We start from the raw sequence: 140,858 nt of genomic DNA on the forward strand, positions 1-140,858 counted from the left end.
ACCTCCACTTACAAAGTCAATACCGTCTTCAGTTGCTCAAATCTGTGTTTTAAGTATGTGGGTATTTGCTAGTAACTTGAACCCTTCTTAAGCTGTTTAAATGTGTGTTTATATCGTCGACATTTTTTGACACTGTACCATACTGGCTCTATTCACTCAATGAGTGAATATATTTACTGTATGTATGATTGAGGGTTTGCAGAATACTATGACGTATTTATCATATCTGTAAATATCTTGCTTAATATTTGTTTTGCACTGGTGCTCTTTCAATGAAAGACAAATACACATTTTAAATAACTTTGTTTATTAACGTTTTATACATGCACAAAATAAAAAAACAATTGTTGACACATTTCTTATTATTCATTCTATCTTATATCCCTACATTATTCTTTAAGTAATTGTTTTTTTTATGCTATACATTCTGCTTCCATTGTGTTCAATCCAACAGGAGCAACGACGTATCTCCGTTCTCTGTCTGTAAACCAGGCTCTACAGTTTCAATATTTATGGGATTATAGTAGCAGCCCTTGGTGCTGCAACCATACATATGTTTACATATTGTTCTAAATCATCTTGTATGCAACATTCACTTACATAACATACAACATCGTTTAGTAACGCTTTCACATGTACTTGCTACCGTATTTGTCTGTTCCAATCCGTAGTGCACTGCATAACCAATACAACTTCACGACACTTTTATACAGGTCGATGATGGTTGCCTTATTGCTACAGATGTTCATGTGAAGAGGAAGTTGAAAAGGATCGTTGTCTGTTGTCATCAACTTCTCAGTGTGCTTCATCGGCTAACAATGCTCGCTCTAACTCGTATCTGTAAATTGTGTTTTACATGACGACGGACATCCTCAGTTTCTACTATAACTTCACACTCACGATCTCATGGTAATCCTACATTTACATGTTTTGAATCATAAGCTAACATGTATGTACTGGTAAATAGTAGCATTCTGAAATGAACTGATAATATCATAGAGCTGTATGGTTTATATACCTCTCTGCAGTATAGATGACCTCGAAATCCCAAGACTTAATGCAATAACATGCAAAAATTATATAGCACGACAACAGGTCAGTTAACACACTTTTTAAGCAGTGAAGACATAGTGAAAATGACACTGTGCCGCGACTCTCGTCGGTAAGTACTATTTCAGCATCCACAGTCCAGTTCAGGATACAGAGACCAAGACTATGGGAGAAGCATAACTGATAAATCATATGTAACTATTTGATGAAATTATGACATACACCTCAGGATCCAGAAGACAGCCCCTGGGTAATTACATATCCTGATGATTAAGCATGCACATAATAGAATCCGCATGTGTGAGGATAAAGAGATCTCTGGAATTAGCATTAGATTTGATCATCATGTGATGTCACAGCAGCGGGCAGGACATGCAGCTGCCTCAAGCGTGTTGCAACATGTGACCCTGTTTCTGTTATAATAATACTGAGGCCATTGAAACTGGAATATTTAGAAAGTGACATTGAATTGTCTGTAAATAGAACACTCACCCCATGCTTGAGATAAGCACATCAGCCTTCTCCACTGCTAATCCATTTCAAGATCCTCTACTGATGTCTGGGGAGATCGAATCCTGTCTGCATGAATGGGTCCTTGCCTAGATGCTTGTTGACTATTGATGATGGATTCCACTGAATTTTCCGTAAATGGTTGACAATCAAGGAGAACACAACGAGGTTTTCTGCTGTGCTTGATGAGGGTGTCCTTGATTTCAAGTGTTGATGTTCTGCCTGTGGAGCATCTCGATGACTGGCGAGCTGAGGATTCTTCAGAATGTTCTTCCAGACCTTTAGGAGAGCTGGTCTCTTAGAGCTGGGGGTGGGATGATGCTGAGAGCAGGAAGTCTTAGAGCGATTATACTCTGAATACATCCCATAATACCTGATTCAGTTGGACATCTATCTTCTTAGTACGAGCACTATTGATCCTGGTCGAACAGTAATCTTCAGCAACAGAGCACCTATGATAGGGTTAGAGCTATGGATCTCAAAACACGAGCATTAGCTCCCCATAAGACACCACCAAATTTTTGAAGACTGTTGTTTCTCGTTTTGACTTTAGGTGCTACTTGTAAGTCAAGAGTTCTATCTAGCGCTGTTCCTGTGTATTACGCTGTAATGCAGTACAACGAGACTTGGTCTCTGAATCTGTCTTCTGGTGTGCACTCTGACTGTCTTCTGCATAGATGTAAGTACAACGAGACTTGGTCTCTGAATCTGTCTTCTGGTGTGCACTCTGACTGTCTTCTGCATAGATGTAATGTAGATACAATTATTTTCTGTGGATTTAGGTGGAGCCACTATTTCTTGATGTATACATCTAAGACTTCCATATCAGTGGATAAAGAGGTTTCAGCATGAGAAAGGTTGAGGCTCTGAGCCACCAAGCAAATGCCATCAGCATAAATCAATTTTTTTGAAGACTTGGTAAGCTGTGCATGTACAGACCAAAGTGGTAGTGGACTCAGAACAGACATTTGAAGTAAACTATCATTTGGTTTACGTACCCTGCATCTGTCATTGTGAGAATGGATATGAAATGCTCTATTGCTGAGAATGTTGTTAAGTAAGTCCTTAAATTTACGACACAATCGTGAATTTCTAAAGAAGTGCTTCTCACCAAGCAGTGTCGAGAACAGCTGATAGGGCCAAAAAGGCAGCTACACTTACTAATTTCTGCTCATGCTCATTTTCGATATAAGTAACTAGAGAAAGTGTCTCTTCCTTAAATTACTTTCGCTTCTTAAGCTGGGCTAGCGCCTTTATTCTTAACGAAAGAGTGTGTTTCGATTGTTACTATATGTTGAGAGTTGCACTCTGTAACTTTGTTGGTGTAACCAATAGTCTATGGAAAATGTGGTTCATTAGTCAGCATGGTACGTTTTCATTATTTCTATTTGCTTATTTCTTTAATATCTGAAAACAGTTTACTATTCACATTCACCCGATAGGTACTTTCCAATTACTTACACAGTTCCAAGATATGCTATTAGATGGTGGCGTTGAAGCCTACAGAATTCATAGCCACATTGTATTTACCATGATTGGCGTATCATCACGCAATACTACGTAACTTTGTTAAATTTGGTTAAATCTAAGGCAATTCCCTCTTTATTGTTTCTTTTACAAGCTAACAATGGTTGATTGGCAACCAAAGCGTGTAATGAATGGTAAAGCGATGTGTTTTTGCGATCAAGAAAATTAAAAGGTTTCGTAATTAAGTTTTAATGTTTTAGAAATACATAAGATCACTTATCTGCAGCACCTGATAAGTCAGGTCTTAATAACATGTGATTAATTTCATGATCATTCGTCGACTACTTCAGATTGACTTTGTTAAAGAATGTATGTTTCTGAGTTGCTGATCCCAATTACAGTCACTGTTGACAGGGGAGAGGTGAAAATAAAAATATTTAAGTTTAGTACAAGCAACAATGTGCCTTACCAAAGGTGTTACTCTTTGAACGGAAATGCGCTTAATGATGTAGTGACGCTGTTCATCTTAAATGTGAGGCTCTTATTTGGTTTGGACACAGCGTGTAATCCTGGCGGATTGGAGGACGATGTTATTCTTACAGCTGAGTCCTGGCATTCGCCTTATGAGTGGGTTAAATCCCTCCTTTAAAAAAGCATCACCTGCGATTGTTTGTCGATCGTTATGGCATTTTGTGTCCTGTTACATTGTACTAGTAGTCTTTAAGACTAATGCTTAGGAACTAATCTCTAGTATGATACGAAGGGATTTGTAACATAACCGTGTAAGTCAGAGATAAGTGCCGTGTTATATAGAAGAAACTGGAGTCCTTCTGAATGGTGTAGTGGTCTATGTCTCTGTATAGTCAATAGCATAGCTACATCATATTTAGAATTTCTGCTGTCATGACATCAGATAGGTTTGTTTTTTGCTAATGTAGTTATGTCAGATATATATCATACTGAAGGTAATATTACAGATAGGGAAGTGGTCATGGATGTAAATGAGGTGGGAGATGTAACTGTGCGAGATCAAATTTGACTGTGTTCTGAAATATCTAAGTCGAAACGAGGGCCAGGGAGTAAACAGTCTTCTGCCAGGATTACAGGCAGCCTCGGGAGACCCGGCCACGGCGGAGCTCTCCCACCTGTTGTGCCCGGCGTATGAGACAGGCGAAGTACCCACAGACCTTAAGAAGAATGTAACGTTATCAGTTCCAAAGAAAGCAGTTGCTGGTAGGTATGAGGATTACTAAACTATCGGTTTAATAACTCATCGTTCTAAAATACTAACACAAATTCTTTACGGAAGAATAAAAAACTGGTAGACGCTGACCTCAGGGAAGATAAGTTTGGATTACCGAGAAACGTGGGAACATGCGAGGCGCAACCTGACCAAATGGAGGGTCGGTTGGTAGGACACGTTCCGAGACGTCGACAGGTAACCAATTTAGTTTTGAAGTGAAGTGTGGGTGAAAATCGTAGAGGAAGACCAGGTGGTGAATACAGTAAGGAGGTTGGGATGGATGTGGGCTGCAGTATGTACTTGGAGATGAAGAGGCCTGCAAGTTATACAGTAGAATGGAGAGCTATTTTTAAAACCAGTCTTCACACTGAGGGGCGCAACAACATCTCTCTGTGTTATAACATCTTATTTTCCAGTTGGCGAATTTCTTCATTGTTTATAACTGACTGTCAGAGTACCTCTGAAGATGACGTGAGGAATGCATATTTATTTAAAGTGGGGGTAGTTGAAGATGACAGGTTGGTGCTGAAGAATAGATTTCGTGGATCCACTGTATTTTAATCTACTCGCTTAGCGATGATTCCTGCTTGTTTGTGAAGGGGCTGACCTGCTCGTTAATTCTGCCGCATGTCAGGCCCTGACAACAGTACGCAGTGTCGTCTGTGTACAGGGCTCTTCTTTCGTTCCTAGACCTTTAGCGATGTCAGCCGTGTTGTTGGTGTGTAGCAGTGGAGACGTGACTGTCCCACGTGGCGTCTCTGCTTCTGGCTTAATAGTTGTCGAATGGTGATCACCAAGCAGCGCTTGTACTTACCTGTTTCCAGCAACATTTTTAGTAAGCTGCACACTTTGGCGTGGAAAGTTCAAAAGTAACGTTTCAAAGAGCAGCCCAGCATGCCACAACCAATGGAAGGCGCGTTCACCATCCACGAGAAAGCGTGCCGGCGTTGCGCCTGCCGTGTTGCGTTCAGCCTGCGTCGCTCTGGTGCTCAGTCCTGGGACCGGGTCTCCTGTGCTGTGGTTGCCGCTGAACCCGGCTTGTTCTTGTGCCATTATGTTGCTCTATTCCTTGAATATTTTTAGTCTGTCTCGAAAGCTTTCCCTGTCACTGAGAGCACGCTAACCTATGATTCGGTGTTGTTTTTTGGTCTTTCGGGTTGGGAAATCATCTTGATTTTTTCTTGCTTCTATTTTAGAGAGACTAATTTCAGTTTCATGGCCGCGATGAAGAAACGTCTGATGTGTTTGAGGCAGGTGTCTTGTGAAGGGAGTGATTTATTTTGTTATCTTCCAGTGCCTCCAGTCTCTGAGCTGCTTTCTTTCCATTTCATATTCGTCAATCTTATAAAGTAGTGGATGTTAAGCGGTTGCATTCGGATTTTCGAGTATTATTTCTTCGTCGGTTTCATCGAATTTTGGATACCGTGGATGACCGTGAATGTTTTTCTAGCACTTTGAGGAACTTTTTTGAGGTCGTCAGTAATGAATGACATTCTCATCTGCTATTAAGGATGGCTGTTCGCAAATAGTGTGCTATGACCTGTTGGAAATTTTTTCCAAAAACTACTGCTATTGTGGGACCTAAGTCTTGTGATTACCTCGCGCATCATTTGGTGGGTTTCTCTTCTTATTAGGTCATTGAAAACGTTCAAGCCAATCGTAGCATATCCATTTGGTTAGTGCCGTATGGTCTATAGAATTTCCCTACTGTTTAATTTTGTTTCTTATGTGCGTCAGGAGTCTTTCTCTTTGTTATGTTATTTTCTTCTTAGGGTAGTTTTAGGTATAGCAGGATGTATTGCTTCCACTTGTATTTGGTGATTACAATATGTTATAAGGAGTGGTTTGAATAGTTGATTCATTAGTTTTTGTGTTAAAACTTATCAATCTGAATTTTTCGACTATCCGATTTCGTGAGTTTATGATCGTTTTAAGTTTTTTCCTAGTTTTTGTGGTTCACAGCATAATGAATGTGAGGTATTCGTTAGCTATGCAGTCGCCAAATTCAGTATAGCTTCAGAATCTAGGTAGCTATGTTGTACGTGGTATATGTTCTAAGATGGAAGTGCCATAGTGATTGATAAAAGGCGGCGAGTCATTTCTGAGTCTTCCGTGATTCAAAATGGCTACAACAAGTTTAATATATTTCTTGTTCAATTTTTCAGCAAATATCGCAGATCTAGTACTGAGTCTCCTGTTCCTTTAGCTGGGCAAAATGAGAGTATATAATTAACGAGATCAGTTGGCAGTACCGCGGCAGGATACATCGTGGTTGTGTTTTATATAAAAGACTCTGAAGCATCTATCTCAGCTTCTACTACGGTCTGGTTTGCGTGACAGATACAGTTATCTACATTGATTTCTCTACCTGCTCATGAGGTATGTGCTGCGACTATAATACCAACTTCTTTTTCTCTTACTATGCCTTTAGGGAGTTTGTTTTTAGAGCAGAAACCCAGTGTTGACAATGCAGATAGTGGTAATATCTTTCTTAGGCTTGAATGTGAAGGTTAATTCTTGCTTCCTGATGTCTCAGGCTAGGTTGGGCATAGGCCTCCTTGTCTATCAATATGGCGATATAGACGTGGATCCGTGTTCGCCAAAGGACGTAGTAGGAGCTTTTTAGAAGCTGCTGTTATTATTTCCCTTCTTTCAAATATCATGTTGGGAAGGGCTGTAGTGAAAGAGTATGTTTTCCGTTTGATTGTTTTCGTGTCATTCTTGGACGAAGACCGCGATAGTTTGATCAATGCGCTTAATGTTTTCAGTTTTGTTTGCTGAGACAGGCTGTTTTGGTCTTTCTTTGCAACTCTCATCACTATTAACGTTATCAGTGTTGCAGCTGCTGCGTTTTGGTGCTTCTTGTTTCGGGTCTATTTTGCAATTAAAAATTCGATGTGCTCGACTCCGTTCTTCACATTTCAATTTATATCGCAGCTTTTCGTGACTTATTGGAAAGTGTTGCAATATGGACGTTGCTGTTATTGAGGAGGTAGTGTTTAAACAGTCCAACCTTGTGAGGTACACAGTGCATTCTGAAATGGTGGACAAGTAGCTTGTTAGTTGGTTCTTTGTAACTATAGGTGACTGGAAGGAATAGCGGGGAATTTTGATTTAGTTTCTCGGTACCTTTACGTCCCCTTCAGTTTTTTCGTTTGTTGTATCACGGTCAAAATTGGTTATCAGAAAGGCGAGCGTGAGTCTGCGTGGTTTCTCTTTTGCTTAGTGTTTGGCGTGCGGTGTGATTTCTGTTACTGTTGCTTCAGATCGGTAAGTAACCCAAACTGTTCTCTCGGGTTTCGATATCTGATGGGTGTGTTGTGATGTTGGCAAATTTTTTCGGATTTTTTTGTGAACGACTTGGTGGCCCAGGCAACTGTTTTAGTGCAGGTTACAACGATTTGGCGGTTTCTTTGCCACCTTCTTAGTTTATAGTTTATTGTAGGGTTTGCTAAAGTGCCATAAGTTGTGTTAGATGTGCTTTAATTCCAACTGCATCCAACCAGTTGTAAACCTTGTTCTTCGTGAGATGTATTTGGATGAGTGTAAACTTTTTGTAATTGGAGTACCGTGTTTGTAGCGGCTTTGCCTGTTTACTTCGGGTTTCTTGTCCGGGTTTTCGGCTAGTTCGCGTAGCGTTGCGTTTCTGGAGATCTGGTGGAGACAGAGTTCTCTACTTCAGTCTGGTGCCCTGAAAACTGTTGTTACATATCGGAAACAGGACGATCCATAGTCCCCACGCCCTGCTTGAGAACGCTCGCAGTCAGCGTTGAGTTCTGTGCCTTTAGCCTCGGCAGATGCGGGTTGGTCGTCCCTGTCTCAAAGTGTGGCGGTTGTGCAGACTGCCGATCCCAAGTCTGAGTCGCTCTGACAATGCTGCATTTGGCGACAGTGGCGCGAGTTACACATGATGCACTTTGCAGGGGACATCGTCTGAGTAACACGTGTGCTGTCGAACAACTACGTACATGTAAGAACAGTTCGAGCAGTTTCGGCTGCGAGAATGCTTGTCCCCAGATATATCAGAGGAAAGCCCTTAATAGGTATATCGGTTGCAGAAGTTAATGCTTGATACCCCGCGAGTGAAAGGGTTGTAACAGGTGATTGCCTGACCACCCATATCTGCTCGCTGGTTCGCCTTTTTGAAGACCAGAACGTGACAGCAGCGGCTGTAAGCAGCAGCAGGGAGTGGCCAGTGGTGGGGCTTGCAGTCCTCTGCTGCTCCTGATTGGCTGAAAGGCCCACGTGTAGAAGGATTTCGTGGAGAGGCTCGGAGCTCGGGGAATCGAAAGCTGGCCGTTGGCGCCCGTGTGGCCGACGTGGCGGGTCGCGGGCGCTCTGCAGCGGAGTTCTGTGTCGCGGCGCACAGTGTTCTCGAGTTTCCAAACGCGTTCTCGTTTGCGCGCATCCATTACCGCCTAAGAACTTTCCTGTCGTTATCTGCGAATGTTGCATAGTAACTAGTGTGGGCGTTTACGGCGTGCAGCCAGTCGAAAGTAATTTCCTGGACTTGGCTGTGAATGTTCCCAGTACTGCGGTCGGAAATCGGGATTTTGCCTGGGGGTAAGTAGGTAGCACGAGGGCCGTTAACTACTGGCTTTCGAGCGGTGAGGTTCGATACTTTCCAGCGGGTCGAGGGTCGGCTGGCGACCACTGTGTCGGACCGACTTTACGCGTGTCCCGGTGGTGCAGGACGCTTGTCTGGGTGGGCCGCTAAGCGCCCACAGTGCGCCCCGTGTCGGTTCTGGCCACCACCACCTAAAGAGAAGACCGCGGCGCGCTCTTGTGGCGTCACGCAGAGCGGGCCAGGGTTGGCTCGGCGCTGCGCTGACAGAATCGAGGCGCACGGCCTGCAAATCTTCGTCAAACGGTTTTACAGAATGTGTTGAGCTGCCGGCGCCCCCCTGCGGCCAGGCGGGCTGCACCCGGCACCTGCCTCCCTCGTGGCGCTGCGGCCTCTGGTTCCACTGCGTCCAGTACGGAAATCGCGGTTGACACTGCGGACACCTGCTAAGTGCGCGATGACGCCTGTAGTTTCACAATTCACGAAAATCACTCCACGTAGTACTATTTATCACAGGATTTTCAGTTGGGCTGGATACTAAATTCAAACACACACTCCTTTACTTTGCTCACTCAGGTTTTATTTGAACAAATGGGAGATCGTCTATTGATTACGAATCACAACAATTTCGGCGCACTGTGTGCTTCTAGTGAAGCTACTATGGCACACGTTTACCAGGACTCACAGTACTGGCACAAGTTTATCCTTCCACAGTACTGTTTCTGTAAATACGCCTTTAAGTAATGTTCTTCCTTGCTCAAGAGTGGCACATGGAACATTAACTTTTAACATCTGCCATAGTACCCTTACAAACCTCTAGCTTAACAAATCACCATCTTGTCTCACAAACACAATAATGCTAATCTCATATAACTCTGCCATTCGACACTTTGCGTTCACTACAAGCCACATTTCACACAACAAGTCATCTGTTACTTTATCACCATACCTGTTTGAGCCACTCTATGTAATCGAACCACTAATAAGCTCAACAAACCCATTTACACTTTCATGCACACACCACTTCAGTCATTGGCCCCTCTCTTTTGATTTTATAAGTATCTGAATGTCTCTTGTCATGGTACTTGAATTACAAATCAAGTAAAAGTACATCTTTCACACACATATGGAAAATTTCCTTCTTTCAGACATAATATGATGTATACTAATATCATACATTATACATTAATAAAACCGACAAACTGCAAAGACAGATCCTCGAAGGAAAACGGAGAAAAAACGTCCTACGAACATGTGTCCAGAAATGCACCATCGCCACAGTAGATGACACTGACGAACGGGAATCCCTCCGACAACGTGCTGCGTTTTCCTTGTATATAACAGGCCGTGTGATTGACGCAGCCTATTGTATACACAAAGCATTTCCCAACAGTTTTAGTAAGTAGTCTCAGTGCATTAGAATTGGTAGACAGAGCTACCACTCACAAATAAGCACACAGTTATAAATGAAGGAGACGTTAGGAAAGAGAAGTACTGGCTGTACGATATGAGATTTAATGACATTTAATACTGTCATACCAGGTAGAATCCATTTTTATTGCTGGGCTTAATGCAGTGTAGTGTGGAGACAGTTATTTGCGAAAAATACTGAAGGAGGCTACAGCGAGGATTCTGAAAAGGGAGACTGTTCATTGTTTCTCCTGGCCAGATTCCTCTCGGCTGCGGAACACAGCTCTAGACCTGCAGGGATGTTGGTTGGGTCCCACCAAAGAAGTATCCTGTTCTTCAGTAGGGGGAGCGTCGTTCCATTGCAAACGAAAAAGACGAAGAGCACTGGTCCTTGCACCATCGTAACTAGATGCATATAGTACACTAACTGCGCTATTCCCTGAGCCTGGTGGAACCCAATTCTAATAATAATTCCTGTTCCACTTAATATAATGGCCTTAACTGACATAAAAAGACATTCCTTCTTTGAGGCAAATTTCTTGTCATCAACAATTTCGAGTTGCCGCATGGAGCACCGAGTACGTAGGTACATGTATCCAAGCAGTCCGAGACAAACCAAGTTGAATGCCACAGACACTGAAATCGCTGCAAGGACTACTATGCGACTGTGGATCAGGTGATATTTACTCGTCTTTTCCAAAGCAACAGCTGCCACACATACTAAACTCCACGGTATAAACACACACAGCACCTCACGACGGAATAACTGGCTTACTTCAGCAGGTAGTAGCTGGTTAGGAAGCCTGAGATGGCGAACACAAGCATACATGTGGTAGCAGAATGAGTTCAGCCAGATACAGCTGAGAAGTGTGAGGGCGCTGTCTATCAGCACTGCTGTAGGTAAGTCAGGGACGCCTGCCATACGATACACGACCTCAGAACACAGGATCTGGACTATGCACGTGATCTGAAAGGACAAGAATATCTTTCCAGGCAAGTTGCGTAACTGGGGAAGGTACATGTATACTCCGGCAGTCGAAAAACGGAAAATGATATTTATCAGTATAAATGAGATTTCTAAAGGCTTCAAGCTGTCTATTTTGAAATCCTTGTATTTCAAGGTGGCGTTGTTTAAACTGTTTTTGTAGTTCATTGTTTCTTCTGTTAGCTTTTGATACAGTATACTGCTAGTACTATAGTACGCTCCAAATGAGAAATTAATGAATGTACAATTATGGGAAGTCTTAATGGAGGAAAAGTCGCGACACTTTAGCAACAGAATAGCTCTGGAAACAGAGCAGATGGCGTCTGTAGCGTTCGACTGCAGACATGATTGATCGTCAGGACTATCGAAATAGCAGCGAGCATCGTGCAGGGACTGTATCATACTAAACGGGACGTCCTGACAAATGCCGTATGAGTTGACCGCCATCCAGGCCAGCAGGCAGAGGTTGACGTTTATCCTCTGCGTGTAGGCCAGGTAGCTGGTGACGGGTACGTGGGGCGACCTCTGCACCACGTCGTCCCACAGCTGCTCGCGGCACTGCTCGCGCTGCTTCACGGCTTCCAGTGGCAGGTCTTCCAGCGGACACGTGGGGTGGTCCAGGGCGTTCACCAACAGCTGCACGCAGTCAGTGTCCACGGAGAGCGTATCGTGGCTTCTGTCCTCCAGCTGCCACTCCTCGTCTGCAAGAAAACGACAGCAAGTAGGTGGTGGCCGTACACTGCAGGCAGCTGAATCCAAAGTCTTCTCTGGATGACGAGCCTGGGCGTTGTGTACCCACATTACCCAGGTTCAGTTACCCAGACCTATGTAAGGCGGCATGTCAACACAAAGTAAGAGTATTAACAAAGACAGGTATCATTGTTACTATGCACGTCTATTTCATCTACAGGGTGCCCAAGAAGTCCCTGCATCGCTCTTGACATAGTAAAAATAAGGAAGTAAATAGGTTTTATTGATAGTCCTGCATGGAAAAAAACAACGTTATCAGAATTATATTTTTGTTTCAGCACTGTAGTCTTTGAGTTCCGAATCCATCTTGTAAAGGAGGGATTAGTGGAGGATTCGTGGGTTCATGAACGTCCGCAGATAGGAAAAACTATGTAACGCATGATGAGACCATTTGCCTCAGTCCCCCTCGTAAAGTAGCCATGCCTGATTGAGATAAATGTCCTGTATTTTCAGGCTGTCTCAAAGACAGGCCACGTATTGGAAGCAATAAAAAGTGACAGGAAACGTGTGTCACCCACTCTTAATCAGATGAGCAGTCTCCAATGAAAACCACTTGCAAAAGAGCTGTTCGACTTCAAGCATCTTCTTCAACAATGCACGACCACACTGAAAAGATATGAATACGAAAGGATTTAGGCCCATGTTTGTTACTGAATTATCTGACAGTAGTGTGGAGCAACGATTTGTAACCTACCGTACTTTGTTGTGGCGACTTCTGCCATGTCTCGCTCAAGAGTGTTGTTTACGTATAAATGTGCCATATACCACTGTTTGCTCAGGAAAAAGTTGTTTTCTTGTCTAAGGAAAGTACCCATATTACCAAGAGTTGGAAAGGAACCTACCTCACATTATGTGGGCTACTGTGTGAGCAGAATACCTGTTAGCACCACATTCTTTTGAAGCTTACATGAATGGGAACTTCCATTTCTCTGTAAAACAGAAGTTTTCAGTATCTCAGCTCCATGACAAGGCAATCACGGATCTTGTGTGGTTGTAGAAGGAAGGAGCTTGAGTCTCGTTTTGTTGTTCAGATGCGTGGGTTTCTTAATGAACAGTTTATCCTCAGATTGTATGTGGTTCTGCAACATTTGAAGCCACATTAAAATGGTTATCAAGAAATCCCAACATTACCACTACAACAACCTTTGGAATTCGTCATGACAAACTTTTGATCTTGCCACGCAAATAACTGAATATGAAGAATAATTAAGCCTCATTTGGCTCAACGTTAAAAGATTAATGGTAAATTGACACAAGTGTTGTGGAAGTCCTTCTAAGCAGAATTACTGGAACGATCCGCAATAAAGCAAGGGGGACAGCGAAACAGATAGATGTCTGTGGAAGGTGTGATCGTCCATACTCAGATCCATTGGATACGTATTTTTTTATATCTAACTACGTCAATATAGAACATACTCTTTTGACATAACTCCATAGGCGTGCTGTACAAAGAAATAGGGTGGAGGCTGAATTCTCGTTTCTGATATTTCACTTTCCTCCGTGAACTTAGTGACCCGATCACGCAGCGTAAAAAAAAAGTGATGGAGCAGATTTGTAACCAGTTTGTTTCGTTAGCACGAGAATGTCGAGAAAATGCACAACAAAATACAGTAGCTGACGATTTTGGAAGCACCCTTACCACAATGAATGATTTACTGTTAATATTCTGTTTGCATAAATTCAAAAACACGCAGAAAAACGTAATTACTTCGTCTCACTCGTACCTTGCGTAGTGATAACAATGCAGCAATAAATGCAATTGGGACATATATGCCTCTGCTGCTGAGTGGATGAATGTGGGATTACAACCCCAGAGATTTGGGATTCAGGCATTGCTCCCGAGATTCCTTCTCTCACTTTTCTTTCACCTCTCACATTGATTTATGGAAATCGAAAATGTTGGAACTGTAGAATTGTTCGGAGACCCAATAACTAACTCTGTTTCACAATTATTAACTGGGTAAGTTAGTTCAAAAGTAGGAAGACGGCGAGTGACCACAACCTGCAGTAGGAAAGTGGCTCGCGAAGCACTGTGGTGACCAAACCAGGCTTCAGCTTGATGACGGCTTTACCTACTGCATTCTGAAAAGTCCTGATGGTCGTTTTCCTCGAGCACTATTCCTGTTCGGAGTACAAATCAAAGGAGAATGATACTGATATGCTACACATCATCCAATGCGTACAGGGTGAGTCACCTAACGTTACCGCTGGATATATTTCGTAAACCACATCAAATACTGGCGAACCGATTCCACACACCGAACGTGAGGAGAGCGGCTAGTGTAACTGTTTAATACAAACACACTCGTTAACACGGTCGTCATCGTAAACATGTCCCTGCAGATGCTGCTCGCCGACCGTGGCCCGTGTTTGTTACAAGACGCAACTGAATGTCGGAGGTTTCAAGCGTCAACTTTAGGTTACAATATCTCCGGATGTAATTAACATTTTACAATGCAACAAACGGCACTGATTACGTATTTGTTTATATGTTCAGATGTGCTAACAAAACTAACGGGGTTCCATTTAAAAAAAACGTAGGTTTGTGTTAAAAAACATACTTCCGTGCATTTTTGTATGGTTTGTATTAACCAATTACACTAGCCGCTCTCCTCACGTTCGGTCTGTGGAATCGATTCGTCAGTATTTGATGTGGTTTACGAAATATATCCAGCGGTAATGTTAGGTGACTCACTCTGTATAGTTCATTGGCGTGTTGAGCGCAAATGTATACCCAGTAAGACGAATAAGTTCTGAAAGATTCTTATACCCAGGCACAATCTGTGAAAAGCTGAATGCGCGACTTTGTCGTAAACACTCCATTTTCTTTGTTATTCATTCCACTTCCACCACATTATCGTGTGGTGCGCAAGGTTCGGATACTTTGCTGCTTTTTGGGGAGAATGAATAAAATGATAGGTTTCAAAAAAATAAAAGCCATAGCGTCTCTACATAAACACATGTACATTGAAGTTGATGATGGTGCTATGGTGAAGAAATGCTCGTTCTCCTGGCAAGTCACTGGCAGTCAGTTCCCAATAACTACTACGAGGATAATACAGTATGATGCAGGTGCCGGCCAGAAAGGGTGTAGGTATTCAAGGTGTTGGAGTGGGCTGGGAAGTATGATTGACAAGATGATGTGGGTACTGGGAGGTGTGAGGGAGGGATTACAGTGGTCAAGAGGCTGGAAGCGGGATCATCTACATATTGAAGAGGCGTAGACGCTAGGATTATAGCTGGTTGGAGGAGTAAGTGTCTACATACTATTCTGGAACAGGAAGAACCAGCCGGCTGAAGTTCCGCTCGAATAGGATACAGAAGGGGCGGGCAAGTGGAGGATGGGTATGACATGTTGGTATAGGCGCACCAGAAGCCTAGGTATCCAGAGGATAGGCGAGAAAAATTGCTTTTGTTTCCCACGTTTATGGAACGTTTACAATTTGTGACAAAGTCTGAGGAACTTCAGAAGAGAAGGCAATGTAATCAGCTGGTAGAGGTTGCGTCTGAGACGGCAAATATGATACAGAGTGCAAGGTGTTCTAAGACTGTAAGGAATGGTAAATTTTTGAGAGTGCTGAGATCCAAGCTATATTGGCGGAAGTAACACTGGGGCCACTAAGGCTTTTGGAAAGACGAAGGAAGAAACAAGATCAGGGGTTAACGTCCTGTTGGTGAAACAGCTATCAGAGCATAACCCAGAATTGGGAAGAACGGGGAAGTAGGACAGCTGGGTCCATCCATAGGAACCGTCGTGTCATTCACCTTACGCTGTGTAGGGACATCACAGAGAAACTAAATATGGTCGAAAATCAAGTTTGGAGCCAACAGCTTACCACAGCATCGCCTCGCTCAGTGGGTTTTACCCAAGTACAGAGGATGGCTGAATGATGGAATCCCCACATTGTCGAGTTTCCTGTCTTCTTAATTCGAGTTTGTTGTAAGCTGAGGATGCGTGATTATTCCAAGATATGAGAAAGTCTGCCCATGTCAGCAGAGAGGAATGGAGCAGCAGGTCCACCGCCTTACTGCCAGCGCTTATCTTCCTCCACGTAATTGGGCACTGTCCTTGCATTGTGAGAGAACTGTGACTCGCAGTTATCTGTTGAGTGTACGTGACTGTAATGGATGCGTTAAGAGCTTAACATCCACATCTGACACACATGTTGTTGTGTCATGCTTTTAATAAATTTTCAAGCAGATAAATGAAACAGTCAATGATCAGAACGCCCTATTGTTTGGAAAGCAATACACTTATCTTTAGCTCCTCGTGGCTGTGGCTGCGTGAGCACGTGTGGTATTAATTGGGGTCCAAATACACAGGAGCTGCTGAAAACACTGAGCGGCATTACAGTGCAAGTCTCCACATGATGAGCACTGAACGTTTACTACAACTGTGCCAAATATGTGTCTGTTGTTGGCCCTCGACTCTCTGTACGTGCATGCTTGGCCTAGGCTTGACTGAGTGACGTTACGCCGACACTGCACTCTGAAGGCAGAAATTCATCGCTTCTCTGCAGTCGTCATGGAACTGTTGATACCCTCGTAGACAGAACAGAACTCAGGCTGGACTCTGGCAGAACTCGTACCAGGCACTGGCAGAGCTGGGAATACTTGTCGTGTGTGGCGCCTCGAAGCTACAGGAGGAGTGGCTTACTACTTCTTTCTCATAGGCGCTGGCGATGCTGCTTAGGTGTACAGCATCTCTGCGATCGATTGACGATTTGCTGCAGGCGATTATCGTCGACACCACATATGTCACCCTCAACAGTGTCACAGGCATCAGTGTATCATGATACACTGAGGAGAGGTAATGTAATGCAGAACACTGACACGAGGTCTGGTGATGAGAAACTTTATGCTTCAATTCCCCCTCCCATTACTGGGGAAATACCAGCAATGCAAATTTCTTCCATCACCTGGATTCGAACCAGCTTACCTTTGAAGAGAGTACCACCACACAGTCATGTTTATGTGTGCCATGGTGGAAGTTAGGCAGAGAGAAATGATTGGTGGTATTTATTATAATAATTCCTTGGGTTTTCAACATAAGTGATTTTGATGTAGCAGAGGCTACACCAAGAGTTGAAGTTATCGAGGCAGATGGAGATATGCTGTTGAGTAAGATTTACAGTAACAAAAGAAGGATGGTGTGCCAGACAAGGAGCTATACAGGAAACATAACTCATTGGGACACCTGGCACTTGCCAGTTTCCTCCCAGAGATTCGAATGTGCAACTAGTGCGGAATATGTCGCTAATGGAGGAGTCATCGTACCTTTTTCAATTATAGGCCACATGTCCTGTGGACAGACACCAGTGGTTCCCATTACCTTCTGCATTCTCATGCCTTTTAGCACTGCTGACTCTTCAGGGTTTTAGGAGCAGGGGGAAAAAGTGCCTTGAAGCTCTATCCACACATCCATCACTACTGATGATTTTTATTCTAAATTTAAGCAGTAGCGAGGTTCGAACCTGGGTTCCATGACGTTTTGATTAGTATACTAAGACACTACTCTTAAATTATAGGTGAGCCGTGGGATATAAACTTGCATACTGTATGATATCACACAACTTGACTAGAGCTAGTAGGAAATAAGGATTTTTTTTTTTTTTAAAGAAGGTGGAAAGTAATGGAGTCATGAGCAGCCTCTCATAAGAATTTCCTGAAATTGTAAGACGTCGCGGTCTCCTTCATTGCTTACATATTCCGCCCTCACAATCATATTCTGCACATCAAGACGCTTCATTCGAGCCCAAACTCGATAAGATAAAGTAATGGAGTTATGAGCAGACTCTCATAAGAACTTCCTGAAATTGTAAGACGTCGTGGTCTCCTTCATTGCTTACATATTCCGCCCTCAAAATCATATTCTGCACATCAAGACGCTTCATTCGAGCCCAAACTCGATAAGATAAAGTCAGTATTGTATGAATTCATGTAAACGATATGCAAATAACTAATAAATCGCAAGTGCACACCGTGGTTGAAATACTCGAGGCTGGCGTACACACATACGTTCCAGACACGGCGGTCACAGGAGCTTTTAGCTCGAGAGAGGCAACTGCACCCCAGGAGGCCGGTCCCAAGCTATCTACGTCGGCCAGTGACCGCCTGTAGAGCAGACAGCGTTAGCCCGAGTTATAGGACGACCCCGTGTTCGGCTTAAAGGCAAATTCCGCTACATTGTGTGGCAGCGGTTAGCCTACGCATTCTTTACACATAGCACGCAGTTTCAGAGATTTTCACAGGGAGACAGCAAACGCCAAACACCGATACTACAGATTTCCGGATTGGTCACCTTAAACAAAACGTCATTCTCCCGTTTGAGAAGAGCAATGCTGATTGGCAGACGATATTTCTGACGCCTTGAGCTGAAGGAGTAATGGAAGAGATCGAAAGATATACCCCTTCACGTCTGGCGTGCAGAGGGGCCGTTCCGTTGTCCCTCTTGGAGCGAGAACACGTAACGAGAGAGTGCGCGCTTGTACGTGTACTCAAGGAGCTAGATACAAGTCTCTCCTCAGTACTTCACTGGGAGAGCACCTCCGTCGAGAGCGAATCGAAGTGCAAGTGTATATTGAGTCCTTGTGATTAAGTGTTGTTCACTGTGTTGGCCGCCACACTTATTGTGCGGTGTGAACGGACTGAGTAATAGTTAAACGCCTGCGAGCGAATTTTTGCGTGGCATCGTGGTGGACTGGTTATCTGACCGGTATACCACGCCAATAGACTAGGGGCGAATAGGAGTCCTTGACTTCATCAAGGCGTAGGGAGAGTTTGATTGGCGAAGGTCAATCCAGACAGAACGAGAGTTATCTTATTTGTTGCCAGCGAGTACCCTTCACTGCATATCACACATGACAGCCTCGACTGTACCTAGCAACATTCTAACCGATAATTATTCAAGTCTAGTAGGTGCAGCTCTCAGCCATTCTGCCAAGTCAATAACAATCTTAAACTCTGTATAGAAATTTAATTAGCGAATCCTATCCTTGAGAGGTAACTTCACATTCTGAAAAGAACCCGCAAATAACGTGTTCAATTCATAACTAAAAGTGCTATTGTGATTTCTCAGAATTTTTGCAAAATAAATAATAATTTTCGTTACTTTCATGTTTATCTTACACTAACTAGCACTACTCCAGTACCCAAGTATACCACTAGTTACGTAAGACATTTTGTGAATTTTTGTGTCATTTCCTTACAGTGGACGACTCCAGAAGGTATTTATTGCTGAAAGTTTTTCAGGAATTTCTCTTTAGAACTTCAGGAGTGTCCATCTGAGTTCTGTAGTAGTGTGGGGGTGGAAATTGCATCTTGCAGGGGCCAAAGGGTAAAGGGTACATCTCAGATTAATCTGTTGCGCAGAATGACAGAATAGCACCAACCCACACACTCACAAAATGTGTGACTTTATAGTCTTGTGTTGTAAATGCTATATTTAATTCGTTTTGTGGCGTTATAGACAGGTATTTTCAACTGGGACCAAGAGATATGGTGGTCGTATTTGTGTGACATTGTATGTACCGAATTGTCGAGCAGTCATTAGATACAGTGAACATATCTTTAAGATATGAAGCACTGAGTCTGGCTTGTTGAGGTTGTTTGGTAACGTGTGGTTGTTATGGATGAGAGGAGAATGAATCCTTTTTCAATAGATTGTTCAGTTTATGGAAAATGTGGCAGTGTTTTTGTTCATGTGTATCACCAATCCCAGGGTTTCTGATCTGCAGAATGAGGTGCTGGTATCAGGATATCTCACAAGCACCCATTGGCAGTACCATCTGATTGTATGTTGCAGCAATTATCTGTGCTTTGTAGAGTGTAGAATGACTGGGACTGTATTACGAGACTGTAACAATTTTCATTAAAGTATAGTTGTAGCATTGAGATAACATGTGAGTGATGAAGATCTCGTTGGAGCTGAGGGAACAGACATTTGGATGGAATGCTATGCTGCTGCTTTGTCTTGATGTTTTATGTGGCGAAACAAGGTTAGGTATAGGTTTTAATCTGATGTTTTGGAGTGGCTGAAGATAAAGTTGGATTGCTTTTTGGAATAAGTGACTTGGATGTTAAAATGGAAGGTGACTAACTGTTGTCGTCATCTGTTGGACGATATGGGGACGTTGAAAGAGAGTGAATGTTGTGGAAAACAGTGGTTCTAAACTGGATGTCTTTCATGTTAGGGACGCGACATAAGAAACTGTTAAGATGATGACGGTGAGCTCGACTGACGGTGTAGAAAACTGTGGATCTGAACTCAATATCTTTGATGGTGAGGATGCAATGCATGTAGTTGTTGGGATGCGGAATGTAAGTTTAGTGTCGTGAATAATGCGTTTAGTTTATATTTATTAGATCATTCGAGTTGAGGCTGTGTAGATGATGCAGTTGTGCAAGGATTGTACATTTGGGCACAGTTAACATGGGTGGTATTACGAACTTCCAGTATGCTGCAGTAGTTTGGGTCAGCAACTTCTGGTAATCAGTGAACGAAAAACCGTTCCAAGGTTTTGTTCATTCGATGAGTTATCTCTATGCACTGTAAATGTTCATTGCACGTTTTTGACATATTCGGAAATGCCATTTTCGACTATGTTATGGTGATTTGAAAATGGGTCTCGGTCCGAAACAAGTCATCGAATGAACAAAAAATAAAAATTTGCAACTTGGACTGGTTTTCTGTCCTAGTGATGGGTGGTCTTGTTTGTAACTGGGATAGGTCAGGTGGTTCTGCGATACTGGGTCAGATAGTCGTCACACAGGAAGTATTTTTGACATCTGTAGCCTTGGATTTGCGATTTAGTTGATTTTACACAATGGGAGCGACAGCAAATGAGGACTCAGTCCCTGATACGTTGGTCTGTTGTGGGCAAGCATCTAGTTCTGCTGGACAGTGATGCGTAAAGAAGCCGGCAGAGAAGCGCCACGGTTTTAATAGTGGCGATGGCAACTCTTTCAGACAGGGCCGTTGTAGCAGCCTGCTGGATGTCGCAAGCCATCTCCAACATCGCCACGTGCTCAGAAGAGATTCGCACGACTTTCTTCTTTCCCTCCCCCTCCCCCCCCCCCCCCACCCCTCTCGACCGAACTGCCACGACCTCTCCGATCTCTCTGGATTATCACGACAACTTTCCCCTGAAAATAAAATGGCTCTGAGCACGATGGGGCTTAATATCTGAGGTCATCAGTCCCCTAGAAGTTAGAACTACTTAAACCTAACTAACGTAAGGACATCGCACACATCCATGCCCAAGGCAGGATTCGAACCTGCGACCGTAGCGGTCACGCGGTTCCAGACTGAAGCGCCTAGAACCGTACGGCCAAACCGACCGGCCCCTGAAGATATCTTCAATGTCGGGCTTAAAGTTAGCTTCCAGACAAACGGCTAGTGGTCCACAACTCTGTAAGGTCTTGTCGCTGCTCATTCTATAATATCTTGTCGCCACTCGTGAGGAATTGAAACATCAACTTCAGCTCACACGTTTGTTCTCGGTGTCCACAACAGTTTCAGTCATGATTATAGACATGCTGCAGAGTGCAGCTCAGTCTAGCAACAGATGGGGTAAGAGTCTGCTTGTTCAGTAACTTGCTAACAATGCGTATTTCCTTTAATGTGTCAGTATTATTCTTATGGTTATCTGCAGTAAATTATCGGCGAGAGCCGAAATTTTGGAAAGGCCTTTCTTCTCACTATTACAGTTCCTGGTTCTACTATACGGATATTTTTGTGATAACTTACTTCCTTATCTGTTGTAACCCTTTTCGACCACCGTAGTTTCTTAATTAGTTGGCTTACTACCAATGAAAACGCTGCAAGTTCGATTGCCTGAAGCGGTCAAGAGTGACAACGGCAGGCATAAATAATTTTTCCGCTGAGAGAGCACAAGCCCGCTGTCCTCCTTTCCTCTCATTTAAATGGAGGTACTCCCTGCCGAACAAGAAGCTATCAGGCAGGTACAAAGAGAGAATTAAACGATTACAACTCGTTTCATGCCTGGAGCACCATAGATAGATGACCGAGTAAGTGATAAAGCCCAGCAACGAGAGTAAAATAATAAATTTAAAGAATATAGTGATTCGAACAAATAGAGTTCTTTAGCAAACAGGTGCGATAGCTGAAAATACAGTGTTTCCTCAGTCCTACTACAGTTCATAGTATTAACACTTCTAAGGATAATATTAACAGTGTACCTCATACAATTCACTGTTCAGCTACAAATCGAAATATTGTTCGTCAAAGAAAATTAGTAAATACGAACAGTATCGTGCTAGGATCACACATGAGAAATTTAGATCACTACACCAGTTACAGTATTGACAGAAAATTAGCTTGTCTGTAGCCGTTAAGTTGCAGAGACCATTCGCCATTTTTAAAACAAGCCTTAGACTAGGTCTGAAAAAAAAATTACGTATACAGAATTTTAGAGCGTTTACAGAAGATAAAAAGGAACACTTTTTTATGTGAGGCACGTGTCGCACACGTATGAAGGTCTTATCCGCACTGGCGTTCAGAGACGGTGTTCAAAGTGCTGTGGGATGGGCCCTGTTTTAGAGGTGTTGCGTGCCTCCTACGGGAGGGAGACGAGTTGTTCAGTGTACCAGACACTGGCAGACACCCCAGGTGAGGTGGTCGCCTGTTAGGCTGAGGCTGCAAACATATTTGTGAGACACCCACTTGTTTCGAGTGTGCTGCACAATCGTTAGCACCCAGCTGGCACTTGAGTAACGTCTCTAAAACATCACACCTGTGACATTTGTGTCACATAAAATTTGTTCTTTTTAATCTTCTGTAAACAATCCAAAATTTTGTGTACATAGTCTTTTTTTAGTCCCTGCGTAATGAAGAAGTCAATAATACATCGAAGTTAAGTAGTTAGCTTGTCATAGATCCAGACGGGAAGTTGCCGAGGAATCTAAACACTGACTTTGGAAAGAGCACCAGAGATTATCTTGCGTGGCATGCAAAATCACGCAAGATCTAAAACTACATATTCAGAAGGATATTTGAATCTCATTCATCGAACAACTGAACAGTTGTCAGCGCATAACCGTGAAGTGGCCAGGTCCCAGTATTAAACTTACCTACAATCTTCAAATCATCTTCGAACAATGTATCGATGTGCTGATCTGCATGGTACCAGTAGACACGAAAGAAGGCGTACAGTTCATCAGCCAGACTGAACATTTGCGACGCCTCTGGCTGCCGCTCCTTGCACAGCGCACTGAAGTCGTCGTCAGAGGAGAGGCTCCACGGCTGATACTGCAGCAGGCGTTCACTCAACAGCGGCCGCCTGTAGCACACAAGCTGCCAGGTTAAAAGTTGAAAACCGAGCATGTATAGTTTATGCAAGAACGTACAAGTATCCAAAAATGTGTGTGAAATCTTATGGGACTTGACTGCTAAGGTCATCAGTCCCTAAGCTTACACACTACTTAACCTACATTATTCTAAGGACACACACACACACACACACACACACACACACACACATATCAATGCCCGAGGGAGGGCTCGCACCTCCGCCGGGACCAGCCGCGCACCCCATGACTGCAGCGCCTGAGACCGCTCGGCTAATCCCGCGCGGCTAAAAGTATCCCGAGCGGATTTCCACTCAGCAGTGGATTAGAAACTTCCTGATAGATGAGTACTATGTACCAGACTGGGACACAAACGGGGAACTTTTTCATTCTTTAAAGGATGCATAGTAACACAGCAAACAATCGCAAATCCATTGGTCTTTTTAGCATTATAGCGCATCGAGATTTCATCTTTAGATTTCGGAGCACTTGAGTGAGACACCGATTGTAACTATTTCTTGCAGGTCATCCACTCCGTTCTGTGCTGCTATATCGTTTTAACTGGTTTCAGGCACACCAAACAGCAGAGCTGCAGCGCTTGCCGCAGAATACCTCTTTTCTTTAAAGAAGAATTTCGTATGCATTGCAAGAGAGTGAACATGTGATATTTATGTTAAGGATATGAATGACTTGTTCAAATTTGTTATAGATGATTTTAGACGCTGACATGTAGACATGTCTGTCACGAGCTGAAGCAAAATCTTCCACATTACCACTTGAAAATGGCTCAAACCGCCGAAACTGCAATTGTAAAACAATTTTTAAAGTCAATGGCGAATATGACGTCCTTAAAAAAATAGACATCGAGCTGGGCAGGCAGGAACCGAGAGCCGCCGTCGCAGCCTTACCTCCGCCAGTAGCTCAGCCGCTGCCTTCCGGCCGTCACAGAAGCTCCCCTGCACGGCTGGCGGGACCAGCGCTCCCGGAAGGATGGGCACTGCAGTGACCAGAGGCCTCGGAAGTTGCTTCCTGGACGAATTCTCACTCTACAGTGGAGAGTGCAGTCACTTGAAACGTCGGGGATCCGACACACGGCTCTGACCTGCCAGGGAGTTTCCTATCTGCATTTGGTGATGTGACATCTGCGATAATTTTCCGTAATGACACAGGAAGATGAGTTCAGTGGACAAACGTGAATGTACCGTCAAGAAGGTCCACTTATTCAGTCCCTTTCAGCCAATCCAACGGCTAAGGACAGCGCGATACGATGACTTAAGCTATTTCAAATCCGTCTTTGCAAATACCAAACATGTGTTTTTATTTCACAATAGGTCTTTCGTTTTACTCATTATACCCTTATCAGTTGTGGCATTTTTATAATGTTTCTGCTTACATCCGGCAGTGTGCATCCCACCATCTCACACTGTTATGCTTGACGTGCAGAAGTACATGTCTGCTGACGTAAAACTTGACAAAATGACGCTTCACTATTGCATACAAATGTTTGTTTACTTGGCTCTGAAGAATTCGCTCGGTCTCGCTTCGTGAGTGGTTGGTCCGGGTCTCTCGTCTGGCAGTGAAAATTATCATACAGAAATTGTTGGCCGTTAAACTTTGTCCTAAGGTCAGTGTTCCATACATCGATTCGATGCATCTGTGTCAGGTACATGTTGTGATGAGAATGGAGCCCTCAGAATCGGGTATGAGACAATTTTTTTCCTGATTAATCTACGACTGCATTCCCTATAGCCCATTAACGATGGAAAGTTTCCATACTGCCAGATACAATGCAGGACAATCAGTACTCCCTCTGCCCCTTATAGTATGGTCCTTGGTTATCACTGTTTACTTGACAACGACGTTGCCAATTAAATCATGAAGCTGCATGATAATGAGTTCCGTGTGATGTCTGCGTCCCCAGTTTGACCGGAAAGCTGTCCCTCCCATAAGACATGTGGTGCCATGGTGCTAAGGCTCGCAAATCATTTCCACGCTACGTACACCAGCACGCTGTTCTGCTTGGAGCTACAGTACCACACCTACTCCACTGACAAGCTGGGACTCAGAATCCGTGCCGCGATGAAAATCATCATTTCTACGCCCCAGATGGAGGATGTACGTGCACACTGACAATGATCTGAATAAACATTATACGGAGATTTGGTTGGGGAAGAATTTCGGGAAAGGGCTGTTTTTAACGTAATGGAGCCGTTCATTCCATAAGGCAACGAAAGAACGGATTTAAATGCAGCAAGGAAGTGAACAAACAATATCCACTGAAACAAGCTCTAAAGAAAAATTTCGAAACTTGTGGAGAGTTGCGAATGTACTACACAGCTATAATGATACAACACTGACTGCCACATTCAGTTTAGGAGCAAGTGCGTTGCCACACAAAGTGGCAAATCAACAGAGGACGCAATAAATACTCGCCACATGGAGCTGGAGTGTCGACAAGCGGGGCAAACCGCTGCCACGGAAGTCAATCGTCGACAATTTGCGTGCAGAGGCAGGGGTCAGTGTGCTATAGGCGGCTTTGGCCTGTAGTGCTGGAGCCATTACTGAAGGTATCATGCGAGTCCAGTAATGAAGTGGATTGGCGGAATTTAGAAACGACCGACTGTAAATGGCGATACGTGAACTACAGAAGAGGCACGAAATGGTGCGCTGCCTGAACTAGGAGGGCGGTACCTAAGCTGCAGCACTGCTGCTGGAGCTCTGTGGCCCCTCATGCGTCTTTGGTTATCGCCATTGTACTGACATCCAACAGAAGGTAAACACGCTGGGTCGTATGAACAAACAAGACGACGTTCTCTGGAGAAGATTCTCGGAGCAAAAGAACATCCTCTGAGAAAGCTCTTACGAGCAAAACATTCGAACCCATAATCTGTGACGAGAGGGTTCCTTTTTCTCACTACCTCTGCTCCCTGCTGAATTCTCGGTGTGTGTGGTCTGCCGTGTCCGGCACAGAAAGCACGCGCAGTGTCACGTGTCATTCAGCTCGCTCAAACGGGCGACATGTCTGGAACCGGCATCAGTGTGTTCAGGCAGAGTTGCACTGCGTTTCATTTTGTTTATTTTATGTGCGACAACAAATGATTAAGACAATTACGCACAGCTCATGAAAATGCATTTTCTTGAGATGTTACCGAATTTACAACATGCGGAAAACGTTTCAGGTATAGAAGTTAGGCGAACATTATGCGAACGAAATCATAAGATTACATGACTTTTTATCTACTCCAAGCCGGAACTCTGTCAGAGTTCTCTAACACGAGATAATTTTGGTTACCATGGTGAACATCTGGAATTGTCAGTGACACCGTTGTTTGGTGTAGGCCTACGCCGAAGTTTTCTCGTACGTTAGTCTGAAAACTTAGGTCTACTAAAAAGCAGCAAGAATGTTTTAATTTAACTTCTTTTGAAAGGGCGTCCCCTCTTCTTTGGTGATTTTCATCTACATCTACATCTACATCTACATTTATACTCCGCAAGCCACCCAACGGTGTGTGGCGGAGGGCACTTTACGTGCCACTGTCATTATCTCCCTTTCCTGTTCCAGTCGCGTATGGTTCGCGGGAAGAACGACTGTCTGAAAGCCTCTGTGCGCGCTCTAATCTCTCTAATTTTACATTCGTGATCTCCTCGGGAGGTATAAGTAGGGGGAAGCAATATATTCGATACCTCATCCAGAAACGCACCCTCTCGAAACCTGGCGAGCAAGCTACACCGCGATGCAGAGCGCCTCTCTTGCAGAGTCTGCCACTTGAGTTTGTTAAACATCTCCGTAACGCTATCACGGTTACCAAATAACCCTGTGACGAAACGCGCCGCTCTTCTTTGGATCTTCTCTATCTCCTCCGTCAACCCGATCTGGTACGGATCCCACACTGATGAGCAATACTCAAGTATAGGTCGAACGAGTGTTTTGTAAGCCACCTCCTTTGTTGATGGACTACATTTTCTAAGGACTCTCCCAATGAATCTCAACCTGGTACCCGCCTTACCAACAATTAATTTTATATGATCATTCCACTTCAAATCGTTCCGCACGCATACTCCCAGATATTTTACAGAAGTAACTGCTACCAGTGTTTGTTCCGCTATCATATAATCATACAATAAAGGATCCTTCTTTCTATGTATTCGCAATACATTACATTTGTCTATGTTAAGGGTCAGTTGCCACTCCCTGCACCAAGTGCCTATCCGCTGCAGATCTTCCTGCATTTCGCTACAATTTTCTAATGCTGCAACTTCTCTGTATACTACAGCATCATCCGCGAAAAGCCGCATGGAACTTCCGACACTATCTACTAGGTCATTTATATATATTGTGAAAAGCAATGGTCCCATAACACTCCCCTGTGGCACGCCAGAGGTTACTTTAACGTCTGTAGATGTCTCTCCATTGAGAACAACATGCTGTGTTCTGTTTGCTAAAAACTCTTCAATCCAGCCACACAGCTGGTCTGATATTCCGTAGGCTCTTACTTTGTTTATCAGACGACAGTGCGGAACTGTATCGAACGCCTTCCGGAAGTCAAGGAAAATGGCATCTACCTGGGAGCCTGTATCTAATATTTTCTGGGTTTCATGAACAAATAATGCGAGTTGGGTTTCACACGATCGCTGTTTCCGGAATCCATGTTGATTCCTACATAGTAGATTCTGAGTTTCCAAAAACGACATGATACTCGAGCAAAAGACATGTTCTAAAATTCTACAACAGATCGACGTCAGAGAGATAGGTCTATAGTTTTGCGCATCTGCTCGACGACCCTTCTTGAAGACTGGGACTACCTTTGCGCTTTTCCAATCATTTGGAACCTTCTGTTCCTCTAGAGACTTGCGGTACACGGCTGTTAGAAGGGGGGCAAGTTCTTTCGCGTACTCTGTGTAGAATCGAATTGGTATCCCGTCAGGTCCAGTGGACTTTCCTCTGTTGAGTGATTCCAGTTGCTTTTCTATTCCTTGGACACTTATTTCAATGTCAGCCATTTTTTCGTTGGTGCGAGGATTTAGAGAAGGAACTGCAGTGCGGTCTTCCTCTGTGAAACAGCTTTGGAAAAAGGTGTTTAGTATTTCAGCTTTACGCTTGTCATCCTCTGTTTCAATGCCATCATCATCCCAGAGTGTCTGGACATGATGTTTCGAGCCACTTACTGATTTAACGTAAGACCAGAACTTCCTAGGATTTTCTGTCAAGTCGGTACCTAGCATTTTACTTTCGAATTCACTGAACGCTTCACGCATAGCCCTCCTTACGCTAACTTTGACATCGTTTAGCTTCTGTTTGTCTGAGAGGTTTTGGCTGCGTTTAAACTTGGAGTGAAGCTCTCTTTGCTTTCGCAGTAGTTTCCTAACTTTGTTGTTGTACCACGGTGGGTTTTTCCCGTCCCTCACAGTTTTGCTCGGCACGTACCTGTCTAAAACGCATTTAACGATTGCCTTGAACTTTTTCCATAAACACTCAACATTGTCAGTGTCGGAACAGAAATTTTCGTTTTGATCTGTTAGGTAGTCTGAAATCTGCCTTCTATTACTCTTGCTAAACAGATAAACCTTCCTCCCTTTTTTTATATTCCTATTAACTTCCATATTCAGGGATGCTGCAACGGCCTTATGATCACTGATTCCCTGTTCTGCACTTACAGAGTCGAAAAGATCGGGTCTGTTTGTTATCAGTAGGTCCAAGATGTTATCTCCACGAGTCGGTTCTCTGTTTAATTGCTCGAGGTAATTTTCGGATAGTGCACTCAGTATAATGTCACTCGATGCTCTGTCCCTACCACCCGTCCTAAACATCTGAGTGTCCCAGTCTATATCTGGTAAATTGAAATCTCCACCTAAGACCATAACATGCTGAGAAAATTTATGTGAAATGTATTCCAAATTTTCTCTCAGTTGTTCTGCCACTAATGCTGCTGAGTCGGGGGGTCGGTAAAAGGAGCCAATTATTAACCTTGCTCGGTTGTTGAGTGTAACCTCCACCCATAATAATTCACAGGAACTATCCACTTCTACTTCACTACAGGATAAACTACTACTAACAGCGACGAACACTCCGCCACCGGTTGCATGCAATCTATCCTTTCTAAACACCGTCTGTGCCTTTGTAAAAATTTCGGCAGAATTTATCTCTGGCTTCAGCCAGCTTTCTGTACCTATAACGATTTCAGCTTCGGTGCTTTCTATCAGCGCTTCTGGAGGGAAGTTCACCAGGCAAGTAATGTTCTTATTGTGAAACCCATATAAACTTCTACAGTGTCTCTGTTCAGCATTTTGTTGGGCTGCTTATATCTTTCATTGCCTTCGAAGCAGCATGAATTCTGCCATTACTGTCAAAAAGTATGTAAAACTTAACCTGAACAGAACTTACTCACCTCAAAGAATGCTAAACAACTCGTTTCAATATTTTCCGATTGTGAGAAGCTCCTCTAGTTTTATTCATACGTAATCGGAGAACGTTCTTTGTCTTAAGCAACATCCCTCACCTTTCTACTCACGTTGAGCACGTTCTCGTGTGGGGTATATTCTCTGACTCGTTTTACTCATGTTAACCTCAAAATGTCCTCTCAATATGTCCAGTACGAAGTATATCCTCCGTTTTACTGACACGCCCCACTATACTTGGCCAGCACCTCAGCTCTCACCTGGACTCTCCCAGTGGTTCTTCGCCGATCATCTCCCACCCTTCGTCGTCGTCTTCACTGCTTCACCACTCACAGAGAGCCGTAGTCTGGCCGCTCCTTCGCCACTGCCTCCGTCAAATGCTCCACCACCGTCGCCGCCACCTGCGCCACCGTCGACTCCCTCTCCAGCAGCGTCGCTGCCTCTGTCGCCAACACCGTTGCCAGCCCCAAACCGCGGCCCGCCCCATCGCCCCCACCACTGCCGATGCAGGAAGTTCCAGCCACATCCACCACCACTGTAGCTTCGTCACCACCGTCATAAACTCCTGTCAGTGTCTTTATCTACACACAACTTGGACCACCTATTACACCACAACCCTCATGCATGCAGTCATAAGACCAAACAAATGAAATAGAATAGATAAAACCTCGCGATTCCAAATGAAACCAAGCCAAAAATGATTTCACTAGATTTACGGACATGAAACCAATAATTCCTCTCAACTATCGTCCTTCGTATCTACATCTACATACATAATCCGCAAGCCACGGTGCGGTGCGTGGCGGAGGGTACCCTGCTCCACAACTAGTCGTTTCCTTTCCTGTTCCGCTCGCTGACAGAGCGAGGGACAGACGTCTGTCTATATGCCTCCTTAGGATCCGTAATTCCCCGTATCTTGTCTTCGTGGTCCCTACCAGAAATGTATGCTGGCGTCATTAGGATCGTTCTGCAGTCAGGTTCTCTAAACTTTCTCAGTTGTTTTCTTCGAAATGAGTGTCTTCTTCCCTGCTGAGCTCCAGAAACATATACGTAACACTTGCATGCTGATCGAAACTCCGGTAAGAAATCTACCTGCTCCCCCTGAATTGTTTCGATGCCTTCTTTCAATCCGACCTGGTGCAGATCCCAAACACTCGAGCAACGCTGAACAAGAAGTCGCTCTGGCGTCCTAAACGGGGTCTCCCTCACACAGGAACCACACTTTCACAAAACTCTCCCAATAAACCGAAGCCGACCGTTGGCCTTCCCTACCAGAATCCTCACATGTTTATTCCATTTCATCTCGCTTCGCAACATTACGCCCAGATATTTAAACGAAGTGACTGTGGTAAGCAGGACACTTGGAATGCCGTATCCGGATATTACGGGTTCGTTTTTGCTACTCGTTCGCTTTCTTCTACAGCAAGAGCCACCTGCCATTCATCACACCAACTAGAAATTTTGTCGACGTCATCTTGTGTAGACCTGCAGTCCTTGAACTTATTCCATATGCTCGTTCTTCCGTTAGCACCCCGCAGTGGGACACCGTGTCAAATGCTTTCCAGAAATCTAGAAATATGGAATCTGCCTGTTGCCCTTCATCCATAGCTCTCAGTGCATCATGCGAGAAAAGGAAAAGGTGAGTTTCACAGAAGCGATGCTTACCAAAACCGTGTTGATTTGTGCACATAAGCTCCTTAGTCTGAAGAAAGTTGATTATGTTCGAACTGAGAATATGTTCAAGGATTCTGCAGGAAACAGGTGTTAGGGATATTGGTCTGCAATTTTGTGGGTCCGTTCTTTTACCTTTCTTATACAATGGAGCCACTTGTACTTTTTTCCATTCGCTTGGTTCTTAGCGCTGATCGCAAGATTCGCGGTAAATGCAAGCTAAGTAAGGGGCCAGTGCCGTACTCTACTCTTTGTAAAACCAAACTGGCATTCCATCTAGGCATTGCCACTTATTTATTTTCAGCTGTTTCAGCTGTTTCTCTACGCCAGCGGTACTCATTACTATGATTTCCACACGGGACTCTGTGCGATGGTCAAAGGACGGCACGTTACTACCATTCTCCTGCGTGAACGATTTCTTAAACGAGGAATTTTTAACTTCGGCCTTCCTTTTGGAATATTCTAGCGCCAAAGCCGACTGGTCAACGTGTGACTGAATGGAAGCGTTAGATCCGCTTAACGATTTTGCAGAGGAGCAAAACTTTTTCCGGTTCTCCGGTGGCAGTAGTTGTATGCTTCGCGCACAGATCTTTTCACAGACGCACGAATCTCTACAAATCTTTCTGTCCTCATTTGCGCGTTCTCTTTTGAACCGAGAATGTAACAGCCTTTCGTTCCTCAGCATTATCCGAATTCTGTTATTAAAGCACGATGAGTCTTTTCCGCCCTTGATCCACTTAGTAGGCGCATACTTTTCCGGATCATTATTTACAGTCTCTTTAAACTTTAGCCATAATTCCTCTATGGCCATAATTCTGGAATTGAATGATTGTATTTTACGGTCTAAGTGAGACGCTGACAACTGCATATCAACTCTCCTAGCGTTCTTGACTGATTTACTGACTTTCATAACCGTAGTCACTATTATAACATCATGATCACTAATCCCCATCTCTATGCTGACGCCATCGATAAGGTCGTGCCTGTTTGTGCTGGCTGCCGAACTAGCTGCTCAACACAGTTTTCGGAAAACGTGTTCAAAAGTCCTTCACAAGACTGTCTGTCTGCACGACCTGCAGTGAAGCCATAGACGTCCCAGTCTATACTCGCTAGGTTAAGGTCACCGCCAGCTAGTGTCGCGTGATCTGGATATTTATGCAATGCTGACTATTTACCTTCTTTGAATGGCTCCACATCTGTCCCAGCGGAGTCGGGTGGGTCGTAAAAACATCCAACAACTGATATGGTTTCACCTAGTCCTGTTATGTGCGACCACGTAACTTCACTATTGCACTCAAATTCAACCTCAGTGAAGAGAATATTTTATTTGTCACCTGCAATGAACACTTGACCTTCTACGGCGTCGAATATGTCTTTCCGATAGAGATTCCAAGACTCGCTAAATATCTCATAGTTTTTTGCTTTGGGTCTTAGCCAGCTCTCAGTTTAAGAATAATTTGAGGCTGAGAACATTCATGGAGGAGAGTAAATTTGGGAGCTATGTTACAAATACTTAGACAGTTTACTGATAAAAGTTTCAGAGTCGAACTGACTTTACTCTGAAAGCTATCTGATTTCCCTAAATGTGTACCAACTGGCTAGTGTTTATGAGAGTACCTCAAACTACTGGCTAGCCTGAAACCCCCCTTGTGCACTCAACAACTACTCTGCTATCCGATTAGCTGCTTCTTTGTGTAGTGCACCCCTGTCTTGATATCTACCCATTTCCGATTTTCAGTTCACCTTCCCAACCACTCTTACCTTCATTCCCACTGCCTGACACAATATCGATAGTTTTATCCCGTCACACTATCTGCCTGTGTCCGTACACAGTGAACCGGTAACCCACTCACAGTTCTGATCACAGATGTGGAGTAGCAAACCAAAAATCCCCACACAATAAACATTGTGGAGTAACAATACCGTTCCTCAAAAACAGCTCCAGTTGGCTACAAATCATGTTCAATCATCCTGCATAATACTTTATCCTGAGTGTGTATTTTACCACCCTGACCGTGATCTGTGCTACTGCCTGTCTCTGTCATCATCCTATAGCACATAATTTCGTTCCTCACACTGACCACTGCCTCTCCACAGCTGTATACCCACATCAATTCCCATGATGAACTTAACTGGGGATGTCGGTTGATCACCTTTCTTTCAGAAGACCTAGTCCATTTCCCAGACACACTCATCCCAAAGTGACTCCCCTACCGACCTCTACAGATATAACTGCAGAAGTCTTTCATCCTATTGATAGTAATCACGACTGAGTCTAATTGTCAATCCTAATCCATGTTCTCCACCTCCATAGCTATCCCACAATAAGCCACCTGAAGGAGTCCAACAACACCGCCACAAGACCTGGGGTGCCTGCTGGGAGCTTACCCATTCCCACACAGGAGGCCACCTGGTCACCCTCCATAGTGCCAACATATCTCCTACACTACTCCATTCCACGGCCCCATATGTCAACCACTCGAGAGACTATTCCGCTTTCCTCCCGCTCGCAACTTCCAGTATTTATGCTCTATGCTACGGACTGATTTAAACACACCAACCACAGCACAAAATATAAGAACGATGGCTGTCAGCTTCCTGCCCTCTGCTGACATTTTCCCATATTCCCTCATCGCTGCTTAGATTTTTCCTCCATCTATTGAGATGAACATGACTTGTGGCCTCTTTCCCTCACCGACTGGATTCCAGTATCTGGACTAGAGTCGCTACTACATGGTATTACCGTAATTTCTCCCGAAGTGTTTATTTTCTTTTCTTTTTTTTGTCTCTAATAAGACGAGGACACGATCGCTTTTAGTGTCAGGTTCCACATCATTGTTTCCACAAATTATGAAAACTTCGGAAGTATCTGTAACCATCAATACTTTCTCTAGTAAATGCAGTAACATCGTTTATTGTGTCAGTTTTCTCCGCTGGTCTGTTACGTAAAACGTGGCACATTTTAAGACACAATACGAATCAAAATATCCAAGGCTAAACGGAGTCAAAAACCTTTGTAAATCACGAGTCTCTGTAACCATGTCCTTCACTATTGTCTATTAATGCTAGTTCTTTACTCCATTTTGAATTAAATGATCCCTGTGTTTTCTATAACTCTAATGAATACTTCCATGGATAAAAGTGAGATAAACTCCAATAAACCATAGTGAGTACGACAGACATTTGAGTGTACACTGGTTTATACCTGAGTATCAAGTGCCCTGGCCTGTCCTTGTCTTCTTCCACCTCGTAGTGCTCCACCTGTTTGCTGGCGAATTGCAAGTCCTGTACCCATCCGGTTAATTTCGTGCGCAGCATGTCTTTCACACGTTTCATGTCCTTAATCCAACCGTGGAGTTGCTGATCACTTGCGTGGTTACCCTGAGACACACAGAGAATAGTTCGAATTACTTTCATAACATCCACAAGCAGCAGCCTGTCTTAGTATACAGTTACATGTAGCACTATTACATGACACTGAAATTACTGCCAGCGCATGAGTGTAGTACATAAAGTTTTGTACAGGCATAAAAACATTAATGCACAGCAGATGCCTCGTGGGGTTTTATTAAATAAATACATTTCTCAAACTGTGACATCCGATAAGAGAGGTGCAGATATTTCTTGGTAGTTGACATTACAGACGTCTTAATGTATGAATGTATACTCCCGTGACGATGTATCCAACTGAAATGTTCTGGAGCTGCCAGCAGCGTCGAGTTCCTACTTGTAAAGCCACATGGCGTGGCTGGAACTCTGAGGAGATTCTATTTAAACTTGTGACGATTTTCGAAAATAGAATGGCCAGACTGTTGACAAATCCGTCAAAATCCTACTCGTTACCAACGCTGTGAGAAACCTGAACACATGTTACGACCTTCTACAAACGCAACGATAGACATCAGCCGCTCCATATCTGAAACATTATCTGAGTTAATTGCGCACACACGAAATGTCAGTTTGACTCAAAATTTTGTAGCGTTTGTCTGTTGCCTGGCTGATCGCTTTTGCCGCAAATTTGCGTTTGTTGCTCGTCATCTAACACGATGTCGTCTGTATCTGAACACGTCTCGAATGTTGCAGATTTGAAGGAATGTATTGACTGTCCGAGCGTTAAGATAATTTTTTCTGGACCATTTTTGGGGTACGAAGTTCACATTTATATCACATATTAAGGTCTATGCTCCTTTGGCGTTGTACAAATTGTAGGCTTCTAAGTCACGGCAATAAAGATATGGCCATTTAAATTAAATATTTTCATACTTGAAAAATCACTCACAAAAATCCATAAGGTGCTCCGTGTTGATTTAGAATCATGGCATTTTGGAAGAATCCAGATTTCACAGTGCAAATAAAGGACAAAGTCTTAAAATCCATAATTGGTAACTATATAACTCTAGAAAATACTTTTAGTATTATTTTTTATCAGACTGTCTATTTGTCTGTCCATCTGTTAGGAATCTTTTTCTCTGGATACGTTCTGGGTATCATGTTCAAATTATGTGACATACAATGGTATATCGACCCTTGGCGGCGTAAAAACTGTAAGCTTATAACTGACTCCAGTCAACAGATACGGACGGCCGTTTGTGTCTCGTGTTTTGATAATCGAAAACTCACTCATCGAAGCCTATAGGGTGCCCTCCATTGAATGGAATCATGAGATTTGGCAACAACTAAGTTTTCCGGTGCAAGTAAAGCAAAAAATCTGAAACTTGTTAACTTGTAATTTTATCACATAAAAATGTCGTTTTCGATTTGGACATACATTGTATTCACCACCTGTTGAAAGTATAACATACGAACATTACTGCATCCAAACATAAAATGTATGTTGTATTCATGATTTAGTACGTAAACAGAAATGTGTTATTAAATCTTGTCTCCCTACATACATAAACTAAAGTCCTCTGCATGCTTGTTCTTGTTTGTTTGAGCTGGGCTGAGGAAATAACGTAGAATTTTTGAACCGATCTTGGTATTCCTGGGACCAGTATCTTGCCAGTAAAGTTACAAAGTGTCGATAACAGGTAAAAATTATTGGGAATCTCGATTCCCACGATGGGGAGTTTGTACAGAACCCTCTCGCACTTGCCCATTCTGTTTTCCTTTCTTCTATCTACCCTAGCATCACCCAGTATGTTGTTCTGGAAGGTGAGTGCTCACCACAGACATGGGTGCCGTCGGGAGTGTCTGAGGGAAATGGGACGGAACAGCTCTTGTCCTCTGTATGTGGAGTACCCAATCCTTTTGGGTCACACTGAAACAGGTGACAGTGGTTCCACAATAGATTATATTGAGATAGGGAACCAACACTCGAAGGAGCATATTTATTGTGTTAAGGACATACACAGCATACACCACCTAACAACAATGTAGCTCATAGCAATTCTTCAAAGCAACGACGATGAATGCATGTATTGCAATGATGCCTACAGTTCTTCACACTCTTGCAAAGATCTCGGGTGTCCGTTGTGCACACGAACAGTAGCAGCTGATAAACAGTGTACACACCTGACCACCAAACGGATCTACTGTACACAACTAGGCTCGTAGCACTCAAGCATCGCAGTGGCGCATTAACCTGTGCCGCAAGCACACCACTGACCCTGCTGTCACCTGTCCATTGCATCAGATAGCTTGTGTCGTGTTCATGGTGAGGTGTGTTGCTGTGTACAGTGCACAATGAGTAATCAAAGATGAAATGTGCAAGCACTGCGACGAACGGATTTTGAGTCCTATGTCTGCTTGTGTCAATCCAGTATCGTTCACAGCGCTGTACTGTCCAACATCATACAGTTTGTATTGTTTGTGGATGAGGCCTCATTCATCCGTGATGTTGTTTTCAAAAGCCAAACAGGCAGATCTAGAATGAGGGCAACACCCACGCCACCCATATCGGAGGCCAACAGCAAAGATTCTCAGTCAAGGTATTTTAGGGCATTATCCAAGATCATTCCACTTTGATGTTAATGTTTGCAAGCACCTGAAGAATACTCACACTCATTGTAGGACTGGAAAGGGGGGGGGGGGGGGGTCCTCTCTGATGGCCATTGCGATCGCTGGATCTTACAACCCTAGACCTCATTCTCTGAGGTTATGTACAAAACACCTGTAGATACAGCTGAAGACCTGCTTGCCGGGGTCCAAGCTGCCTGCCTCCTGGTACAACATTGTTGCTCACGGGCGAGGCCTCCACGACGAGTGCGGCCGCTTCATGTTTAAAGATGATTAAAGGTGTGGCTGTTGTCACACGCATCGACTCAGTCTGTGTTTCGACAAGTTCCTACACAGTTGTCACTTCTGCCCAGCTGCTCAGAACAATGAAGTGTGACATGTCTTGGAAGACAGTAGCGTGATTGACTCGATTCCACTATCGCAGTAGCCGCCACGATACAGCAATGACCTATGAGGATATGCTGACATCACTCCGAAACTGTGATGACGGAGAGAGCGTCATGCACGTCAAAGGTCGTGAGGTGGTGGTATGAATGTAGGATATTTTCAAGAACACTGCCATTCTGAATTTGGAATCGTTCAACTGTATGTCAGTCAGACACCTTAGGCAAGTGTACGGTGGTGGAGAGAAAAACGGATTTACTTGTGTTGCAGTTATGTGCAAATATTATTTTCTTAATAAAATTTTTGTATTTATTTAGATACTCCGAGCTCATTTTTTACAGTTCTTTTGTCAGCTATGTTTATTTACCAGGTGACATCTACACTCTTTTTGGAGAACTGTCGAGATGATTTCCCAAGTTTCCACAATGTGTCACTCAAAACGTAGCCGATCAGCAGCTAGCTACTTGCAGCCAGCATATTCCATTTCGCGCATTTCTGTCACAGCACAATCCGACTCGTTTAATATGTGGAAGTTCTTTTCTTACGAGAAATAAACCCGTTTGTGCTGCCTTGCGTCCACGCTTGCTAAGTAATGAGAGCAGTTGCAAGTTGAGAGAGGCATGTTCAAATGTGTACCAACACGCTGGGCACTGACGCAATGCGCTATGTGTAAGTAGTGTTAGTGGGGAGAGGAGAAGCGTGATGAATTGCGACTTGAATTGCTGATCAGCGTACGCTGCGTGGCTGAAGGGTTTTGTAAACAGCCCTGCGGAGGGCGACCCGAGTCTTTCTCTCTCTCCGACTGCCAGCCAGCCCTGATACCGGAGTCGAGCGCTCGTGCGGTATCCGTGACGACGATGGTGACTGCCGTCATGGCCACGCACGTTGGATAACAATAATGACGCCGCACTGTTGTCACTGTTTACCGACGACGGTGTGATGTTGTTCATCATGGTCACCTTGGCTGAGGATGAAAGCAAGTATACATATTTTCTATACTCTTTTTGTTTATACACTACTGGCCATTAAAATTGCTACACCACGAACATGACGTGCTGCAGACGCGAAATTTAACCGACGGGAAGTAGATGCTGTGATATGCAAATGATTAGCTTTTCAGCGCATTCGCAGAAGGTTAGCGCCGGTGGCGACACCTACAACGTGCTGACATGAGGAAAGTTTCCAACCGATTTCTCATACACAAACAGCAGTTGACCGGCGTTGCCTGGTGAAACGTTGATATGATGCCTCGTGTAAGGAGGAGAAATGCGTACCATCACGTCTCCGACTTTTCATAAAGGTCGGATTGTAGCCTATCGCGATTGCGGTTTATCGTATCGCAACATTTCTGCTCGCTTTGGTCGAGATCCAATGACTGTTAGCAGACTATTGAAACGGTGGGTTCAGGAAGGTACTACGGAACGCCGTGCTGGATCCCAAGTGCCCCATATCACTAGCAGTCGAGATGACAGGCATCTTATCCGCGTAGCTGTAATGGATCGCGCAGCTACCGATATTCTTCAAAACTTCGACTGACTCTGCTGTGTGTTTGCTTTGTTATGGCCCATTACCTGTCGGCACATCAAGAGTCAGCACTGTCTTTCCGTTGGAAGGACAACACAACTTCTTCAAGACAGCATGGAAATCCACTACTTCTGTGTGCATTTTCTTTTACTGCTCAGACTTTGAGAAAAACACTGCTATTTTACTGTGATGAACGATCAGGACTGTCTTTATGGACTGTGAGAAAATTTTAGCTTTTGACCAACATTGTATCAATAAGTGTGTGCATTTGATTTCTTTGTTATTGTAATTATGTAAAATTTTATCAAATCATTATTGGCCACTGCCCAAAACAATTTGTAAAATTTTTTGTGGGGAGCATGGGGGCTATGTAAGTAGGCTGTTTACGTTTTCTTATTGGCAACGTTACGTAGCGCTCTGTATGAAAATCACTGGCTGTGCTGTGTGCAGTCTGCGGCTAGTTTGCATTGTTGTCTGCCATTGTAGTGTTGGGCAGTGGCAGCTGGATGTGAACAGCGCGTAGCGTTGCGCAGTTGGAGGTGAGCCGCCAGCAGTGGTGGATGTGGAGAGAGAGATGGCGGAGTTTGGAAATTTCTAAGACTGAATGTCATGATCTGTTATGTATATTATGATTTTTCAACACTATTAAGGTAAATACATTGTTTGTTCTCTACTAAAATATTTCATTTCCTAACTATGCCTATCAGTAGTTAGTGCCTTCCGTAGTTTGAATCTTTTATTTAGCTGGCAGTAGTGGCGCTCGCTGTTTTGCAGTAGTTCGAGTAACGAAGATTTTTGGTGAGGTAAGTGATTTGTGAAAGGTATAGGTTAATGTTAGTCAGGGCCATTCTCTTGTAGGGATTTTTGAAAGTCAGATTGCGTTGCGCTAAAAATATTGTGTGTCAGTTTAAGCACAGTCTTGTATAATTGTTAAAAGGGAACGTTTCACGGGGAAGTCCCAGAGTGCAGCTGACAATCCATGTAACTTTAAGTACTAACTGCCACAGCACACAGCCATCTTTTCCACAATTTCCATGAGCATGATACCCACTTTCTAGTTCAGCACTCTGACGAGTCTGGGTTATAGGATGATAAGATCAGTGTCATTGCTGACACCACTGACAAATACATGCCGCTTCAAAGAGGATCACACCACTTCCTGGATTCACAACGCTTCATGCTTACGTCTCTTTAGAAATTTGCTGAACCAACGCGTCCTGAAGATATTCTCAGCAAAGGGAGCCACTTATCTCAATGATGTAGAGTTTCAAGAGTTTCAACTTGTGACGGAGAAGGGGTCTTTCCATACGAATATCTGGATTCTCTAGTAAACTAAAAGGCATTTCCATAATGAATGGAAAGAACGGGCACTTGGTGAATGAACAGCAGGACTTCGGCATCTCTGATTTATCAGAACATGTAAAATGATGAACACCAATGTACATCTGACCGCCAACATCTTCGAGAAGTTCTGTAGCATATGGCTGAGATTTCGTGGGATGCCATGTTAAGAAAGACACAAGCCAGCAGCGAATTCTTGACCAACGTTGAGATGCATGTCTTCCTGGAACATGCGGTCCACGAGTGACTTTGCCAATGTGTGCGCAGGTATGCCAAGGCAAATAACTTGCAGATAATCGAGGGGGAGTACAGGTTGTCTGACGACTTCAGTTTCATCCTTTACCTGGATGTAAACTGTCTCCAAAGGCAAACCGTGCAACAAAGTCTCCCTTTTCAAGGGCTCTCATGGATGTCCAAAGGGGAAATCACCAGACTGAGGAAAGACATCAAATATGTGGCTGCTGATGCTGTTGAGGGATATGTCCTAGAGGTAGAGCTGGACTATCCCACAAGTCTCCATGACAGACACGGGGATTTGCACAGCCTAAAAGACTTTCACGTTCAGGGACTTCAACAGGTGCCTCCTCTAGGGCATTGGCGCTGCACCACAAACGCTTATCAGGAGACCTTTCGATTTAGGTTATATTCTGAGGTATATACTGCAATTCCAGCTGGAAGCAGGGGTGTCCTACCACGATCACAAGTGGTTCATCGGGGGGCATAGGTGTGGAAATCTGCTGCACCCAGACTATTTACTGATGTGTCTGGGTGGGTTCATTTATTAGTAAAAAGGTAAAAAGGTGCTCCACTTGACTGAGTGTGTGTGGAATAGTTTGATGAGCTGTTTGTCACAGTTCCGACTGCATGTTTGAGATTATGATTGTGTCATTGCACACTGCGTGCGTCCATGTGTGTGTGCGTGCATGTATGTGTGTGTGTGTGTGTGTGTGTGTGTGTGTGTGTGTGTGTGTGTGTCTGTGTATTGTTTTTGAGCTGCTATTGCTGTTGCTGTTCTAAGTATGTATACACTGAAAACTTCTCTCTCTCTTTGAGTTACTAATCAGTGTTTAATAGACATTGAAATAAAAAAATTACCTTATTCACAAAAGAACGTGTATATTGTAATGAATCAATTACGAAATAACATAACTATTACGTATATCACAAATACGAGAAAAAATGGAAACTAAAATGCTATCAGTTGTTTTCACCATACAGTTGCTCTTCTTTTTCATATTTTTTGAATGAAATACCTCCTTTATCAGTTTTATAATGATGGCAGGCGTCAGAGAAAAAAGAAATCCTTTTCGAATAGAATATTTTTTAAATTTACATACATACATACATGGCCGACCGGTTCAAGGCGGGATCGCGATTTATCGCCTCCAATTCGTATTTGCGTAAGTAGAGCTTTGCGGATGTGCGCCAGGAATGCTGCACGCTTTTACGTGTGTGTGTGTGTGTGTGGGACGTGCGTCACGTCCTCGCTGTGACAGCATGCGGTTAGCGGTCAGCGGGCAGCTAACATCCCGTTTGCGGTCTGAGCCGCTTCGCGCTTCCGACAGCCCGGCTGCGGGCGTCACAGCAACACAGGGCGAGGGAGGCCAGCGAGCGACACGGGCCGAGTCCACACAGTAGGGGGCCCGGCGTATAAACAAACCCAAAATCACTGTAGTGGTGACACGTGGCTGCAGTCGACTCTTACCCGTACGTTGATAAGCAGTATAGAAAACGAAAAATAAAATTCAGAATTTCCCTCGTTGTGCAGGAGCAGTGAAGTGGAAGGTGTTGCGCACTCTTGAATCGGCACCTTCCAGAACGTTGAATCCGTCGTCCTTGCGATGGCGCCACTGCACTTTCTGCCATCTGGACCTAATCTATGCCGGCCGGTGTGGCCGAGCGGTTCTAAGCGCTTCAGTCTGGAACCGCGCGACTGCTACGGTCGCAGGTTCGAATCCTGCCTCTGGCATGGATGTGTGTGATGTCCTTAGGTTAGTTAGGTTTAAGTAGTTCTAGGGGACTGATGACCTGAGTCCCATAGTGCTCAGAGCCATTTGAACTATTCTGAACATACATACATACATATGTGTACACAGTATTATGTGAGAGCCCAGTTACCAGGGGCACAGGGTCAAAATCGTGAGCTGCGTCGTTACCTGGGCCACAGCACGCTTTGCCGTACTACTCTGCAGGGCTGTAGTGAAGAACCACGAGAGGAATTATCTCGAATACGAATACCTCAAGACTGCTGCAGCTGTCTGAAGACTCAAGTTTCATTCAGAAAGCAAAGTGTGTCTTTAAATCGAAACTATCTGTACAACATTGGTTTCACGGAATAACGTTTCGCAATTACACTTTTCCTTAGCAGGTGCAGTGTATGATCAACGAAGCGTAGCTGCACCCCAAATGTAATAAGGAAGCCGTCCTTTAAACATTCTCGTAAGCTGTGAGGTACTAACTCTACAAAATATTGGATACGTATCAGGCAAATAGCCTTTGCTGCAGTGAAATGCATGGATGATGGTAACGAAAACAAGATGCAATGACAGGACATGATACGATGTCGGCAGAAACCATTCTTAAATACGGAACCCGCTATTATCAATCTTTGAAATTACCATCCAGCAAACATCTGTAATAATTATAGCAGAAAGGTTTAATCTACCCAGAACCTTTTCACTTCACTAAAACAGGTATCGCCTACTTCTCTTCTCAAAGGATCCAAAATGAGGCTCTAACGATACTTTAGGGACTGGCACTTTGCTACATACGTCACAAAAAGTTACACAAAGACACAGATCATACTGCGTCCTTTTGCTTTCCATGTATACTACTGTCAGAATCCAAACAGTCTTAATGCACAGTGGCCATTCTATGTGTTAAGGTTGGGTTGTTTGGGGAAGGAGACCAGACAGCGAGGTCATCGGTCTCATCGGATTAGGGAAGGATGGGGAAGGAAGTCGGCCGTGCCCTAAATCAGAATGGCCGAACACGGGATTGAACCGTCGTCCTCCCGAATGCGAGTCCAGTGTGTGTGTTAAGAGCACATAGCTTTTACTCTCGGTAGTGTGAAAATCACTGGTGGTGGTGTTCATAAGTCATAGACAGAGAATTCAGACTCGATAATGGTTCGAGTTAGGCCACGAGACACGTGCAGAAAGGCTAACGACTGAGATGAATGCTCTCAGAAAGCAGCATCCGGTTTCCCGTTAGTCTGGCACAGATTTTCATTGGCCTTGACGCATTCACCAGATATTCCGCTTGTGACTGTAGTAGCTCAGTGCCTTTAACAAAGCCACTCGCTGACGCAACACGCGCTAACTGGTGGACCCCAACTGCAGGTTTTCGTTATTGACGCGCGTCCTCTGTGGCTGCGGCGGCTGGGGCATTGCCGTGTCACACGGACAGTGCTGGCTGGCAGTGGTGAGCACAGGGGGCCGCCAATGGCGTCGAGCCACAAGTGTCAGCTGCGCTATCGTCTGGTCATGGAGTCCTGGGAAATGGTCACTTGAATGTTAAGGTGGGAAGACGTTGAACAGTTGTGACGAAATGTATGAATTATGTGGTATGTATACAGGTTAATAAAGAGATCTGAAGCTGACGAACCTCCATGTTGAGCATAAATAATTTTATAGGCCTTCCATATGGAGTAGAGATTCTTAGGAAGAGAAGATGCTGATGGAGACTTGAAATGCCACACTGAGACTCTAGACCACTCTCCACTACATATGAAGCTAACATGCTTCAGCTTATAAAGCAGGACTGTATACAGAGTTATCTGAATCTGTTAAAGAAGTAGTTAGCAAATACGAGAAAAGAAAGATACAGACGATTTTCTTCCCTATCTCTAACCATTCCGAGCTTAGCCTCCCTGTATCATAGCCCCAAAAGGCTCACAGAAGTAGAGGTTGGTTCAGAATTCTTCCAGATGGTTAGTATTAGAACTGGAGAGCCAAAGATAGCTACAGTGTGAAGAAGGTAAACTGGGAAACACTCTCTAAGAACTGGCCAGGTGGTGTGTGTCATTTTCTCACCCCCTGTACGTATAATACAGATTATAAGAGGAGGAAAAAACTCCACTTACCATACGTTCGAATGCGAGGGGAACCAACAGCTGTGAGAAGTGCGTCGCACCGAGTGAGAGCAGCTGCGCCAAGTCCCGCCAGTAGCTGGAGAGGCGTTCCCGGAAAACAGCCGCCTGGGCCTGCAGTTCTGCACAAGACGGGAGACGACGGACTCGTGAACAAGCCAGTGGATCAGGCTTCTGTAGGAAGTACAGCTTTCACTTTCTGCACCCACAAAGTGTTTGCAGGTAGCATATACCTTTTGAAACTAGATCAATATACAATGTCAGTAATCGTATGAGTTACAGCACGGACATCTTGACCGGACGTTACAAAGCTCATATTCCAGCGACAAATTTAAATAGCACATCAAGCAAAGAGAGAGGAGTATCACCACCTAACGTAGATCCAGTAATAAAAATTAACCTAAGGGTAGAAGTATCAAAATATCTGAAGAAGTGGAAATATACAACTATTTCAAAAATCATCCATGAGGCTGGCCCTACAATAAGACAGATTTAAGAAATAAGAGATCTTGAGATAAATTCCAGTCAGTATTATGTGTTAATAATAGAAAGTAACATTAATGAGGGTGTATAGTTTGGCTATTTGACTTTGACATACTGACAAGCATAGGACGTAACGATTTGCACAGGATCGTGTCTATGCTGGTTTTATAATATGAGTAGTCTTTATGATGTTTCCCATGAGTTTTATGTTTTGTATGGAAATCAGGAAGAATTATGACCGAGCGAGGTGGCGCAGTGGTTAGCACCCTGGACTCGCATTCGGGAGGACGACGGTTCAATCCCGTCTCCGGCCATCCTGATTTAGGTTTTCCGTGATTTCCCTAAATCGTTTCAGGCAAATGCCGAGATGGTTCCTTTGAAAGGGCACGGCCGATTTCCTTCCCAATCCTTCCCTAACCCGAGCTTGCGCTCCGTCTCTAATGACCTCGTTGTCGACGGGACGTTCAAACACTAACCTAAGAATTATGCCCACTCATACACGTTTTTATATTTAGGGTGTGTTAATTTTAACGTAAGTAATATATTTTAATAATTCAGTAAAAAATTGAATAAGGTGTTTTGCAAGTGTAGCTAAAAAAAGCCATTCTCGGCCTACACGTTCTAAGGACCATGGAAATTTATGACTACGTTTGTAATGGTAGAGTACCTTACATATTAACAGTACATTTTGCAATTACATGGTGATACACATAATGTTCTGTAATTTGTGACAAGTATCCCATCACATGTTTTTATCTCATTCTTGTACTCCTTTCTCTTTTTATTTGTCCAGTGGATCAATTCATGTACGAAAGTTGTTGTGAAGGCGATTTATACCTTTGTGATGTTAATATGGTACAAAGAATACATATGTAAAATGATATATATATATATATGATTATTACTGCCATGGTTTCATGAGCAGTTAAGCCTCTGTAAGCCTTTCACGATGGATACCATATGTACTATTACGCACTATCACAATAAAGAAGTGTCTTATCTTATTTCTTTACATCAAATGATTGTATCGTAAACAGAATGGCAAATTCTGTTAACGAATGTAAACGCAATGTTAAGATACTCTGATATAAAACGTTTACTGTGGGATGTATAATCACTGCTAAGAACAAAGAAGAAACGACTTGTGAATATGTTACCCGCCAACCGCCTCAGTTGTCATATGAACAACATGAACAGTGATTTGAGGGGATTCATGTTAGTGAGGTTAACATCAGTAACAATAAATTTACCTTATGCCATAACTATGATCCTTACGCTAATCTAAAATTGATGTACACTCGGAGATAGGAGGCTCAACATACAGAGACAACAGTGAGATATACACACGTCAGAAGATTCGTAAATTTTGACTCCTCCAGTGGCGCAATGCAAGTGACGTACAGTTTTTAGCATTTGTTGTAATATAACTGCCTCATGTATGGGATGATAGTGGCGTTCTATACATGCTGTCTGCCCTTCACATTTCGGTCATTGCTGTATACCTGTATAAAGGGCATAGGATCGAAACTGTAGTCGTGAAAACAAATAATTTTACAGTTAATGGCAGATATGTCGTCTTTAAGAAAAATACTGCATTTTTTTAATGCCTGTGCAAGATTTTTCGCATTTCGTCCTTATGCGAGCTTATTTTCAGTACAGAAAAGACATTGTTACAGATGGAGAATGATGTGTGTACACGATGTTTATTGTGTTCCTAATGCTATTGGAATTACTCAGCGGCAAATCGCAAAAGAGAAAGTCCAAGGAACGTGCATCTTTATGTCTCTGTAAAAAAACGAATCTTCGGCATGAGGGACTTGAGAGCATCGTACTGACACATTACACTGGCATCTGGCTGTAGGGCAACGACTGCAGAATGTATAGCCACGGGTTGGGGTGGAGACAAAAGAGAGCTGAGAAGTTCACCAGCCATCACAGACAGACCGATGTAACTTGTGTTGAGATCTGTGGCTACCACTGACACCACACCACAAGCAGTATAGTGTAGGGCGTTCTGTGGTGTTCAGCGGCGGGAGTCGCTTTTGCCTGTGGCGGTCAGGTCGACGCTGCTCTGTCCTCAGGTGGCCTCGTGAGACGTCACGGGAAGTAGCGGTCGTCGAGATGCCTACCTTTCCAGCCACAGAAACAAACGGTGGTTAGGAAGACTCGCGATCAAATCATGTCGAAGGCATGTGGAAGAGTTCTTAGGAATTTCGAAAATTGTTCAGAAATTTGGAAGCCAAATTATTATTCAAATTGGTTCTCGAGATAAACAATCAGTATCTCTGGAAAATATCATTCACATAGTTCTGTATGTTGCAAGGGCACAAAAGTGCGAGGACATCCGCACAATTACCTAAAGAGCTCTCACACTCAAGTTGCTGACAGGAATATTTGTATAAGAGGAAAAAGAAGATTGAGGAAGTGCTAGATTACGATCAATTTGGTTTTAGGAAAGGTAAAGGCATCAGAGAAGGACTTTTGGGTTGGCGATTGATGATTAAAGCGAGACTTAAGGAAAATCTAGAAACGTTCGTAGGATTTGTAGTTAGATAAAAATCGTACGATGATTTAAAATGATGCAGAATTTCCGAAACTCTCATAAAAATGGGTGTAACCCCTAGCAAAAGAAGGGTTACGTGCAATATGTACATCAAACAAGGGGAAAAAATAGGAAGACCAATAACAGCTCAGATTAGGAAAGGTGAAAGACATACATGTAATCGCCCCTACCATTCAATCTGTACATCGAAGAAGCAATGACAGACATAAACGAGGGGTTCAGAAATGGAATTAAAATTCGTGCTGAAAGGATATCAATGATAGGAATAGCTGATATCATTGCTGTTCTCAGTGGAAGGGAGAGGTAATTGTAGGAGGTGTTGAACAGAATGAACAATCTAATGTGTACACTCTATGAATTAAGACTAAAACTGAAGAAAGACTAAATTAATGAAGTCTAGCAGAAATGGGATCAGTGTTCAAGTTAAGGTCAGAACTATAGACGAGGATCTAGACCAACTAAAAGAATTCTCCTACCTTGAGAATAAAGTAACTCATAATGAACAAGTTAAAGAGAACATAGAAAGTAGAGAAGAACATTCAGAGAGGATGTTCCTGGCCAAACGAAGTCAATTAACATCAAATGTCAGTTTTGTAACAACGAACACAAACAAAATTATTTAATAGGATAGATAACAGAATCTACTCACGAAGCAGCGGCAGAACACACAGAAAGACTGTTGTGATTGGCAAGTTTTTGGAACCAGTGGCACCTTCTTCAGGCAGAGGGGTTGAAGGGGAAAGAAGAAGAGTGAAGGAAAAGGACTGAAGAGGTCTAGGAAAAGGGGTAGATTTTGGGAAAGTCACCCAGAACAGCGGGTCAGGGAGTCTTACCGTACAAGATGAGAGGGAAAGACTGGCTGTTGGGGACTGCATCGGACAGGATTCGGAAACCTGAGAGTTTAAAGGTGGAACACAGGGTAACATGCAAGACAGAGATTACTGCTAAAACAGTGATCACAAGTTAATAAGAGTGTGTCCTCCTATCACCTCCTATAATAGCCCTGTAACTGGCAAAACATATTCTATCAAAGGGAGAGCAGCTGCGAAACGACACAAGTCATATCCCAGCTATTATAACACTGTTGAGCCTTCTAAATAGGCATGGCTACCATCAGATTATCAGTTAGGATGAATGGGTATAGGGTGAGGGTATACACTGCCAACTCACAATATCCTGTGGCAGATCGTGCTCTACAGCATGACATTCGTGACCTCGGTGCCTGTTTCACCATCTGGATCTTCCCGCAGACACCAGTTTCTCAGAACTCTGTAGGTGGGTACTACCTCTACAACATGCCCTTGGTTCTCGCCACCCAGCTTTTTATCACTGTAACTGCTCTTTGCTTCACTCCGTTTCAGTTTCCTGCATCTTTCATTGTATTTCCCATCTATTTTTCACCACCCCATCCCACCTCTGTTTTTCTCTGCCTCGTGATGACTCGGTGTTGTGTGATGTCCTTAGGTTAGTTAGGTTTAAGTAGTTCTAAGTTCTAGGGGACTGATGACCATAGATGTTAAGTCCCATAGTGCTCAGAGCCATTTGAACCAACCCACCTCTGTTATGTACAATGCAAGTAGCTTCTCACTCTTTACAACTTGTGATAAATGTCTTAGCAGCAATTTCTGTCGTACATATCACCTCGTCTTCTACCTTTAAGCTCTTAGGTTTTCAAATCTCGTCCGATGCAGTCCCCAACAATTAGTCTTCCTTTCTCATCTCGTACAGTAAGTCTCCCCTGACCCACAGTTCTGGGTGACTTTCCCAAAATCTACCCCTTTTCCTAGACCTCTCCAGTCCTTTTCCTTCACCCTTCTTCCTTCCCTTTCAACCCTCCTACCTAAAGAAGGAGCCACTGGCCAGAAAGCTTGTCAATCACAACAGTCTTTTATGTGTGTGCTCTGCTGCCGCTTGGTGAGTGGTTTTTTTTTATCTATCCAATTAAATGTCGGTTTTAGTTGGAGGACGAGTAACTCATAGTGTAAGTTTGGAGCACGGTATTCTATGAAAGTGAATCATGGACAGTGGGAAAACCGGGACAGAAGAGAACTGAAGCGTTTGATATGTGGTGCTAGAGAAGAATGTCGAAAATTAGATTGACTGATAAGAAAAGAAACGATGAGGTTCTCAGCAGAATCGGCGAAGAATGGAACTTACCAAATATGGGACAGCATTTTGTTCTTGGTCATGCAACCTTATTGTTCCCTCTTGGTTCTTGTACGTATTACCCATCTTTCTTTGCAACTTACTCTTATTTTTCTCAATATTTCGAACATTTTGCAGAATTTTACATTTCCGGATGGTTTTTCTAGGTGTACAGGGCCTATGAATGTGTCCATTTTATTTCCCAAGTTTTGCTTCCCTCATCAGTTACAATGTCAGACGTGCCGCTCTCGCGTGCTAATAGCCTTCTGACAGTCAAAATGATCGTCATCTATCATATCCTCTATTATCTTTTACATTCCTCTGTATGTATTATTCCTGTCGACAAATTCCATACATGAGGTGTTAAGCTGATTGTGCGATAGGCCTCGCAAGTATCTACTTATATCTTCAGCGTTGTATGTAATGATATAGCGCCATTCTCGTATATTCTAGACGCCAACTTCAGTAGTTCTTGGTTGACACTTTCGCCAATGATTTCGGAAACTCCGAAGGTATGTTACCTATCGGTTCTGCCTTCCAAAGCTGTGTTAAGCTCTGACTCTTATGTGGGGTCGCCGAGCGAGGTGGCGCAGTGGTTAGACACTGGACTCGCATTCGGGAGGACGACGGTTCAATCCCGCGTCCGGCCATCCTGATTTAGGTTTTCCGTGATTTACCTAAATCGCTCCAGGCAAACGCCGGGATGGTTCCTTTCAAAGGGCACGGCCGACTTCCTTCCCCGTCCTTCCCTAATCCGATGAGACCGATGACCTCGCTGTCTGGTCTCCTTCCCCAAACAACTCAACTCAACTCTTATGTGGGATCTCCAGTGTCTTCCGTTGTGATTCTCATTTCTTCTTCTTCTGTCAAGTCACCAGACGGGTGTTTCCCCTCGTAGATGCCTTCAGTTTACTCTCTCCACCTACCTGCACTCTCCTCTGCATTTGACAGTGGAATTTCCAATGCACTCTTAAAGATTACGTCAAATGTTCTTGTGAGTAATCTGTACAATGAATAAATCTTTCAGACGCCCATGTGTTATTCTTTCTCTTCACATTTTTCCAACAGCCATTTCGCTTTGGTTTCACATCTACCCCCAGTTGCTTCGTTCCCAAGTGACATACTGCTGTATTCCTGTGTTCCTCTGAACGTTTTTGCACCTTCTACATTTACCGATCAGTTGCAGTGTTTTTTCTGTTTGCCAAGGTTTCTTTTCCGTTAGCTCCTTATATCTACCTCTGTTTGATATATGGAACATAAAATCCCTTCTGAGGCCTGTGGTCATTTTTATGTTAATAATTGGCCACCGATACTGTTCAATCGCATGAGATGTTCAATTGAATCTTTTATTGGAACATGTTATGCGTTTGGGATTACACCCATCTTCAGACATATGTTACAAGCAAGTACAAAACATAAGTGAACAGCACACTCAACACGTCTCAACGTTACAGAAAATGAGATCTGGTCATATGAGTTACATACCACAAACTTACACTCTTTCCTACCCTACCAGGCGTACAGTCTTGACAACTCAAAGAAAGTGTCAGGGCGCTGCATGGTCATGTGCTCCATGCATTCACATGTAATTCAATAATAATATACTCAGAATATAAATCTAACAGTGTGTAATTACGACAGGCTAACGGGTACTCGGAAAAATTTATACGAGAGTTTGGAGCTAAAATTCTTAACAAGACGCGGCAGTCAGGCCGCCAGAAATTAAATAGTAATATTGTGTCAATGGAATATTTATTTATTTATTTAACCTGGCAAGATTAGGGCCATCAGGCCCTCTCTTACATCTAACCAAGGATTCTACACATGTTTTAGTAGACATGTTAAACTACATCTAGTACAAAAAGTGAAATAAACAATTAGGAAGGTACACCTGGAAAAATACATACATATAGAGTTTATATTCGTAGAACATAAGTACTGTTATAATTAGACATTATTGAAGAGACAGATTTTAGATAGGAGTGCTAGCAGCAGGGAGTATGAGGGAGACTCATGGTGAAGGGAGGAGAAGAATAGAGAGACATGATGAAACATAATTAAGGAAATATAAAGGAAAAGAAGATTGTGTGGCTAATAGAGATAGATGAAGAGGAAGGCATCTCAGGAGCAAGATAGGATGCGCTAGCTTTGCTATTTGAGAGATGAGAGGTTTGGCCTCGTACATTAATTTTGTGGAGAACGTTATGAGGATGATAGCAGGAAATGCTTCAACTTCTTCTTAAAAGCAGCAGGAGATTGAATTTTGCGCAAGGTAAGGGGCAGTTTGTTCCAGAGGCGGACAGCGGCAACTGAGAAGGAGTTTGCAAAAGTTTTTGTTTTGTGAGTGGGCACAGTTTGGATACCAAATAAGAGTGACCTCGTGTTTCGATTATGATGGCATGACAGGTTTTTAATCTCTGAAGCAAGGTACTGGGGTGCTTGCGCGACGAGGAGTCGGTGAAGTAGACATAGAGTGTGGTAGTCACGCAATTTGTCCGGCCGCAGCCACCCTAGCTCGGAGTATGAAGCACTAACATGATCATGTCGGCGAATGTTGCAGGTGTAACGCACACAGGCATTCATGGTTAGCTCTAGCCGTCTTTTGTTTTGCACTACTCGTGCCTTGTTGAATCACATCACAATAGTGGAGGTTCGGTAGAACGAGTGCTTGCACGAGCTGGCGTTTCAAGTCCTGTGGAAATATGTTCCGAAACTTTTTGAGAGCATAGAGATAAGCAGACGTCTTTCGGCACACTGCGACTGTATTCTCTGCCCAGTTGAGATGCTCATCCAAAGTTACACCCAAGTTCTTAACTGTTTTCTGATATGGTATTGGAGTACCGCCGAGCAGAATAGGAGGTAGCCGTTCGCGGAAATCTGAACTTATCAATTTCTGATGGGCTATTAAGATTACTTGCGTCTTTTTTGCATTTAGTTTAAGCCCCAGGTTTTTCGCCCATGTCACTACTGAAGACAGATCATCATTGATGTGACCGATTGCAGTGTTTACATCTTCAGGTCTGACACTTAGGTAGAGCTGGAGGTCGTCGGAATAGAAATGATATTTACAGGAGGACACAACCTACGAAATATCGTTGACATATAAAGAAAACAAAAGTGGTCCTAAGACTGATCCTTGTGGCACTCCCGAGGAAACACGTTTCCAGGAAGATTTTTCATTTACGCAGACAACACATTGCTGTCTGTCTTTTAAGTAGCTTTCAAACCATCTCATTGCACTATCAGAGAAATTAAGCTGTTGCATTTTTCTGAGCTATATGTCAAAATTAACAGTGTCAAAAGCTTTGATGAAGTCCAGTAACGTCAATATTGTTGCCTTTCGATTGTCGATGGCATATTTCAGGTCATCAGTTACTTTAATTAGAGCAGTGTTAGTGCTGTGATGTTTACGGAAACCGGATTGAAATTTGTCACATAGGCTGAATTCATTCAAGTGTTCAGTGATTTGGTCATGAACAATATATTCAAGTGCTTTGGAAACAGCAGGCAGTATGCTAATTGGTCGGTGATCACTAGGCAGTTGCGGGTTTTCGATCTTAGGGATGGGTCGAATTATGCTTCTTTTCCATGCAGTGGGGTATATTCCGTTCACGAGGGAAAAATTAAATATGTCAGTTAAGACAGGTACTAAGATATCAGCAACATTCTTAATCATGGTTATACCGATACTGTCGTTGCCTATTGCATCAGAAGAGATTCTCATTATTGCTTTTCTTGCCGTATTTGTTGTTGCATATTTTAGATGGAAGGTATCGTTGTTAGTTATCCTGTTTGTGGATTCTTGTGGACGGTAATTATCAGCCGTGCGGGTATTCAGAGGTGCAGAGAAGAATTCATTTAATTCGTTAGCTGACCCATGAAAAGTAGTTTCCGATTTTGCCTTTCCGACCCCCAAGCTACGGAGATTCTTCCATAGAGTCGTGGGCGTCAGATCGCTGCATACAAGGAAGCGAGTGTGCCTGATTTTAGCATTGCGAATGCATTGTTTCACTCTGTTCCGTAGCTTTCTATATTCTTCGAAACGCTCGGGTTTCGGATCTGCCTTGAAACGCCTGTGGGCAGCATCCCTATTAGTCATCATTTGACGTAATTCAGCTGTCAGCCATGGAGCAGGAAATTTTCTTACACGGATTTTGCGCACAGGTGCATGTTTGTCATAGAGGGCAGTGAGTTTAAAACCAAGTTCATTAATTTTGCCGTCGATTGTAGGGTCTCTGATTATTTGATGCCATGAGATTTCTGAGCAATTGGCTGTTAGAGCGTCAAGGTCAATACGTTTCATGTTCCTCCAAGTTATGTAACGCGATTTGATCCTTGGGGGCTGCACAGAGTAGGCCAGGAATATTACATCATGTGCTGAGAGGCCAGGGTCTGATGTTTGACCAACATCTCTTACTTTGTCAGTCTGTTTCGTTGCGATTACGTCTATAAGAGTATGACTGTGCGTCGTATGGTGTGTAGGTTTTAATGGAAGAATGTTCATGCTATTGCAACTAAACAGTCTTCTTAGGTTTATTGCGGAGGGAGTGTCTCTTAGCAGGTCTATGTTCAAGTCACCCATTACGATGACATGTTCGTATTGACACTGAAGTGAATGTAATTCCGACTGGAAGGAACCCATTGAGCTTATTTTTGGCGGCTTGTACACGACGCCAGTCAAGAACTTCCGATTTTGTATATGTATTTCAATGAACATGAATTCAGCCTCTTTTTCTTCAGCAGGGTTTGACGTACATAATACTTTCGCTTTGAGGTCTGTTCGAATATACGCGCCGACCCCGCCACCTCGCTTTTTTGATCTGTCTGCCCTAAGAAATGTGTACCTTGGGAGATGAATAGAGCAGAGGATATGTGTGGTTTCAACCACGTTTCGGATAAGAGGATTACGTGGTAGTTTAGTTGGTTGAAGAGGAGGGTAAGTTCTTCGTAATGTGCAGGTAAAGACTGGATGTTGCAGTGAGCTGCTAAAAGCTGTGACGCGTTCCGCTGGGCAGCCTGGAGTAGGGTGGCAGACTGGTTTGTCCCTTTGTTAGGCACTACCTGCCACGAGGGGCACTGGCCGCTGCTTCCGCCGAGTGACATAACGCAGGGGTATCCGAGATTTTGCGCGCCCTGTTTGTGACTCCGCGAGTGCCGAAAGAAAGGCGACTGCAAGAGATTTCCTGAGGTTGCGGGAGAATAGAAAATGGATTAGTGGTATTCGGTGCAAGGAGAATATGACCAAAATAGTGACGGCTGTGTGTCACTGTGTATCCTATGTCGTAAGAGGACCAATGTAATTGGCGTATTTGAAATAGCTTAGGGTGGAAATAAGGGAAAGGGGAGTGATTTAAGAGGCCGATGCTGCCAGCAGAGAGAAGTAAGCTTAATAATTAATAGATTATCGTAGGAAGCTAGAACTGAATTGAGATTTACTAAAGTGATACTGGTAGTGATTATCGTAGTACGCTACAATTAGATTGAAATTTGCTAAAGTGATACTGATAGTGATTTTTGTTATGAACAATTTAAACCAAAGAGATGGGTGATTAATGAACTAAAGGAGAGACTAATAATTACAATAGAACTATTACAGAATGGAAGAGAAAATGAAAATGAAAAAAGTAGTAGCAGTAACTAAAATTAAGTAATGGTTAGAGCTATAGATACAAAAAATAGTAAAAAGTTAATACAGTTACGAAAACAATTAGTTGAAGGTACAAATATGGGTATAATTAAAAAGTTAATATTATTACAAGACTATATCAGAGTATAGGGCTGTTACAATTTGCAAATGGTGTTAAGTTTGCACTTTTGGCTCTAGTAGCTTCACTTAATACTATTCAGTTCTGTCATGTTTGTGACTTTCTTCTTTCCAGCTGCTGTCTTAATGATTACTGTGCCATCCTGAGTCCACACATTCTGAAGACCGAAATGGGATATGGCACTGTTTAAAATCTTTAGCCATTTGTGTGTCAGATCTTCCCTTATTGTAAGCCCTGTCCTTGCTAACTTCTTCTTCTGGGTAAAGATCTCTGCCCTTTTTCGCTACGAGACAAATTTAATGATTATTGGACGAGGTTTGGTAGCACCTGGTAGTTTTCGTCCCACCCGATGACTCCTGTCAATGTCTGCCTTGGTCACTTCAACGCCTAATTTTTCACGTGCAACCTGTATAAACAGGTTGTCGGTGTCTTCTTCCTTATTTTCTGCTACTCCAAACAGTCGTAGACTATTTCGCCTTTGGTACTGTTCTAGCTCGTCTGTTGCGGCAGATAGTTTCACTTCCAACTCTCGTGCCTTTTTCTCGTATTCAGACACAGACTTTTTTAGTGCTGTAATTTCGGCAGTATTCGCCTCAACAGTTTCACGCATTTTGGCCAGTACTGCTGCCGTTACAGTATCTGGTATAGTGCCTGCTATCGGATCGAGATTGTTTTTATCGCGAAGCGCAGCGTTTACCTCAGAGCGGACCAGCTCCGCTATACCGGGAGCCGCGGCCGCATCTTCCGCCAAGAGCAGACCCGACGCACCTGCTGCTTCCCCGCTGCTGGACGCACTGCTGTCGACTCTTCTGTTTACCATTTTCTCAAAGATATTGGCGGAGCACAGAAAAAAAATAGCACTACTGCACAGAACACTGTTGTTTACACAATTTCCACTGGTACTAGACAACACCACCTGCGAGAACACCTTCGAGTTCAACTAAATTTCGCGAGCCGAACGTAACACGTGTTACACTGCAGCCACCATGATACTCCATATGCTGGACCATGTTGCCAAAAAATAACTAGAGCCTTCAGGAAGGCTGGCGTTTGCGTAAGCTTCCATACAAGAAAGAAGTTGGGGGGAATATTAGTACATACGGACGAAGGGAAAACAGATAAGTTTAAGCAATCCAGTGTATACGAAATTAAGTGTGGGGGGATGTGCTGGGACATACATTGGCCAGACGGGTAGAGATTTTGCCACAAGGTTTAGAGAACATTACAATAGTAATAATAGTGGGCTGGGGTGCCATATAAGGGAGACTGGCCAAAAGCGGTCCCCGATAGAAGATAGCCTAAGAATTCAGCATTTATAACCTAAAGGGAAGATTTTAGATAACTTTGAAGATCTGGAGTTCTACGCACGTATACAGCACGCTGCACACCCAGTATTTAATAAACAGGCTTCCAGTGGGAACAACTGGTTTTCTGGCTTGTTTGAACGTATACTATTTTGAACTTGGTGTCTATTATTCCCACATTAGAAGTATGATTGTGTATTTTATTGGAGCTGGTGGTGTTCTGTCGACGTACCGTTATGATAAGCTATGTTTTTTGCCCAGTGGTTGGCTAGTTTATAGTCATACAGGGAAAGTTAGATGAGCATATAGGTTGTCATTTACAGATTTGTCCACCACGGTGCCCTTTGGGTGCTCTTTGGTGACACCATGGTTTATTTTATTGATTTTAGACTAAAGTTTTAACACTTTTAATGTTTTATATTTGTTTTTTAAAAACCTATAGCTCTCCAGTATCCGGATAGCATAGGCAGGACTCGGGCAATTGTCGTGCCACTAGTTTATATAAGGAATGTATGAGGTATAGCCCACGTATCTTTTGCGATTTTATGAAAATACTCTTCCTCTCACCATTAAACTTTTTCCATGTGGTAGATGGGTGTAAGTTGGTGTTTGAAGGCTTCTGTCTGGGCAGTCATGGCCCATGAGTATCACTTGGCTGCAACTCGATAGGCGGATGGGCCAATGTGGTTGCCGTTGGCTATAACAGATGGCGCCTAAGACGTTTGTGTACGCGAGCTGATCACAGGGTTTTAGTTTATGATGGATAATGTTGGTTATATTTAATTTGGTGGTATTCTTTTACAGATTTGAGAGGTTGAAACGTTTATTCACCAAGAAACTCCCCCCTCTCCCTATTATTTATTTTATATTGACATATGTTCTGAGTAGTGTTTAGTACCACTACTGGCTATAGGCATAGTATGGAAATGTAAAAAAATTTGGAGTTTAAAAAAAAATTTAAAAAACTTTTAGTGTTAACGTGTACAGAGGTACTATTCCGACTGCTAGTCGTAATTACACACTGTTAGATTTATATGATGAGTATATTATTCTTAAATTACATGTTAACACATGGAGCACATGTACCGAGAGCGCTTCGCTGCTGGTTGACTTGTTTAGCGTCAGTATACGCTCTGCTTCAAGACTGCTCGTGCCGCAGTCATATGTTATTCGACACTTTCTTTGAGTTGTCAAGGCTGTACGCCTGGTTGGGTAGGAAGGAGTTGAAGTTTGTGGTATGTAACTCATATGACTACATCTCACTCTCTGTAACGTTGAGACGCGTTGAGTGTGCTGTTCGCTTATGTTTTGTACGTGTTTGTAACATATGTCTGAAGATGGGTGTTAAACCTGAAACGCGTAACATGTTCTAATAAAAGAGTCAATTGAACATCTCTTAACTTTATAGCGATTGTAGAGCATTGGTTGCCAGTTATTAACTTTGTTTGTCCAACTTCTGTGATGCCCTTTTCATAGATTTCCATTTCTCTTCAAATGAACTGCCTGTGTGGTATTCATCAACGTAGTATCTACAGCCCAAGAGAAATTCAGACGCATTTCATGAATGCTCTCCACTTCAGTGTCCCACTCCTTTCCGCATTTATTCTTCCAGACAATTCTCTTAAACTCCTATCCACTCTTCATCGCAATTCAATTGAGATCTGAGCTTATATCTGGCCCTAGGCGAGCCACACAATCTAAGAGCAGGATTTAGAAAACCATAAATTTCGACTTCTAGCCGTAGATAATCGGACAATTCTTCCCATAAATACAGAAGTACGAGTATTAACAAGAGCCTCACCAGGACGTTACCTCACATGGAACTTTCCTGTGCCTCGATCCTTTTGGAAGCATACCTCCCGTGGGGAAGCGAGAGTTTTCTATAGCTACCGACGGTTGCGAATTAAAACAAAGAGCGACAGAGGGAGAGAGAAAGGGACTTCCCTCTCTTCCACTCCGCTCCAATGCCAAACCTCGTGTGCAGTCATGACTGTTTGTACTGAAGCCATAGTGTTATGTAATTGCAGTACAGAAAGTTTAGAAATTTTTATCATTATTTAATTTGTTAAAAGAAAGGCGAACAAACATGCAAAAGTAATGCATCCACAGTTTGAAACAGTTGCTGCAAAAATCGATGTTTTACACTGTTTTACATGTAAGTCAACTTAAAGATGCAGAGCTACAATTTTTGTAGTATGTGTATTCTGATATAAAGCATAACATGTGGAATTTATGAAACCCCATACATTAACTTCTGTCATCAGTGATAATACCTGCAACAGTTGCAAAATTTTACATCAGCAGTTGATTTTATCACTGGGGATGTGTATCAACAGTTCTGCATGTCCCATCAAGAGCAACGTGTATTCTCATGTGTCTCCATTGTTGTTGTTGTTATTAGCAGAAGTAGTATAGTTATCACTACCGTGTGCTGCTCGTGTACTTCACATGTCATAATGTTGACTTACTGAGATGTCAGGTTATATGTAAGAGAGTGCACTAATGCCTTAATTTTATCAGATGGAATAAACGCATAAAGAAGTAAATAAATGTACACAATGTGCCAAATTCCGCCACTTTTTATAACGCACTCTACACTATTTCTAAGGACACGGGCTCTGTCGTTTCTTGCGACTCTTTAGTGTCTGTTCTGCTGGGGTTGGCATCGTGTAGTGGATCCCCGTACGCTCTGTAGCGTATGGCATTAAAGGTCTAAAAATTTCGTAAAAGTTACAGTACCTTCCTGCATTGTCACTTTTATCGCAACGACAATGAACGGGAGTCTTAAAACGTCACGTGTCAGAGATCTGTGCTGAAGTTCAGTGAGCGAGCAGTCTAGATCGCATCACATCGCTTAGTGATTTTTTAATCGGGACCTGCGCCCTGTGCGCTACCTTCATGCTGAGTGCCCTGGGGACGCTCCCAAGACAGCAGCCGTGTTCACAGGCCGCGTGGACACGCTCCTGGCTGGACGGCCGAACACTCAGCCGTCCTGCCGCATCCCGACATGCCCGCTAAGCCATCCGGTCTCAGCCTCACAGCAGATGTCTGGCTCCAGCGTGTGGACAGCGGCGGTCTCAACGTCCCTGCCGTCTGGCGGCTCTACGGGACCTGTTGAGTGACGTCAGCTGAACACGACACAACTGGAGAGAGTCGTGGACTCTCTTTGTCGGCCAACTCAGGCCCTTGTCGAGGCTAGAGGCGGTGTGCTCTACTGATGTGTCAGCATGATCTCTCCTTACCTGACATCGAATGAAATCTGTCCTCAACCTTCATGTTTTTTACTTGTAACCTTCCACCTAAACATAACTAACTCGACCTCGTTTTGTAAGGAGAAAAACGTACACTTGCGAGATCTCAACCCTAGATACCAAACACCCGCCCTCTCTTAAAATAAATGGCCATACTTATGATATAACTCATTTCAGACGTCTTGAATGCAGAGTTTTTAAAGTTCTGTAGGTGCAGGTTGCCTGCCGCCGGCTGCGCCCCACTGCAGCTGCCTGATGCACGAGTGCAGAGTACTGTGCAGCGGGGTGACGTCCAGAGCCCTCAGACCCGCTTCGTGTCGCAAGTGTGGGAAGACGAGCGTGGAGCCGGTCACGTCTGCCCCATGTGTTTCGAAACTTTGTTCATCAAGTAGAACACATGTTATTTAACATGAAAAACGGGTAAGCAATATGAGCAGATAGTATTTCAATGCCATGCGCATATACGGTCAACACTGTTTAGCAATATTTTAGGACATATTCTGCAGCAGTTTTTTATAAAACACACGCACACACACACACACAGATCTCTGTTACGGACAGAGGCAAGGTGAAACCTGACAATATTACCTCTTGAAAGCAAGCTTCCTAAACAGTCAGTTCGCGATTTTACGTCTCCGTCGCATTGTGCCAATGAAGTTGTTTGACGAAAATGATCGTGGTGAAAGGTTATCGTCATCATTGTCACCACCATCCTCTCATAAAGAATAGTCTAACGTCAATCTTCTTCTCTCCATTTAACGGGTCTTCGTATGACTGCCGCAACTGAATCGCAAGGTACAAATAGTAGCACAAAGAAACGCTCATAGAGCTTCTTTTGCCTCGTGTAAGAGTTAGTCGAATAGCCACATATAAAGACGCTTACCGGTCACAACTGTCGCGAGCTTTGACGTTTAAACGTGGCAATTTGACCGTCACTGTATACTGCTCCTGGAGGTGCCACACTGTCGCTTGTCGGTTCACCGGCACTATAAACGCGAACCTCTTACTCACCGTACCGCACAGTAGTTCGAGCTCCGACAATGGGCGAACGCAGCGGAGCGTGCCAGAAACAAGTGGTACACGAGCGTTGAAAAGCTATGTGTTCAGAAGGTCTTAACTGCGTACACTCATAATCGTGGTCCAAATCTCCGCGCGACATAGACAGCTGGGGCTCACACCTTGCAAGTGTGCGTTTCGTATATCAGACCAGGTTGGTGATCTTCTCTTGTTAGATGAAATCGGTTGTGATTAGACAACTGTTTCTTTTCTTCAGTGTGATTATTATTTAGTGCTTATGTTTTTATTTCTATGCACTTAAATTAGGACAGAATTTTCAAATGTGGTGCAGCTCCATCACCATGTGTTGATTTACTTCGACGAGAATTTTTATAGAAAACCTAAATGAGCACATTACGCTTTATTTAACAATAACGAAGTTTCCAAATAATATACTCACCAAGTTTATCCCTCCAATCAAACTTAGCATGACGCGACGACTCACAATTCACCCTGCCGACCATGGCTCTTGTGATGCGTCGAAAAGCATGCACTGACTGGGACAGGATATGATGCCTCAGATCACCCATTTGCAGCGTTGTCATGTTCCATTCCATGTTGTTCAACCTTTCAAAATAAAATGGAGTCAGCTTATGTGACACAAGATATTCTGAAACTTGACTGTATTTTGTAGACTAGAATAGTGAAAACTAAACTGAACTTGCCCTTCTCCAGCTTTTACGTTTTCCATTGATAGAGGTCGCCAGCCGATTAGAGACGAATCGAGGTGTCAGACAGGAATTGTTGCGTACATTACGGCTGGTATGTGAGTCTGCTAACATATTCTGGCGAACTGATCATTTCTGATGAAATACAAGAATTCACATACAAACATGCAGCCAGAAGTATGATTGGACAAGCACAGCAGACCGCCTTCAAAGGCATGGAGTGGGCGCTCCCCTACAACATGGCTCACCGTCTGCTCCTTGGCGCCATAATCACGAGCAGCACTTCCACTATAATACCACGTTTTCAAGACGTTGCCATGTCTCTCTTGTGCCGTTTGGATGAGGTTGAATCTTGGTCTTTCGTGACAAGAAAGACCATACTGCGCTACCTTACTCAGTTGGACTAAATACTTACTGCACTCTGTCTTAGGAATTGGTACCTTGGCATCCTTGATTGTGAGATTAGCAGGGACAAAATTGGACAGAACATGCAACTCCTAAGTGGGAGCTGTTGTAGCAATGTCATTAATAGTCAACATGGCTCCTTAACGCTTTAGCACATGCGACAGCTCAATAACCAAGAGAAATTGCAGCGTTGTTTTGTTTGTCTACATTTGCTCCACTGTTTTTTGCAGGAATGTAGTGCAGTTGATTTAGAATAGAACCAAACGACTTTCACAGGTCCGCGCAGTGCTGCATAAATGACAGTGACAGGAAAAGGGAGGCACCAAGGTAATTAGGGAAGTAGCTGCAGGAAATTTTGGTCCTATCCAGGGGCACATATGACTGCCTGTGTGCCTCTGTATCATGGAGGTAGAACTCTGTGGGCTCAGTTCCGCTTGTGTTTTGCTGGAGTCTCTATCTGTAAAAGTACTCCCTCAGTTTGGTGTCAACTCGGAGGCTCGTCGACACAATCAGTAAGTAGCCAGTTTCACTCGATGAATTTGGTCACTAGGCGACCACTACGAACAACAATAACAAACTACGTCGGACCTTGGAGTGCGAAGAAATTGCCTAAGGGGACACGTGAAACGGAACCTGGATCAATGGAGTGTTCTTGTGTTCACCGGCGAGCACAGACTTCGAACGTCGACTGGGGATCGTCGTACAAGGCTGCGTAGGCGACCAGGCACCGGTGCAGGTCTCTATCCATGGGTGCTGCTACGGGGCGGGACGGTCGTATTTTGGGCTGCTATTATGGTACTATCAACAGTAGCAGAAAACAGTATAACGGGATTAGGATTCTTTAGGAAGGTAGAGCAGAGAGTGTGTTACAGTGAACAATTCAGTGATACAGTCACGCTTATCACAATCGACAGCAAACGAATACCGACAACGATAGTTCAGATAGTACATGCCGACGTCGGAAGCTTAAGATGAAGAGACACAAAAAGTATATGAAGGAATTGAAAGGGTAATACAGCACGTAAAGGGAGATGAAACTCCATTACTCGTAGGAGACTCGAATGCAGTTGTAGGGGAAAACGTCGAAGAAACGGTTACTGGAGTATGTGGTGTTGGGATAGGGAATGAGAAAGAAGAAAGACTAACTCAGTCCTGTAATAAATTTCGGCTAGTAATAGCGAATACTCTTAATCGCAAGAGGAGGATGTATAATTGGAAAAGGCTGGGTGATATGGGGAACAACAGTTGGATTACATCATGGTCCGACAGATTTCTGAAATGATATCATGGATTGTAAGGCATACGCAGGAGCAGATATAGACTCATATCACAATGTAGTAATGATAAACAGTACGTTGAAGGTTAAAAGATAAGTCAGAAAGAATCGATACGCAAATGTGTCAGATACAGAAGTACTAAGGAATGACGAGATACTCTTGAAGATCTGCAAGGCTATGGATACAGCAACAAGGAATATCCCAGTAGGCAGTCCACTTGAAGAGGAATGGATATCTCTGAAAAGGACAATAATAGAAGTTGGAAAGAAAAATATAGATACAAAGAAAGTAACTGCAAAGAAACCATGGGAATTAAAATAAATAACTGAAGTATTTCTTTTATTACCCATGATGAAAGAAGGAAGTTCAAAAATGTTCAGGGAAATTCAGGAATACAGAAATGCTAGTCACTGAGGGATGAAATAGACAGGATATGTAGGAAAGCTAAGACGAAATGGCTGCCTGAAAAATGTGAAGAAACCGAAAAAGAAATTATTGTCGGAAGGACTGAGTCAACGCATAAGAAAGTCAAAGCAACCTTGAGTGAAATTGTTAGCAAAGGGTGGTAATATTAAGAGTGCAGTGGGAATTTCACCGTCAAAAAAGGAGGAGGAAGTGGGTATATGGAATCAGTACATTGAAGGCCTCCATGAGGAGGGAAGATTTGTCTGATGTGATAGAAGAAGAAAGAAGAGTCGATTTGGAGGAGATAGGAGATCCAGTAATAGAATCAGAATTTAAAAGAGCTTTGGAGGACTTAAGATCAAATAAGGCAGAAGGGGTAGATAACTTTCCATCAGGGTGTCTAAAATCATTGGGGGGGAACTGGCGACAAGGCGACTATTCACGTTGGTGTGTAAAATGTATGAGTCCGCCGACATACCATCTAGCTTTCGAAAAATTATCATCCACACAATTCCTAAGACTGCAAGAGCTGACAAGTGCGACAATTATCGAACAGTCTGCTTAACATCTCATGCATCCAAATTGCTGACAAGAATAACATATTGGAGAATGGAAAAGAAAATTGAGCATGAGTTAGATGACTATCAATTTGGCCTTAGGAAAGGTAGATGCAACAGAGAGGCAATTCCGACGTTGCTGTCCGTGATAGAAGCAAGACTAAAGAACAATAAAGTTACTTTTATAGGATTTGTCGACTTGGAAAAGATGTTGAGCAATGTAAAATTGCGCAAAGTGTTTGAAATTCTGAGACAAACAGGGGTCAGCTGTAGAGAGAGACAGGTAATAGACAATATGTACAAAAGCCAACAGGGAAATAATAAGAGTGGATGACAAAGAATGAAGCGCTCGGATTGAAAAGGATATAGGCAGGGATGTAGTGTTTCGCCCGTATTTTCAGTATGTACATCGATGAAGCAATGATGGAAATACAAGAAAGGTTCAGGAGTGGGATTAAAATTCAAGTTGAAAGGGCATGAATGATACGATTCGCTGATGACATTGCTATCCTGAAAGTGAAAGTGAAGAAGAATTACATGATGGGCTGAATGGAATGGACAGTCTAATGAGTACAACATATGGGTTGAGAATAAATCGAAGAAGCCGGTCGAAGTGGCCGCGCGGTTCTGGCGCTGCAGTCTGGAACCGCGAGACCGCTACGGTCGCAGGTTCGAATCCTGCCTCGGGCATGGATGTGTGTGATGTCCTTAGGTTAGTTAGGTTCAACTAGTTCTAAGTTCTAGGGGACTAATGACCTCAGCAGTTGAGTCCCATAGTGCTCAGAGCCATTTGAACCATTTGAAATCGAAGAAAGACGAAAGGAATTGGAAGTAGCAGAAATGAGAACAGAGATAAACATAACATCAGGATTAATTGTCACGAAGTATATCAAATTAAGGAATTCTACTACCTAGGCAACAAAATAACCAATGTCAGATGGAGCAAGGAGGACATCGAAAGCAGATTAGCACCGGCAAAAAAGGCATTCCTGACCAAGAGAAGTCTATTAGTATCAAAGATAGGCCTTAATTTTAGGAAGAACTTTCTGAGAATGTACGTTTGGAGCAGAACCTTGAATGGTAGTGAAACATGGACTGTGGGAAAACGGGAAAAGGAGAGAATCAAAGCATTTGAGATGATGTATTACAGACGAATGCTGAAAATTAGGTCAACTTACAAAGCAAGGAATGAGGAGGGTCTGCGCAGAATGGAAGAAGAAAGGAATGTGTGGAAGGGACACGATGATAGGACATCTGCTAAGACATCAGGAAATGACTTTCATGGTACGAAATTGGAGAATACATCCAAAAAATAATTGAGGACGTAGGTCGCAAGTGCTGCTCTGAGGTGAAGAGGTTGGCATAGAAGAGGAATTTGTAGTGGACCACATCAAACGAATGAGAAGACAGATGGCTCAAAAAAAATGTAAAGGTCTCTAACGTTTCGTTTCCAAATGCTGGAGACATCTTCAGAGGCTATAAAGGCTCCGGCAGCAGTTTGAATCTTATATAAACTCTACAAGCTGAACTGTTTGTTCGGATCCCTGCCACAGTCGGGCTGTGATGTCATCAGACGGCTGCTTAAGAGCGCAGAGTCACGAGTGCGTGTGTTGTCGAGCTTCTGCCCGGGGAACACTTGGCGCTGGTTTCTGTATTCAGCACTGAGGCCAGCAACTAGTCTAATTTCTCTCATTCTTCTTTCCGTTAAAGTTGCTTTCGTGCTTTGATATTTGAATGCCCTCTCTGTTAATTCAAGCACAGTAATATTGGTTCTGTATTGCAGAGACGAATTTTTAGTTTCCCTGGTCCGAGTGGATATTCTGCAACTGCCGATTTATTGCTATTTCGCAGATGACAACTGCTCTTCTGTTCCTTAAGCAAGAAATGAGTACTTCTGTTTGTACTACACATGTGTGCTTGACTGTGTGTGCAAGACAATTTATATATTCCTCCTGTGGCGAGTGCTGGCCGTACATTCTTTACAGTGTTCGAAACATTCACGCTCCTTCGTAATTGGTATAAACACTGCATCAATACTATGTATTCCTCGTACTCTGATCATGTGAACCATGACTGCTTTTACGAATGGGAGTAAATCTTTGTTTCTTCTTCATGAGAAGCTCCATACCTTTATGGACTTACTGCCCTATTTATCTCTTTCTCAGATTAATCATTTATTCTGAAAGTAGTGTTTAAATGGTCGGAGCGTTCCTCCAACTACTCTGGTGACACATTATTTAAGCGAAGCCCCCCAATGTTCTCATCACTGCTCCTTTCAGTCTGTGACAATGACTGGAATTTTTGTGAATGTATCCACATGTGTGAGTGAGGTTTTTGCAGACCTTCTGTGCCTAACATCTGTGGATTTTCTAAGTAGCTGTACATTTTAAAATATTTCAACTTCTTTCTCTTTTTCTATACTGGATTTTATATTATAACTAATATCATTCGGAAAGTTTAGAAATTCTGTGTTCTTTTTCTCCATGAGGCTATATAAGGAAGTGTATCATCAATATAACAAAACCAACGATAGTGATTTATCTTGCTGGGCTGATGAGCTGTTCCTTCCAGTTTTACATATAGAAGTCCGTTGTAACTGTGCTGAGTGTGTTTCCTGTAATGTTGTAATGAATACAGTTTCAGAAAACTGGATGATTTATTCGAGAGCCTCACAAACTGAGCGAAGTCAATAACGCTTTGGTCCGCCTCAGTTATTCGGCTTTGCATATACTGGCAGAGCTGTTGAATGTCCTTCTGACGGACATTGTTCGAAATCATGTCCAGCTGGCAGGTTAAGTCATGAAAACCCCGAGATGGTTGGAGGGCCCTACCCAGTATGCCCCAAGCGTTGTCAGTTGGGTAGAGGTTTGGCGACCTTCCTAGTCAAGGTATGTTTGCGAGCAATAGAAACTCTCGCTCTGAGTGTGGGTGGGCATTATCTTGCTGATACGTAAGGCCAGTATGGCTTGCCATGATGGGCAACAAAACTGGACGTGGACATATCGCTCTGCTTTGTGGGTGACTACTAAAGTGGTCCTGCTATGAAAGTGAACGGTACCCCAGACCATCACTCCCGGTTGTTGGGACTTATGGTGGGCGACAGTCAAGTTGATACTCCCCAGTCTCCAAGGCATCTCCAGACACATCTTTGCTGGACATTGGGGCTCAATTTGAAGTGAGGCTCATCATAGAAGACTGTTACAGTCAATGAGATTCCTGGCCGAAGTCACGTCTAGAGATGCCCCTGATGGCCGTAGGATACCAATCTTACTGTCGTCCGCTATATGGTCTGACCACCTGGATTGATGCTCAGGGGTGTCATTTGTCTTCACAGCAGGACCTCTTTCGTTGTCATCTGTGGCACCCTTACAGCACACCAGTTTGCCTGTGGTGTTCTACACCCTATTTTGCTGCCCTTCTAGGTTAGCCATCATTGGCTAACTTTTTTCCAAGATAACGCCCACTCACACATAGAGAGAGTTTCTACTATTTGTCTTTGGACTTGCCAAACCCTACCTTGGCCAATAACTTTGCCAGACCTCTTCCCAATTGAGAATAATTGGAGCAAATAGGCAGGGACCTCCAACCAGGTCGAGATTCTGAGGATCTAACGCACCATTTGGACAAAATATGGCATGATGTTCCTCAGGGAGACATCCAACAACTCTGTCATTCAATGCGAAGCTGAGAAATTGCTTACATCAGGATGCATTGCTTACGTAAGGACGCATTATTGACTTGCTTAATCTGTGAAGCTTCTCTCTCGAATAAGTCAACCACTTGGTTGTCTGTTCATATACGGAACATCTATTAGTTTCTGGACCTTTCAGATAGTTCCTTTTTTTTGCCTAAGAGTGTAATTTCTATATGTGACATCGTGCTCCCTCTATGATTTTTACCCTCCTCGCTGCCCTCCAATACTAAACTGGTGATCCCTTGATGCCTCAGAATATGTCCTGCCAACCAATCCCTTCTTCTAGTAAGCAGTGATAGAAAGTCTAAATAGGCTAATATGTGATGGGCTTAGCATGAAGGATTCTATTTTTTGCATAAATGAACTAAACCTTTTATACGTCTTTTTTTGCTACAGAGAACTGTAGAAGACTTGCTAAGTGCTTGGCAGCCATGCTTGTCGAACAGTCCATAGCGTTAACAACTGGTCTTAATGGAATGATGGGTTTGTGAATTTTTGGTGCACCACACAATCTTGGACCAGATCTGATTTAAAAAGACATTTTTAGTCTGTGGGAGAAATCGAGGAGGCTTTCACTATCTGATGCATTTCCCAAAGTATTGCTGTTGGAGGATAGCTTTTGAACTCCCTGTACCTTCCTGGTTGTTATACAACGCCAGTTATACTGCAGTAGGTTCGTTATTTCATTAGCATTGTAGCGTTGCCCTTATCTGTTGGAAGCTCTAGAATACATAAAAATTGAAATCTCGGACAGGTTTCTTTTCACGTTTCGTTAAGGTACTGATGTCTCAGTGCTTATTGCCTCTGGCAGTGTCTCTGGTGGTGCCTCCACATTTAGGGGACGAAGTCTTTGGCACAGAAATACGCTATGGAACGTGGCCTAATACCCATTAATCAAAATTGACCAGTAGGTTGTATTTTAATTATTTATCAGTACGAGCACATGTGTTAGTGTTTGTAGGAATCACGAAAGAAATGAGGAGTGTAGAAAGGGGAGAAATCTTTAGAGAAGGGGTGGCCAAGACATCAGCTCACGGGCTATGCCCGGGCACAAGTGCGTTTGGCTCATTATATACATCTCCCCAATTAATATTTCTTAAATTTCCTCTCAAGTGCTCAATAAACACTGGGTTGAGCAACCGTACAGTTTTATTTCATGGTTTCTGAACTGTACACCTTGCTGTGTTTTCTAATTTAATCAATTGTACATCATGGGCTGATAATCCATTTATCAATGGGAAAGCATATGTTAGTTTTACACCCACTTGCTGTACAAATACATAATCCATTAGAGCGCTACTGTCTTGAGCTATATGTGTAGGGAAATTGATAGCTGATTCTATCTGTAATTAATAACACTTACACTTTTCCCATCTGAACTGGTTAGAAAGTTTACACAGAAATCATCACAGATTAATAACTTCCTGTTTTTGTCTGATAGACAGCGTAATAGGTAGTCAAACATTTTTATGAGTAGCTCCCAATCTGCTAAGGCTGTAGTTCATAAGCATAAACTTCAAAGTGCTGATCAATACAGAATTTGCTTATTTCTCCAGTTTTGTATTTATATCCTTGTTTTTGTAAACGGCAACCACTCCTTTATCCATGCTATATCTGGAAGTGTAAGAGGCTAAATTATAATAATTTATACTGACACTATCCATCACCACAATTACATGGTGTTCAGACAAAGTATATCAATCTCATTGTTATTTGTGAGGTCATCTACACATACTAACAGATCATCTACTTTATTTTTTATTCCCCTGATATTCTGAGGAAGTAAGTTGATACTACCCTTAGCTCATCCCTATTTACTGTACATGGAGCTTCTTTTATTCTATTTTTTTTTACTGTTGCCTGTTTGGACTTTGACCTTAACGCAAGAAACCTGTCTACCTGGTCCCATAAACCACAGGGGTCACCCTCGTGTGACTGAGGCTCCCCCTTACAGTGTCTGCTAATAGAGAAGCTGACTTATCTTTCCCCTTCCTATTTAGGTGCAGGCCATGCGTAGTGTGTCCTCACCTACCAGTAATGTCAACAGGAACATCGCATATGTGAGGTTTTGGGGGTATCTGGAACATCCCGTTCCTCCACTACTTCAGATAGCAAGCCAGAGTGTTAACATGCCTTACAGCAGTGTTTACGCAGGACCGAACATGGCGCTGAAAGACCTCCACAGACACCACATTCGTGTGGCCAGTTCATGTTCCTATTTCATCCACGTCTCTCGCAATAGTACACCTTGGATTCATACCGCAGGCTGTTTCCTGCTGCCCCAACTGTAATTACCTGATCTCCCTAGCATTTGTTTTCACAAAACTTGTGACCTGGTACGCTGCACCTAATTCCTTCTCAAGCTCCTGGCCTTGACTGTTAACTAGAAGCTATAATCTTCTTTTCCTATTCTGATTTGATCCCTACATGTCTCTTTTTCTTGAAGCTAATATTCTGCTTCGAAATACATTCAACTACATCTGGATGAGGCCCTTCTTCCACTACTTCTGATAGCAAGCCAAACTGATTTACTAACTGAATTTCGAAGTTTTTTCAACAGTTTCCCTTTTTGCTTCTACCTTTCCCCAGCATCCCGTCCCTGTTTCTTCCCTTGGCCTACATAATTCCAAGTCCGCATTTTCTAATTCAGCCTTAAGGGCACAAATTTTTGCCTCATGTTCAGCAACTTTTCTGTCCTTTCTACATAACGTACGTTGCCATGGAGAGCGTCTTTATCTACCCAGTTTCCTCGCCGCTACATTCGCCCCAATAAACCACAACCTACACAGTCTTCACACCCCCGCCTTCAGATTTCTACAGCAAACATCACATTTGCTAGACATGTTTTTACAGAAAAATTTACGCAAAGGAAGAGGATAACTTGGCACAAGAGCACTGATGTTACGTAACCTGTATTAATACGCAATGAAACGCTAATGTGAACAAACTTTTAAAAATCTCAAAAACTTTATAAAACTACCCTTGTAATTCTTTCTAGGCCACAACGTATTCTTCAAACTCCGTATTTCCTTTAACACCAGTGTTCTTAAGAAGCTCGACTGTCTTTGTCAGTATGTGTCCGTTCCAGTAATGCGATTTTCTTTTTAAATGCGTCCCCATCAAATGAGGAACAAGTTAGCTTGCAGTGCATTACTGTGGGCAGTGTGCAGTCAAGTCCAGTTAAAATGTGAAATCTGATTATAATGGATTATATATTGTTATTGGGAATGCCGCTCGCCGCTAACTTGGTGTAATGTCTCTCACACATAAACCTGTACAGTAAAGTAAGGGCCTCCTGTTTTATCTTTAGGCTGATCCGTGATAAGACAGGCAAACAATTATACTAATGGAGGATTCTGCGTATTTTCTCTAATTTCATTCGCTCTCTCTCTCTCTCTCTCTCTCTCTCTCTGTCCTTTATCTATATACAGTTTTAAATATAATATTTCATTACGTGAACTCAGCCCAATAGAATCTCTGGTGGAGCCCTTCGTCTTAATATTCAGCGGCTGGCTTGCTGTAAAAGATCTTTATATCTATTATTATTGTTAAGCGCTGCATTCAGTTGGGAAAATCGATCGTTTGAACAATTCGTTCATTTTACGACAGATTTAGAATTTCAGATGTGTCCGAAGCCTTTTTGGACGATTTTATAAAATCTCGGTGATTGCAGGCTCTCTTCGTCACAACTGAAACTTCCCCACTAATTACAGGGCCAAGACAATCATCAATGATTCAGACAGAGAACTCATTCGTCATTCACTCTAGAATAAAAGGGTCACAAACCTTATTTCTGAGGAAAATTGTATATTCAATCCATCTCCATTACATGTTACGTTTTCTGTTGATTCCCAGTCTTACTTAATTTGCGTTTACAATTTTTCTCTCTCTCTTCAAATAACCCGCTAGTGGCACAAACGTTAATAGCTCGCTTTAGCGAGAAGAAGAGCAAATATGTCTCTTTTAGCAACCCGACAATCTTCCAACAGATACTTCCGAAGCTGTCCTAGTTATCCCTCTATAATAACCATGGAGAATACATATATGTATCTCTGTTATTCCAAAGAATAAACGTACTAAAAAAATACCTTGGCGTCGACGAGCTGTCGGCGCATATATTACTAGAAAATCCGATCAGATACTTTTCAAAAGTGAATAAATGTGGATGATTTGATTGACCATTATTAATTATTGCGTGGTAGAGGGTATTTTCCGTGGGGAGATTACATGCTCTAGATTGCACATGTTTTAATTTTCGTTCCTGCATTCCTTTTTCCGTCAAAAAATTAAACGCTTGCTCCAGGTATGTCTCTCGACATAACCTACATACTCTGCAGTTCGATATGAAGTCTCCATAGGAATCGATCAGTTTCACTGAAAACCGTTGCAGCTGAAAACGGAAGATGCGTGGGACTTCAGCAATTATACTATGCTTTCTTCCAATTTCGCCATGTGCCAAAGGCCTGCAAATTTAGCACAAAGTGCTTTTTGATGTACAAAACAAGGAATCTCGTCTGTCGACATTCGTGATTTTATCCTGTTTCATTGTCAATCAAATCTTTAAACTCTTTCTGCATATTCCAGAATCCGAAACAAGAACAGTTCTCCATATAACCTAGAGGCAGATATCCTACGATTTGTGAGGCAACTTAAATCACTTAATAACAGCAAGTCTTCCGGTCCGTACTGTATACCAATTACGTTTCCTTCAGAATATGCTGATGCAACAGCTCCATACATAACGACCTTATACAACCGTCCGCTGGACGAAAGATCCGTATGAAAAGATTAGAAAGCTGCACAGGTTACACCAATATTCAAGAACGGTGGAAGGAGTAATCCAGTAAATTACAGGTCCATATTATTAACGTCGATATCCAGTAGGATTTTGGAACATATATTGCGTGTGAGGACTATGAATTACCTCGAAGAAAACGGTCTATTGACACACAGTAAAGACGGATTCAGAAAACATCATTCTTGTGAAGCGCGAAGTGTTGAGTGCTATCGACAAGGATTTCGAAAAGGCCTTTGACACTGTACCACACAAGCGGCATCTAAGTTAGCTAATTGGATTCGTGATATCCTGTCAGAGAGGTCACAGTTGCTTATAACTGACAGTCATCGAGTGAAACAGAAGTGATTTCTGGCGTTCCCCAACGTAGTGTTATAGGCCCACTACTGTTCATTATCTATATAAATGATTTCGTAAGAATCTGAGGAACAATCTGAGATCAAAAAATGCAAAACGATTTAGAAAATATACCTGTATATTTTGGAAAGTGGCAATTGATCCTAGATAATGAAGTCCTCCATATGAGTGCTAAAAGGAATCTGTTAAACTTTGGTTACACGATAAGTCACTAAATCTAAAGGCCGCAAATTGAACTAAAACCCTATGAATTATAATTACGAGCCACTTAAACTGGGAAGAACACATAATATTGAGGGGGAGGCTACCCAAAGACTGCGATTCATTAGCAGAATATTTAGAAAATATAACAGATCTACTGAAGAGACTGCCTGCGCTACGCTTGTATGCCCTCTTTTGGAGTACCGCTGCACAGTGTGGGATCCTCACCAGATAGGGTTAATGGAGTACATTGAGAAAGTTCAAAGAAGAGCTGCACGTTCTGTATTACCCCGAAATAGGGGAAACAATGTTACTGACATGATACAGAATTTGGGGTGGACATCAAAAGGGCGTTTTTCATTGTAGCAGAATCATTTCACGAAATTTCAGTCACCAACTTTCTCCTTCGAATGCGAAAATATTTTGCTAACGCAGACATACTTAGGGAGAAACGATCGTCGTAATAAAATAAAGGAAACGGAAGCTATCAGGGAAAGGTATGGGCATTGGTTTTTTCCTCGCACTGTTCGATATTGGAATAATCGAGAATCGTTGTGAAGGTCATTCGATGAACCCTCCGCCAGGCACTTAGGTGTGATCTGCAGAGGATCCGTGTACATGTACATCTAATGTCGTTTCACAGTAGATATGCACTACCTGTAACGTATATGAATTGGGAAACCTCTTCGCTCTCTTCTGTCACTGCCACTCATTTTAAAGAGTCGCGACGGTAGATCGCTCGACTGCCTCCTTCGTGCAAACAGCCACTGGCCCAGTGAACCTCCACCGTACCGAGATCACACAGCGAAGGGTAGACAGCGCTGACAGCGCGAGTCTGCCGAACTCGAGAGACTTGTGCCGGCCGGAAGACGCCGCACCGCGACGTCGGATGAAGCGCCGCGCTCTTCCGGGCGCCTCCGAGAAGGACCGAGCGGAGCCGAGCGGAGCCGAGCGGCAGGCAGGCCGGGCCCGCGCCGCCCGTGGGCCAGACACGCCGCACGCGTGACTCGTGGCACGGCGCGGCCGGCCGTCATTATGAGCCCCTACCCAGCTGCGGCGAAGTCACTCAGTCAACTCCTGAGGCGTCACCGGTGGCCACAGGTTGGATGTAAGATTTAATACTTCACATATGTTCGTTCCATATTTTGCAGGAAAAAGATGTCCATTTTTACAAGTGACAAACAGCAAGCGTGTAAAACACAATGCATCAGAATAACACATATTAAAAGCATAATATTACCAAGGAATACAGCAGTATCAAGAGCCATCAACTAGAGATAATTACAGAGAACACAGCAATATTTTGAGAAATGTCATTAGACCAGCTGATTGTATCAGCTGTGTGAGTAGTATGTACAAATCTGAGAATAACATCAAATTACGCTGGTATATAACGAGGACAACGCCAGGCGAGCAGCGAAAATCTTCGGTTATCTGTTTACTGAATGTCGTAGTGTGAAGACGTTACTAACGTTAACGGGATTTCCAAACGTTTAAATAATAAAGTCTTTTACGTCGAAGAAAGTTCAAACTCCTGCGCCTCACTCACTCAAATTGCTTGTAACACCATTTTTATTGTGGGCAACTAAAGGTAAAGCTGAAGGATGCAAACTGTAAGGAAATGGAACCAGTAATTACACAATAAATAAGGGTGCATGTGCTTGAGATCATATATTATTTCGGACAATATATTTTTCTATATCATGCGCTACCTAGCTCGTGAAATTTATTTTTTCCTGTGCGAAAGTAAATATTCAGTCACAAGGCTGTAAAAATAACATGTTGGCAATATCTAAATCAACTTCCACTTCCATACTCCACAAACCCCTGCGAAGTGCGTGGTAGAGGGTTTTTCCTGCAGTAGCACATACTGGACCGTCTCCCCGGCCACTTCGCTCCTGTGCGCCCTGTAATTAGTGTGACCTCGTCTTTGCCGGCCCTACGAGAGTGACAGCCAGGCGTCCGTCTTGTATTCTCAGATTCATCGCTTCGTACAGCTTCTTGTAATGTTGTGAGTAGGTATTCATCTTGAGGAGATTTCTCAACATGAAATCCAGGTTTTTTTATCTCGTCTTTGATTTAAGAACAAAAATTTGAAAAGATTCAACCTTGAACAAACACGGTTTCTTCTCTTTTTACCGATACGTATTTCAGCCATATTTCATTATCACCAGCGGGTTTCCTTTATTCTTCTGCAGAGTAAAGAGTAAAATATCGCATTGGGATACGCATATTTTTGGGAATGTGTTATTTTTGCTCAGAACGTTATAACAGACATGTAAACCACAGTAGCACATGCCGTTGTTCATGTCGCTGCACGTCATCTGCAACACCGAGATACCAGCCAAACTGGAAATAGCAGACACGGACATCAGCAACAGCATGTGCCATTAACGCATACATCTTTCTGAGAGCGTTTTGAATGCAAATGTACAATTATACGTTTCCCAGTGTAACAATATATTATTTCTAGAATGAAATTTTCACTCTACAGCGGAGTGTGCGCTGATATGAAACTTCCTGGCAGATTAAAACTGCGTGCCGGATCGAGACTCGAACTCAAGACTTTTTCCTTTTGCGGGCAAGTGCTCTATCATTTTTTTAAATTTTTTTTATGAAGGTCACAGGGCGTCGTGGTACACGCCGCACTAGCAGTGGGGTCTCTTCACGGCACTGCCGGTGCGTCGAGGCCCAAACCCCTCCCACCCCTTTTTTCATGTCCCCAGTTGGGTCATAGCACTAGGTGTGCAAAAATCTTAACACAAAATTCCCATTCTCCGATGTAAGAAACACAAAGAAACCTCTTCTCTGAGTAGAAACTGATCACTGACAAAAACTTAACAATTCTTCTTGAATCACACAAATACTTTGGAAGTCGAACACGAGTAATTCTGAACAAAATGATTTGAAAAAACTCTTCCTGTAACACAGAAGTAAATAATAATAAGAACACAAGTGACTTTCAATTTTCTTCGTTCTCGTTCAAAGTGTTGTAGTGGTGCCACATATTTAACCGACACCCATACTTTCAAAAATGATCTTCAGCATGTTGCCTTAGTGCTTCTTGTGGTTGCGATATGTGCTGATTTTTGCGTATTCACACTTCATGTAAACGCGGAATTCTATCTCGTTGTCTGACCCAAGTTTGTTGATGACATAACTAACATATTTTCCCAGTAACCAGCTAATGGCGTTGGTTTTTAATTTCGGAAAGTATGTCATGTCTGGTCTCAGGAGGAGCGATTGCGTTATATATTCGGCCGAGGATCTGGCGACAAAGGCGATTTGTTGCCTGATCCAATTCCAGTTATTCACACTGCCGCCACAGGTGAATCTGTGGATGAGTGTATCCTCCAGACTGCATTTTCCACAAAGGTGTGTCTGGTTTAAACCGATCCCATTCAGTCTCTCGTTGGTACTGATGACATTGTTAACTGTTTTGTACCATGCGGAAATAGCGTCTGCAGATAGCCCGGCATAGTTGATGTTCCGCCATACAGCTTTCCAGTCACAATTAGGGAATTTCTTTTCAATTTTGTTTCTGCCCTCATTTAACTTCCTTTCAAGTATGATGTCGCGCGCTGTGGTACATGTGTTGCTTCTGATTTCGTCACTAAGGTAACTTGCTTCGAGGAAAAAGCTCCTCACATACTGCAAACGGGCATTAATCCTTCGCACATCAATCGGTGCTTGCATGCTATGGGGTGTCACGGCCTCAAAGAGCTTTGCGGTTACACATTGTGGAAGTGCTCTGAGTATATGGAAAGTCCGTTTGAGGAACAGAGCAGACGCTTTATTTCGAATGTCCACCAAACCGAGGCCCCCGTTTCTGACATCCAGTATAACGGTAGTCGCACCAACCCTGAATATGTCTCCTCGCCATAAATAATTGGTAACAGTGGACATGATCCCTTTCGCTACTAGTTTGGGGACTGGAAATACCTGTGCAGTGAAATACGTTTTAGACAAAATGCAGGAGTTCATGAATCTGACTTTTCGCACCTGGTCCACAGTTCGATGGATGTTCTCCATTACAGAACCATGAACTTTCCTCCTAGCTTCCATCCAGATAAAAGCAGCCATCCTCATCGGACATGCCATTAAGGCTATTCCCAAAGTTTTATGTTTGTTGTCTTGTTTGCCCATGCCAGTCGGAGGTGATCTAGGCCCCGCAGATTCAACATTTTACTTTTGTTTTCATTGGTTGTCACTCCCGACGCTAGACAATACTTTTGGATTTCTCTTTCCAGTGTAACTGTCTCCTCCTTATTCCTTATTATAACACCCACGTCATCAGCATAAGCTCGTATGACGGTTTTCTCATCACTCAATGTTATGCCTGTTAATCTTGCGTGGACAGTGCGGAGAAAGGGCTCTTAAAGACACGGAAAATAAAATCATAGATAAGGGACTGCCCTGTGGAACCCCTCGCCTTATCTGTATGGGCTTAGATGTTTGGCCATTGATTGCTATTTTCGCATTTATACCTGTTGCAATATTTCTTAGCATGTTGACAATCTGAGGGTGGAAAGCCATTCTTGACAGCGTCGCAAAGAGGTATCTATGACTAACGCGGTCAAAAGCTTTGCTGAAATCTATACACATTAAAGCACATTTTATACTTGCCACTGACGTAATTGCAATGACGTCTCTGTATGCAGATAGACTTTCGAATATCGTTCTGGATGGAGAACGAGATTAATGATGACTCAATATTTTGTTGGAAAAGGCACGGAGTCTTTTGTTGATAATACGCGAAATTATTTTGTAATCAGAATTTAGTAGCGAAAGAGGCCGAAAATTGTTTAAATTGTTTTTGCCTTTACTCTTAGGAATCAGTACTATTTTACTTTCCTTAAACTCTGCAGGGACCGCTTTTCCGGTTAAGACCACATTCGCCATGGAAGTGATCTTGTCCCCAATTATAGACCAGTAGCGGGCATAAAAATCCACAGGAAGGCCACCAAGCCCCGGAGATTTTTTGAGAGGTGAGTTACGCACTGCCTCATGCACTTCATCTTTAGTAATAGGTGACAGGATGTCAGCGTTTTCTGTTCCCGACAACTGTGGACCTAAAATAGTGAGAAAGTCCTCGAGAGCTGCATCGTCCACTGTGGTAGGGGCACATAAGTTGTCGTAGTACCTGTGGACTTCGTCCAGTATTTCTTTCTGGCATGTGAGCCTTGTACCAGTGTGCGTCTGGACTTCATCAATAAAAGTTTGACGTCTGTTTTTAGCATGCCGCACCAAGTGATACAGAGAAGCAGTTTCATCAGCTACTACTGATGTGGCTTTCGATTTAATTTTTAGTCCCTCCATCTGTTGCTGTTTAATGCTTAATAACTTGGCTTTTATTTTTTGATATCATTTAGACGAATTACGTCATCATGTGTCTCTTGATATAAGTCTCTTAAAACTTTATAATAAAACTCCGTTGTATTCCTCAACTCCCTGCGCCTCGCTACACTATACTGCAAGACAACTTTCAGCAGCCTTGGTTTAGCCCTCCTAGTCCACCAGTCAATGACTGTTGGGTGCTTGTCTGCTGTGCGGAGGCCCATAGTCCACGCTACTCTTATTTCCTGTTCCAGTTCTTCGTCAGTTAAAACAGATATATTCAAATTCCTACTCTTATTTCCTGTTCCAGTTCTTCGTCAGTTAAGACAGATATATTCAAACTCCATTGCCCTCTGAATCGACGGGTTGGCTGTACACTTAAATTAAAGCAATTTAAAAGTGTACTGTGATCGCTAAAATACACGGGAACTGTTTCAACGTTTAATAAAAAAAATTCCAAATTTGGTGGCACGTAAATTCTATCTAGTCTGCTGCGGGAGTGGCTGGTTATATACATGAAGTCGACTGATGTCGGGTGCTGAAGTTCCTATACATCTTTGAGTTGTAGATCACTTACTAACTTTTTTAACTTTGGCGAGTAGTTGAAATTGGGTTGTTGATCTTTCTGGTTTAAAACACAGTTAATATGTCCATCTAATATAAGAGAACACGGATTTTTCCTCAATAAATAAATTAGTTCGTCTTGAAAAAACATCGCACCATCCAATTTATGGGAATTTCCTGATGGGGCGTAAAGGTTAAGCACGGTTATATCGAAAATTTTTATGCCTACGGCTCTTCCCGATTCTGATCGTTCGATTTCAGTCACCGGAATGCCTTCCCTTATAAGAATGGCTGTATCGATATTAAAGCTGTGAGGACGGGGCGTGAGTCGTGCTTGGGTAGCTCAGTTGGTAGAGCGAATGACTGCGAAAGGCGAAGGTCCCGAGTTCGAGCCTTAGTGCCTTTCCCCATAAGCGCGCCCCTCACTTTCGATTTCCTTACTGCAAGCGTTGGTGGATTTATGGAGTCTACATTCATTACATAGGGGGTCAGATATTGCTGACAGCTCGCTTCCACTGTCTATTATCGCCGTGCAGTTGATCTCGCCTATCTTTATTTTCACCAGAGGGTATATTTCTGCCCTACATTTCGTATCCTTTTCTTCTAATAGTAGTTTACCCACATCTTCGTATTCTAGCATGTTCATTTGACTGTATCCGATATTGTTTTCGGGCTGTCTTTGTGTCGTGCCTGACCTGTGGCCTAGTCAATTATCATTGTCTACTTCGATCGCTTGTACGCGTCCCGGATTTGGTGGCCGAATTTCAACTTCATGCCTATTTTCGGTGAGTCCGTTCCCTTGCCAGTTCTGATACGTATGCGTTCGATTGTGGTTTCTGTTGTTGCTCCACTGTCCGCTGTTACTCCTCCACGTGTTCGCTCTCTGATCATTATGCTGCCTGTTGTTTCGATTGTTTGTCCAATTGGGATTGTTCTCTGTCTGATTTTCACGTAGGAAGTTTCGCGGAGGCGATCTACGACCATCATTGTGCCAGCCCTGTCCACTACTGTTTTCGTTCTGGTTTTCCCAATTAGGACTTTGTGTGTCCTTTTGCACTTTCCTTTCTCTGTTTTGCTGCTCATTAAAAGCGAAATCGAGTTCCCTTAACGTGCCTTTAAATTTCTCGATGTTGTCGTCGCACCTACCAGCTAGGGTTTGTTGATACGCGATCGGTAATTTCATGTGGCATAATCTGATTATTTCTGTTTGGCTACACAGTTGGTCTAAGTACTGGTTTCGTTTGGTCATGTTTTCGAAATATTTGACGGGGCTGCGGAAAGCTGAACTTTCCAAATTTCGGCTCATCATGAGTTCTTGTTCAATTCTGTCTTGCGTTTCTTTCGACCAATACTTGTTGAGGAACGCAGTACGGAATTCTTCATAGGTATTGCAAGTTCTCGCAATGTTTCGCATCCACTCTGCGGTGGCGTCTTCCATATGTGAACAGACAAAGTCTAGCTGATATCGGAGCGGCCAATGCGGCGGTAAACTTAGGTCAACTAGTCCGATGAATGTTTTCGGGTGCAACAGAATACCGTCGTCTTTGTAGTGCTTGAACCGCTGGACCGATATAAAGTGCTTAAAACTGAAGTTGTCTTCTGACTTCGGTATCTCACGTCTTTCTTCTCTTCCTTCCTGTTCACTGTACCGGCAGTTTTCGTTCCTCATTGTAACGGCACATTCGCAATTATACAGTTGATGTGCGGTGGTTTGGATTAACGGACTGCAAATACTTGAGTCGACCGTAATGTTGCTATTCGTACGGTTGTTGATTAGTGGGGCAGCTGGATTCAAAGGATTTGTCCGTTCTATGCCACCGTTCTCCATATTAAATTCCCTCTCCGTGTTCCCACGGTGGATTACTTTAATTTCTGATCCGCTATTCGCCGTTTGCGTGTGACTGGTTGGCAGTGAAATTGCTCCTGTTCTCGTCGTTCCCTCTGTACTTGTGGGGCTGTTACTTCGGTCTTCTATAATCTCTGCATTTTTGCCCAGTGACTTTATTTCCCCTGCTAGCCACTCCATTTCATTAGTCACGTGTATTTTTAGTTGTTCGAGCTCTGCATTCGGTGCTCCGTTCCGTGGTGCACATTTGGTACGTAATTGTGTTTCTTCGACCTTCTTTATCCGGTTCTGGAGTTTGTGTATCGCTCCCCTTCCCACTTTCGCGGTTTGAAATGTTTCCTCTTTGGTTGCACGAGACATGCGCTTCGCGCCTTTTGCTATTAATTTCGCTTCGTTTGCCGTTCTTTTAATTTCCGCTACCTCACGTGCCAATGTGGCTTGTAACGCAGCTGCATCGTCTTTCATGTCTTTCGTTTCGGTCTTAATCACATTAATATGCATACTAACGTGATCTATCCGGCTGCGGATTCCCTTGATTTCGTTTTTCATACTAGTTTGAATTCCCTTAATTTCGGTTTTCGTACTACTTTGGATTTCTGTATTATTTCTTGAATTTTCTTTTCCATACTAGTTTGAATTTCTATCTTAATACTTTGCATTTCGTTACTCATATTTTTAAGAAACGCGAGTATGTTTGCCATTCCTACCGCGTCGACACCTTGCACGTCATTTGACACAATAGGTTCTGAACAAGCGCGGGCATACCGGTACTGTGTTCTATCAACCTCCTCTTGCCTGCTGTACGTACCATAACCTGATGCGTGGCCGTGTGCTGACGCATTTGATTGTGGTCGGTCGTAGTAATCACTGTCGCTTTTGCGTTCACGTGGGCTAACTGCACCGTAGTTTCTGACGGTAACAACTGCACCTACGTGTTCTCTAAGGCCTTCCTCGCTATCAGAGTCTCGTGCCCTGGCTTGGCTGAGTCTACCTTCCTCCAGGAACTCCCTGTGATCCGCGTTCACCTCATCAATACCCCTCGCACCTCGCATTCTCAGTTCCGTCTCGTCCCATCGATTCTCGTTACTCCTATTTATTCCCACCATTTCACTATTAATTGTGTCTATTGTATCTACTTCTTTCTGTAACCGAGCTTTAGCTCTTGTTAGCGTGAGGCGTAGGCTTACTCACTATTATCTCTCACAGAAATAATAACTAAATTGTCACACGCACACCTACAATAAATAACGTAGTAATCAATTTTCCTACACAATGTCATGATTGCGCAGCGCACATACAAACACACATATAAAACACTCCTTACGGCTCCAGCCAGCGGGCAGAAGCTCAAGCAAGTCACTGCTTCAAACAACTGAAAACACTGGAACCAACGAGCAGACGCTCAAGCGCAACAGTAATTCTACAAATTATTCTACGGCATAGAAGCCAGCGAGCAGACGCTATAGCGCGGCAACAAATGCAATTCTTATTGAACTACCAATTATAACGCGTGGTTCTATGCATCTGTGCATAATTTATTCGATCAAGCTAAGATCATGATTAATATGTAAGTGATTATTTACTGAGACTTCAAACTGCTATCTCTTCGAATTTTTGCTGACTGTGTTTCAGGATTCTCAGATACTTATCCTGGCAGGGTAACCCAATTGTAAGTAACCGCTTCTGTTTGGCTCTTTTCTGCTGATGGGTAAGCCTGCGAGCCGAACGTATGAGTGAAAAATTTTGCACAACGGATTTTATAACGCTAATTTGTCGCCCTGACACTTATACGCTCTCCAGAAGGGTAAGCTTATCCTTTGCTCGATATGTGACGTCAACTAGTCGTATGCAAATCTGATTAGTTTCTAACCATATCCTCAGTATACGCTAGAATCTTCAGATGTGCTGACCTACAAACACTGCCTCCACCAGGTGGTTGCAAACATGAGATACACAAATAAGGAGATAATAAAATGACAAAGGAGTACTAGCTATTAAATGATTCACTCAGTAGTGTTAAATTCTTTACTCTTCTGCAATTTACTCTATACAAGATTACACAGTACGAGCAACATTATAGTTCTGCCTATTCACATTTGGTAATCGCTCTGTCTGGCTCTGTCCTGTGATATATAATCGCGGTCGTTAATTCGAGCGCGGAATACTGACATGAGCTATGGCAATTGCAATTATATTTAGAACTACACTCGCGACTAGCAACGTGAAGCCTCAGCATAGAACGAAAAAGACACGTGCTCAGCAATTTACTTTACTTCCCTAACCGCCGTTGCGATTCCACGACCACTGCAGTAATCTGACGCTTATCGCTGCAATGGTTCTCGCCTCAGCGAGATAACATAAATTCTGCCTCACCAGAAGCTTCCGTGGGCGCCTCCACGGCTGCCGTGGAACACCAGGCGATCCTCAGGCTCTCGCTACAAGTACTCTGTCCCGGTAACGGTCGCACAGCTCGCCAGGACCAACGTCTCTCCTCGATGCTCCACAAAGAACTGTTTCACAGTCGCTAGGCCTTTTCGTAGCTCCTGTTCCTTTTTCTTCTTCCCGCTTTAATGTGTGTGGCCAATCATGTTGCTGGAAGGCGTTCGTTTCCGAGCGCCGACCAATCTCATTTTTGCAACCGACCGGTGCTTCTAGAAGCTTCCAGACTGTTCCAGAAGCTTCCGCTCCGGCCGTTTGGAACACGTACACGCCGCCACGCGTTTTGTGAGCGAGCCCCTGTGTCTTCTCCTTGTCGTGGGCCACGTGGCTCCCGCTAAGCCGCGGTCCACCCGCCTGGGGTTTCCAGGAGCTTATGTTCGCTGCTGTCTTCAGCTCTCAGGCCTGCCTGCCACGCTTGTGTCTTTCCCGTTCTCCTGCCAGCCTCCCGTCTCCGTCCGCTTCACTATCGCCCAACGTGCAGGTATTCTGCTATAAATTAAGATCCCTAGCCGATGTCAGTATCGTTAATAGTTTCCTGTCTCGATGTTTATACTATTAAAGGGTCTTCTTTCCGGAGTGGTAGTTGTAATGTGGCTCAAAGCGATGCCACCTTACAACTTTTCTAACTATGTGAACCAGATTTCACCTTTTATTAGTAGATTTCGACCGCAGTTTAGATGTTTAAAGACGGCCAAACTAAGCGAAATATTGAAAATTAAATTTGTCACCCCTGCAAGCCGCTAGACAGGCAACCTACAATCGCTCTAGGCTTGTGGGCTGGTGGTCCAGTATCACAGATAACCACGGCTCCAGGAATCCGTGGCGGAAGACGCCGTGCCGCACTGAAACCCACTCAGTCCCAAGTGCTGACTTTGATGGTTTTCGCGTACTTGCGTTCAACGCAATTCTGTAGGAATCGACACTGGCACATCGAAACACTGGCCGACTGAATGTGGCGGTATTTTCCGTTCGTTCCACGTTATTCTCACTCAAGTTATCACTGATTAAACGACTGTAACATGACGATAAATAACGAGTTCAAAAATGGTTCAAATGGCTCTAAGAACTATGGGACTTAACATCTGAGGTCATCAGTCCCCTATACTTAGAACTACTTAAACCTAACTAACCTAAGGACATCACACACATCCATGCCCGAGGCAGCATTTGAACCTGTGACCATAGCAGCCACGTGGTTCCAGACTAAGGGGCTAGAACAGCTCGGTCACAGCGGCTGGCCAAATAACGAATAATAAAGTATTAAACACTCGACACGCTAATTTAACATACTATTCGCCGTCCGTTTGTTCGTACCTATCCTATCTTTTTTTAACTAAGAGACTGTATTAGACAGGGGCAGTTCCTTGACGTTGCTCTGTCGGGAGTAGTGCGCTTCCAGAAATTCCAGTAGCCTGCTGGCCGCCTTACCTTTGTCAGGTCGCACGCTGCTCTCCCCTCGGCCGCTCCCTCACAACTGGGCCGCACAGACAGCCGGGGCGCGCGGCTGCCCCCACCCGACAATGACGTCACGGGGCGGCGTTGCCAGCTCGGCCCGCGGCAGAGCGAGCGATGCGTCTACCTCGAAGTTGGCACTGCCGGACCGCCTGCCTACTTCCCCGCCACAGTCCGCTTATCTCATACCGCGGTATGCAGCTGGCAACACACACCCCGATGGCATGGGGCTCCCAAAACCAGACTTCATAAACTGATCTTCCGATACCGCTTCTGGGAGGTCATGTAAGGCCTTAAAAATCGATTCTGGAAATCCGTTTCTAGTTGCCGATTATCCAGTTCCGCAATCGACTTCCGCTCTCATCTAAACGCAACTAGTTTTGAAAAGTGCTTGGCCGGTCATGTTTCGTCCTTTCTCTAAAAAAAAATTGGGCTAATATGGACGGAGTGGCTTTTTGGTGCAGTGAAGGATAAGTAGAAATATCAGACCGTAGCTATTTACACCTCGTCTAATTGAAGAGAAATAGCGATTGAGCTGACTAAATCAGTAATTGTAACAGCTGTTTTCCGGGAGCTATATTTAACTCGGCTACCAAATCCTCTTCAGACCTTAACGTGTAAACACGACAGCACAATGGTGTCCGAAATTTGATTTTCGTCTTTCGGAAGATGTGTCACATGTAAACGTAGTGACGGCGCTTACACATCAGGGCGTAGACTAGGTTGAGCAGATGTCCCGTTTTCAGTGGGCATGTCCTTCTCATTATCTCTCACTTTTTTTTAACCTGTCAGTCCTTCTGTGTTTCTTCTTTGTAGAACCTTTTTCCGTGGGGCTTTTTAGAGTATCATGTTGAAATTTATGTCTCATTCTACGGTCGATGGTCTGTTGGCGGTGTAAATGTTTCGTGCTCCTAAGTGAAGGCTATGAGAAGTTAAGGCCACTTGTGTGACATGTTTCGATACTCGAAAACACGCACGGTCAATAGCAGTAGCGTACTTTGAGTTGACCTAGAACTGTGAGACCTGGAAAGAAACAAGGCTTCATGGTGCAAGTAAAGGGAAGTGAGCATCGTCAGCCGATGACTTCCCATCACTGTGCGAGGGTGTGTGTGTTCGTTGCTGCAGTAGCGGCCTCTGATTGCGTGACCCGCTTGTAGTACCGTCAGTAATCTGTTTCGGCGTGCTACTTTGTAAGACTAGGACGGGCACACATGGTCTATGGGCAGCGTCTTTGACTAGTAATCAAAACGTCCTTGGCCTTGGAATCGATCCTCGCTACAGGGATTTCTGGTCAGACAAGTCAAGGGTAATATCAGCAGCAACAGAAAATAGTAACGGGAGTAGGATTAATTATGAACAGGAAGGTAGTGGAGAGAGGGAGTTACTGTTAACATTTCTGTGATATGTTTGTTCATATCATGATCGACAGCATACCAACAGCCGCAACAGTAGTTCAGGTGTACATGCCAATATTGCAGGCAGAGTATGAAGAGATAGAGAAAGTATATGACGATACTGAACGCGTAATTCAATACGTAAAGGCTAATGAAAATCTAGTAGTTGTAGGGGACTGGAATCCGGTTGTAGGGGAGGGAGTAGAAGAAAATGTTACAGAAGAATATGGGCTTCGTAATAGGAATGAGGCAGGAGAAAGACTAATTGAGATCTGCAATAAATGCCAGTTACATGATTTTAAACATGGCTGTGGCAGCAACTGTTAAAATTCTTCACAATCCTGCAACTGTTTTTGGCTGTCATCCTTTATTGTGAAAAATGCCAGTTAGTTATAGCGAATACTCTGTTCAAGAATCACGAGAGGAGGAGGTAAACTTGGAAAAGGCCGAGTGATACGGGAAGATACCAATCAGATTACGTCATGGGAAGGCAGCATATAGGACTGTAAGGCTTACCAAAGGGCAGTTCTACTACCAGATCACAATTTATTAATGATGTAGAGTAGGCTGAAGTTTGAAAGACTAAGTACAAAAAATCAATGTACAAAGAAGTGGGATGCAGAAGTACTAAGGAATGAAGAGATGCGCATTAAGTACTCTGATGTTATAGATTCTGGCATGATGAATAGCTCAACAGGCAGTTTAGTTGAAGACGAATGGACATTTCTAAAAAGGGTAAGCACGGAAGTTAGAAAAAAAACCGAAGAAATCATGGATAACAAATCAAATACTTCAGGTGATAGGCGAAAGAAAGAAGTACAAAAATATTCATGGCAATTCAAGAATACAAAAATCAAATCTGTTAGCAACGAAAGAAACAGTATGTGCAGGAAGGCCAAAGCGAAATGGCTACATGCAAAATATGAAGAAATCGAATAGAAGGACGGATTCAGCATACAGACGACTCAGAACAATCTTCGGAGAGATCAAAATCAAAGGTAGTAACATTAAAAGTGCAACGGAAATTCCATTGCTAAATGCAGAGGAGAGAACAAATAGGTGGAAACAGTTTACTGAAGGCCTCTTTGAGGGGCCAAGGCTTGTCTGATGAAGTGACAGAAGAAGAAACATGAGTCAACGGGGAGGAGATACGGCATCATGTATTAGAATCAGAATTTAAAAGAGCTTTGGAAGACTTAAGATCAAATAAGGTAGAACGACTAGATAACATTCCAACGGAATTTCTAAAATTATTTGGTGGTAGACGCAACAAAACGACCATTCACGTTGGTCCATAGGATGTACGAGTCTGGCGGTATACTACCATACTTCTGGTAAAACACCATACACAAAATTCCGAAGATTAGAGCCGACAAGAGCAAGAATTATCGCATTAATCAGCTTAACAGCTCGTACATCCAAGTAGCTGACAAGAAAAATATACAGAAGGACGGAAAAGAAAATTGATTAGTTAGATGACTATCAGTTTAGCCTTAGGGAAGGTAAAGGCAAACTGATGGTCATCTAACATCACGGTTGATAATGGGAGAAAGAGTGAAGATAATTCAAGACACGTTCACAGGTTCTGTCGACGTGGAACAAGCGTTTGAGAAGGTCAGATGGTGCAAGATGTTCGAAATTGTGTTGAAAAAATACGGGTAAGGTGTAGAAAAATATATAGAAGAACACAGGGGGAAGAATAAGACTGGAAGACCAAGAACGAAGTATTCGGATTAGAAAAGATATATGACAGGGAATAGTTTTTTACCCCTACTGTTCAGTCTATTCAACGAAGGAGTAATAAAGTAAATAACAGAAAAGCTCGAGAGTGGGATTAAAATTCAGGGTTGAAGGATGTCAATGGTAAGATTCGCTGACGACACTGCTATCCTCAGTGGAAGTGAATAAGAATTACACGGTATGTTGAATGGAATGAGCACTCCCATGAGCACAGAATATGAATTGATAGTAAATCAAAGAAAGACAAAAGTAATGAGAAGGAGCAAAAGAGAGAATAGCGAGAAACTTAACGTCAGAATTGGTTATCACGACGTAAGGAATTCTGCCAGTTATGCAGCAAAATCACCCACTATGGACGGAGCAATGAGGACACAAAAAGCAGACTAGCATAGCCAAAAAGGGCATTGCTGTCGAAGAGAAGCCTGCTAGTATCAGACAACGGTCTTAATTTGAGGAATAAATTTCTAAGAATGTACGTTTGGAGAACAGCACTGTATAGCAGTGAAACATAGACTGTGACAAAACGGCGCTAGAAATGAATCGAAGCGTTTGGGATGTCGTGCTGCAGAAGAGTGTTGAAAATTAGGTGGACCGGTAAGGTAATGTATGATGAGGTTCTGCGCAGAATCAGATTAGGTGAGTGAAGGAAAATGTGGAAAACGCCGACAAGAGGAAGGGACACGATGACAGGAGATGTGTTAGGACACCAGGGAATGACTTCCACAGCACCAGAGGAAGGTGTAGAGCCTAAAACGGTAAAGGAAGACAGAGATTTGGATATTTCCAGCAAATAATTGAGGACGTAGGTTGGAATTGCTACTCGGAGACGGAAAGGTTTACGGAAGAGAGGAATTCGTGGCGGGCCATATCAAACCAGTCAGAAGAGTGATGAATTGAAAAAGAAAAATAGGTAATTCCGACATGACGCAACATTGCGGAGCCGGCCGAAGTGGCCGTGCGGTTAAAGGCGCTGCAGTCTGGAACCGCGAGACCGCTACGGTCGCAGGTTCGAATCCTGCCTCGGGCATGGATGTTTGTGATGTCCTTAGGTTAGTTAGGTTTAACTAGTTCTTAGTTCTAGGGGACTAATGACCTCAGCAGTTGAGTCCCATAGTGCTCAGAGCCATTTGAACCATTTTGAACATTGCGTATACCGGTGTAATATTTCTAGCTTTGTAGCAATCATATTCGGCTAGAAGAAGCTCTGTGGAGTAGTTGAGAAGGCAGCTGTGGCAAGATGACGTAATGTGGTGTGAGGTACCGATGACAGATGGTTTGTTCGGTACGGGTATAATGAGGAAGACCACCTAAATTGTGGTCCGCCTCTGCGACTGGCTGCTGCGTTCGGAAGTTCAGCGCCAAAATGATCATTTTCTATTATTAATGTTAGACTAACTACACAGCGTATTTACCTGCATTTCATATTTATAGCACCTCGCAATAGCGTGCTATGATTCCATTGTTTCACAAGTGTTAATAACTAGCAGAATAATAAACAACCGCTAAATGAAGAGGCAGACGAAGCGCTTTGGTGATCTTCTCATTGCGCCTAACTTGGATGGTGGGCGACGTGATTCGGCTGTCCAACTGTAAGATGGCTTGGCAGTGTCGGAGGACAGACATCTTGTCTGACGCGATCGGTGTTAGTTAAGACTTTATTAGCAGTCTATAGTTATTTGGGACATATAGTTGAGAAAAGCGTGACAGTAACTACGGAGATACGCAATTCATTAATTTTCTGAAGATTAGAGGTTATTTGTGACCCTAAAGTGGAACGCAATTGTGCAGTTTCTCGTGTTCTGCTGATAAAATGCGAGTGGCTTCCCATACAAACAAAATGATTGGAAATTTAATCATTTCATAGATAACAATTCTTTGCTAAGAGTTTCTTACTGCCTCAGGATAACGGGTTCACCATCTGCGTGCTGTTTCCTGTGCAGGGGACAACAACTATGGAAGACTGCACGTTGGTGAACATTTGTTAGAACTTACGCATTCCACTCAGCGTAGTGGAAACAAATAGGCAACTCGTGTGTACTGCAACCTTAGTACAAATGAGATCAGTGACACCTCATCTGAGGAGGAGGTATTAAGATGAAAAATGTTTTTGAGGGAAGGGATTTATCATACGTACGTATAAATTTATCCCTCTCTCCCTTTCACTCTCTCATTTTCGACTTGCCGTGCCAGTCAGTAGGTGGATGAGTGTTCCTTATGTTGGGAATAGCAATCTAGACCATCTCTTTCTGGGCCGGTTTCAATTCTCGTAATGATCAGTATTTCAAATATCTTTCGGCACTCTCTTTGTCTCTCTCTCTCCCTCTCCCTCCCTCCCTCAGCTTAGGAATTGGAGCATTCATCGAAAAATCCGTAATTTGTTTCCTGTTTCTTGTTCTTGTTGCCTTGACCTGCAGCGAGACCAGTTCTCGCCAGTTTCTTAGCTCAATCTGTGCGCGGCAACTCTTACTCACTTGTAACAGACTAACTGTCAATGTCTTCTTCCACGACAGTATGTGCAACGTTTTAACAGGGCTGTCTGTGTTTCCCTGTTCTGTGGTTTCCACTGTGTCTCTTTTTTTGTTACCAACTGAATCCTGAAACCCTGGCTAGATGTGATGGAGGTGCCGACCGCGGTCGGAACAAAAGCAGAACAGCAGGTAAGGTTTAGCACCGCCAGTTCGTTAGTGGCACAAGAAACCTGACAGCCAATTTAGTCGTCGCTAGAAGACTTTCTGTTACTGCCTTCATCTCACGCCACATTAGGAACCAAACAGACATAGACATGGCGATCGTGACAGGATTCTTTAAATTTCAATGATTTTAGAATCTGTGAGGCTGTCTCGCTCACCAAGTTCTTTCGAACGTTGCGCTACTGCCTCAGCGTTGTTCTTGTTGGCCACTACTGGCCAAGCGGTAGCGGTTACAGGAATGATACCTGTCTCCCATCAGGGGCAGGTACGCACCCAGGGGAAAAGCTATTGTTCTCTTTTGATTGACAGGTACTTAACTCACTGTTCTGCTGAAAAGCATCCTTCCTTTTGATTGACAGGTCCTTAACCTGTTGTTCCCCAGCCCCCTCCCCCTCCCCCACCCCCTCCCACCCCTCAGGAAACCTCCCTCTCGCTGCTACAGATACAATTTCAGGTCTGTGTTATTGGAATACTCCTCTGACATCAGTTTTATATACTACTTAATTACATTCAATTAATTAACCTCTGTTCTCTGGTAAATCGCCTCCCCTCCCACCCTCCCTCCAAAAAATTGGCTGCTCTGTGGTGGAGACGATCTCATGACAGGAAATCCAAGAGCATAATAATATTTATTTATAAAAATTAAGTTTGTTGGACTTAGATTTCTCTTGCTCATCATTCTCTGCTGTTTAGAGACATGTAGGGGTTTTGTAAGAAGTAATTAGATCGATTGCTTTTCTTTTTTATTCCAATCACGCAATACCATACGAAACACCTATCACACATAAATCTTTCGATCGTGAGGCACACACCGCCCGCCACTCCCCTGTCACTGGACCGCACAGAAAACGCCATCGCACAAATTACCAATAGTAGGGGTGCACCGGCGGCCCCTCTGAAGTAACGACGAGGACGTCAGCTGCCAAACCATGTGCAGGTGTCAGTTTGTGCTCCAAAAGCATGACGCAGTGCGTTCCCTTTCATACATGAGACATACCTGTCGAAATACGTGTTCACCTAGGCACTGTTGCTAGCTCAATGACATATAGCTTTCGTATCACCCTTGCAGGCGCAACTACTCAATGTTATATTACCATCAAATGTCTAAGTAAATAACAGCCAAGTCTACCCCTCAGAAATTCTAAGGTGCTAGAGAAATAATTAACGGTCGCTTTTGTAGGATCTTTCGTGATCTCTCAGCTTGTCTGATGGAAATTTTGGCCCTAACAGAACCTGTTCACGAAAATAGCCCAGAATAACACCGAGTTCATACTTCCCCATGATTCTAACGGGACAGCCTGTCTTTCACTGAATTTACCCATCAAACTGCTGCTCTTGTTGGGTGGGAGCACCGTCCAACATTGTTTTCTGCAGATGAGACTTTCAGCGGTAAAACTATTTTGTACCGGTCGCCATATGGCACTGACAGTTAAACCCACCAGAAGTCGTCAAATATAGCCCACGTACTCACCGTGCCACAGTGCAGCGCCCTCACAAGAAATTGCCGCCATACGCGAGGCCCTGGACGACAGCCGCAGAAGTGCGTGTCAGCCAGAGAGAGGTCAGCCGGCCATGCATGAGTGCCCACCCCAGGAGCACCTAAATGGAATTTCCCAAATTATGCAGCATGCCTTGCGTTATGGGGACAGGGGGCACACAACCATGTCCACTTCCAAAGTTATAAGGGTGGTCCACTGGTAGTGACCGGGCCAAATATCTCACGAAATAAGCATCAAACGAAAAAAACTACAAAGAACGGAACTCGTCTAGCTTGAAGGGGGAAACCAGATGGCGTTATGATTGGCCCGCTAGATGCCGCTGCCATAGGTCAAACGGATATCAGCTGCATTTTTAAAAATAGGAACCGGCATTTTTTATTACATATTCGTGTAGTACGTAAGGAAATATGAATGTTTTAGTTGGACAGCTTTTTTCGCTTTGTGATAGATGCTACTGTAATAGTGACAAACGTATAAGTACGTGGTATCATTAACAATCCGCCAGTGTGGGCGGTATTGGCATCGTGATACTTTACCCTTGTTAAAATGGACCGCTTACCAATTGCGGAAAAGGTCGATATCGTGTTGATGTAGAGCTATTGTAATCAAAATGCCCAACGGGCGTGTGCTATGTATGCTGCTCGGTATCCTGGACGACATCATCCAAGTGTCCGGAGCGTTGGCAGGATAGTTACGTTATTCAACCACGACCAGCAACAAATGATGATTCCCAAGTAGGTGTTTTACCTGCTGTCGTGGCTAATCCGCACATCAGTAGCAGACAAATAGCGCGAGAATCGGGAATCTCAAAAACGTCGGTGTTTAGAACGCTACATCAATATCGATTGCAGCCGTACTTTGTTTCTATGTACCAGGAATTGCATGGCGACGACTTTGAACGTCGTGTACAATTCTGCCACTGGGCTCAAGAGAAATTACGGGACGATGACAGATTTTTTGCACGCGTTCTATTTAGCGACGAAGCGTCGTGCACCAACAGCGGTAACGTAACCGGCATGATATGCACTATTGGGCAACGGAAAATCCACGATGGCTGCGACAAGTGGAACATCAGCGACCTAGGTGGGTTAATTTATGGTGCGGCATTATGGGAGGAAGGATAATTGGCCCCCATTTTATCGATGGCAATCTAAATGGTGCAATGTATGCTGATTTCCTGCATAATGTTCTACCGATTTTACTACAAGATGTTTCACTGCGTGACATAATGACGATATTCTTCCGACATGATGGATGTCCAGCACATAGCTCGCATGCGGTTGAAGCGGTCTTGAATAGCATGTTTAATGATAGGAGGATTGGTCGTCGAAGCACAATACCATGGCCGGCACGTTCACCGGATCTGATGTCCCCGGATTTATTTCTGTGGGGAAAGTTGAAGGATATTTGGTATCGTGATCCACCGACAACGCCTGAAAACATGCGTCAGCGCATAGTCAATGCATGTGCGAACTAACTACTCACTGTTGAGAGGAATGTCGTTACACGTATTTCCAAATGCACTGAGATTGACGGACTTCATTTTGAGTATTTATTGCATTAATGTGGTATTTACAGGTAATCACGTTGTAGCAGCATGCTTTCTCAGAAATGATAAGTTCACAAAGGTACACGTATCACATTGGAACAACCGAAATAAAATGTTGAAACGTGCCTATGTTCTGTATTTTAATTTAAAAAACCTACCTGTTACCAACTGTTCGTCTAAAATTGTGAGCCATATGTTTGTGACTATTACAGCACCATCTATCACAAAGCGAAAAAGGGGTCCAACTCAAACATTCATATTTCCTTACGTACTACACGAATATGTAATAACAATGGGGGGCTCCTTTAAAAAAAAAAAAAAACGCAGGTGATATCCGTTTGACCTATGGCAGCGCCATCTAGCGGGCCAACCATAGCGCCATCTGGTTTCCCCCTTCAAGCTAGACGAGTTTCGTTCTTTGTAGTTTTTTCGTTTGACTTTTATTTCGTGAGATATTTGGCCTGTTCCCGATCAATGGACCACCCTATATATAGCAGACATGTCTAAAATTATATCTTCTGTGCCTGAAGGAAACCACAGACATAGCATGTGGTTAAAAATGTACACTGTGAAAGTGGGAACAGGGTTGAAAACAAGAACACAGAGGTTGTGAGGTAAAAAATCATTTATTTGTAATCCAACTTGGAAGTAATTTTACATTTTCATAAGTAACCACAGCAACAATATTTCCACACATCTTCTTGTTCTTCTACTTGAGTCGATGGAGAGAAGGACACCTGTAGAATTCAAGGTCTTAAGTAGCAGCAAACTTAAAGATTCGATGCATCCATGAGCCCTTCTCCTTCCCCTTCACGTAGATGATGGTATCCGTGTGGTCGAATAATTGAAGCGACGTCACCATGTATTTACAGGGTATGCCATGATCATCCCAGTCAATTCTATGGTAGAAATGTGTTAACCACTTTGCACTCTTCCATGTCTTAGCACACTTCACACACTTGAAAGACCTAAGTGATGCAATGTTTACTGAGACTGTCTATATTATTCCTGCATCTTCTGTATATGCTAAAAACGCAACATATTTAAATATGAACTGTCTACGCTCACCATCATACACACCCTGAGCATCCGCAATGATGTTCACACCTTGAGACGTCACTGTAAAATGTTCTACGTGTGGTGGAGCACATGTTCATTTGCGCAGCTTGTTTCACAACACTGGCGAGTGGGCAGTAGTTGATCACGCGGTCATGTAGAACTAGAGCATATGCGGCAGTGTGTTCTGGGGAATTTGTCGAAGATTCAAATTCATTTCGCATGTCTATCAGTCCAGACTTAATTATTTTGTTCTGTTTCGAGCAGTCTATTACGATGATCCGTGGTAGCTCTTTGAACTTCCATGGGCTGAGTAGACAACCTCCTCCTTCTTCTTCAGCACTTTCATAGTAAGAAGCGCGAAACCTTGCATATATGTCATATTGGTAGAAATATGAATTCAAGTCGACTCAAGTAGAGTTAACTTGCATTTGTCGGACACGGTGGAATCATTTGCTATATTCCCTCGTCTATCAATCTGAAACGTAAGTATGATGTTTCCAGAATGAAATTTTCACTCTGCAGCGGAGTGTGCGCTGATGTGAAACTTCCTGGCAGATTAAAACTGTGTGCACCGACCGAGACTCGAACTCGGGACCTTTGCCTTTCGCGGGCAAGTGCTCTACCATCTTTTTTTTTTTTTTTTAATCTCATTTTGTTCGCTTTTGTTCGTTGCATCTGCTCGGGGCGGACGTCGTAAGACGTCCAGTGAAGTTCGTTGTTGATCGATTAACTCAGTTTTCTTGTTACAGAGGGCACGTAACCCTCTGACCGAACACGCTGAGCTACCGTGCCGGCTTCCATCTGAGCTACCGAAGCACGACTCGCGCCCGCTCCTCATAGCTTTACTTCTGCCAGTATCTCGTCTCCTACCTTCCAAACTTTACAGAAGCTCTCCTGCGAACCTTGCAGAACTAGCACTCCTGAAACAAAGGATACTGCGGAGACACGGCTTAGCCACAGCCTGGGGGATGTTTCCAGAATGAAATTTTCATTCTACAGCGGAGTGTGCGCTGATATGAAACTTCCTGGCAGATTAAAACTGTGTGCACCGACCGAGACTCGAACTAGGGACCTTTGCCTTTCGCGGGCAAGTGCTCTACCATCTGAGCTACCGAAGCACGACTCACGCCCGGTCCTCACAGCTTCACTTCTGCCAGTATCTCGTCTGGTATCCTTTCTTTCAGGAGTGCTAGTTCTGCAAGGTTCGCAGGAGAGCTTCTGTAAAGTTTGTAAGGTAGGAGACGAAGACTGGCAGAAGTACAGCTGTGAGGACCGGGCGTGAGTCGTGCTTCGGTTGCTCAGATGGTAAAGCACTTGCCCGCGAAGCCAACGGTCCCGAGTTCGAGTCTCGGTCGGTGCACACAGTTTTAATCTGCCAGGAAGTTTCGAAAGTATGATGTATTTAGGTGTCTCTAGCTGCGAAGAGGTTTTAATAGCCCTTGTTTTACTGCTCGCAGTCGGTAACACTGGGAACTCGAAAAACTTCCACGAGCGAAATGTCAGTGACAGAAATGTACCAGAATTCAGGACTCTTAAAAGCTTCAAATGCTCCTCGTCTGATACACTGATGTGAAGCATTTTCCATACTATCTTTCTGATTGTGATCATTTTCTCCTCTTGAGCTCCTTGAATGTATGATTTATTATCTGTCGCACTCCGCACCACAATGAGTTCCTGTTTAGCGTCCATAATAATGTGCCTCATGTCCCCAAAGTACCCCATAAGCATTTTTAGAGGTATGCATGCAGTAAATCGCTTATACTCTGCAACTGCTCTGTCCTATGTATCATCTATGAATCATTCCGAAATTTCTAAACTATTCAAATCTGCACGTGATGCAGAGTTGATGCTATGCCGACACTGCGTGTACAGTCGATCTCAGACCCACTGAGTTCATAGAGTATCACCTGGAACAGGAATGTCGTTCTTATTAAATGTGGTTGAAGCGTAAGGTTTATGCGAGAAGTATTCCTGAGGTATAATTCTCTCATCATTCTCTACTGGACTGATTGTATTGAGTGAGGGCGTCATTGCGGGATTTCAAGCCAACTGACTTAAGAAACTCATAGTTCGCACAAGTTATCACTTAGCAGTTCGGTAACGTAGTGACGTTCTGTAGATTGCGCCCACTGGTTTTATGCTGTATGCCCGTCTTGCGTTGGATGTAATCATACAATGATTTCCTCACCACGAAAGTCCACAAGGTGTTAAACCTGGTGCACAATACACAGCGTCAAATAATCCTATACCTGAGCTGTCACTGGAAGGTATATTGCATCAGCAGTAACTGCCAGGAGAGTTACCACGACACGTCACTCACAGAAGACATGTGTCCTACAATTTTCGGCGCTATCAGGACTTTAATACACAGCACTGTCTACACCTATGTATCATGTTTCTCTTGACGTTTACAAAGAAGGTGAAGGAGACTATATATGGAGGAGCTTTAACCATTCCTTCATCATTTGCAATGTCGTAAACTTTGATGTTAAAAGAATGATTATCTGTATTGCATGCAAATTGCTTCCCGCCAATTGATTTGAGTATTGGTGACAGTAGTATTGCACTGAATGGACTGGAGATGAACAACAGCACCCCAAATATCACCGAGACTACAACAAACTGCACCTGGATATTAACTGTGAAAAAGATATTGAAAGGTCTCTGTTGGATTCCTTTCATGTTTAATTTCTTAAATCTATTGTCATTTACGGCATAAATTCCTCTTCTAAATTTACTGTGGCGTTTCTGACTATCTGGGAGGAGACTGAGTAGTGGAACGTGTTACTTTTACACATAAACAAGAACGATCTGTCACACTACTACACTTTAAAACACAGTTTATATGTAATTCATGTCACACAGTCTCATACGGAACCTACATCCGCTTTCTTTTATACACTGTGTATGATAAGATACTGTCATCCCCCTTCCCTTCTGTGTGAGAGGATGAATGAGCAAATGTATTTGTAGTTGCATGCTTGAGGGTAGCAGACAAGCCTGTCTGCTAGAGAACAGTAGGACCAACGTCGGAACAGGTAGCTACGCTTTCAAAAAGCGAAGAGGTTTCTATCCTTAGTATGGTTCTGTCCGTCCGTTGTCATGTTGGTATAGGAAGCTGCCCCTCTGGCCACTTCCGTTTTGTATTTGGGAAGCACGCTCGGTAGGAGCGCAGGTCAGTCGGTCCGTGGCGAGCGTCTGAAGTGGTAAGATCTCCGGCTAAGCGCGTGTCTGCTAAGTCCGTAGGACAATGGATTTCTTAAGTTCAGCCTAACTGAAAATTTAATCACCTTTATTTCAGGTTTAGCTCTAAAATATCTAATGTTATCTTAAATTGCAGCGCAGTGTAATTCTCGTGTGAAGTTCAGATTATTTTCCGGTAGTTGCTTTGTCACTACTTTGTGAGTAAAGTGGAACCACGTGTTGATCAGTAACTCTAACTAAGATCAATCTTAAATGCGAATGCTTGTGTGATTATAACGTCTCGTCTTGACAATATTTTTCAATATAGCAACTTTTCTTTATGTTCAACCCACGTGGGGTGTACTTTGCGAGACCAGTACCACGTGCTTATACAACTGTTTGACCCATCAGGTTAATAGTAAGACGTTACTAACCAGTTCGATGTTTCTCTTTTGTAAATTGCTTTTCGATCTAATTTATTTTAATTATCAAAATTATTGTGGAGTTATACGCTTTGTGTAAACCAAGTTGACCACGTGAAGCATGTGGTGTAATCATCAAAGTAGCCCTCAGCTATTCTTTTTGGGAAGATTTCACAGAGAGTTAGTATGAATTTAGTATACCAGTGTGTGGTAATTACATGACGGACAGGATTGTGCTACGAACGTAATTTCTTTGGGTGAAAACTGAATCGGTTGGTTGTGGTTAATTTCCTCTTGCTTATCTTTCAATGTTCTTCGTGTGTTATTTTATGAATGCAGTGTTGTATGCAGTCTCCCAATCTTGGCTCCATATTTTATGTGTTCTGTAAGATTACAATCTCACATTTTCACAATCCTAAATAAGGCACCAGCTCAGTTATAACTCACGTTTAATATGCTGAAATTTCAATGATCAATCTTAAAATAAATTTCCAAATATAAACTGATTTCTTTCTTTTTATTTAAATTCTCCTTTATATATATATATATATATATATATATAAACTCCGCTGTACCGGTCCCAAGCCCGGGGCCTCATTATGCAAGTGATGAGGAAGGAGGAGGGGGAGGAGTAACAACCTCGTTTAAAAAACCAGAGTTCACCTGGCCCGGGTGATAATACTCTGTCAGGGCCCCTTTGCTAGGGTTACAGCGAAGACCTCAACGGTAGTGAAGGCGGAGAGAACGAATCTCGGTACGGTGGAACTAGCGGTGAATTCCCTGCACATAAATGGACCAATCAAAATGGAAAGAGGCTGGTAGAATTTTGCAGAAATTTCAATCTCAAAATTATGTCAAGTCATTTTAAGAAAAAACCTTCAAAACAAAAGACATGGCGATCACCTAACAAGGACATAGGTGAATTCCAAATTGACCATATTGCAATCTCGTATCCATGTCACAAAGAAATTTTAAATGTTCAAGTTCGTAAAGGCGCCAATATTGACTCAGACCATTACTTAACCCGTGTGAAACTAAAGCTAAAACCCCAAAATTTCAACAAAAGGACACCATTAATCCCCAAATTTGACACCAGTAAAATCCAACCATCATTATTAGCAGACGAATTTGACAAAACAAGTGCACAAAATTGGGAACAACTCAAACACAAGATTATCAAAACAGCTCAAGATCAAATTCCTTTACGAAAACACAAGAAACATGCTTGGTGGAATGAAAACTGTGATCATGCAATCAAAGCCAGACAAGAGACATTTAAAGCATGGAATAGCAACAAGACAGAAGACACATATGATACATTCCTGACAACTAGAAAAGACACTTCAAAACTAATTAGACAAACAAAAAGACAATATGAGAATAGTCAACTCTTAGAAATTGAAGAAGATTTTCAGAAATACAATACCAGAAATTTTTATAAAACTTTTAAAACCAAAGTAAAGGGGTACCAACCCCAGAATCTTTGCTTCAAGAAGGAAAATGGACAGTTGGCTCTTAACAACCAAGAAAATTGCAAAGAACTTTCTAAATATTTTAAGAATCTTCTAAATTGCCCCGAGCCCACAGAAAGATTTCCACCAAAAATTCCCCAACAATGCAATCCAGTTTCACTTGCACCAAATGAAGAGGAAATCATTAAAGAAATTCATAGGTTGAAAAACAACAAAGCATCTGGTGAAGATGGAATTGTTGCAGAACTTTTAAAGGCAGCTGGTCCAAAAACCGTTAAAGAAATTACTTCAATCATGCAAAACATTTGGCAAACTGAAAAAATTCCTGATGAATGGAAAACCGCCTTGATTCACCCACTTCATAAGAAGGGAGACAAAACTGATGTTAATAATTACAGAGGAATTTCTCTTCTTCCAGTCACATACAAAATCCTCTCTCAATGTCTTCTGAACCGAGCACAACAACAACTTGAATGGAAAATTGGCGAATATCAAGCAGGTTTCAGGCCAAATAGATCTTGCCCAGAACAGATTTTAGTCCTCAAACTAATTCTCAGACATCAAAAAATTTACAATAAAAAACTAGTTTGTACCTTTGTAGATTTTAGAAAGGCTTATGACTCAGTGGATCGTGAATCTCTTTTCCAAATTGTGAAAGAACAAGGCCTGGATCCTAAAACCACGGCAATTATCAGAGACACGCTAACTGGTACAAAATCAAAAGTAAAGTTCAGAGGAGAAATTTCAGAACCCTTTGAAATAAAAACAGGCATGAGGCAAGGTGATGGACTCTCTCCGTTGCTATTTAACTGCGTTCTAGAAAAAGTAATACAAGAGTGGCGCGAACGAAAATTGGAGTTCAAAATTGACCAACCAGTGAAATTAGGACGAACAAATATTCGAATAGACTGTTTGGCCTTTGCAGACGACTTGGTTATTCTAACACAGGACATCCAAATTGCTCAGAAACAAATAGAAATTCTTAAAGAAACAGCAGAAAGAGTAGGTCTCCAAATCTCATTTGAAAAAACACAGTATATGACTAGCAACAAACTGGCACCCAAACTTTTGGAAACTAAGTATGGAAAAATCAAAAGAGTTTCGCAATTCAAATATTTAGGTGAAACAATCTCAGAGACTGGTCTAGAAAAAATTGGAAATGAAATTCGTTGTCAAAAGATGGAGACAGCTTTTAGACTTACAAAAGACATCTACAACAAAAAATGTCTCTCGAGGTACTCTAAATTGAGACATTACAACACGGTCATAAAACCAGAGTGCCTTTATGGGGCTGAAACGCTAATTTTAAACAGAAAAAAGGACATTCAAGAAATCCGAAAAAGAGAAAGAAAAGTAATCAGAAAAATTCTAGGTCCAAAATATACTGAAGAAGGAACATACAGGCTAAGAGCAAATAGTGAAATTCAACAATACACCAGCATATATTCGGATATGAAAAAACACAGATTAAAATTTTATGGGCATATTAAAAGAATGGATGCTACCAGACTAACTAAACAAGTAGTGGAATTCTACGAAAATCGAAGTAAAGCTAAATCTGAGACAATAAAATGGATTGCTGCTATAAAAGAGGACATGAAAGAGGCAGATATAAAACAAGATGAAATTCAAGACAGAAAATTATATAGGCAAAAAATTCATGACTGGGTAGTTGGTCAAGCTGAAAAACCAAAGAAAACTGGAACCACATGGTCTGATGAAAGGAAAAGAGCTCATTCCGAGAGAATGAAAACAATTTGGGCAGAGAGAAAGTCTAAAAGAAAATAACTGAATGCCCCGTGATTGTACTTCGCGTGGTCCAGTAGGGCCCAAACGTGAATAATAATATATATATATATATGTATATATATATATATAACCGGTTGTTGTATGACTATTAAAAGATTATAATTAATGTTAGTCTGTTTTGGGAATTTGGTAAACCTAGACTAGTTACCTGGTGAAACAGTTGTGCAGTAATGCAAGGTTAACTTCCCCAGACAGCTCACAGCTTTTAACCCGCTATTATTGAATATCTGTACCCCTGTCATAGCAAAGCAAAGTAACAACCTTACAATATTGTGTAAATAGAACCGGGTGCATACGATATCGACGATTTAAATGAAGTCTTAAAACAGTCTGGAAAAGGTATTTAGCTATGTGCAGACATCAATACACTTAAATCTGAAATAAGGACTGTAAATGCAACGATTGACTTTAACCAGAAAGGTTCAATAGGGCGCCTACTGGGTTTCACGAAAGGGCACGTTTGAAGAAGGAACGTAGTAAATTTTACAAGTCAGATCAGACTGTGGACATATTTTCCATCAGTACAATCCTTATCAAGTGTAACATTGCAATGAACTCTTATCTCAACAACAGTCTGATTCATACCATTTATGGATTCATCCCCTCAGTTACAATGGGGTTTTAGATTGTTGAGACTCCTGCCGATTCAATGTGCCTTCCAGTGACAGCTCTGACATTGCATTATTTGGCACTCATTCATCAACATCTCCAACCAATTGCCCATAATCTAGCCTCACAAGTCAAAGACCACTTCTTTCGCTGAGTCTCCTCTGTCCCCACCTCTTTACCTCCTGAATCCCTACTCATCACTGTTGATGCCACCTCTCTATCAACCAACATCCCTCACGCCCATGGTCTTACCACTATTGAATGCTATATTTCCCAAGCCCCCTACCTCATTCCTCACACACCTTACTAACTATATCCTAAAACACAACTACTTCTCGTGATTACGTAAGCTTTCCCGGCGTAATAAGTCTTGAAAATCTTTTCGGGTTTGCTGCCGGATCCTAAAATCAACTTGACTCGATATTTCGGCGATCCAACTGTTCGCCATCTTCAGGAATGCTGCTTCTGCTGATGAGTCCCGCTGAGTTCTCAGCGGGACTCATCAGCAGAAGCAGCATTCCTGAAGATGGCGAACAGTTGGATCGCCGAAATATCGAGTCAAGTTGATTTTAGGATCCGGCAGCAAACCCGAAAAGATTTTCACAACTACTTCTCATTTGAAGGGGAGGTACATGACAAATCAGCAGTACAGCTATGGGCATCTGCATGGCACGCTCCTACGCCCACCTTTTTATGGGGCATCTAGAGGAGATCTTCCTAGCCTCTCAAAACACTGAACCTCTAGTCTCATTCTGGTTCATTGATGATATCTTCATGATTTAGTACCAAGACACGCTATCTTCGTTCCTTCACAACCTCAACACCTTCTCTGACAACCACTTCATGTGGTCTTCCTCAACCTAATGTGCCAACTTCCAAGATGGTGACCTCCCCTTCTATGATGCTCCATCTGTACCTCTGTTCACAATAAACCCAGCAACTAACAACAGTACCTGCATTTTGACGGCTGTCATCCCTTTCACACCAAAGAACCCCTCACATACAGCCTGGCTACCTGAGAATAGTATACCTGCAGTGACAAAAACTCCCTTGCTCAGTATGTGGATGCTTGTTAAGGTCTTCACAGGCAGGCACTATCTCCAGACATAGTCCACAAACAGATCTCTCATGCATGTGATTTCTCCTCATAACCCCAGTCCTCCCAACACCCCCTAAAAACCAGCCACAAAGGAGTGTCCCCTTTGTCATCCAGTACCATCCCGAACTGGAACAACTGAACCATATCCTTCGACAGGGCTTTGATTATCTATCACTATGTCCAGAATGAGGGATATCCTACATGCAATACTTCCCACTCCTCCTAAAACGTGTTCAGTCGCCCACCCAACCTCAAAATCCCAGCCCATCCCTGTGCCACTCCAAATGCCAATCCCTTGTCACAAGAGGTCACATCCCTGTGAAGTAACTAGGTGCAAAACTTGCCCAATCCCCCACCAGCACTTTCTATTCCAGACTTGTCACAGGTTTATCCTACCCCATCAGGGGCAGGGTCACCTGTGAAAACATCCATGTCATTTACCAACTCTGCTGCAGTCACTGCACAGCTTTTTATATTTGTATTACTACCAACCAGCTGTCCTTCAGGATGAATGGCCACTGTCAAACAGAGGCCAAGTAGACCATCATGTGGCACAATATGTAGCTGAACGTAGCACACTTGATTTCAGTGTCTGCTTCACTACCTGAGCCATCTGGATTTTTCCCTCCACTACCAGCTTTACTGAGCTTCACAGATGGGAATTATTCTTACAACACATTCTACAGTCCTGTAATCATCCTGGCTTCAACCTTTGGTAACATATTGTTTTCACATCCTCCACCAGTTTCCTCTGTCCTCTCATCTCCTCCCCATTTTTGTTTCCCACCTGGTCGTTTGCAGCCCTCTTCCAACGCATCTGCCCGTCTTTTTCTGTTCCTCTCCTTTTTTGCTCCTTTTTTCCCACCTCCCTGGTCCACAGTCTCCTGATGCTGCACCTGTTAGAAGTCTAGTCCCTGCACACCCCACCAGACAGTTTTCATCTCTCTACCCACATGCGATCCTCGGGTAGCCAGGCTACATGGGAGGGATTTTTTGGTCTGAAAGGAATGACAGCTGTCAAAATTCAGGTACTGATGGTGGTGGTTTGAAGCAAAGTTGACAATTTCGCTTCGCCTGGATGTTATTTCTGGAGCATATCTCCGAATGCAACTATTAAAACGTTCGTTCACATTTTGAATAAAACCGCCCAAAGAACGCTCCAGCAAATCAGGTTTACTCAAATCGGTAAAAATGGGGGTGAAGGCATCGATAACGCCGAGGCGTGCAGTGCACACTCGGATTCACACGCCCACAGAATCCTTACTTTTTAGAGTTCTAGCATAATATTGTGGGGAATAATTCTTCAATGTAAATACATTAGAATTTCATAATGAAAAAAATTTCGAGATTTTTCGACCGTCAGCCTGTCGTTCCTACGGCAGTCACGAAGATCTACATCTGCGTGATTACTCTGCTGTCCACAATAAAGTGCCTGGCAGAGGTTTCAATGAACCACTTTCAAGCTGTCTGTCTACTGTTCCACTCTCGAACGGCGCGCGGGAAAAACGAGCACTTAAATTTTTCCTTGCGAGCCCCGATTTCTCTTATTTTATTGTGATGATCATTTCTCCCTATGAGGATGTGTGCCATCCGAATGTTTTTACATATCGGAGGAGAAAACTGATAACTGAAATTTCATCAGAAGATCCCGTCGTATCGAAAAATGTCTTTGTTTTAATGACTGCCACTCCAGTTCAAATATGATGTCTGTGGCACTATCCCCGCTATTTCGCGATGATACAAATCGACCTGTCCTTTGAACTTTTTCGATGTCACTGAAGCATACTGTAGTTACCGAACGGCTTCAGTTCTGTATTCGGACATAATGGATCGATAAGCAAAATCGACTGTGGTTTCATTGCAATTTATTGTGCATGCAGATAACTCAGTGTGATTGCCAACCACATGTGTTTTAAGCACATATCTCGGAATACAAAATGTTTTCTCGATCCTTAGCGGATCGAGATATCTACCTGTTTCGTTTTCGTCCCGAAAGCTCAACAGATTGCGGAGTTGGTCAGGGGTAACCTATACACTAAAATCTATCTGTCTAGCTTTCGGCTTCTTTCCCATAGCCACGATCTCGCTTCTATTCAACATCTCCCCTAGACTTTTATCGGCTTCTTGCAGTGACGAACTGCCAACATGATCTAACGCACACCCACGTGTTGCCTGTTGTGGAACATGGCTGGTCACAGCCCTGCCTGTACACGATGTTCTACTTACACACACCTTCACAATTTACATTACAACTTTTTATACTCTGCGTTTTTACACTCGTTACTGCATGTGGATGCTAAACCCTCGCAGTCCAGCTTGTATTCCTCTTCATAATAGTAACACCAGAAGTGTAACTGCGCAGGTTTCCGCGGCCATGGTCAGTCGACATAATAGTTTTCTGGGTATGGTATCGCGTCATACTGTATAAAATTCTGCTGTTGGAGAAAAACCTACGTTTCGGCCACGGTTGCAGCGGCCTTCTTCTGGGTCTACTGGTGCGTTCTAGCTAAGAAGTGTCCCTTATATTTTGTTGTTACTGTTCACTGCGCATGCCATTACGTTATAATTTTAAAAAGATGGTTCGTTTCATTGGTCACTAAAGGAAGAAGGAGAGGGAACTTTATTTTAATAGGTCGCTGTGGTGGAGGGAGAATGTATCCTCTGTTGTCTGTTGGCTCCTGTGTTATGTGCCGTGATTGGTGGTCACCGTCGAATGACGAGTTGGCTGCTGTTTACCAGGCGCTGGACGTCGGCCGCGCGGCGGCAGTTACTCGGCGGCAGTGCTCGGGCCTCGTGTTGACAGCGCGCTCTGTTGGGCTCTGATTGCTGGCAGCCAAGGTGGGGCAAGCCTGAGTCCGTCCTCCCTGTTCTTGTTATTGGGGTGTTTAAGTATTTCGATGGCGTCTCTGATTTTGCGTTTCGTCATAACCGGCTGCTTGGCCTCTGTGTTGGCCACACTCTCGCAGCCAGCCCTGGTTGACAACCGGTCACTGCACCAACTCCGATAACGTCGCACACTGGGGAAGCAAAATTCCAGACAAAACTGTTAAGGGGGACGTTGGCAAAATAGTTAAAAATTTATAAAAGAATTTTTGCCACCAGATAGTTCTGTAGCATGTTAGAAATACTGTCTACAATTTTCACAGATTAGTCCGAACTACAAATGATAAAAAAACTGTCTTGTTTCAATCACTGCGCAGCGCCACGCCCACTTTTCTAGACGACACTCTTCTTGTTTGCGATGTTTTATTACTTCCTGCTGTCATAAAAGCATCGGAACAGTAAAGAACGCTGTGGACTCGTTTACGTTGTGTTACAATTGCCTTCCGCTAGCTATCTTTGGCAGCTGTTATTGTCTGTGGTGCAGAAATACAAACATTTCAGTTCTTCTGTTAGTGTGAGCATTACGACTGTGTTCAGGCTTTTTTTGTGTGGTTTACTGTATAAAATGCCAAGATATAGTGGTAAAGTGCTTAAGAAATTGGCCAAAGCTCGCCATTTACGTGTGAATATCAGCATCTACAGGTGAGGCTAACACGACGAGCAGTTCACAGAAGAAACCTGGATCTAGTGTAGAGTTTCAGGCCACTAAAGACGAAGTGAATAGTAGTTTTACGATAGGTGATTTAGAAATTATCTGTTCTACTATTAGAAATTCTTGTGGATGTGGTAACTATGGCCATAAATCTTTAAGATTATACGACATAATGACAGAGACGGTATTGTATGTATTATGCACTTGTTTTGAATTGAATGTCAATTTTACAAAAAAATGGTTCAAATGGCTCTGAGCACTATGGGACTCAACTGCTGTGGTCATAAGTCCCCTAGAACTTAGAACTACTTAAACCTAACTAACCTAAGGACAGCACACAACACCCAGCCATCACGAGGCAGAGAAAATCCCTGACCCCGCCGGGAATCGAACCCGGGAACCCGGGCGTGGGAAGCGAGAACGCTACCGCATGACCACGAGATGCGGGCATCAATTTTACACCTTTCACAAAACATCAACTGCTAAGAATTGGGTGTACAAAGCCAATATAAGATTATGCTATGGGATGAGATGTGTTGGTGTAAGAAGGGAAGGTAGCAATTTGTTTTGCACAGTAATGAATATGCCATCTCTGTCTGCCCCGTACTCTGCACTAAACAATCGTCTTCTGAACTGACTGTGAAGGATATAGCCAAAAGGGCAGGCCAGAAACATCAGATAAAAGGGAAACAGGTACACGAACAGCAAGAAGACCAAATGTATGGTTATGGTCAGCATTAAGGTACTAGTTTATGGTGTAAATCTTTACAAAACTTTTATGTGTATTTCCCAGAACTTTCATTTTTCAGTGTACAAGGAACATTTTCCCCTGAACGATTGGAGATAGGAAAGTAAAGTTTTCTGCAGAATTTGTTCATAGTGTAACACAACTTGGTGCGGTACAAATTTTTTCTAGGTGTATTTCTGTCAAAATTATTTACTTTTCTGTGAAATTGGAATTACTTTGTTTCATATGGATAATTTTTTAAAATAAACTGCAAGGGCTCTAAAACTGATGTTAAAAGAAAGCTTTTGCTTATCTGATTACTAAGAGTTCCTTATCACAGTATGAAAGTCGTAAGTAAGGTAGCTTTTGTGAAAATGTTCCTTGTGTGACAGCATATCGTGCAAAAATTTCCAGCAATGCCATAATCTAATTTTTTGAGAAAAAAATTTGAAAAAGTTTCAGAATGTAGCCCATAACATAATTACCTATCTTGCAAAGTTTGGTTCTATTATCTCTCAAACACCAAAAACCGTGTTAGATTAAGTAAACACGTCCATTTCCTCCATGTCCCCCCTTAACGAAGACGCTTCAAAAACTAATACTCTCGCCTACATGTCGTACTTTGAAACCTGATCTTTGCGAAACTGCGCCAAGAATGGCCCAGGGGTTGACATGGGCGGAAGGGCGGCCCCGGTCGCTGACGTCACATCCGCGCTGTGGCTGCAGGCGGGAAGCGGCCGGCCGACACTCTGCTGCAGCTCTGAGCCGACAGCCAAGCAGGGGGCGACAGCCGTCTCAGTGCAGTGGCGCAGGTGAACGTATTGACCACTGGTCTTAGGAGCTCTTTATTACCTTATTTGCTACAAACCAGGGGCAGTGGCAAGGGGGGAGGGGGTTGGCTATGGGAGCTGTAGCCCCCCCCCCAATGAAGAATTATATTACACTAGATAAAATGACTTCAGAAATCAGCGAGTATATGACTTCAACAGATTTTTTTTATAATTATGTAGCAATATAGATGGCAATGTATTTCAAACCCATTTAAAAATAAAAAATAAGAGCGGCAAATAGTTCAGTATCTGAATCAATCAATATCATTTAACTTAAAATGGGCGTCTTATTATTTATTAATATACATTGGATATATATCTATGCATGACTACCACATACAATAATCAATAAAGTTAAATACGCCAGGTATGCCTACCAATACTTAAATTCCTGACCCCAGACAAAAACTTCGAAATCGCCAGACATCTGGGTCAAATCGTATTAATTTCCTGGGCACACACATTCTGTAGACACGTTTTTACCCTGAACTCCAAAACAGTTTCAAAAAACTAGTTTAAGCAACACCAAATTTTACCAATGTGTCGGTGGTGGACCCCAACTCTCCTTTTGTTGAGCGATAGTCCATTCCCCCAAACCCCCTGCCCCTCTCTCCCTTTGACCAAATTCTAGAATCGCCCCTGCTGCAAACAACTAATTTTATTTCTATTAAGACACTCGCAGTCGTTTCTCTGATGAGTATGAACACAGTTTTTACGTTTCTAAGTCTACAGTCTCGATACGTCAGCTAAAAAGTCAGAGAGGTGTAGGAGGGTGTGCTGGAATGTGACGCTGTCGAGTCTGAATGAAATGAACTTTACACAATTCTACATCAATATAAATTTCTCAAGATGGTCACTCTGGCGACGAACATATTTCTCCCAACGAGAGATCAGTTTGCTGATACCGTCACTGTAGAGTGTCTGACTATGTTCAGGGAGGCACAACCACACCCCTGCTTGCGCTACGTCATCACTACGAAAGCGAGGCCAACGAGAAACACAGGCCACGCCGCGTACGTCACACAGAGGATGTCACGTGACCGGCAGCGTCCTAACATCTTGTCACTTCAGAACAGATAGCACCTCTTTCTAAAATGCGTCCACGAAAGTTTTATATGAATTAAAGTTGTGCTGGGTACACATATACTATATTTCTGAATACTGGTAAACTTCGATGCGAGATATACTTTGAAACCTAGCAATCAAGAACACTGATGTAGGCACATGTATTTAATAGCTGAAAAACAGCAGGTCTGGCATGACAAATAAAACATATGCATCCCAATTAAGAGTTTATTCAATTTGTTTGCTTAGTAACCAAGCACAGTTTACGTCTAGATGTATGTGGTTTCAGACATTTTTGTCTCCAGTAACCGGTAAAGTAATTACACTTCACAATAATTACATGAACGAAAGGGAAGAATGTGTACAGATTTTTTTCTAAAATGCAGTTACAGACAACTAATTTTCGACAGGCTCTCACATAGAATTCCATTCATAACATTATTTGTAAGTGTATGAACATTTCTAACAGATAGCGAAATATTCAAATCACAGTGATCGAAACAAGTTAAAAGATAGACGTGTCGTAGGCGTTTCCGTTCTAGATTACATTCACGCAAGGCGCAGAGAAATATAGATAGGTGTTTTTTTCCTCACACGAAAGAAAATGTGAGCAGCCGATATTTTTCCTCTTATATTTCGCCGATTTTTCTCCAAGGTGTTTCATTTTTAATGCGTGATAATTTAATTACAAAAGATGCTCATCTCTACAGAATGATTTCGACGAAGTTGTGCATTACGCCACAGTTTTGACAACACTTGTAGGGCGATCACCTGAACGTAATAGATATACCTTATTTCCTGTTTTGCACAAATGGCACGTTGTTTCTAAGAGACATAATAAAATTGCTTCTATTAAATACTTTAAGACAGGAATTATTACGTTCTTGGATATGAACAAACCTAATGTATCGAATTGTCACTAGCAAATTCTCACCTGTATTTTTCTTGCATATTTTATTCATTGCAATTAGGAAAATGCACCTGATAATGAGGAAGAGGTTTCCTCGAAACCGGTTGTGCAAAATAAAGTACCTTGTAACATATTTATGCAGTTGTTTGGCGGTCAGTTCTACCAAAAACAAAAATCTCACCTGTAGTTTGACAAGAACTTGTCACTTACCTGTCTCTTGAGGAAGTCAGTGTTGATGCAGATATTATGTTTATGGAATAAGGGCTATTAGTTTTTGGAAGAACTGCTACATCATTTCAGTGTTCTCCGCAATGGAAAAATTTCTACTTGGAGTATTGACTGTGTAGTAATTTTTAATAGACATTCACAAGGCTACGAAGTCAAAAAAGTACTTTCTGTCAATATATATATTGGTTTGTGTCTGAAGATGACACTACAAAATGCATAATCTAAGTTGTGTATTTTTTTACATTTTATGCTCACTGTATATTCTAAGTAGTTCCAATATAAAATTGAAGATTTACCATCTTGGATTACCAGTTTACTTCTCTACTGGCCCCCTAACTGTCAAGCAGCACCTACATATACAAATAGAAGGAACTGATGGAGAAGGAACCGAATAAAAGGAAATGAATTTCCAAATTGAAAGGACAATTTCAATTATAAGGGGCCCTGTATCCCGGACAGTAGTATCTAAAACTTTTTTGAATGCACCCACATGTGTTTGTTGGCTTACATCTGCAACACCTGAGATAAACTATCATCAAACAGTGTACTACATGTAGTTTCCACAAATCAGCAACAAGCACTACTTGATAAACATTAAAATTTCTTTAGCTTTATGCTTTCTGTACAACACGAATTTATACCAAGGTCTCTCTGTCCTAATAACCCCCCCCCCTCCAAAACACACACACACACACACACACACACACACACACACACACACACACACACAGAGAGAGAGAGAGAGAGAGAGAGAGAGAGAGAGAGAGACTTGAATATACCAAGAATAAACATCAGTAGATGTTTTCCACTTTTCACTTCATTCCTAACTGAAGTGTCATATAGCAAGAACCAGGTATCAAGACAATAATGAACAGGAACAAAAATTTCACATACATAATTTATTTTAACAAATTTGTAATGCATTTAAAAACTCACATTTTCGTTACTCATAACAGTTGATATTAATTGAGGTAAGATAATAGGTTAGTTCATAAACATTAGGCAGGTAAATTTGTGGCATCTTTTAAACTCACTGCAGTAGTCTGATAAATTTGTAAATATAATTTTACATCTTACTGTGAGCTTTCAAGTTTCCAATAGAAGTGACTCTATATGTCCCTTTGAAGATTTTAATGAAACAAGATGTTCCAACCTGTTGGTGCTATACATTTCATGGCAATACGATACTGCCTTAGGTCAATTTATTATTCATTTAATGATACTATTCTCAAAAATTTAGAGGCAGTTTACACTTCTAATAAATTCTTTACAGGCATTGTAGAAAATATGACAGAATTAGCCAAATAATCACAAAATCTGTTGCTGCCATGGATGTGACAACAAGAAAAACAAAAACATGTGCTTCAATCAGACTAAATGCAGACTATATAAAAGAAATTAGACAAAAAGTTCTCTGAAAATGCTTTACAACCATATTTGCAGTATCACTACTTCATCAAACAATATTTGCAGTAGAATTTGCTTTCTCATGCTGTACATATATATGGACATGCAATCTGAGGTATAGATGCCAAGTGTGGAGACACTGAAGCATTTGTACCAAGTTTTATTTTCTGCTCCACTCTATGTATGCTACCTTATAATGACACATCTGTGTTCAATGTAATTTTAATGTAAACAAACCAGCCACAGAAACAACGTAAGTATAAGCATGATGTATTTGTAGATTATATGTGTAATGTTTGCAGTCTGAACAAAAATAAAGAAATGAAAACTCAAGCAATCAAGTGGGCTACTAATGTGCCCTGTTGCACTTTTCATTATCAGTAAAGCATGAATAGACACAAGAAATCTGACAGGAGGAATTGAATCTGTTACATTCTATTTCCTACTATGTGAAATGAACTGAATGGGAGGGTGGAGATGCAAGTATGACAAAAGAAAAAAAATGAACATACTTCACAGAGGAAATAAACAAATTCCTGACAATCCATGGTGTTTCCATGGCATTATCTGTAAGTTACTGAAAACATCATCCTCACCAACATCAGAAGCTGCAGCATCACCATCAGCAGCAGTAAGAACATCAACAGCACTTTTGAAAGATGAGAAGTCAATAGAAGCAACATTCTGTAGTACTGTGTGGAAACAGAAAATAATGCCTGCTCTTCATCCAAAGGATTTTTAGTCAAGGACAAAAAGAGAGAGAAACCTTCAAGGTAAGGTTTCTTAATCCTCCACCAAAATATTCTGTCCATGAGAAATAAAGTCCAGCAACTACAAGTGGAACTGCAGACTATAGACAACTCACTTGTTTGCATCACAGAAGATTGATGTAGCACACCTTAAATAAGTCTTAATGGTTTAAACTCTTATAATCTAGCATTTCAGTATAGCAGAACCTTTATGCGCGATGGTGGGCCATGCATGTATGTTAAGGAAGGGATTATGTATGAAGTCCAAAATGATGTTATTTCATTAAGTGGAGAAAAACATATAGAAATATCAGCCATAAACATATGGGACACAAATATGTTCCAAAGCCTAAACATATTATATATACATCGTTCTCCTAGCAGTGATATGGAAATTTTCATCACAAAACTGAACCTTCTGGGAGGTAAATGGGCAGAATATAGAAACACTTGCAACTAAAACAAAGGGTTATACATATTATATTAAACAGTAACTAGAGAGCTCACTGGAGAGTGCTGTTTAAAAACTTGGGTATCCTGACAGTTCCATGTAAATACGATTTTCAAACAGTGAGATACATAAAGAAAAATATTGACCAGTACCCAACCAACAGTTGCTTTCACAAACATGGAACCACATCTGGTCACTATTTACACCTCCACAGGAAAAACAAAGTAAAAATCAAAAATAGTATACTACATAATGAAATAAAATTGTACAATAATAACAGTGAGATATCTGTAAAACTTAATAACATGAGTGAGTACAAAAAAAGAAATGGTATCTGTGTAGAAAGCTTCAAACTTACGTGTCAGTCCTAAGCTTCTTCACTGTCCTTGAATCTATTTTGGACTTACTTGCCTTATCATTATGCATTTTCTCAAAATTGTTAATGAGTATCCTGTTGGCACAGAGACAATGTGTTGTGAAGCAAATACATACATTCAGCATTATCCACTGCTTTCACAATTTTTGACATGCATATCTTCTGAGAAATGGAAAGCTGTTTACCACACGACAAATTGCTAAAGAAAGTCATTCACAAGTAGAGAGACTGTATGCCACACTATTGCAACTGTGATCACTACTGTCTCTGTAGGCAAAGTCAGTTTACTCCTGTCCGGTTCCTTCACAAAATTGTAAGAAGGATCTACCTCAACTTCTTTGTTCAGCTGCAACCATTCAGTACATTTGTCACACTTAGATTTCTGAAGGGCTTTCTTAGCTGCATAACCTCCTATGTATGTCAAAATAGGTAACATCTTACGTGGAACATCATCCATACCGAAGGTGATGTCCATAATATTAGAAAAAATGCTAATGTCAGTATTACAGTCTAGCTGTTGTTGGGCAGGAACTATGTGTTTCAAGTGCACATTATCATTTTGAGCTGCAAACGGTACATCATTTTTGAATCTTAATTTTCTTTCATTTTCTAAAACTTGGATGTAACTAATGTAGTAATTTGCCCCACTCAACTGTTGGTAGCACCCAAAGCGACCCTCTAAATCATCACTTTGAAATTTTCCTAGCAATATGTAGTCAATGTCATATTTCTCAAATAAGTATGGAATTATCTGCAGAAAAGATTCAGTTGTTAATATTAAAGACTAGAATGTCTGTGACGTTAAAGCATCACTTATTGGTACAGATACTCTCCAAACTTTTAGCCAATGACACAGATTATTTAGAAATGTCACCTGATTGTCTGTTGTCTTCCTGATGGCTTCTCTGTAAGGATCATTGCATCTTTGTCCTTCAAATACACTTCTAACATTCACAATCTTCCACCAGTTCACAATCACCTGAAGGAAAGTCACTGTCTGATTTATGTACTCAGTAACATTAGGCATATCCTTTGTTGCATGTTTCAAAGCTACTATGTTATTTTCATTGAAAATTTTCAAAGCTAATTTCACATTTTGTTTTTGAATAGACGATGGATACAGTACTCTAGCTGAGAGTGTGTGGCCATATTTGACTAAAGAGTCTTTTTCTTTCTCATATACCAGCTCCAAATGCTTGTAATGTGCTCTCAATATTACTGAATGATCAGTCATGTCAGGAAACTGTAACACTTTATTAACACTTCTCTTTGTCTGCCAATTGTTCCTGATACATTTCAGAATGTGTACAGTGTCAAACATAAAAAAAAGTTTCCTGGAATGATCTAGAGGGTGTTCAATACTGGGTTGGAGAATTCTACTGGGGGTGAACAGTTCATATGCCTTCCTGTTTACACTGTTGTTATCTGCTATCAGACTAACAACTTTGAAGCCCACTCTTTCCACCATGCACAGAACATTACTGATCAAAGATTTCAGCTCTTCACTCGTCATATTAGCTACTGGTATAATTGCTACAACATCAGCATATTTAGACAAAAGGGAAGAGACCATAAAAACCTGTGCTGTTTTGGCACACGTCTCAGGATCAAAAAAGCTACTCCCATGTATTGAGCCAGATTTAAATGAAAGTTGTGGTTGCACATAAATCTCATCTAACAACAGAGACACTAACAACTCATGTTTTTCTAAATATTTCACCCTGTTTTCTAAATAAGGACTCGTTTGAACTGATGAAGTGACTAGCTGGTAATTACATATTAGTTTCTGCAGGGTTCGTGGGTGGCGTAAAAACATTAAATCATATTTCCTCAAGGCATTGTATGCACTGACAGAATGTACATACAAGCAGCATGCCACCATCATGGTGTGATACATGGAGTTGTTCTACAATAAATTTCAGTTGTGCATTTTCATCATAATTTGGGATAGTCTGCAAGCAATTGACAGCACAGTTTATCTGTAACACTAGGCAAAATTTCCCCTTTCTCTACCATTGACATTACATTTTCTAAAACGTTTATGGAAGTTAATTTCTTCACATCATTGATGAATGCATTAATTGCAAAATGAATTCCTTCACTAACATTTACTCTAAAGCTCAAATCACTATTAACAGTGATGAATGCACTAACACAAGGTATTCCCCTGTCTAATCCCAAAAGACAGATATGCAATTTTTCATCATCTCTAATCACAGACCACTTGTTGCTGCAAATTTTCTGGCCTTCTAGAAATACAGAAATATCATTGAGACACGAAAGTGAATTTTGTTGGAGGTGTAAGTTGATTGACTCAATACTGTCTTGAATAGCTTTTTTAAGATTATCGGCTTCCACATCAGCAAGACGTCTCACTTTTGTAGTTGATTTAGAACAGTATGAGGGAGTGTTGGGAAAAATAGTTGGCACAGCATTTTCGGTGAGTTTTGGGATTATTCTGGGAAATTCTTTCAGTTGTCCTCTGTCCATAATTATGTCCACTCGAATTACACATGATTCATCGAAGTGTTTTACACAAATATTTGGCCGTTTTAGTTTGGTTAAGTCTGTTGGGATATTTCGAAGCCACAGTGCAGGTCGACTCTCGCCAGATGGCAAAGAAAATGTAGTCGTTCTCTCTGTTTCGGAATCATAATTCGACCGACAGCCGAACACACTACATCGACGTGGCAATTCAAGAGTTCCAGATCTAGAAATAAAATGAAACCGTATTTCAATACGTTACCTCGAAGTTACAGTGAGGTGTAAGATCTCAAAATCACGTCAGAATAAACACACACAGACGGTTAGAATCTTCTAAAGTAGTAAACGAAGATGCATTTGAGGTTAACATACCTTGCTTACAATTATCAATGTTTCGCACACAACACCGTAAACATAATAAATTGTGGATGCATCACCACCACACATTCACATATAGACACGTATTCTGTTGATGCACTTAGTTAAACTCCACTTTTGTAGTACGAAAAACAACGCAGCAAATAGCAATGCTCTTTCACACACGTTGCTTCCACTAGCAAATCAAGACGCCGAGTGTGACGTCACGTTCACGCACCGGGGCCTGTCTTTCTCGTTGGCCTCGTATGTAAGTGAAGTCCGCGTAGGTGTTCTTCGAGTTTCGGAAGCAGTTGAAACTGGAATGGTGCCAAGTCACGCACGTATGGAGAATGATGGATGTCAGTGAACCCAGATTGTTGCAGATGTCGCAGTGCTCGAGTATGGTCAGGTATTGTCATACTGAAGAAGAGCTCTGTGCGAGGACGAACAGTTCGAATTTGTGCTCTGGCTTTTCTGGGAGTCTCACCGTAATCTTCTAGAGTCTGTGGTGGTATGAATTCGAAGTGCACCACACGCTGAACATCCCACAAAGCTATGAGTCTGATTTGCCTACTGAAGAAAAGGTCTTGTGCTTTTTACTGTTGGTTATCCTGTGCAGCGGAATTCCATTGATGACATAACGAAATAATTAGCAGTCAGTGCCTTTCTTCAGCAGTTTATGCCTATCGTATTATTTGCGAGTGTCAACAATAACATTCACACAACAAAATGCCATTGTCATGTGGTTCACGTCTGTAAAAAACTGCGAGGGCTATTCTGAAAGTAAGGTACTATTGCGTGCGAAATGGAAACCATAGTGGAAAGCCAATGAACCTTTGCACAGATGTGTTGGACAGCATCTCTAGTAATCTCGTCGATCGCGTCACGTCGCTCTTTTCAGTTCTGAGCGCACAGTGGGCACGTATAGATGCCTACAACAACAGCGTCTTCCGCCAAGCATGGGGGCCTAATGAGATATCTCGCCTGATTTCACGCAGCCCACTCAACATAACTGTTACACGTTTCCTTCTTCATGACAATTCTCGGCCGCACTCTGCAGGGGCAATGAAGACGCTCCTGCAGCGTTTTCGATGCGAAGTGTTTGACCACCCACAATACACCCCGTAATTGTCTCCCACCAAGTTTCATCTCCGCTCACTTGAAACGCTGGCTATAAAGACAACATTTTGGCACACACTACGAGCTGCAGAATAGCGTAGAGAATTGGCAGAGAGCAGAGACATCTGCCTCCTATGACGAGGGTACTGGAAAGTTGGTACAGTGCTACAACAAATGTCTACGTCTGAGCAGCGACTACGTAGACAAGTATTTGGAAGGTTTAGATAACTGTTGAAAATAAAACATTTCTGATTTTCGCAGTGGTTTCCATTTCACGAGCGATCGGAACTTACTTTCGAATAGGCGTCGTAGTATAAAGAAGCGAAACAACATGAGGTGGCGACAAGGGAGCAACATGTGAATGGTTTCGTCACGCAGATGGTCACAGTCTGGATTTTTGATAAGTGAGACGGTGTGATGTGATTAAGATAACTTGCCTGTGAATCCACTTCAAAAAATCGGTGTTTCTGGTTTTCATCTTAAATCGCTATTTAGATATTTTTGAAGAGCACGTTGGCTAAAGGAACTGGATTGGACATCAGGAAGTTGTTTAAAAATCAACCTACAGATCTCTCAGTCCATGTCCACACCCACATCCCTGTCACTTTGACACTTCAATATAGTCATCACACTCCTGTTGGGGAAACATATACTATATAACAGTGTCTCAAGTTGACAGACCTGCCAGACGACATACTGTTATGTTTCCATTGTGTATTTCTAGTTTAGAGAACGTAGATTTTTTTAAAACTTTTTTATAATTTGAGTTGCTGCTATTTTGGCATTCTCGAAAGTTATTATGCCTGTAACTCGTTTTATGGTGGGACAGTTAGCAGGTGTGTGGTTACTACAAGAAAACCACTGTTGCTAATTGGTTCTGTGAGAGCTTTCAAACCTTAAAAGTCAGTCCCTAAGCCAACAACAACGCCAGAATAATGAGGATAAAGAAGGAAGTGAAATGAGAAGATAAGGAAAAAGTAAACCAAGAAGATTATGCAGCTGGAATGTATTAGGCACAACAGAGGTGAGTTACAGATACGGGCCAAAGAAGTGAGGGTCGCAGATGTAACACACTCACGCACTCACTGTCGGCTGTAGCTGTCGTGCACATAGACTATTCCTTACAGATGAAAAACGATCTCACATGGAAACTTAATATTTCTAAGAGAGCAGTTTTACTTTGCTGTTTGCATACGGGAGTAGTTGTTATATGTCACGAAACTGGAAGTAAACTATGTGATCAAAAGTATACAGAGACCCCCCCAAAAACATACTTTTTCATGTCACGTGCATTGTGCTGCCACCTTCTGCCAGGTACTACATATCAATGACCTCAGCTGTAATTAGACATCGTATGAGAGCCGAATGGGGTGTTCTGTGGAACTCATGGTCTTTGAAGGTGATCAGGTGATTGGGTGTCACTTGTGTCATACGTCTGTACGCGGTATTGCCACACTCCTAAGCTTCCCTAGGTCCACTGTTTCCGAAGTGATAGTGAAGTGCAAACGTGAAGGGACACATACAGCACAAAAGCATACAGGCCGACCTCGTCTGTTGACTGACAGACACTGCGAGCAGTTGAAGAGGGTCGTAATGCGTGATAGGCAGACATCTATCCAGACCATCACACAGGAATTCCAAACTGATTCAGGATCCATTGCAAGCACTGTGTCAGTCGGGCGGGAAGTGAGGAAACTTGGATTTCATGGTCGAGCGGCCTCTCATAAGCCACACATCACGCTTGTAAATTCCAAACGACGCCTCGCTCGGCATAAGGAGCGTAAACATTGGACAATTGAACAGTGGAAATAAATTTGTGTGGACTAACGAATCACGGTACACAACGTGGCGATTCGATGGCTGTAGGTACGGCGAATGCTCAGTGAACGTTATCTGCCAGCGTGTGTAGTGCCAGCAGTAAATTCGGAGGCGGTGGTGTTATGGTGTGGTCGTGTTTTTTATGGGAGGGCTTGCACACCTTGTTGTTTTGTGTGGCACTATAACAGCACAGGCCTACATTGATGCTTTAAGCCGGCCGCTGTGGCGTCTGGAATCGCACGACTGCTACAATTGCAGGTTCGAATCTTGCCTCGGGCATGGATGTATGTGATGGCCTTAGTTAGGTTTAAGTAGTTCTAAGTTCTAGGGCACTGATGACCTCAGATGTTAAGTCCAATAGTGCTCAGAGCCATTTGAACCATTTTGATGTTTTAAGGACCTTCTTACTTTCCACTTCTGAACAATTCGGGGATGGCGATTGCAACACGATCGATCACCCGTTCATATCAGACGGCCTGTGGCGGAGTGGTTACACGGCAATAACATCCCTCAAGTGGACTGGCCTGCACAGAGTTTAGAGTCCTACAGAACACCTTTGGGATGTTTCGAAACGGCGCCTTCGTACCGGGTATCACCAATCGTCATCAATACCTCTCTTCAGTGCAGTACTACGTGAGGAGTGGGTCGCCACGATCTTGTAAGTCATTTTCAGTCAGGTGTCCGGATACTTATGATCACACAGTGCATATGCAACGTAGCGCAACTCCCATGCGGGTATATAAGCACCGATTTGTAGGCGAGGGATTAGTGTGGCATTCGTGTTTTTCTCGGGTGGGAGAGGTAAATGCGAAATCGCGACGTTAATACAAAATGTATCCAGATAAGACCAACGTGCTGTTGCGATTCCACGCAAGACGTCAGTCGATCTGGGAAGCTGAGCTCATCAATTACGGTCAACGACCGGACCCTTTAGTCCTGACTTCCCCCCGTGCGATTGTCACGTCTTCGGTCCATTGAGAAAGGTGCTGACGTGTCGACGACTCCTGTCGGACGAGGGCGTGCGGCAGGCAGCCGCGGTCCCGCCTGCCCACTGCGGCCGCCCTCCGCCGACCTGCTGCCGTCGATTCTCTGACGTCACTGAGGTATTGATGTTGGCCTCTCCTGTCTATGCCCGACTTTTCGTTATATCTACATATCAGACATGTTCCCTGTAAAGGCGATTAAATTTTGGGTTACCGCAATAATTAACGCTGTCTTTTTGCACAGTCGATCACCCTTCATTTGTTGCTGCGTTACCGAAGACAAGATGGTGAATAACGGTTTTAGATATTAATTATTATCTCAAATTCCTTTTTCCCGCGTTACTACTTATCCGCACTGTTTCTGATTTCATATTATTTCTGTTCGATTTGGAAATGAAATGTTAAATAACTTTTAAGTCACAGTTTATGCTTCTTAATATTTCATAATCGAACCTTCCGTCATTCAGAGATAGAGTCCGCAGCTTGCCTATCATTGTCATTGACCAATACACAGGCTATTGTGGAAATCACTTCAGTTTTTTATTAACAACATTTAATAATAATTAAATGATCATGAATGATAACATTTTGTAAATAGAGAAAAGGAGGGTTGATCCTACAATTGCTCTCAGCAATTACGGCGACTAAAATGTGCATGATTTTTATAATTCGTCACTCAAAGATACTATAACGAGGGTTGTGGTCTCTCACTATACTTCAATACAGTTGTAGGCAACAAATTAAACCCACACACAGCGTAGCACAAATTAATTTATTTTCTTGCAACTCGGAAAAGAAAAAATAACTCAACTAACAGTCAAAGAGTAAAAACTTGTATCCAACGTCCGCTGTACTTGCATGGAGTAAACGGTGTACGCATCACTGGCTACTCCCACGTTCCCAAACAGCCGCCCCCTTAAGGTGCGGAGCAGCCATGATAAATGGGTAATTAAACTTGACCTGTCTTCCTGCTCTCGCATGGACGACTTGCTTCTGCCAAGATGAGGAGCCGTTGTGGGCTGTTGCGTTGTGATTCCATGTCCTCTTGCCATTGGTTCTTCTGCCACATCATGCGTAGTGAGTTCCAAACACTGGTCCTTCTGCTCCTGTTAAGTGTCATCATAGTCCAGTTCTGGTAAGCCGCATGTTGGTTTTACCCCCTCTGTGGACACACTAATAGTTTTGTCGTTCTGTGAGATGTCCTCAGTAGGGGTACAGCGTCATACTATTTAATAAGGTCCAATATATGGAGATTGTAGAGGCGCTCTGACTGAATCCGTGCGGAGCATGTCATGTGTACAGTCTGCGAACGCCTTATGCACAAAAACTGGTCGCCCACCATATCTGGATACCGTAGGCCTTCTCATTGTTTCCACATACTCACGTATTACATGTACAAGTCACGAGACTTTAGTTGGCATTAGTGATGCGGCGGCGGTTAGGTAATATGCCGGGATTCTCAGTGGTTCCCCATACACCAGTCCCGCCTCTGAGGCACCGATGCGCGTTTTGTATGCGGTCCGTAATCCAAGGAGAACCAGTGGCAATGATTTCGTCCAGCTTCTCTGACGACACATGAGAGCTGCCTTCAACGTCCTGTGCCACCTCTCCACCACACCACTGCTCTCTGGATGGTAGCTGGTTGTATGGTGGTGCTGGAACCCACATAAATTAGCTAGCTCGTTGAACACTCTATGTTCGAACTGGCGGCCTTAATCTGTTATGATACAAAGGGGGCACACAAAGCGAGCTAGCCAATGAGACACAAACGGCTTTCTAACGTTTATGCCGCTATGTCAGTGATCGGAATGTCCTCCACCCATCTCGTGCATCTGTCTACCACTGTTAACAAGTACTTATAGCCATCGGGAACGTGGAGTGGGCGCATTAAGTCCAGATGGACACGGGTAAATCTTGATGGAGACCCCGTGACATCCCCATTTTGCACGTGAACTTGTCGTCCTACTTTGCAGCACTGGCAATGTAGGCATGCGCGAGTCCATTCCCTGGCGTCCTTTTTAATTGATGGTTAGATGAAACGTGCTGTCAGCAACTTGATCGTGGCTTTTGCCTCTAGGTGTGACAGGTCATCAACACTGTCAAACGCCGCCTTACGAAATTGTTGTGGAATGTATGGGCGCGGCTTCTGCCGTGATATATGGCACCACAACTTAAGCCTCCTACTTGGCACGAGTATCCGCAGTAAGTGTAGCCCTACTGTGCGCTCCGTCAGTTACTTCTGCAGATCCAGGTCTGCTTCCTGTGACGTTGTGAGTTCTTCGCAGTTTATTGTGCTGGTCACACAACAAACACGAGATAAGTAATCTGGGACTAGATTCTCCTCGCCTCTGATGTGCCTTATACCCCTGGTGAATTGACTGACAAACTGCCTAGGCGAGTACTTATTGAGATGTGTATTCTTATAGAACAACTATCCAATGAGTTCCACCCAATAATATCCAAACAGCAGACTCTGTACACAATTTATTAAATTGCCAGTACTAGACTCTTTTAAATAACAACAAATTCTTATAACTCACAAAACTTAACAAACGGTTAAAGAGTGAGCTTTAAAAACGATAACGGCGGCTTGCCACCATAAAACCAAGATCATTTTACAATAGTGCTTTTAGAGTTTTTCCAAACGACAAAATCCAATACCAAGTTAACTTGGCATTACAATTTAAAATGATTTATATAAAAAACCTTTGAGAAAGATAATGGCACTTGGCACCATAAAATGAAAGAAACGCAGCACACAAACAATAAATATAATAAAATAATAATTTGATACAACCAAAGGGCGAGGGCAACTCCCAACGTAATCACAGACGAGCGAGTTCTCAACACTTCGGAGCCTTCCCACTAGAAACGGTCCCCGAAGTAAACCGCTGAGAGCTCCCCGACACGCCTCCCACAACTGCCCATCACTTACGCTCCTTGGTTATGTTCTGTAAAACACGACAGATAATATCAACACAAGATAAAATTCAAAAATACAGTATAACATCCCGACAGCACATGATAACCACGGCGCCGTTAACTCGGGCGCTCTTAACAAGTGCCGGAAGCCAACACACACAAATCTCAAACAATTCTCGCTTCCTAAAACGAAACAATAAAAGTCAGGCGCACATGAATAGTCAAACCACAGTCTCAGAAGTGCCTTAACGGCACCAAACGTGGCTATTCTACCAAGTTAATAACAACACAGTGAAAAAAATACACAACATACCACTAAATTCTGTTACACAACCACATTGACTAGATAGTGTTGTTCAGGTCCCAGAAGACCACATATACCAAGCAGCAGTGATTCACTATGTATATACCGTACAAAACCGCCCTTCTTAGGCAGACTTTACCCAACACATCGACTGCCAAATATACCATACATGAACGCAACTCCGGGCTGGACTCCAGTTGAGCAAATAAATTAGTACCAACAAATATCGTAACGAGCCACACACACACAGCAAAAAGTTCCAACAACACCGTCCCACATCAGAAAAGTTCGGAAACGGCTGCTGGAGCTTCCATGGGAAAATCTGAAGAGCCAACCGAGCCCACACCCTAACCTGGCAGACGACTCCAAAATTCAGCAGCTAGTTGTCTCCGGGCCAGAGTATCACAGGACCCCGCTGGACCTCCACCTCAGACAGGCAGGAAGAACAAGTACGCCGACTCCAATTAATCACGACCGCATGGCCGGCACAGCGACGAGTCGCCTCCGCCCCAGACCGCTCTGCTCGTATTGCGAGGCACAACATCCTTAGCGCTAGTCAGCAGCAGGTCAGGCAGAGCGAACTTCACGTTCAGTGTAGTACCCAGAAAACGACTACCCTCTCGCTTTCCGCCGGCCACTGCAAACACACGCCAGCGACGTCACAGCAAATCGCCACCGGAGCGCCACCCACTCCAGGGCAGCGAACTGTAATCGATTACAGTGCGCGCTCTGAACAAGATCACAGGTTAGCGGCGCGTGCCAAATCACTTATCGCTAATGTTGCTGAAAGATGACAGTATGAGTTCATGATCAGTGGAAATTGTTACTGGCCTAGCTTCAGTATACGGGCTGAAATGTCTGAGGCTTTCATATATTGCCAACAGCTCTCTGTCATATGCACACCATTTTGACCGACGGAGTTGTAGCTTCTTTGAGAAAAAACTAAGATGTGGCCAATGTCCATCGACCTGTCATTGCAAGGCTGCTCCAGTTGCGACCTGGCTGGGGTCTACTACAATGCTCGACGGTGCTGCAGGTATGGGGTGGGCGAGTAATACTGCCTCCTCCGAGCTTCTTTGTAAGTCGCCAAAAGCTTCTGATGTCCATTGCAGCTTTCACTTTCCTGTGGTATTATAGCCAGCCGGTGCATTCGTACGCGGAGACTGTCTTTCAGGGGTGATTGGCAAATGTCGCCGGTAAAAATTTACCATACCCAGAAACGCCTAAGCTGTTTGTAGTTTCTAAGTTTGGGTAGGTTACGTAACTTGTCTATCTTCTCTGGGAATGACTGTACACCGTCGGCTGAGACCATACAGGGTGGTCCATTGATCGTGACCAGGCCAAATATCTCACGATATAAGCGTCAATCGAAAAAACTACAAAGAACGAAACATGTCTAGCTTGAAGGGGGAAACCAGATGGCGCTATGGTTGTCCCGCTAGATGGCGATGCCATGGGTCAAACGGATATCAACTATATTTTTTTAAATAGGAACCCTCATTTTTTATTACATATTCGTGTAGTACGTAAAGAAATATGAATGTTTTAGTTGGACCACTTTTTTCGCTTTGTGATAGATGGCGCTGTTATAGTCACAAATATGTAGCTCACAATTTTAGACGAACAGTTGGTGCCAGGTAGGTTTTTTAAATTAAAATACAGAACGTAGGTACGTTTGAACATTTTATTTCGGTACACATGTACCTTTGTGAACTTATCATTTCTGAGAACACATGCTGTTACAGCGTGATTACCTGTAAATACCACATTAATGCAATAAATGCTCAAAATGATGTTCGTCAACCTCAATGCATTTGGCAATACGTGTAACGACATTCCTCTCAACAACGAGTAGTTTGCCTTCCGTAAAGTTTTTCACGTGCATTAACAGTGCACTGACGCATGTTGTCAGGCGTTGTCGGCGGATCACGATGGCAAATATCCTTCAACTTTCCCCACAGAAAGAAATACGGGAACGTCAGATCCGGTGAACGTGCGGGCCACACTATGATACTTCGACGAATAATCCACCTGTCAGGAAATATGCTATCCAATCCCACTTCAACCACACGCGAGCTATGTGCCGGACATCCATCATGTTGGAAGGACATCACCATACAGTCATGCAGTGAAACATCTTGTAGTAACATTGGTAAAACATTACGTAGGAAATCAGTATACATTGCACCATTTAGACTGCCATCGATAAAATGGGGGCCAATTATCTTCCCTCCCATAATGCCCGCCAAGGTCGTTAATGTTCCACTTATCACACCCATCGTGGATTTTCCGTTGCCCAATTGTGCATATTATGCTGGATTACGTTACCGCTGTTGGTGAATGAAGCTTCGTCGCTAAATAGAACGGGTGCAAAATGGTGTGCATATGACAGAGAGCTGTTGGCAATATATGAAAGCCTCAGACATTTCAGCCCGTATACTGAAGCTAGGCCAGTAACAATTTCCACTGATCATGAACTCATACTGTCATCTTTCAGCAACATTAGCGATAAGTGATTTGGCACGCGCCGCTAACCTGTGATCTTGTTCAGAGCGCGCACTGTAATCGATTACAGTTCGCTGCCCTGGAGTGGGTGGCGCTCCGGTGGCGATTTGCTGTGACGTCGCTGGCGTGTGTTTGCAGTGGCCGGCGGAAAGCGAGAGGGTAGTCGTTTTCTGGGTACTACACTGAACGTGAAGTTCGCTCTGCCTGACCTGCTGCTGACTAGCGCTAAGGATGTTGTGCCTCGCAATACGAGCAGAGCGGTCTGGGGCGGAGGCGACTCGTCGCTGTGCCGGCCATGCGGTCGTGATTAATTGGAGTCGGCGTACTTGTTCTTCCTGCCTGTCTGAGGTGGAGGTCCAGCGGGGTCCTGTGATACTCTGGCCCGGAGACAACTAGCTGCTGAATTTTGGAGTCGTCTGCCAGGTTAGGGTGTGGGCTCGGTTGGCTCTTCAGATTTTCCCATGGAAGCTCCAGCAGCCGTTTCCGAACTTTTCTGATGTGGGACGGTGTTGTTGGAACTTTTTGCTGTGTGTGTGTGGCTCGTTACGATATTTGTTGGTACTAATTTATTTGCTCAACTGGAGTCCAGCCCGGAGTTGCGTTCATGTATGGTATATTTGGCAGTCGATGTGTTGGGTAAAGTCTGCCTAAGAAGGGCGGTTTTGTACGGTATATACATAGTGAATCACTGCTGCTTGGTATATGTGGTCTTCTGGGACCTGAACAACACTATCTAGTCAATGTGGTTGTGTAACAGAATTTAGTGGTATGTTGTGTATTTTTTTCACTGTGTTATTATTAACTTGGTAGAATAGCCACGTTTGGTGCCGTTAAGGCACTTCTGAGACTGTGGTTTGACTATTCATGTGCGCCTGACTTTCATTGTTTCGTTTTAGGAAGCGAGAATTGTCGCGCATGCAGAAGAGCGCTGCGCCAGCGACCGATTTTTATAAATAATTTTGTTCGTCTTTTTACTTTTGCGTAGGTTTTTTGTTTTTAACAACTAATTGATTACACTCTCTCTCTTGTCTTCATACGAAAGACGTATAATTTTCGGCGATGTGTTGAATGTGCTTTTTGGGTGGAAATTAAAATTACATTACGAAGTGAGGTTGTTGCAATAGTGATTCGAGGTGGTTATCGCCAAATTTGTAAATTGATCATGACAGTGACAACTTGAAGAAGTTTTTCAACAGACGGAGAAAAGTGAAAGACGAGTCGTCCTACAAGAGAAATTAGGAGGACAGCCATGAAGACTATATTGTAATTAATACTGCATATCTAACAAGATTATAAGGTAAATTTCAATTAGTTTTCTGATGCTATTTCCGTACAGTCGCTTTTAGTAGTGTTGCCGACCCGGTCTGCCATGCACAGTCAAATTACAGCATGATCTCAATCAATAATAAGTCCGCCTTATCCGTAACTGAAACCACCAAAATTCAAGACATCAATCAGACTTTCTATTTTCTATTTTTCACGGCAGAGCCCCGAGGATAAAAGGGAACACTACATTGTGAATCACCTCCACTGGGTGTAGTCTGTGTTTTCTGTCAACTATTGGAGGGATCTTCGACATATTATAGTTAAAACAGAGGCTAACTGTCCGAAATTTGGTATAGAATTGGGTAGGGATTCCAACGGGCTCTGGAGCCTTCCTCATCTTAGAACAACTCTAACACTAATTTCTGTATCATTCATCTTTGCAATGTGTAACGTGACATCCTTCTCTAGCTTTACTTTTCCTCCATAGCAGTTGTCGATACGAGTACTATTTTTCGAATTTTGGACGTGTCAGGTTTTTATGAGTTGCTTTTCTGAAAACTTTCACATAATTACATACAGAGTATTTTATATTTCAAGCTAAAATGTATGAAAATGAATTACTTTATAGAATGTTTTACTCTATGTTATAACCCATAACTACTAGTTCTGAGAGCACAGTTAATTTATTTTTTAGAAGCATTTGCAATCACGAAGTATTGGCATACTTAAAATTTATATTATTAACTATGTAATACTGTACTGGCAATTATGTTTATTTCTGGATTCATTTATGAAATAATAATCGAAAGTAATGCTGTAACAGAAATTAGAAGAAATGCATTTATTATGAAAACTTGTAAACCCTTTGTACTATAGTTATTTTCCACAGAGTGTGCGAGCCGTAAGCATGCCTCTGATACGATCGGACGTATTTTTGTATTTTGTGCAAACAATGTAATTTCGGCTTTGTCAATGTGACCAAAAGACTGTGTGATAAACCAAAATGTGAGGAAATAGAGTTATGTAAAAATAAAAATTCTGCAACAAAAATCTTTAAATTTATTTACATCAATCGAACCGTGAGGACCCAAAATGTGATATTTTCAGCTTCAGAAATCAGACCCCACTCCATAGACAAGACGAATAGGAGCCAACTCTATATGACAAGCTAAGAAAACAGAAAGTTTATAGTATTCTTCGACCCTTTCAGATTTTTCGTAAAAGATTTCGCTCATTGTGGACAATTGCTGCAAGTAAGATAGAGGGGCGTAGATTACAAGTGGGGTCAGAATTAAACTGGATTTTCATTTGCAAATTAACATCTGAAAGTGAAATATTTCTTCTTTTATTTCGCTACTCTCAATTTCAGCCTCTTTATCGTGTATGAGTGGTTGGACAGTAAGTTTGGTACCATTAACAGTCTTTACATGTATGACCAAAATTTTTTTGGGTTTTGTGAGAGATCTCTTTCAACGTTCCTCTTCAGTAGGCGTTGAAAGCCTCATGCATTGCCCTCTCGGCAAAAATGTGTTTAATTTAGCAACTCTATCTCTAGACCGAATCTTTGTTTAACGTTTATTATGCGGTAGTCTGTTTCTTTAGACGTTTTTTGCTGGGGTTGTATGCTATGGAGTGCGTTTCCCACGATGAAACGTTATACTAAGTACATATCTATCGAACACATGGTCAAGTAATCTTATAAACGTGAGCCAGAGTGCTTCAACATGCTAAGAGTTCCTAATTGAGATACAATGTTGCTATCCCACCAACTGCCAGAGATCGAAAAAGGACCTGAGTACTCAGGTGTTAAACTCCAAAGAAGTCTGCCCTGAATGTGGTGTAACAAGTGTTCATGACTCTAACTCTCCAGAGGACCTCAAACACTAACTGGTGGAAAAGAAATGTCACAGTGTTGAAGAGTACTTCCCACATTAAATTTGTGTATATTGTTAATAGTAATCATTGATGTTAGAACATAAGGAAAAAGGTAAGGAAGTACATGATAATGAATGTTTTCTTTTGTGACATAGGCTATATTACGTATACACCTTGTAATCCTACAGGATAAAATAAAATTCGATACAATTCAGTCCCCCTCCATGAACCATGGACCTTGCCGCTGGTGGGGAGGCTTGCGTGCCTCAGTGATACAGATGGCCGTACTTTAGGTGCAACCACAACAGAGGGGTATCTGTTGAGAGGCCAGACAAACGTGTGGTTTCTGAAGAGGGGCAGCAGCCTTTTCAGTAGTTGCAGGATCAACAGTCTGGATGATTGACTGATATGGCCTTGTAACAGTAACCAAAACGGCCTTGCTGTGCTGGTATACCGAACAGCTGAAAGCAAGGGGAATCTACAGCCGTAACTTTTCCCGAGGGCATGCAGCTTTACTGTATGGTTAAATGACGATGGCGTCCTCTTGGGTAAAATATTCCAGAGGTAAAATAGTCCCCCTTTCGGATCTACGGGCGGGGACTACTCAGGAGGATGTTGTTATCAGCAGGAAGAAAACTGGCGTTCTACGGATCGGAGCGTGGAATGTCAGATTCCTTAATCGAGCAGGTAGGTTAGAAAATTTAGAAAGGGAAATGGATTGGTTAAAGTTAGATATAGTGGGAATTAGTGAAGTTCGGTGGCAGGAGGAACAAGACTTTTGCTCAGGTGAATACAGGGTTATAAATACAAAATCAAATATGGGTAATGCAGGAGTAGGTTTAATAATGAATAAAAAAAATAGGCGTGTGGGTAAGATACTACAAACAGCATAGTGAACACATTATTTTAGCCAAGATAGACACAAAGCCCACGCCTACTGCAGTAGTACAAGTTTATATGCCAAGTAGCTCTGCAGATGATGAAGAAATTGATGAAATGTATGATGAGATAAAAGAAATTATTCATGTAGTGAAAGGAGACGAAAATTTAATAGTCATGGGTGACTGGAATTCGAGAGTAGGGAAAGGGAGAGAAGGAAACATAGTAGGTGAATACGGGTTGGGGGTAAGAAATGAAAGAGGAAGCCGTCTGGTTGAATTTTGCACCGAGAATAAATTAATCATAGCTAACACTTGGTTCAAGAATCATGAAAGAAGGTTGTATACATGGAAGAACCCTGGAGATAATAAAAGGTATCAGATAGATTACATAATGGTAAGACAGAGATTTAGGAACCAGGTTTTAAATTGTAAGACATTTCCAGGGGCAGATGTGGTCTCTGAAAACAATCTATTGGTTATGAAATGTAGATTAAAACTGAACAAACTGCAGAAAGGTGGGAATTTAAGGAGATGGGACCTGCATAAACCGACTAAACCAGACGTTGCAGAGAGTTCCAGGGAGAGCATAAGGGAACAATTGACAGGAATGGGGGAAAGAAATACAGTAGAAGAAGAATGGGTAGCTCTGAGGGATGAAGTAGTGAAGGCAGCAGAGGATCAAGTAGGTAAAAAGACGAGGGCTATTAGAAATCCTTGGGTAACAGAAGAAATATTGAATTTAATTGATGAAAGGAGAAAATATAAAAATGCAGTAAATGAAGCAGGCAAAAAGGAATGCAAACGTCTCAAAAAAGAGATCGACAAAACTGCTAAGCAGGGATGGCTAGAGGACAAGTGTAAGGATGTAGAGGCTTGTCTCACTACGGGTAAGATAGATACTGCCTACAGGAAAATTAAAGAGACCTTTGGAGAAAAGAGAACCACTTGTATGAATATCAAGAGCTCGGATGGAAACCCAGTCCTAACCAAAGAAGGGAAAGCAGAATGTTGGAAGGAGTATATAGAAGGTCTATACAAGGGCGATGTACTTGAGGATAATATTATAGGAATGGAAGAGAATGCAGATGAAGATGAAATGGGAGATACGATACTGCGTGAAGAGTTTTACAGAGCACTGCAAGACCAGAGCCGAAACAAGGCCCTTGGAGTAGACAACATTCCATTAGAACTACTGACAGCCTTGGGCGAGCCAGTCCTGACAAAACTCTACCATCTGGTGAGGAAGATGTATGAGACAGGCGAAGCACCCTCAGACTTCAGGAAGTATATAATAATTCGAATCCCAAAGAAAGCAGGTGTTGACAGATGTGAAAATTACCGAACTATCAGTTTAATAAATCAGAGTTGAGTAAGTCACGGCTGCAAAATACTAACACGAATTCTTTACAGACGAATGAAAAAACTGGTAGAAGCCGACTTTGGGGAAGATCAGTTCGGATTCCGTAGAAATATTGGAACACGTGAGGCAATATTGACCTTACGACTTATCTTAGAAGAAAGATTAAGGAAAGGCAAACCTACGTTTCTAGCATTTGTAGAAAGCTTTTGACAATGTTGACTGGAATTCTCTCTTTCAAATTCTAAAGGTGGCAGGGGTAAAATACAGGGAGCGAAGGGCTATTTACAATTTGTACAGAAACCAGATGACAGTTATAAGAGTCGAGGGGTAAGAAAGGGAAGCAGTGGTTGGGAAGGGAGTGAGACAGGGTTGTAGCCTATCTCCGATGTTATTCAATTCGTATATTGAGCAAGCAGTAAAGGAAACAAAAGAAAAATTCGGATCAGGTATTAAAATCCATGAAGAAGTAATACAAACTTTGAGGTTCGCCGATGACATTGTAATTCTGTCAGAGACAGCAAAGGACTTGGAAGAGCAGTTGAACGGAATGGACAGTGTCTTGAAAGAAGGGTATAAGATGAACATCAACAAAAGCAAAACGAGGATAATGGAATGTAGTCGAATTAAGTCGGGTGATGCTGAGGGAATTAGATTAGGAAATGAGACACTTAAAGTAGTAACGGAGGTTTGCTATTTGGGGAGCAAAATTACTGATGATGGTCGAAGTAGAGATGTTAAATGTAGACTGGCAATGGCAAGGAAAGCATTTCTGAAGAAGAGAAATTTGTTAACATCGAGTGTAGATTTTTAAATGTCAGGAAGTCGTTTCTCAAAGTATTTGTATGGAGTGTAGCCATGTATGGAAGTGAAACATGGACAATAAATAGTTTGGACAGGAAGAGAATAGAAGCTTTCGAAATGTGGTGCTACAGAAGAATACTGAAGATCAGATGGGTAGATCACATAACTAATGAGGAGGTATTGAATAGAATTGGGGAGAAGTGGAGTTTGTGGCACAACTTGACGAGAAGAAGGGTCCGATTGGTAGGACATGTTCTGAGGCATCAAGGGATCACAAATTTAGCATTGGAGGGCAGCATGGAGGGTAAAAATCGTAGAGGGAGACCAAGAGATGAATACACTAAGCAGATTCAGAAGGATGTAGGTTGCAGTAGGTACTGGGAGATGAAGAATCTTGCACAGGGTAGGGTAGCATGGAGAGCTGCATCAAACCAGTCTCAGGACTGAAGACCACAACAACAACAACAACAACAACAACAACAACAAATATGTCTAATTTACTGAATATATAAATAATTCCTCTCGTTTTAGTCACCCATTGTACTTTGGTAATAAATCTTGCTGTAACAGCCTCATCAGGACTGATACCAGTATCTATGTGGACATCCTCAAAGAGATCTGGTCTATTTATTGTCATTAAATCTAACGTCTTTTGTGAATGGGATTCTGAACCATCGCTTCACAGTTGTTTTCAGAAAAAGCATCTAGCAGTGTTTCACAGGATGTCTCGTCATGCTCGCCATTAACAAAAGTGTTATTATCTCAGCTGATTGCTGAATGACTAATGTCTCCCCGGATGACTACAGAGTGATTGTGAAAGTCATTTAGTAGCAAACTGAGGATTTTCCTCAACGTTTTGTTACAGCATGAAGTGACTACCTGTGTTATACCCACACTTGGTATTAAGTCTTGGGCTAAAGAGTCTCCCATGCATCTTTATTTTCTGGTTTTATGCTTCTTGTCTATGTCAACATTTACACCACATCCATCTCTCATTAGTCTATCCTTTCGATATACGCTTGAATTTTTTCCACAAATCTCACTGCTCTGCAGTTCGGGAGTAACCAGTTATCTGGACCTAATATTACACGTGTTTTACCGCTTTTTAAAGGCGCATCGAACTCGGCCACTTTGTTAAGAATTCTTCGGCAATTAACCTACGTGTGTTTGAAAAGAGGGACAATACAAGTAGACAACCCAAACACAAGGAAAGGTAGCTGTACCGTAGGGGAAACCACACAGTAGTCAAGATACCTTAATATTAATGTCCAACAGCCTCCACACCCTAAGGCATCACAGCGGACTTATCCTCAATCGTCGTAAGTATAGAATGGCCTGAAATTGAAACAGTAGGTATAGTCAGCTAGTCAGGCACCATATGTAGTGTTGCCAGAATTACATCCTTTTCTCTCATACCATGCATCATTGCCAGATTTCCACCTTCCCTGTCCCCCCCCTCCTCCTCCTCATCCTATAACATAGGCAAATTGCTCCATGTATTAAATGGCGACAAATTCAAAAAAGGGAGCTAAGCTAAAAGATGGCGAGAGATTCAAAAGTAGTGCCGTTCTGCAAGTGGGTTTGCCCATCCCTCCTCCTATGATGTCACTGTGAAACCAGAACTCTTGTCCTAAGTATAAATGGGCAGGAAACTGTAGATGAGGCATTGTCTACTGCCATTCAATATGGTTCATCTCTGATACTGGCACCATCCATATCGTTGCAACATTTCCAACGTTCTACCCAACACCCATGCCAGTCTTAGCGTTTGTGGGATGCTATACACAGCCAGGACAAAAGGTGTTTCTTCCTCCTGTAGCTCGAGCCCTGCCTGTTAGGCAAGATATATTTTGCCCCTGCTAGTCTGAGCCTGTTGGGTACTTCCAGGATATGTAGATAAGTTTTTCATGCTATGGGTTGTAACCATGGTCAACTTGTGTGCACTCCAACTCAGTTCAGATTCGACTCAGCTCAGCTCAGTTCAGATTCGACTCAGCTCACTTCAGATTAGATTCGACTCAGCTGAGTTCAGTTGAGATTCATCTCTGCTCAGTTCAGATTCATCTCAGATCAGTTCAGATTCATCTCAGCTCAGTTCAGATTCATTTCAGCTCAGTTCAGATTCATCTCAGCTCAGTTCCGATCCATCTCAGTTCAGTTCAGATCCATCTCAGCTCAGTTCAGATCCACCTCAGTTCAGTTCAGATCCATCTCAGCTCAGTTCATATCATTCTCAGCTCAGTTCAGATCCATCTCAGCTCAGTTCAGATCCATCTCAGCTCAGTTCAGATCCATCTCAGCTCAGTTCAGATCCATCTCAGCTCAGTTCAGTTCCATCTCAGCTCAGTTCAGATCCATCTCAGATCAGTTCAGATCCATCTCAGCTCAGTTCAGATCCATCTCAGCTCAGTTCAGATCCATCTCAGCTCAGTTCAGATCCATCTCAGCTCAGTTCAGATTCATCTCAGCTCAGTTCAGATTCATCTCAGCTCAGTTCAGATCCATCTCAGCTCAGTTCAGAAATATACAGCTTCTCTTTCCCTAAATTTAAAAGATTCCCAGCCCAGCTGACAGTAGTTGAAACAGTTAAGCCTTTGACATTACAATTGAAACAATTTAACCCACTGCAATTACCTTAAGTTCAGAACCCAAGAGCTCATTTCTCCAAAGTTTTAAATGGTGAGATGATTCAAATTTCACTTGTTCTAAAATTATAATGGTGAGAAATTCACTTATCCTAAGTGTAATATGACAGAGAGCCCTCTGGTTGTCAGAACTAGATCGCTTATACCATATTGTATAGCTCGCTGGTGCAGCTAGTACAGTTGGCACATGAGACACTATGTTTTGGATGGGGATAGGAGAGGTAGGCACTCACGCCTTTATTTAGACAGCAGGAAGGGCCTCCAGGCCGCAGTCTCGGGATGCATCAGAAGCCATGCTGTGCCCTGTGTGCCCACTGAGTCGTGCCACTCCACTGTTGGAACCTCCCTGACTGTCAAAGGCAGCACATGCTGCACCCCCACCAGTGAGAGGCACCACTCAGGCCAGCTGCCTCTGTGCAACTCAGAGCTGCTGCTGCCACCCAGAACCTCCAGCATGCTCTGCATTGCTTCTCATAGTCTACTGGCCAACAGGCAGGAAGGAGTCCTGTGCTAACAGGAGTATCTCGGCAGGCTGCAATGTAGGTAAACACCTGTTTGGGGACAGGCTGAGTATAGTGCCACAGTAGACTACACAACTCAGAATTTCATATCCAGACAATTTCTCACCTCTTTTCCCTCTGGAATGCATCGCTTTCAGACACATTTTTTCTGATGTCTCAACCGAGTCTCAGTTTTACAAGTAGTGTGCTACCAGAATTGACGATTATGGCTGCACACTACAGAGCTGAAGCCAAAGAGAGAATCTTCAGCGCTCAAGTGGGTCACATGTCAAGTCGCATAACAATATATCATCTAGGTGACTCACAGTGCCCACATTAGTACACCTATTGTGATGAAGTGTGCACCACACACTAACTCTAGGTGCATGCCATGCTCTTAACCCAATTACTTGTCCTTCTGACCGAAACCGTATTAACCTCAAAGAGATTGATTTCAAGTTAGTTTTACATTTTATTTCATACGTTATACTGTCCACCAGTGTTCCATATGAATATTCCAGAAGAATTTGAATATGTTAATACACTTTAGCAACGACTTTCAAGCAGCTATAAACCATGATTTTCGATTGTGAGGCTAGCTCTCCTTCACTCATTCTTTCCATACACCATTCTTGAATGGATCAAAAGAGAGTGTGGGGGGAGTAGCCACCCTAAGTCAGCCTATGCTGATCTCCCATATGCTGACTCTCCCATCACTACCTTTTCTTCAGTACTACACAATGCCATAGTGCCACTGCACTGCACCTGCTTGTATTACAGGAGTTTCTGCCTGTCAATCTATTGTAGACACCCCTTTACAAGATAGGCTGTGCCATCATCTCCTAAGTATTTCTCTTTCCCTGAACAGTCCCTAGACCCGATGCTAGCCTCAATGTTTGACAGTGTGAGAAAACTTCATCGTTCCGATGGCTTGACAGTGAAATTATTCATACTTTGCTCTCATTTCCCAGTACGCAGATGAAAAGAACACATTGAAGGCCTCTATGAGGGGTAGGAGTTGTTGGCTGATTAGGTGATAGAAGAAGAAGAAGAAGCAGGAGTTGATATAGAAGAGAGGGGTGATACAATATTAGAATCAGAATTTAAAAGAGCTTTGGAAGATATCTCTAAAATCACTGGGGGAAGTGGCAACAAATCGACTGTTCACACTGGTGTGTAGAATGTATGATACTCACGATATACTGTCTGACATTCAGAAACCGGTATCCACACCATTTCGAATTTCGCAAGAGTCAGTAACTCCGAGAATTCACCTTAACAGCTCATGTGTCCAAGTTCTCAACAGGAATAGTATACAGAAGAATGGAAAAGAAAATTCAGGATCTGTTAGATGGTTTATTTTTAGGAAGGATAAAGGCACAAGGGAGGCAGTTCTGGTGTTGCAGTTGATAAGGGAAGTGATACCGAAGAAAAATCGAGACATTTTCATAGGATCTGTTGGCCTAGAACAGGTATTCGACAATGTAAAGTGGTGCAACGTACTCTCAATTCTGCCAAAAACATGGACAAACTACACAGAATAACAGGTAATATACAATACGTACAAGAACCAAGATGAAGGCTAAGTCTGGAAGACCTAGAATGACGAAGTACACAAATTAAAAAGGATGTAAGACAGGGGTCTAGTATTTCATCGTTGCCGTTCAATTCATAAATTGAAGAAGCAGTGATGAAATAAAAGAAAGGTTAAAGAGTGGGACTAGAATTCAAAGTGTAAGGATATTGATAATATTTGCTAATAGCAGCGCTATCCTCGGTGAAACTGAAGAAGAATGACAGGATATGCTGAATGGAATAAACAATCTACTGGACTACAAGATATGAATTGAGACTAAATCGAAGAAACGCGAATACAATGAGAAGAAGCACAGATGACAATAGCAAGAATTGGTTTATCACAAAGTACATGAAGTCTAGGAATCTACCATCTAGGCAGCAAAATAACCAATGATGGACATAGCAAGGGGGACATAATAAACAGACCGGCACAGAGAAAAAAAAAGACATTCCTGGACAAGAGAAGTCTGCTAGTATCAAACATAGATCTTAGTTTGAGGAAGATTTATGAGAACGTACATTTCGAGCGCGGCATTATATGATAGTGAGACATGGACCGTTGGAAAACTAGAACAGGACAGGATCAAAGCATTTGAGATGTGGTGCTACAGAAGAATGTTGAAAATCAGGTGGACTGATAAGGAATGAGGTGGTCATCCCCAGAAAATACAAGCAAAGGAATGTATGAAAAACACTGACAAGATGAAGGGCGAGGATGATAGGACATCTGTCAAGACATCTGGCAGTAATTTTCATGATACTGGAGGGAGCTGCAGAGAGTAAAAACTGTAGAGAAAGGCAGACCTGACTAATCCAGTAGGTTGCGGTTTCTATCTAGTAGGTCACAGGTTTGATATGGGTACCACTCAGTAAGGGTGTGCAGTTTGAGTGAAGCAAATCAACATTTGTGACTTACTATGTGGAAATTTTTCCAACAGCTTGCTTCAGTTATCTAGTAAAGGAAGATTTCATGTGTAGGACACGCTTACAGCAAACAGTCAACATAATGCAATTTAGGGACACAAATATCTCAGTCAGTTATTTTACAGTACTTGAGGGAGTGACACTGCACGTCGCCGTAGACCAGAATGCAGGTTTGTGGAATGTAGAGCTGAGCGTGTACAAATAGAGAAAAATTAAACCATCCCACCTAGTCAGATGTTAGCTCTGACATGCCTTACATGCCCATAGCGTTCTTGTTGCACATGAACTGCCTCCATCATGGGGATAAAACCATTGTTCATGTATACTGCCAATAAAACTGTGCCAAGTGATGACTAAACCACCTAGTGCTTCCATCATTCATTTGACGTTCATTTCCTACCCCACCCATTATTTTGGTTCATATTAGTTCCTCAAAGTGAATTCTATTAGGCGAGTGTCACAACTGCCCACCCTAACAGACCCCATACAAGCTGAGCTCTCACTAGCAGGGTCCAAGAATCTATCACTGGATAGACTGTTGTAGCTCCTTCGTCACTTAGCACAGTTTTATGAGCAGTCTAAGTGAACAATGCTTTTATCCACATGATGGAGAAATTGCAGATGTTAACTGCTATCCTCTTCAATCGAAAATTCATTTTAAGACCACATTTAATAAGGAGTCACCATATAACACCCTGGGATGGTTGTAACAAAACTTTGCTTTCTTAATGAGTCATGAGTTTTGACACTTTAGACGTTCACTTTAGGCTCTAGAAATCAGAGTTAAGCTAATCTGATAACATTTCCATTGGTTATACAATTGATCAGTTTACAACTTCAATGTTGGTATATCCTACATCGTCTCTAGCCTTATGCAGTGTAATTATCACTGTACATTAGACCTATAATGGTGGTTGTGTTGTCTAATAAAAGAACCTCTATACAGGTAATGTGACCCTGAGGCATTTTCATCCCTTCTCAGAACAAAACTTTAATCGATATTTAAAATTTTGGAGAATTTCTGTAAATTTCTTTACACTAACAATGTACGAGTACAGCTAAAGCTGTTGTTGCTCCGACTACAAAATATTACGACTCTTCATGAAGGACATCAATTTTGCAGAAATGAGGAAACAATATGGTCGGCAGTCTCGTTTTCTGCAAACTGATTCATTATTTCAGCGCCTAGATACTGATATCATGACAGCATAATACACACATCAAAAAATGTTTTGCATCACCCCAGTTTCCAGAACTCCTTTTGTTTTCTGCAAACTACCAAGTTCTATCTATCTGCATAGCTATTCCATAAAATGTAACAAGTACAGTTTTCTTCCTTCTTTTGGATTGGGGTGGCATATGTATCTATCATGAAGTGCTCCTTTTCGTGACCTAGTTGTCTACAGAAGTACGTCACGTTCTGGTATCGGCTGTAGAATTCCTGCAATCTGTAGTTACAAAGACTGCCAACTGGGACAGTGAGGGTGCTGTCAGCAATGGCGCCTGTCTGTCCAGAGTTGCTACAAGCGCTCATCTGACGATACCTGGATAGGGGAATGCACAGAAGGTTGAAAGAACGGAAATTTGTAAAGTAGTAAGATTTGCCAAGGCATCCCATACGTGGGGGTATTCAACACTGTCTGTCAGATCATAACATGTTTCATGTCAGCAGCATTACAGCCAGATGAAGATCATGAGATTTCAGATTGTGCTTTTCTTCTCTGTAGTTAAACAAGAACTGCTTTTACAATTACAGATGACCAGCACATAAGGTAATGCGAATTATACTACCAGTATGACACAATAATAAAATATATGAACTATTCCATTATTTCCAGAATTCTCATTCTGGAAACATCCCCCAGGCTGTGGCTAAGCCATGTCTCCGCTATATCCTTTCTTTCAGGAGTGCTAGTTCTGCAAGGTTCGCAGGAGACCTTCTGTAAAGTTTGGAAGGTAGGAGACGAGATACTGGCAGAAGTAAAGCTGTGAGTACCGGGCGTGAGTCGTGCTTCGGTAGCTCAGATGGTAGAGCGCTTGCCCGCGAAAGGCAAAGGTCCCGAGTTCGAGTCTCGGTCGGGCACACAGTTTTAATCTGCCAGGAAGTTTCATATCAGCGCACACTCCGCTGCAGAGTGAAAATTCTCATTCTGGAAACATCCCCCAGGCTGTGGCTAAGCCATGTCTCCGCTATATCCTTTCTTTCAGGAGTGCTAGTTCTGCAAGGTTCGCAGGAGAGCTTCTGTAAAGTTTGGAAGGTAGGAGACGAGATACTGGCAGAAGTAAAGCTGTGAGTGCCGGGCGTGAGTCGTGCTTCGGTAGCTCAGATGGTAGAGCGCTTGCCCACGAAAGGCAAAGGTCACGAGTTCGAGTCTCGGTCGGGCACACAGTTTTAATCTGCCAGGAAGTTTTATTCCATTATTGCAGCAAACGCAGAAATAGATACCGTCTTATATCATAGAAACATATTCTTATCTTTTAATCTGGAAAGTTGGCTGTGTCCTTTTCCTTTATAAGAA

At 42.7% G+C, this 140,858-nt stretch overlaps 1 protein-coding gene across 2 annotated transcripts; it reads right to left on the reverse strand.

The window, feature by feature from the left end:
- Window positions 1-9,468: 9,468 nt before the first annotated feature.
- Window positions 9,469-62,086, reverse strand: LOC126159825 (uncharacterized). Of its 2 annotated transcripts, XM_049916631.1 has the most exons (5): window positions 61,618-62,086; window positions 44,645-44,772; window positions 34,559-34,734; window positions 23,071-23,279; window positions 9,469-11,930 (listed from the first exon to the last, which is right to left on the reverse strand). In XM_049916631.1, exons 1-5 carry the CDS (start codon window positions 61,772-61,774, stop codon window positions 10,453-10,455), a joined length of 2,148 nt encoding a protein of 715 aa, XP_049772588.1. In that variant the 5' UTR covers window positions 61,775-62,086; the 3' UTR covers window positions 9,469-10,452. The 2 variants fall into 2 exon arrangements, with proteins under 2 accessions (XP_049772588.1, XP_049772589.1); XM_049916632.1 differs by lacking the exon at window positions 44,645-44,772.
- Between the last annotated feature and the right edge of the window lie 78,772 nt (window positions 62,087-140,858).

The sequence above is a fragment of the Schistocerca cancellata genome, unplaced genomic scaffold (assembly GCF_023864275.1).
Source record: "Schistocerca cancellata isolate TAMUIC-IGC-003103 unplaced genomic scaffold, iqSchCanc2.1 HiC_scaffold_1148, whole genome shotgun sequence".
Lineage (NCBI taxonomy): Eukaryota > Metazoa > Arthropoda > Insecta > Orthoptera > Acrididae > Schistocerca > Schistocerca cancellata.

Excerpts from the sequence above, each read along its gene's own strand:
- LOC126159825 (XM_049916631.1), bottom strand. The coding sequence starts at position 61,774 with ATGGAATGGAACATGACAACGCTGCAAATGGGTGATCTGAGGCATCAT. Across the intron at positions 44,773-61,617 it reads TGATTGGAGGGATAAACTTG|AACTGCAGGCCCAGGCGGCT; the intron begins GTGAGTATATTA and ends CGTCTTGTGCAG. Across the intron at positions 11,931-23,070 it reads AGATGATTTGAAGATTGTAG|ACGAGGAGTGGCAGCTGGAG; the intron begins GTAAGTTTAATA and ends GTTTTCTTGCAG.